General features: G+C 45.1%; 1 protein-coding gene, 1 long non-coding RNA gene and 1 other non-coding gene across 8 annotated transcripts; all 3 read right to left on the bottom strand.

The window, feature by feature from the left end:
• Positions 1-11,153: 11,153 nt before the first annotated feature.
• On the bottom strand, positions 11,154-18,920 carry LOC136018208 (uncharacterized). 2 transcript variants are annotated; one of them, XR_010614296.1, is made up of 3 exons: positions 18,674-18,920; positions 18,098-18,293; positions 11,154-12,897 (listed from the first exon to the last, which is right to left on the bottom strand). It is a non-coding gene; the product is annotated as an uncharacterized LOC136018208 (long non-coding RNA). The 2 variants fall into 2 exon arrangements; XR_010614295.1 differs by lacking the exon at positions 11,154-12,897 and adding an exon at positions 15,555-16,761.
• Positions 18,921-24,774: 5,854 nt separating this feature from the next.
• FBLN2 (fibulin 2) lies at positions 24,775-134,548 on the bottom strand. 5 transcript variants are annotated; one of them, XM_065686901.1, is made up of 17 exons: positions 134,445-134,548; positions 96,531-98,000; positions 62,212-62,323; positions 57,591-57,720; positions 53,103-53,289; positions 51,566-51,772; positions 48,950-49,066; positions 48,409-48,510; positions 40,511-40,645; positions 37,928-38,065; positions 37,474-37,617; positions 33,803-33,931; positions 33,161-33,286; positions 32,439-32,555; positions 31,518-31,646; positions 26,940-27,063; positions 24,775-25,715 (listed from the first exon to the last, which is right to left on the bottom strand). In XM_065686901.1, exons 2-17 carry the CDS (start codon positions 97,909-97,911, stop codon positions 25,358-25,360), a joined length of 3,636 nt encoding a protein of 1,211 aa, XP_065542973.1. In that variant the 5' UTR covers positions 97,912-98,000; positions 134,445-134,548; the 3' UTR covers positions 24,775-25,357. The 5 variants fall into 5 exon arrangements, with proteins under 5 accessions (XP_065542973.1, XP_065542969.1, XP_065542972.1 ...); XM_065686897.1 differs by lacking the exon at positions 134,445-134,548 and adding an exon at positions 126,003-126,376; XM_065686900.1 differs by lacking the exon at positions 134,445-134,548 and adding an exon at positions 125,376-125,577.
• On the bottom strand, positions 41,769-41,851 carry TRNAL-CAG (transfer RNA leucine (anticodon CAG)). The gene has a single exon. It is a non-coding gene; the product is annotated as a tRNA-Leu (tRNA).
• Positions 134,549-144,179: the final 9,631 nt, after the last annotated feature.

Raw genomic sequence — 144,179 nt, 5'->3', positions numbered from 1 at the left:
TAGGACATCACTATGATTTTTTTCTGGATTTGGTTTCTGTTGTGAGGACGTTCACCCAAAGCATTTGAAAACAACCCAGTGCTTTCCTTATACAGGCCTCAAGGGTGATAGGGTTTTGGAATAAATCCAAATGTGTGCACTTGTGCCTTGCGTTTGAAGGTGTAAGCCTTTCCAGGATAGCAAGGACTATACAGGACAGGGAAAGGTAGACCTGGCCTGGTCTGCACTCTGCACATTGGCCTGCACAGAGCCCATCTCAGAAAGAGACAAATGGTTAATTCACAGCAAAAGCAGTATCCAAGAGTGAACACACGCACAAAAGGGTAAGGGTCTCCAAACAGACCAGAGAATTAAGATATAGCCTGTACAGGCATTCCACAAGGGTTTCATGTTGATACTACCACACAAACATGGAAGAAGGTGCAGTATGCATTCACCCTTGGTATTTATAATTTCTGTTGTAGTAACACTCACAGAGTTTGCACCGTCTGTATTCCAACAGCTAAAGGACTGATAAACACAAAAAATAACACTTGTGAACAAAAAACAGTTGTGATGGAAGTAGTATTTCTACAGAGAAAAGTACAGATCTACTGATGCAGCGCGAAAAACCTCAACACACATGACCTTACAGTTCCTAAGTCTCCTAAAATGGTGCTATACAGAGGACTACATTTTTTTTTCTTTACAATTCATCACGATTGTATGCAGCAAGACAAAGCAATTCTGTTATGAGGACTGGGAAGTCTGGAATTGCCCCACAGTAAAAGGGAGACAATCTGAATGACCCTATGCTAAAGCTGTGCCTTTCTGAATGCAGCAGTGAAACAAAACTGGTCACTAGGTGGTGGTGATGTACCACTACAGAGCTGCCAGCTACATGCTTGGTTGATGAGCTCCAAAGTACCGTGGAGGGGGAAAAAAAGCTAAATATTGAAAGTACTAACATTTACCTGGTACGTAATTCATTCAGAATTCATTGTACATACTGGTGAGTCTGTCCTCCTCACATGCCTGTGCGGACGCTGCACTTGTCTTCCATGCAGGCGGGAGGGAGGTTCAGAGGCAGAGGGCCCTGCCAGGAGCCCTTCGGGCTGTTGGGCTGAGGATCCCAGGAGGGATCCCAGGCACGATCTGCAGTCTGTCTGGGGAAGGGGAGGCACATGCTCTCTGCATCATCTTTAAGCTGCATCATCTTGAAGCTACTCTCTGAGCATCACAGCAGCGCTGATAGCAGGGGCTGAGTGGAAGAAGGCAGGGCCTTCCACCACTTCATGGCTATATGTCTACTGGACATGATGAAAGAAATGTTGGCATGGTGTCTGCACCTGAAAAGGGATGCAGGTCGAGAACCCTCCATCTCCCAAACAACTGTACACAAGCTGCAGCTTAATGTTTGCCTAGAGGCCTTGGTTTAGGAAGGAATAGACTCATATTTTCACTCAGGGTAGCAAACTATGCTTTGTAAGATAGAATATGATTTTTCTACTGTTAGCTTTTTCACACAGGAACCCCATTTTATTAACACTACCATGAAACCCTTACATTCCTCAGAGGAAAGATTTCTAGACGACGCTTTGAGAGCAAGACCTTAAAATCCCCTCCATTGTCTTCGTATTTCTAGAAGCAATGTGTTCTCCCTACCCCCTTTGGGCAATCAGTCCAAGATGAAATAAATGAAGGGACGGTTGGGAGCAATGCAGAGAGATTGCAGCACGAAGTTAAATGATAAAAGCAATCTGATTGGCTTTATTTAAATTTCAGTCCTCACATTAGAGACTACAATAAAGTTGAAGGTCAAGCACTGATAAGCACTGCTGAAGTACAGCAGCCATGCCATCCATCCCCGTACCACTGGCCTGCTGCAGTAATTCCAGTGATGGAGACAGAAACTACACCAGGGTGGGAGATTCAGGTACTATCTTGAGTCACCCACAGTGGAGTATTTCAGCCTACTCTTTCTTTTCTTCCCTTCACATAGCTGACATACTGTCTTTCAACCTTGTGTCCCCTCTGCAGAACCTTTTGCTTCCTAGCCATCTGCCCACTGCAGCCAGCTGGGAAGACACAGACATCTGGATGCCTCAAAGCCCAGCAAGTACTTTCAGCAAAACTTTTCATACACTCCTAGCCTGCCTTCTGATGAAAGAACTTGTGATGCAGAGCCCGTTTAACAGCAGGAGTAGCAATGGGAGTAATAGGGTAGTGCAGTGCTAACTGTGGCGCTTAGTGACTGTGACACTCTCTGACATTGACTGATTAAGAGGCTGAAACACTGAGTGTGGCACTGGGCTGTTAAGAATAAAATGAACTTTCACTTCTCATTCATACACATCCATCACTAGCAGACAAGTCTTAGCTTTTGTAGTAACGACTGCATTTCTTTTGTGAGAGAGATACAAGTAAGATGTAAATGCAGTTTCTTCTAATTTCAAAACCATTTTACTTCATCAACATTTTTTGAAAGGATCCTTAAAGAAGAAATAAAGCTCTTTGGTAACACAGCTGGGTTTCAGCGTGTTCAGCATCTCAGCTCTCAAAGCCTTTTCCTTGTTTGGCTGAGAACCTGGCTAGAGATTTTGAAGTGAGTGGTGCTGTGCTGTTGTTCTCTTGAGGGTGCAGCAGTCAGTCCCTGTGCAGGATGGCTGTCAGCATCTACCAAAACACCAGGGTCTTGCCTGGATCTCTAAAGCTAAGAATACTCTGAAGCCCTGCCTTTGACAGAGTGCATATCTGGATGCTATAAAGGGCATGTCTATGGAATCAGCTTGTGCATTACAGGGTGCTCCCAGGTTTCTGTACTGTCCTATGCGTACATCTCCAACTATTTTGGCTTCAGTATTAACCAAGATGGTAGCTGTGTGATTCAGTGCCTGGTGAATGAAAGTGAGAAAGTTATGTGTATTAGATGTTAGCAGTTTAAATAAGATAGAAGGAGACTCCTCCTTACTTTGGCTTCTGCCTTTAGCCTTAAGGGACCCACACGCTAAGAAATCTTCCTGTGATATTACTGCAGCCTTGGGCTGTTGTAGGAAGATGCCTGAAAACTTCATCAAGATACCAAGTCACAACACTGAATCAAAAGAACAAGCCAAAACCAGCTTCTAGAATATAAGCATTATCTTTAGGAATAATGGCAGTACCACGAGTTTCTGAAGAGGTAATTGTCCTCAGCAGACACTCAGGAAGACAATATTACAAAGTCATTTAATACTGCAATTTGAAAGTGTCAGTACATAGAGACAGTGAGTATGAAAGCACAAAGACCCACTCAGCTAAATCTTTAAAGAAGCAAATAGTCATCAGCTGAAGAATATACTGCCTAGTCTGGATCATAAGCAAGTGCTTTGCGAGACCAAATCCCTTGGTACTGTTGGATTGCCATGTAGGTACCATATTACAGTTTCCAGCACTGAGCTCTCTTGTTCAGATCATAAAATGACTTGGGTGTTTATAAATTAGTTGACACAGAGCCCTCAGCTGCATCTGGCTCCAGTCTACTTTGAGCTCTCTTTTTGCCTCTATCCCAAATACGGCCTATCTATCTTAAAAAAAAAAAAAAAAAAAAAAAGGAAAGGAATTTACATCATTAAGGCAGATTCCAGGAGAGTTTCATCCATCCTTCCAGGACATTTCAGTTGTTGGAAACAAGACATTCTGACCTCCGTCACCCTCCTTGCAGTGCTGCCACAACATCTGAATAAGAAGATGGCTACTGAAAAAGCTATTTAGGACTATTCCCACGACGTTAACTGCAACATCACTTGCCTAGTTCTCCAATTCATCCTCCACAGTTCGTCTTTCAATCTGTCTGATCCACTCACTGTATCTTGTCATAACCTATACTCCAGCTGCTTCAGAAATGGACAGCCTGTCACATAATTACACATCATCTAATATTACGGTGTTCCAAAATGCTGTGGCTGTACCAAAGAGCACAGGATCTTCACTGCAAGTGAGAAATAGGGGCTCCAGAATGTTAAGTGTTGTTTAATTTGGAACTTTATTAGCCTCAGAACAAATACGATCCAAATGCAGGCATCAACTAACAGCATTTGAATGATTAATTTATTTGCCAATTTTTACTATTCTGCTAATGAGCTACCCAAATAGGAAACAGCAACTTCGATTGTTACAAGATACACGCGTTGCTCTAGTTCCCTAACAAGATGAGCAAAACTTTAAATATTCTTGATCAAAATAGACCTCAAAAGCAAAATTGAAAGTCACCATTTGCTGGTGTCCACGCTTTCAAGTTAAAATTAGCTTCCAGCTAATATACCCATAGCAAAAATAAAGCCCTTGATGCCTATATGTTCATACAGGAGGAAATACAAAGAGGGTGTGAGTAGAGCGAAAGCTAATCCATTCAGCAAGATGAACAGCTATCTGCAGAATGCTCTTTTGGAGTAGTCAATCAGCACAGACAGCTATGATGCTTTCCTCTTCAAAGAATGCTGGCCTTTCATCTAGGCTGGCTTTGTGCATAAGGAGAGTATTTTTAGCCATGCATTGAATGATTTGACATTGAGAGAACTGAGGGACATTGTCAAACTGGGGAAACTTGGATTGTTAGTACTTGTTTTATACTTGGAGACTTTCTGGGCCTAGAGAACAGCTTTCTCCTCTGATACCAGTCTGGAAGCATTCATAGACACTATTGTTATTTAGATTTCTACATCATGCATTTAAAAGGAACCTTGATACTCTCACACCATAATCCAGTCTTCCCAGAGAATGCTAAAATGTTCCTGCGTGGACATCCCTTCTCCTATTTTATATTCAGGATTTAAGTAGACAGAAGGTCAAAGATGCTGGAAACTGTGTGGTGCTTTAGTGGTATAAAACACAAATAGAACCAAATTTGTCTGCAAATAAAACCCACTTCCCCTGGGAATACAGAGTCAGCACAGTAGCTGCATCCCTGTGGAACCTGCAGCTTATGGAACCTGAGATGTCATGGGTAAAGATGGTTTCCACAGAAAATCTCTGTTCCTTGGTCATCCCTATTGCAGGAGACAGACCTTTGGAGCCATAGCATACAGACAACTTCATGTAGCATGGGCAAGAAACTGCCTCATCCCAGGAGCCTTGTCACGTGGAACACAGAAACCTGCGGCTGGAGGGTGTCTTTCCCTCGTTGTCCCTGCTGACCATAACTGCCATATACCAGAGATACCTAACCAGGGCCTTGGACCAAACAGATACTGCCAGGGTAACACTGCATACTGATATTATTACAATCTTAAAAAGAGACGCCCAGGTAGATGTAGACAGCATACACAGTTATAAAATTGTATGTTCACCTTCACTACCAAAGCCTTTAGCTCTCACATTAATATTCTGCCACTGCAAATCCCAAATTCTGTATCTAGGTAATTAGGAACCAAGTGTTACACCATAAAAACCAGATCTGTCCCACTGGTGCCCATTTCAAGATGAAAACCTACAGTCCTTAAAAAACTATTCTAATGACAGCATTCTTAATGTCTAACTGAAAAATAAGAGAGAACTAATCAACATGCAAAGCCTTTCATGAACCAGAAGTCTTAAATTATGACTGCTATTAATTGTACATAATTGAAATTATAAACTCCAAGATAAATCTTATCTCACTTGTAAATCTTAACAAATATTTCTTCCTAACCTTTATAAATAAGTCCTGGCACATAAGCAGCTACAGATTAATGTGGATCTATGGATGCAACTTCTTTGCAAATGAACCTATGTCAATGTCACTGTTATTTATAAATCCTAGGCTCCATTTTTTTTTCAGTGTAACAGGTTATGGATCAAGGCATTTTGTTATTGTTTGGCGCATAGGCCTTTAGAATCAGACGCTGGCTCTGTAATCTAATTTCCCCAGAGATTATATAACAGAAGTGATAAACTTCTAGTTAGCACAGCAATGGTTTGACAGCTATAATTTTTTCCCCAGAAGAAAGTAATTTGAATTTCTATTAAGACACATCACTATAGCTTTCCTTATAAACTGCTGGATTAAGCTTCCTGATTGCTCTGTGTGCACATTTGCCCAAATGAACCAAAATGTGGAAATTAAAAATGTACGAAGAGAGAAGCTTATGCATTCCATTGACCTTTATATTAGTTAAGCATTGGAATTTTAATACATGTATGATGCATACTTGAATTAAAGTATAAATCAGTACTCTGAATTTCTCAGATTTATGAGCCATGTATCACTGATGCTTCATTCCAAAACCTTCCTGCCAGCATGCTCCGTTATGGAAGCATGTTGCTGTATGACATCCTACTACATGCTGATAGTTAAAGAGCACATAAACTAAAGGTGAGAACTTCTGGCCAGTTATTATTTTCTTTAATTTAAATTTGAATATGAAGGTAATCAGAAGAAAAGGTTAGAGAGAGAAAATATTCTATCTGGCTGTGTAAATCAATAGTGACAGAGGAATCCAAGTCTTCTCTGTCTGCTTATACCTAATCATTTCATAGTACAGTCTGTCTGTATTTTCCCTCAAGCACAGGGTAATACATCTGCTCATCTTCTACTCTGGAGTAGAGAGTATATTGAGTTCTTAGTTCTGCACTGAAGTATACCGATGTAACAGTGGGTCTGCTGTCTGCCCTAGTGCCATGGAAGGGAAAGGCTGCATTCCTCCTGTTTTCAACACCATTTCATAGGAAGCTGTTAAAAACAAGCAAAGAAACAAAAATAAATGATACTTAAAAAATAAAACCACAGCACCCCCCCCCCAAAAAAAAAAAAAAACCCAAACATATACACCACACCACCACAGCTCCCAACCCCACACCAGAAAACACTCCTTCAGTACAACCGACTCATGGAGTACCTGAGGCTCAGAATCTTGCCTGTGTCCAGTTTTTATACAAGTGGAACACAACAAGCACATCTTTCACAAATAACCACTCTGGAGGCTGCTAAAAATACATATATAATTCCTCAGATTGGCTGTTTAGTACTTTCCCTTCACAAATCCTTTACAATAAGTTGTATATTTATAGCAGCTGAAATACATTCATCACAATCACAATTACTCACTACACCATTTCCAGCATTTTCCTTTGCTCCCTTACCTTTTGTTGTACTGCAAAGCCACACAATTCTAAAAGATGCTAAAAATTAACTCCGGTTGGGAAGATCTCATCCTGCATTTCCATTAACTCTCATGAGATTTCTCAAGTGAATAGATGAGTTCTGGAACACTAGTTTGGATGGAAGACTCAAGGTTTCTTGCTTGGATTGCACGTCTTAGGAAGGCAAACCAGACCATCCTTGGAAACCTGCTGCTCCTGAAGCAGTCACTTGGCTTACATAGTCCTCAAGATCTCAAGGACCCTGATTTGAAAGCTCTGTGAGTAACTGTGTTGTGTGGGGAAAGCAGGACTACAACAGAATTGAATCGCTGGTTGGAGAATGTCTGGAAGTTTGCTTAGTTCTGAAAGAAAGCCTTGAGGCGTGGGGCTTGATGTTGGTCGTACTTCATCATCTTTCTGACTGTTTCTGCTGATGAATGTGATGGAGCATTGTGAATTTTATTTAGTTTCAGATCGGCTGATGCTCCTCTTTAGAAGGAGCCTTTATCCTCTGCAGCTGAGAAATAGTTCTGGCAACAGTTTATCATGAATGACAAAATCTTTAACAATACTGTTCTCATTCTGGCCTATGAACAGTACCTAGATGTTGTTTCCACTCAGAACAATGTTATCTGAAGTGGCACAATAGTTTGGTTGTAGAGCTGTGAAGGCAAATATAGGAGCTGAGCCTCACAGCCTGTCTGCTGCCTGCAGGCAGCCTGATCCTGCCTCCAAGGCCTTCAGATCCATGCAGGGACAATGGTCTAGAAGGCAGAACTTTAGGAGTGCAGGAAACATACAGAGATGCTGCCAGTAACCCTAGAGATAAATGAAAACTAGTGATTTGCACTGCTCGTTGTCTTTGAAAAGCTGGGTTTTGCCCCTTGTGCATCCTACAGTTTTTGCCTACATGTTTCACAAACCACTGTCTCAGCACATACCCTGACCTGCATTTGCTCCAACTCAGCATTTTCATGCCTTCTTTAGCAGCCAGGCTACATTGGTTACACAAATTTGTGGCCAAACTGAAGGCAGTGTCCATTAGCCATACTTCTGTTTTGACTTGTAAAACCAAAAACTTTTGCATAGCCAGGGGGAATGCTGAAACCAAGAGGGGGATGGCAGCTGTAGTGTTGCCTCCTCCTATTACTGTGCACTATGAGATCATGCTGTGAGGGCATCACTAACTGCCCACTAAAAACCGTCTACCTCGGATGCTAGTGCAGCATTAGTCAGTTGGTAGAGCCTGGTTTAGCACTAGCTTACGCAATCAAAGAGATAATTAAGCAAGATCATTGTGGGTATAACTCTGTAGAGATGACGCATTACATCACAAACGACTTGTGCCCAGTACTCCAAGCCTGGCTGACAAGCCAAATGAGTCTGCAGGCAGGAAAGGTGAAGAGAGGTGTGGGAGCATAGCCTGTAAAAGCGCTGCAGTAAGAGAACTGCTAATTAATTCAACACCAAAATACTTGCTTAGGTAGCAAGCACCTTCTGTAATCCACGCAGACTGAAAGAGCCACATTGCAGCTTCAACATTGCTCTGAGATTTGCAACCTTTTCCTGAAAGACTCCAAGATTTTAATCTTAGCAAAGGAATAATTGCAAACCAGCTTTCCTCTGAGCCATATGTGGTGGGATCCCCTTTGGGCCCACGCAGCAGAGTTCCCACTCCTGTCCTTACAGCTAACTTATCTTTAGAAACTGTCCTGCTACACATTTCCCTCCTGTCTCATTCACGAGAGCCCCTCCAGATTCCCACTCTGAAGGGAGCAGAATGCATCAGTTTCCCTTCACATATACATGGGGTAAAGAGAATGTCATTGTCCCTGGCTGATGGCAAGCATTCAGGAAAGTCCTGTAGTTTCAGGAGCACTGGCATGCTCAGAGCCTTGGAGAAACAGCATCTATTTAATAGAACAGGTCTTAATTGTCTCTGACAACATGCCCTTGGCTCTCAAGGGCAGAGTCCTCTTTTCTCTGAAGGCTTGTTTCTGTGGGCAGGTCTGTTCCCTCTCCTGCCACCCTGGTTCCTCCGTGCATTCTTCCCACCCAGTCTGCTTCCCCCCCTCTGCTGGCAGAGCAGTCTCGTCCCCCTCCCAGCTACAGCTGACATTTCTTTCTTTCCAGCTACCATTATCCACTTTTGTCCTGGGAAACACTGGATAGTCATAGCTGCACTCATCACCCCTTCAAACACTTAGACCAAGAAAGGGATTTCTTCCTGAGTCAACTCTTCTTTCCCCACATTACTGCAGAATACAGGCAATGTTTTAAAAGAGTTCCACTCTGGCATAGTTGTTATTGCTCCCATTTCAGATAGGGAGAAAACCCCAGTGCATGGGAAAGCAGTAAAAAAAAAGAAAGGAAGAAACAATCTATTGTGAAAAATATTCAACAACCATAACCTAGTTGCCTAAGGTTAGAGATGATATCTTCTGAAAGAAGGCATTAGACCAAAGTCTCCCAAACCTTGTGAGCATCTTGTGACCTATCTAGCCTGACAGTCCTCTACTTAAAGGAAAACAAACACACTGGCTTAACAGACCACATGGATAAGGGACAATATTTAAAGGAAGAAAAAAAAAAAAAAGGAAAAAACCAAAAAAGAGGCAGTTGTGTTCTTTCATTACATATTCCTTGAAAGAAATGAAGCAGCATCTTTCACAGTCTTTTTGCCCATCTGTTTTGAAATTCCCCATGAAAGCTTCTGATTGTCCTTGATAGCAGATGAGTTTATTTTTGGTTTCAGCTTACACTGCTCCATCACTTACAGGGTGAGATCAGTGACTGCTCCGACTTCATTAGTCTCAATATGGCATCTAACTGGGAGCAGCAAACTTCACAGCAGAGGTAGTGGTGTGTTTAAACATACGAAGACGGTCATGTTTACTGGTTGGGTTTATGTTTTCATTTTCTAACTAATTCTTTCTAAAGATTCAGTATGCTCATCACAGGAGAGACAAGTTATGCCAAAACTGGAGACAGCCAACATTGTCTCCAAGAAAATATGTATACGTTCTGCATTCCACAGTGCTGGTGTCTGGGGAGGCCATTAGGATACAGGCCAGGAGAAACTGGAGAGAGGTGAGGGGCAGCAATCCTAGAGTATCAAGAGAGGTTAACCTAACCTGTTCCTCTTCTGATGAGACTTGTGTCTTCCATCAGTGAAGGAAAAACTGAGCATTCTTGTTCTTTGAGTACACCACATTTCTCTGCATGGTGATAAAGATGTGGTCACTGTGCCAGTTGCTCCATCTGCAAGTGGACATTACCCAGTGCAGCCCTAATACTGTTCTTCCGACAGCTTTGGTAGGACCTAAAGATCAGTATCTATCATTGACCATCCTTTCACTGCCTGTCTAAATAAGGAACACATTGCATTTGCCACCATCTTCTGTCATCACTTATCATGGTGTAGCCCATTATAACCCTCAGACATCCTCTCCTCAGCACTGAGGAGCTTCAGGATTTGGCCCACTTAATAATAAAGATAAATTCTACCTGAAGCCTATCTTAGTAACTCACATGGGTTTCTTGTTTTGTGATTTGGTTTTATTGGCTTCTAGTTAAGGCTCAGATAATTAAGTAGATTTGTATTTGTATTGTTTTAGTTACTCATGCCTGCTGCTTTAAACCTAATAACAATGACGTTACTCAAGTACTTACGATATCCATAACCTAAATTAAGAGCCAGTACAAATGACTGTTTATTTTGACTTTATGGATAAACATTCCGCAGTAAAACCAACGAGGACAGCAAAGAAACCCTTATTCCCACATCCTCTGCCAAACATGAGGACATACAGCATGCCTTAAAGGTGGGTAAATGCAGACATCAATATCAAGTATGGGAAAGTAAGTTAGAAAGTCAAATCCTGCTTGTGTAATTTTGGACATGAAAGTATTGGGACATGAGCAAGACAAATTTGAGGGGAGAGATAACATCTTTATTGCACATAAGGATAAACTGGTAGAAAGAAGAAGGTATTCAGGCTCAAAATGTTTTTGCAGATTGCATGCTCTAAAGCTTCTCTGTTTTTTCCAAGTATACCATTATATCTCATGAACAGTATTATCTCTCCCTGCAGACTTTGTAGTGCTTTAAATGTCAGCTCCTCCTGAAGATCTATGCTTTGCACCTTCCATCTGTTCCCAGAGCTGGAGCTGCTGTCCATCACTCATTCTCACCCCTCCCACAGCAACATGGGAAAAGGTACACTTGTAGATAGGCGTTTCCAAATAAATTATGGCTTTTAGATGAGAATTGACCTCCTTTCCACACCTAAAACTAGTGGCAGAGATCACAGAGCATGGATATTATATGCTTGCCATATGAAAGTCTATTAATAGGACCCAGCTCTCAAAGTAAGCATAAGAAAAAGTTACAAGTTGTTTCAGTGCAATGTGTCTACAGTAAAATCAGTCTAAAATCCTCAAGAAAAAATCTTTTACAGAAAAAAAGAAGAGTTAAGAGGCAAAGAGTTGGTGGGTGCAGCAATATCCATTTCAGTTCTTTCCAAAACAAATATCAAAGCGAACAGGAAATACGCTAAACTAATATTTTAGATGCTTGGGTAGCATTTGTTTTTATTAGAGGGGAAAAAACCTATCTTTCATGTTCATGCAATGTCTGTTAAGGGACAGTGTGTTTCCCACTGTGAGGAGGAGAGCCAGGTAAAGGGGGTTTGACTGATTTGCCCGGTCACATCAAGTCTGTAGCAGCACAGAGAATTCAACTTTGGTCTCTCCCCAAAGGAGGTGCCGACACTACAGCTCGTCTCTACCCTTTGGACAGAGCATCCCTACGAAGGGCCACAGCCAGACCAGCTCTTGGGCAAAGTCCCCCCGTGTTTTCACAGAGGGCAGAAGGGAGGAGAGGCTAATGAGTTTGAGTTTTACACTCAAACGATTTTGCATCATTCTGCATGCAATACTGTGTGGGTAGGGTGGCTGTAGAGTGAGGACAGGTTTGATTTATATCCACTGAAATCCACTTACACACTGCTAAGGTGGTGCATGATGGCCTCATCATCAATGGAAATGAGACCCAAGAACTCAGTTGCCGTGGTCTGGGCTGGCCTCCATCTCAGCAGCATAGGGGCTGTACAGCCATCCGGTCTTAAGGAAGGGCACAAGGTCACAGACAAATGCAGCAGCGCTGCATCCCCATGAGAGATCCCAGCCCTTCTGCCAGGCACAGATGGAAAGATGCAGTCTCCTGGCCATGGCTGCTACCTGGGGCAGCCCAGCTCTTGTCAGCCACTCATGCTGTGTGCTCACATTCCCAATGCCAGCCACGCTTGCGGATTCAGGAGCACCAGCAAGAAACCCACCCACTCCTCTGGCTCCTTTCTTCCACATTGAGTCAGTCTGTTATAAACCGCTGAAGCCAGCTAGCTCCCCATCAAAGCTCTGCAGTCATGTAGTCAGAAATATTCCTCCCTTCTGTTCCTGCCAGCTTTCAGCAAGGGGGAGTTCTGCTTTGCTCCACTTTTTCAGCCAGCCACATGCCATACTGTGATGACTTCATGCGAGTCTAGAGACTAATCTTCCCAAGAACCCAGAACTAAACTCCATCCACTGAAGCATGGTAAACCTCAGCACTTATGGTCTGAGGGATGAAATTCCTGGCAGGGATGTTTTAAAATGGTGTTTTCCAACTCTTGACAGTGGAAAGCCTCCAGGAGCGTGTCTGTCCCAGCGTTTGGTCTCCAATGTGTACACCATCATGCAAGGAGCTGGAGCTCACTGCGTAGAGAAGAGCTCATGCCTTCTGTCCATGGCTTTATGGATGTGCATTTCTTCTGTCTGTATCTGAGAAAACGTGGGCATGACAAAACGGATGGGAATGCCTGGAGGTGCTAATTATGAACCAGTTTTAAACATTTATCAAGTCTGCTGATCATTACCTGGCAGCATGGCTGGGATGACTGCAACTACTTCAGTCATTGCTTTAACCAATTGCACTTAAAGGACATTCTGATTTTTTTCCATGGGTGACCTGCTTTTTGTTTTCCTTTTTATGTGGTTTTTCCATTTACTCCTTTATGATGCTCCTCTCTGACCAAATGTACTGCAACACCGCAAAGAACACAGCAGCCAACTGTAAGTGTGAGACAGGACAGGGACAGAGGACTACAGTAATCTCAAACCGAAGTCATCAAATCTAACTTCCTCCATACTCAAAGAAAAACATTATGCCGCCTTGAATCATTAAGACTATTTTAACATCTTCTCCTTTTCCCATAAGTATATATTAATGCTTTTCCCCTTTTGTTCTGAGGTGCGTGATCGCTCATTGTTTCTAACGTGGCCCTTCAGTACAAATATGAAGGATGGCAGTAATTTCCTCAGGAAGCTCATAAAAATACTCTTTTAGTCTATTCTAGAACAAAAGAAAGAGCAGATCAGAACATCTCTCACATTTCTGGGAGTCTTTAAATGTATTATGGACCTTGAGATGGTTAAATGGCACTCAAGTGAACAGGGAAGCTTCTACCAAAAAAAGCCTTGTTTGAGATAAAAAGTTCTCTTTCACCTCAGCATCAAATTAAGATGTGAGGACGATCAAAGATGTCAGCAGCCCTGTGAAGCTGGTGTTTATGAGGTGACAAGGGAGAAGCCTGCCCTGCACATAGGCTCCCATCTTGCGCTGCTGCCCTGACACCCCAGCCCAGACTTCCTCTGGGAGCTGCAGCCCCCAGTGACTGCGCTGAGCTGCTGGCCTCTTCCCACCCAGCCTGGGATATTCTTGGCAACAGGGATAAGGGCACTTATTCCAAATAAGGAGAAATCTAGGAACTGGTTTGTCTCGGCGATATGAGCCAAGCAAATCCGCCAAAACTGATGGGGCGGTCACAGAAGGCAGGAAAAAACACCAACAGAAAGCCCAAATCAAGCAAGAATGAACTTGTGACTGTCTGTCTAGGCAGTACCAGCATAATCTCATTAGAGAGCCATGATGAAACACACTGACAGCAAGCATAACTGATTCGGTGAAAGACCTTGAGATGTTTATGCTAATACGAGGCTTTGGTTTCACATTCCATACCAGCTTTTCACACAACAACAGTGCCAGGAAACAGGGAGGAAGGATCTTAAATTTTACCATCAGAAAAACAAACCCAAGCACCAAACCCCAGCCCCTGCTCCCCTGCACGCAGGACAGGTTAAAAAGCATCTCTTTTAAGTGGAAACAAATGCTTGAGCTCAGCTGTGGGATGAGGCTGCGTTAGAGCTATGCACTGCTTCGGATCACCGTGTTGCCAAAACCTCCGTTTAGAGTTTGCAGAAACAACGTGGTCCTTATTCTATACCACAGAGGAACTGCCCCGCTGCCTTCACAGTTACTACACACGTATTCACCAGCAAGGCATCCGTGTGCAGGCAACGAATAATTTAGCACTCTGAAAACAGCCCCCCCCAAAAGCCCTAGTCCTGGTTCTACTCCAACCATGCACTATTTATTCTGTCTGCCCCCATTCTACTTCCTCCACTTTGATTAACTAATGGCCAAGAAAAGCAATTAGCAGCATAAGAAAAATATATCTTTGGTATCTCGGAATGGCTGTGAATACATTACTTTCTATGAGAACAGAGGACGTATTTCTTCAGTGGCTCAGATGAGAAACAAAAGGGAAAAAAGGTAGGAAGAGGTAGGGGAGAAACCATTATTAACTGATCAGATCAGTGTTGAAAGAAAATGAGCCTGCCTGCAAATCTCTACATTATTGATTCTGAAGGGGAAGCTGCAGTATACAATGGAGATAATGAAACACCTTGATCTGCATTTGAAACTGGCTAGAGCTGCCTGGGCAGGGGTATCCAGTGATCTGCAGCAGCACCCAGTCCTGGTAAATGGGCAGAGGAACAGATCACTGCCAAGTGGCAGCTTATGAAACAGCTGTCATGATGCTCCTGCTCACCACGCGGGCCCCACTCCAGTGCTCTGGGCAGCCAGTTGCAGCACAAACCTGGGCCAAGAAAGCCAGAATAGTACCAAGGAGGCCCCAGAATGACCTGACCATGGGTCAGGTTGTGGGTCAGAGTAGCCACTGCCCAGGCTGGTTCTGGTGCTGGCTACCAGTGACACTTACAGACACAAGCTGTAAACTCCAACACCCTCCCAGGAAAACATACATGAAGAACATGTGGGAACAAATATTCAACATCAAACTCTACTTTTGATTTCGTCTTCTAAAACCCTCTGAGAAAGAATGAAACGTAATGCCTAAAAAAGGAGGGAACCCACCAAAACCAGTGGCATTTGGGAACACATGAATCATCTTTTATTAGTGGCTTCCTAGGGAGCTCATTCAGCAGCTCCCCAGGACGTCCCCAGAGGCACGGAGCAGCTGCTGGCCCAACCCGTAGCACTGCACTGTGCGAAGCCACAGTGTAATGTAAAACAATACCGCCCTTCAGCTCCTGGCTGGGCAGTGGTGGTGCCAGCAGATGGTGCCCTGCCCGCGCCGGGGTGGCCTCGAAGGCATCAGTGAGAAAGGGCTGATGGCTTTTTGTATGTTTCTGGTTTTGACCTCTGCCCCTTTCAAAAGGAAGGGATGTGATGAAGCGGAAACCTCCTGGCAACGGGGCAAAAGCACTACAGCTTACAGAAGGCAGCCATGGAAGAGGAGAGGCTACAAGTGGAATTCGAAAAAGGAAGAGATAATGACTGTTAAAGGTATCGATGTTACCGAACACTCTGTGAAGTTCAGGGGTCTCTAAGGATGAGAAGGCTGTGAAATGGGGCTGATGGGAGCTTTGCAGTCCTAAGCAGGTAAAAACTACACCAAAAAAGCAGCTCTGCACCACGTGCCAAAGGGCTTGGACTCTACCCCAGTCAGGAAGAGATTACCCAAACAATGTGCTCACAGCAGCGACAGGGATATCCACCTCCTCCTCCGGACCGATCCAGCTCACCAAACACACAAACCAACTCCCCGGTTCCCCACCCACTGCGTCTGTGCAGGGTGTGAGGTGGATGGAGGGATGGGGGAAGCCCCACAGTGGCCAGTCTGGCATCTCCATTCCTATCTGTTACCTCCTCAAGGTCCTTCCTAACCGGGGCCCGGCCTTCAACTTCCTCTGACCACTGGATTTACAAGCTGAAAGATACGCTTTTGCACCATAGTATAGGTACCTATGTGGAGTAATTGTATTCTTAAATAGCCTTCAGCACTAGAGATGAGTCTTCCAGCTGTGACTCAGGCAACATTGCAAACATCTGTCATGTGTCTTTGTTCTTCTCCCCAGGGGAGAATTAAGTCATGATTAAAGCTGTGTCTTCACCTAAACCATTCACTTCGATGGAGCTCTGCGTCCGCAGCTGCTGGGAAACGGCAGAAAATTCCTCCCTGAGACAACTCAGTGTTTTTCTGAGGAAGTCGCTGTTTTCAAGGTCGCTGAGGTTGGGTTTTGTTGGTTGGCTGCTCTGGGATGGGGTTTGTGGCAGTTAGGAGAAGATGCCCCGTGGCCCACAACAACTCTGCTTTTGTGACAGCTGGGACCACCCTCAGCCTCACCAGCCACTGGTTACCATCTCTGGCGTCTGCCATGGGAGATCCTCAGGCGACAGGGAATAGGCAGTAGGATTTATTCCAGCCTCTAATGCAGTAGATACCCAACCACAGATACTCTCCCAGGGTGAAGCAGAGAGTTTCTTTTATAACTCTTATCCTGCATGCAAGCACATGTAGAGGCTGTAACCACGCGCATCACAACTGCTTTGCACTTGGTTATCTGTTTGGACAGAGCCCAGAACTGACTCCAGCACTTCCAGATCCCAAATCCCAGTGGAGTACTCAAACCTTCCCAGTTAATGGGATTACTTGCATCAGTAATCGCTACCTTTGTGTCAATGGGGAGTGCAGACTCTTGCCTACATGAATTGCGGTGTAACATGCGGTACAGAGTCTGTCTCCACCCTCCCGTTCCCTCAAGGTGCTTATGTCCCATTTTGGATGCATTTTCCTTAAACTGGAAACTGGTTTTACTAAGATGCTTCATGGTTACTTCCTAGAAACAGTGGCACTGAGGAGAGTGCTCTGTGCAGTTGGCTATTATTCCAAAATAAAATTAGATTTAAATCCTTCCCACCACCACTACTTCTCCTCCTCCTCCACAAAGAGAGCATTCATCACTTTTCTGCTGGGTCTACTGAGTCAATAGAATGGGGTCCATAGGGTCTATTGATTCTACTGAGTCAAATATTTGACTCCTTTGGGTGGCCCTTTCCATAACCAGCGTTTCTCTTCAGAAACTTCATATTTCTCTGTGAGATTTGATTTATTGCTTTAGTTATAGACTACTAACAATGAAATAAATACCCGTGAGCCCTGGAGATAACTCATTTCATCTGCAGCCTCATACGCTGTGTGTTGATTAACCTGGCCCTGGGTCACTTGTGAGCACAATGTGCCTCACCCAAGGCCAATTCTTTCCCTGGAGTGAAGCCTTCCCATCGCACTGGTCCTGGTCTGACAGACCGGATTCTCTTGTTCGCTGCAGCAGCTTCCCAAGACCTGTACGACCCGTTCAGCTCTGCCAGCTCACCACCCCCACTGAACCACCCCATGCGCTGAGCAGCTAAACCCTGCTGTGAATTCCTGCAGTCAGAACAGCTCTCGGCTGCCACACAGAAGACGTGGCAATGTACAAAGGATCTCGTCTTTGCCTCTCTCCACAGGACCCCACAGCAGCACCCTCTGCCTCTCCAACCCTAGCTAATGAAGCAAAACCCACTGCAGACGTTGTGATGTTTAACCCCACCATAAAGGGAATCTCAGCTCACCAGAAGCCGATGCCATCGTCTACCCTGAAGAAGCTCCTGGGCCAAGCAAGCCCTTGCTGGGGCCGCAGCTGGAGAGCCCCCCCCATTGCTCCAGCACTCCCAGCTGCACTGGGACGAGCCCACGGAGCAGCCTCAGGACGAGGGGTGACACTCCTTGTCAACTCCTCCAGCAGCATGTGCCAGGGGACACCAGGCAGGAGCCCTTGGAGGGTGGAAGCTTACCTAAAGGTCTCCAAAGCTCTGGAATATCCCTACACATCGACTGCTGTTTGTAGAGAGCGTGCAAGATAAAGGATTCTGGTGTAGAAGACAAAAGTCCCAAGTGTGTGACTTCAGTTTCACCGCACTGGAACTGGATATAATTCAATCCTGGCTTCCAACAGCCTCTTCACAATGAATGTCTCTGTGATGCAGAAAACTCTGAAAGTGTGAAGAGCCTTTTGTTTAACCTCAAAAATCTATTTTTATTCTAGAGTCATAATTCTCCCTGGCTGGGAGTTTCTCTTCCTCCTCACATGGATGAAAGCAATGGAAAGATGAAGGGGGAAATGAAGAACAAGTGGGGAAGAGCAGCCAGGAGCTCTCATATGAGCTGTAGAGGATAAAGAGGGAGACAAAGAGCCAAAGAACATGGAACAGATTCCTTACATCCTGCAAACCAGATGAATGCAAATCCCCTGCAAAGGCCTGATGGGAAGCACAGGCCTTACCCACCCCCAAAAGGACCCCAGTTTTAATCACACACTCAGGACTTCATCCCAGGGCCCCACAAAATCCCAAATGCAGCACGAAACCCACCTGCGACAGCACCAGGGCACTGAAGAGCCTTACTTCAGTCCTGTTTAGTTTCACTGCTCCTCTCCTTTGCTTTTCAGCTTGTGCAGGCAGCTCCCAGTGCTGCTGCCTCAGGCTGGGCTGTAAGAGCAGTGCGCTGCAGGGCACAGCAGCCCCAAGGCCGGGTGAGTGTATCACCACCAGCAGAGCCTGCAGGGAGAGAGAGAGGAGCAACGGCTCCTCAAGCTCAAAACAAAACTGAGCCCTGCCAGGTGCTGAGCTCTGCAAGGCCCCACCAGCCACAAGTCCCTGTAACATCACCTGAAATAGTTTACCACCACCTCTGCCCATCCTAACAAGCAACACCCAGCACCTGAGCTGACAGGGGCATTCTGGATGGGACCTGTGCAGAGTCTCTGACCCACTGATGTTAAAGCCACTGCTGCAGCATCGTAGAATCAGACTGGTTTGGGTAGGAAGGGACCTTAAAGCCCACCCAGCTCCAACCCCCCTGCCACAGGCAGGGACCCCTTCCACTGGAGCAGCTTGCTCCAAGCCCCTGTGTCCAACCTGGCCTTGAGCACTGCCAGGGATGGGGCAGCCACAGCTTCTCTGGGCACCCTGTGCCAGCGCCTCAGCACCCTCACAGGGAAGAGCTTCTGCCTAAGAGCTCATCTCAGTCTCCCCTCGGGCAGGTTCAAGCCATTCCCCTTGGCCTGTCCCTACAGGCCCTTGTCCCAAGCCCCTCTCCAGGCTCCCTGCAGCCCCTTTAGGCACTGGAGCTGCTCTCAGGTCTCCCCTTCAGGAGCCTTCTCTTCTCCAGGCTGCCCCAGCCCAGCTCTCTCAGCCTGGCTCCAAAGCAGAGATGCTCCAGCCCTCTGATCATTATGCCTCTTATTGCAGCTTTAACTGCAAAGGATGATCCAATCCATAAAATCCACAAGTTTGAAATCAACCTCTCTCCTAAATCACTAAACTGAGGAATAACTAATATGAAGAAGAAGAAAACGTACAGTGAATGAAGTTCTGTTTGTGGATCCTGGAGCTAATGTAAGACTTTTGTCCCATTACAGTTAACAGCTTGCTCTGGTCCCTCAGTGTGAGGAGAAAAGGTAAAGCCCAAGCTGAGCAATCCAATGCCTTTTCTCTCCATCAGGCTCAGGCAGGAATGCACAGACCAGTCAGCCACTGCAGTAACCCACAGACTTGTACTCTTTACATACAAAGAGACTGTAAAATGCTTCCTCCCTGGTGCAGAAAGGAAACCATTCAAAGCATCAGGTAAAACCTTCTTTCTCACCCATCTCCTGCTATTTCAACTCTATGTTATGTTAATTGCAGCCAAAAGAACATGCATTGTTCAGAGAGGTCACATAAAGGCCATTTCCAGTTTTGGGAATGTACTAATAATCTGAGTTCTCACACATACATAGTCATCTGCCCCACGTCTGCTCTAATTCTCTATTAGGTTTGCAGCTCTTGTCTTCCTCATGAATTTATCAGCTTTCATAGCTCTTCAATAGCTCTTCTTGATCCACCTCAACCAGGCCACAAAGAAGCTGGGGGAATAAATAAAAGCTACTCAACTCACGTGGCCATAAAGGTACAGTCAGGCCTGAGCTCTTCTTGCTGAGACCCTTTGTGTACATGGATATACACTCACGTTCCCTGTCCCTGTTACCCAACCAAATGAAGCAAAAGGAGCATTACTGAAGATGGGAACCGGCCCTTCTAAGAGCTAGACCAGCAGCAGGAGACTGAAGTTCCAGCACAAAGCCATTTGGACCCAAGGAAAGCCCACCCTTGCTGGCCAGTGGGTCTTTGGTGGACGTGTCTGCCCCAGTTCAATCATGGAAAGAGCCAAGGCTGCAGTGCCGACGGCCCCTGCATTGCAGCTGCTCTCAAAACTGACAGGGAAAAGATTCCTCTGGCCATGTTGGGAACAGAAGAATGGGGAACGGTCTCCCACAAGCCTTTCCGTGGCTTTGACCAGCTGCACTGAGTAACGGTTTGAACCCTTTTTAGAATGCCTACTGTGCACAGTGCCGCTGGAGACAGACTTGACTTGTAACATAGCACTTCCTGATAATCGTATGCAAAGCCTTTCCTAAACTTTCCTCATCAATTACCTGTCTAGAAAATGAAATGTTGGTGTTGCAAACTGCCAGATCCTTCCTATGATTGACTGTGGCTGGCTTTAGTCTGCAAAAGGTCTCCAAGTAACAAACGGCTTGTCCATTTGTTCTCTGACAAGAAAGACTGTCGAGGCTCGAATATCATTTACGCTCAATCAAATAGTAACACTGATGGAAAACTCTGGGTGTTGGTGACTCCTGATGTGCCACCACTGAGGCCTGGAGAAAGGTATCTCTGCTTAACTCCGATCCTGCGTAATGAATGGGAAAGGCTCTCCTCGCTGCTGCGGCCGCTCCTTCCTGTGCCGGGGCCGTGGCTGTGAGATCTGCATTAACTGAGATGACAAATCACGTAAACGTGTGTTTGTCAGTTGGCACGCCCCTGCTCAGTGCCTATGGAACTGTTCACTATGGAAAATGATGGATGGAAGAAAGCCACTTGTACAAACTGACTTTTACCGAAAAACCACAGAAAAGCTTGATGTACGCAAACTCCCACATCTCCCATGTTTTACAGCTGGAGAACAGCAATAATTTTCCCTGGTAATGGCTCTTCATGATATCAGATACAGAAAGATTTGCACTTTATTACCGATAAGAGTCCAAATTAAAGAAATGACTTGAAGTGGTAGAAATTGGCCTTGGGCTGTAGCGAATACAGAACATCTCCCTTCTCACCATACTGGTGGTGTTTACAAGACTTGAAGCTGCAGTTCAAACAAGTATTTTACAGTATAATAAAGTTGTTGGTTATGGCATAAAAAGCCCCAAGATTTGGTCTCTCCATTCGTTTCGTGTGCACATGGGTCAAAATAAGATCAGCTGCAGAAAAGAACAGCTGATTATTTTACCAGGCAAAGTTGGAGCAGATGACCCGTGAGGTCCCTCCTAACCTGGTATTCTATAGTTCTGTGATTACTGAGCTGTAGGTACTGCAGGAAACATCCACAGATTGTAGCTATGATTTTCCTTTAAAACATTTTGCAGAATATTTATTTCTCGCTGGAACAAGGGAAGCTCAGAACATTCCAACACTGGAGCTTCTTCGCTGTTTTGGGAGGGAAAACAAAAGAAGAATTGATTGTGTGGAAGACAACTTCCTTCTGCAAGTGACAGAGGAGCCGACAAGGAGAGGCGCCATGCTTGACCTTGTGCTCACCAACAGGGAAGGGCTGGTTGAGAATGTGATGCTCCAGGGCAGCCTTGGATGCAGCGATCACGAGATGGTCAAATTTGAGATCCTCAGGACAGTGAGAAGAGCGTGCAGCAAGCTCACTGCCCTGGACTTCAAAAGAGCAGACTTTGGCCTCTTCAGGAGCCTGCTTAGTAAGGTTCCATGGGATATAGCCCTAGAGGGCAGGGGGGCCCAAGGCTGTTGGTTGATACTCAAGGATCACCTGCTACAAGCTCAGGAGTGCTGCATCCCAACTAGAAGGAAGTGCGGCAGGAGGGCCAGGAGACCTCCTTGGATGGATAAGGAGCTGCTGAGGAAAATTCAAAGGAAAAAAGAGGCTTATAAAAGGTGGAAGCAAGGACAGGCAGCCTGGGAAGAGTACAGGGATGTTGTCTGGGAAGCTAGGGACCAGGTTAGGAAGGCTGAGGCCCAGTTAGAATTAAACCTAGCCAGGGATGTTAAGGATAACAGGAAGGGATTCTACAGGTACACTACAAATAAAAGACAGACTAGGGACAATGTGGGCCCCCTCCGGAAGCTCTCGGGAGAACTGGCTACACAAGATTTGGAGAAGGCTGAGGTTCTGAATGACTTCTTTGCCTCGGTCTTCACTGGCAAAGGCTCTGACTGCACCACCCAGGTCTTAGAAGGTAGACGCAGAGACTGTGAGAATGAAGACCTTGGGCCCACTGTAGGAGAGGATCTGGTTCGAGACCATCTTAAAAACCTGAATGTGCACAAGTCCATGGGACCTGATCAAATCCATCCGCGGGTCCTGAAGGAGCTGGCGAATGAAGTTGCTAAGCCACTGGCCATCGTATTTGAAAAATCATGGCAGTCAGGTGAAGTTCCCGACGACTGGAAAAAGGGAAATATAACCCCCATTTTCAAGAAGGGGAAAATGGAAGACCCGGGGAATTACAGACCAGTCAGTCTCACCTCTGTGCCTGGCAAAATCTTGGAGCAGATTCTCCTGGACAGCATGCTAAGGCACATGGAAAACAACAAGGTGCTTGGTGACAGCCAGCATGGCTTCACTGAGGGGAAATCCTGCCTGACCAATTTGGTGGCCTTCTATGATGGGGCTGCCGAACTGATGGACAGGGGTAGAGCAGGTGATGTCATCTACCTGGACTTGTGCAAAGCGTTTGACACTGTCCCACACAACATCCTTCTCTCTAAATTGGAGAGACATCAGTTTGATGGATGGACCACTCGGTGGATAAAGAACTGACTGGATGGCCACACACAAAGAGTTGCGGTCAATGGCTCGATGTCCGGCTGGAGACCGGTAACGAGTGGTGTCCCTCAGGGAACGGTGTTGGGACCGGTCTTGTTTAACATCTTCATCGCTGACACGGACAGTGGGATTGAGTGCGCCCTCAGCAAGTTTGCCGATGACACCAAGCTGTGTGGTCCGGTTGATACGCTGGAGGGAAGGGATGCCATCCAGAGGGACCTTGACACGCTTGTGAGGTGGGCTGATGCCAACCTTATGAAGTTCAACCATGACAAGTGCAAGGTCCTACACCTGGGTCGGAGCAATCCCAGGCACAGCTACAGGTTGGGCAGAGAAGAGATTCAGAGCAGCCCTGCAGAAAAGGACTTGGGGGTGCTGGTCGATGAGAAAATGAACATGAGCCGGCTGCAGTGTGCGCTCGCAGCCCAGAAACCAACCGTATCCTGGGCTGCATCAAAAGGAGCGTGACCAGCAGGGCGAAGGAGGTGATCCTGCCCCTCTGCTCTGCTCTCGTGAGACCTCACCTGGAGCATTGTGTGCAGTTCTGGTGTCCTCAACATAAAAAGGACATGGAACTGCTGGAACAAGTCCAGAGGAGGCCACGAGGATGATCAGGGTCTGGAGAACCTCCCGTATGAAGACAGGCTGAGGAAGTTGGGGCTGTTCAGCCTGGAGAAGGTTGCATGAAGACCTCATAGCAGCTTCCAGTATCCAGATAGGGCCTATAGGGATGCTGGGGAGGGACTCTTCATCAGGGACTGTAGTGATAGGACAAGGGGTAACGGGTTAAAACTTAAACAGGGGAAGTTTAGATTGGATATAAGGAGGAAATTCTTTCCTGTTAGGGTGGTGAGACACTGGAATGGGTTGCCCAGGGAGGTTCTGAATGCTCCATCCCTGGAGGTGTTCAAGGCCAGGTTGGACATAGCCTTGGGTGAGGTGGTTTAGTGTGAGGTGTCCCTGCCCATGGCAGGGGGATTGGAACTGGATGATCTTGAGGTCCTTTCCAACCCTAACTATTCTGTGATTCTAAGAAGAAAAAAGCCATAAGGAAGTCCAAATATTCATTTCTAATTCTAACAAATACTTTGATTATTCTCTGCTTTTCCACATCTGGCCTTCAGCTTTGGACCTCATCCAGTTTCCTGTAGAACCAGAGGAAATCCAGCTCAAAACTCTGGTTGTGCTCTTTTCGAAACTGTGTGATACTAACCACCAGCTGAACCAGCATTTTCCTCTGCACCACTTAGTAACACGAATGAAGTGATTTTGCTGAAGAAGAGAAGCAACTCTCCTTTGTCTTTATTTGAACTCACAAGTGATTCCTCAGTGGCCCACCCAATCTTTAAAATAAAGAGCAGTAATGGATTCTTTCGTTATTTCCGTGTTTCCTCTTGGACATCCCTTTGAGAATGATAAAGCACTTTTAGAACAAGAGAATGCCAGTCCCTACAAAGACAACTACTAGAAGTGGCAATGTGAGCTTCCACCCTAAAGCAGATATTCTTCTAAGGCCTTGGTCTTGCAACTGTTTAGCATATGAGTAGTCCCACCAAAGCAAGTCTCATTCGTAGGCTTTTTCACTGGTGGAGTTTTCTTTTATTTATATATATTTTAGGCAACATAGTATGAAAGTTGGAAGGAGGAAAATAAACTGGTAACATGAGATGAGCCAACCATCAGTGTACACGTACGGCTGTCGACAGCATCCCAACACAGAGAAACCTCAGTGAATCCTGTGGCTAAGCCAAGCCATAAGCTGATGTCATAAAGAGAAATGGCTCAAGGTTTTTTTCCTTAGTGGCAAACCCCAATACTTCCAAGTGGACATCTTTCCTCTCTAGTGCAATACCCTGCAGATGTGACTAAACCTAAAAATCATTGCTAAGAAGAGGTTCCAGCATTGAACACAATGTACGTGGCTGCCTCTGTAACCCTTCCTTCGTTCTTTGTCAAACGATGATGTAAAGAATTGCTTAAGAAAACAAAACACAAAAGATAAAAATTAACTTAATTTACACAACCAATAAAAAAGTTTAAAGAAATGATAGAAAAATAATATAAAGGCTAAATACATGAAATGCCAGTTCAACAGGATTAAGCTTTGGTAGAACATCTAAAGAGCATAGCACCAATAAAATCCAATGTCAATATATGCTTCAGTACGCATGAGCTGTGATGAAAATGTAAATTTTGGCAAGAAAAGTGGTGTATGTTCCCTGACGCCACAGCTTCATTTCCACATCCAGCAAAAAGTCTTTAGGCTCCTTCACTTGTCGCTGAAGATAGACGATGCCCGTGTACGAGTTCAGCCTTCGAGTGCTGAAGTAGTTTTCTTCATTTCCCTTGATGATAGTAAGGATTATGTTGTCTCCAGCATAGGCAGGCGATGGTCCAATACGGAAAATGTGAGCTGGGACCACGATGTTGGTTTGGAAGTTCAGCTGGTAGTAGGTGATGCGCACTGGCGTGTTCTGGCAGTCCACGTAGTTAAAACAACTGATTCGTTCACACCTCCTAAGAGATGAGAAATGAAGCACAGTCAGTGCCCATGTAAAAGCAAGAAAGGGTCTATGTATTTAAGACTACAGCAAAATATTAGACAGAGGAGTCCCAAACTTCAGTGTGCAATTACCAACTGCTTGTTCTGCTTTTACAATGCCCATAAAGCATTTGTAAATGATGTAACATTGTCAGAGTACAGTATCAAAAGGAAAAGATCATGGACATGCGCAGCTGTTTTGGGAAGCTCCACAATGAGGAAAGAATCCCAGAACCCCAGACTGGTTTGGGTTGAAGGGACCTTAAAGCTCCTCCAGCTCCAACCCCTGCCACGGGCAGGGCCCCCTTCCACTGGAGCAGCTTGCTCCAAGCCCCTGTGTCCAACCTGGCCTTGAGCACTGCCAGGGATGGGGCAGCCGCAGCTTCTCTGCCAGCGCCTCAGCACCCTCACAGAGAAGAAAGATCCAGAATCACGCTGCACAGAGCTTGGAGTAGGAGCCTGTGATTCACCATCAACAGCACAAGCCCCAGGACGGTGGTCCAAGAAATACAACCAAAAAAAAAAAAAAAACAACCCTTAAAAGGATAGCTAAAACATGGGAATGGGAAACAAGCTCCTCAACTTGCAAAGCTGCTCCATTCTTTAAGGCAGGAAAAGTATGTTTTAAGTCATAAGCAACTAAATGTGGATTCCTAAAGCACTGGCAGCCACTAATGCAGGAAATGGGGCTCCCAAGCCTCAGCTGCTGAGGAGCTGCAAGCTGTGGGATGTGCCATTCCCAGAACCCTGCACACTCCAGCCTGGCCAGCTCCTGCTCCTGCTCCTCTTCAATGTTTCAACCCTCTCTGGGGAGCTGCAATCAGAATATGAAACAGGGAGTCCCAGACCCACTGTAAGTGGTGACTGTGGCAGCCGCTGCTGCTGGAAGCAGCATAGAGGATTTAATTTTTTGAACTTAATTATAAATAGAACCCTTCTAGAGTTGCAGCAAGTCACGCTGCAGGCTCTGGTGACTGCTGTTAGAGCAGCAGTTGGAGGGCAAATGGGGGCTTGAGGGCTTGGAAGAAAGGAGAAGCAAAACCAGCCAAAAATTCTATACAGGGAAAGTCAATGTGTTCCAGGTACCAAAGCATCTCCTTAGAGCTCTGAGCACTTACATCCACCCCCTACAAACTGAAGCACTATGTAACACCCCAGACACTGGACTGGGCTGCTCACTCTGTTCTTGCAATACTCACATGTCAGACACTTTTCTGTAGTTGGAAGGGCACTCGAAGGACAGGCAGCGGAAGCTGCCCTGGATGTTATAGCAAGTCTCTGCAGCTGAGCAGTTGTGGGTTCCTATTGCACATTCATCAACATCTAACGAGAAGAAACACAAGGATAAAGACAGGGTAAGTTCACAAGTTTAGGGGCTGCAATATGCTCATGACAGACTGTGCACAGGAAGCAAGAAGAGCATGGGGTTCTGCAGGCTGAGGGCTGTTGTCCTCATCACTCAGTTGCTGTGTTACCTCTTCAGGCAGGACTGCAAGAGCGCAGAGGAGACCCCAGGGGTGTGACACACAGCCAGTGGGGTGTGCCAGGGTCACCTCCGTGCACAGGCACTCTGTATGGCAGGTCCATCACACTGCTTCCAACCTGCTAAAATCCGTATGCCCTCAGGGAAAAAACATTCCTTCCTTGCCATGACCAGTGAGAGCTGCCAGTGCTGCTCAGTGTGTGCAGCAGCCAAGGGAGCTCACCCTACCAGCAGCCTGTGAGCCTTCCCCTGCTCTGTGATAGTCTCTGCCCTGCTTGGCAGCCAGCGTGGCCAGGGCTGGTCCCCTACCACAGGTTAAGTTTGTCTCTGTGCCTGTGCTTTGCAAACACTGGCACGCTCCTGTGGACCTGGCTGTTCTCATTCCAAACACATCTGATGCAACACAGGGTTTAACCTTCAGTGGAGAAACAACATGAGAAGGAGAAAAAGTCCTCAAAACCCAGGATCCTTCTGTCTTGCCGCTCCACACTGCAATAAAAGCCAAACACAACCATGTCTGGTTCAAACCAAATGTGCACATCTAGATAGAACTGACCCTGCTGTATTCTCCCTTGCTCCTGGTGTTTTGTAAGTCATGTTATAAACTAGGCTGAAAGGAAACACAACAAAATAACTAGGTAGCAGTCCGGGGCAGTGGAACCCTGAACTTCTCAGAGCAGCCAACCTGTCTATGCCCATAGCTGCTGTGTATGCGTTCTCTGCTGCTTTGCTTGAAGCTAGTTTTCAGTTTCCTGAAGGTGATGGGCCAATTCTGACAGCTTCACAGCTCACTGGTGCTCCCTGAACCACAGTTTCTTGCTCAGAGCCAGCCTATGTCATGCAAGGAGTTCCTAAACAAGCCTGGTGCATGTCCATCACTGCGCGTGTGACAAGCTCATTGGCTGGAGGAAGCATCTACCTGGTTTCAAGCATCAGAGCACGTGCACAGACACTGGTCTGTGCTCCTTCTTCGTGGATGAGGCTGTAAAACGTCCACGTAGCCCAAGCAAACATTCCCCCATCACCCAACTTGCAGAGGGGCCTTCCCCTCCTCAGAGCAAGCACATGCAATGGATGGAGGGATACTCTGCCTACACATTAGCCATTCCCATGTCACATTCCCATGTCATATTCCATATTGCGACAAAAGCTACCCCTCAGGAATAAACAGATCCCATCCCTCAAATCCCATCAGAATATAACCAACCCATGCTGAAAGCCAATAGGACCTTCTCACTAAGTTTTTGAGAAGTGAGAAAGCTGGGCTATGTCAGGAGAATTTATTTGTGAAGAAGGTTGCTCTGGATTAAAGCACGGAGCAAGTACAAAGCAAAGTACCCACTGCAGACCAGCTGCAGGGTCCAGGAGGTACAAGCTCCACCAGATCAATGGGAACACTTTCTGAATGTGACACAATGTGAACAACACTTCAGAACAGTGCACACCTTTCTGAACATGTAAATTAATGTCATGGTTTAATCCCAGCCTCTCACTCACTGCCCCCAGGGGGATGAGGGAGAGAACTGGAGGGTAAAGGTGAGAAAACGGGTGAGCCGAGTTAAAGGCAGTTCAATAGGTAAAGAAAAAGCTGCACATGAACTAAAGCAAACCAAAGCATTCTTTCTCTGCTTCCCATGAGCAGGCAGGTGCTCAGCTGTCCCCAGGACAGCAGGGCTCCATCACACCTAATGGTAACTTGGGAAGCAAATGCCACCATTCCAAATGGGCCCCATTCCTATTTCTTCCCCCCACTTTATCTACTGAGCATGATGACATATGGTCTAAAGCACCCCTTGGGTCAGTTGGGGTCAGCTGTCCTGGCCAGGTCCCCCACAGCTCCTTGTGGATCCCCAGCCCTTGCTGGTGGGGTGTGCAAGGAGCAGAAAAGCCCTTGGCTGTTTGTAAGCACTGCTCAGCAATAGCAAAAACATCCCAGTGTGATCAACACTGCTTCCAGCACAAAGCCAAAACACAGCCCCATACCAGCTACTATGAAGAAAATGAACTGTGCTCCAGCCAAAACCAGCACAGTTAGATATAAATATCTCCCTGTAATGAGAAGTAATGCTGCCGAAGACAAAAAAGAACATTTAAAGCTCAAAGACACTTTATGGCTTAGAGCATAAACATGTTTACCTAAATAAGGCCCAAGCCATGGACCTTAAAATGCTGAAAACCAGATGCAATAACAAGGATCCAGCCTGAGCAGAAAATACTGGCAAAGACCTCACAGTCACATTGTGTACTCCCAAATGTCTAGACAACGCACGGAGGCTTTAAAATGAACTAAATGCTAACAGACAAACCATGTGGACTGTGCAGGGCTCTGCAGTTCTGCCAACTGTCACAGAGGAGAGAGATTCTTCAGAGGAAAACTATAACCTCCCACACCCTCCATTCCCCTGGGACAAGAACTGATCTCATGCACTGAACTGACTGGTTTAAAAGCCTTGCAAAGAAAAGCATACAATAGGAAGGAGAGAATCAAAGCAAACGAAATCCCTGGCTGATCCTCAGACGTGCCCCTAGGTGAAAAGAAAATTTCTTCCACATTGCAATCACTGCTGTGAGACCCTCCCTTCACCAGCTTGGCTGTGCTGCAAAATACCACAGGCAGTTTCTCCACAAAGATCCATATGTTGAGATGTTATTACATGTTACTCCATCTCGTCTGTTTGGAATGAAAGGTACAAAGAATATACCACCAGTAACTCGTGAGAGCTGGTCAGATGATGGGCACCTGATGAGCAATCTTAGCTGGTGGAAACCAGTATCATCTTCTTGATTTTAGTGCAGCTGACACTGGTTCAAACTTTCTCTGACCATGGTTGCAGGTTCAGCGTGTAAGCCTGCCCAGACCTGCAACTGTGGACTTGCAGAGCTCAGGAAAAGGGCATGTACCTGGCGTTACTTCCAAGGCCTGACTAAATGCCACACACAGAGCTGCAGCACTCACACTGTTCTGCAGGTGGACCACCTCCGCTCTCTAAGGAGGGTGCAGGTACCAAGTGGCACAGGCACCTCGAAAAGCTTCTGCAAACACTGCTGTTTGGCTGATCTGTACAACAGGAACCCTCTCCACACAGGATGAGTGAGCAGGGAGGATTTGACCCCATGTGTTGGTCTGTGTGGCAAACCCTCTTCCTGCACCTCCAGTAACTGGAGCACGCTGGGTGCCTCCAGCTTGGAAGGGCTGTGCTGGCCGGTGAATGCAGTGACTCACACTGTTAACTCTGGAACTGGTCCTCAGCTCCAGCCCCAGGTCTGGCAGAGGTGGCAGGGAACATGCCAGCAGCGCTTGAAGTTAGCAAAGGAAAGAAACCAAACAAACAAAGCTTGAGGAGAGGAACAGCTGCAGTTTCTAAAGGTGACTTTTACATAAGAACTTAACTGCACGTGGATGTGACCACATCCATACTTAAAAACTGAAAAGATCTTGTTGTTTAGTCTGCTCCTCTGCTCCAAAGTCAGGACCAAGCACACTCATGCTGTTCATGATTTACACAGTGTAAATTTACTGCCCTTACCACTAAGAAGAGAATTTAAGCCTAGGAGAGACATAACCAAAAGTTATGTGACAGGTTCCTCAAAACCTAAGAGCAGGAAATGCCTGGTAGTTAGTGTAACAGACTGCAGGAATGCATGTAGAGTACAGGAAGGTAACCAGATCTTCAGTCCTTCCACAGTCAGGGCATCCTTTGGAAATGAGGGATTTTTACTTCAAAGCCAGACAGCTGTGCACCAAATGAAAATCATCAGACACCAGAACACATTTCTAGGGCTCTGGAAAAAACAGTGTGTGTGTGTAGGACATGCCATTTACACTAACATTTACTAACACCAATCTAATTAAGCTTAGGTGGCAGGCTTCTGGATGCCCAGGTCCTCATTAGAGCTCCTACTTTCACTCTCCCAGTTTTTCCAGGACAGGAAACTGCAACCCATAACAAACCCACAAATTTCTATGTCTGGCACCTCTAAGACACCAGATCACTTACTGCTGTGCCAAGGTGCACTTACAGCTCATGCAAGTAATCAAATGCCCCAGTCTGAATGATGAAGTGGGGTCCCTTAGGAATTAATTTAAGTAATTAGCTCCCATTGACAGCTGGGTTGCCACAGGAAAAAGCTGATACAGCAGATTCCAATATTTGGCAACTTTGTCAAATACTGGCTTTTTAACAGTGACTGATAAAAAACACGGAGACTTGACCGAATCACCATAATGGCTTAGATCATTCCAAGGATTAAAGCTTCATGACATAGTGGCTTCAGTTCCTAAACTCCTCATTACCTCGACAGGTTCTTCCATTGGCTGCCATGGTGTATCCCTGCTCAGGACAAGCACACTGATAACTACCAGGAACATTCACGCAGCGGAAAGTACAAAGAATGCCTGCACTCTGTGTGCACTCATCAATATCTGGGGAAAAAACACAGTTACAAACACATGTAAGAAGAAAAACAGGAATCTGGAAAGGGAGGCTGCAGAACACAAGGAAATTCTTATCTGATGCATTTATAATACGTTCTTAAACACGAATGCAACCATGAAAGTTTGACATTGCTCTAGGACCACTGATGGTGCATTCTGAAATGCTGAACATGAGGCTGCTCCCCAAAATACCGTTTGCAAGTATTATGGATCCATGGAAAAGAAGACGCCTAGAGCACATCTGAGTGAAAAGCTCTCTCTGGTAGCTCTGTGATTCTTCTAAGATTAGTCTGGGGGCTTCCTTGTGCTAGGAAGAACATGGGTTTCTTCATAATTTCTTAGAGACTCTCCAATGTCACTATTGGTAACTCCAAGCAAACAGGCAAACCCCTTCCTTTCTCCATTCTGATCACTCTACTCTTCATTCAGCCACCATGAGCAGAAGTAACAGTAAGCCTTCACTCAACTATGGCTGAGTGGAGGCTTTAACTGATGCTACATAGGTAAACCTATCTTTGCTTCTATTTATGTATTTCACAAGCTCTAGCCCCATGAGACAATAACCCCACCAATTCTACGGTCACGCAAGTGTATTCCAGCCCCAGGTGAAAGGTATGAAAACAAATCGCATTTCCCAATTTGCACCGTCTGTGGCAGGGTGTAACTCACAATCATCCTTAGGCATCACCTGCAGCATTAGGTGCTGTGAAGAGTCAGACAGCCCTGCCTGTTGAAGAGTATACACATATTTAACTTGACCTGCCAAAGCAGCAGCCTTACCTTTGCAAGAATGCCCATCTTCTGCTAGCTGGAAACCTTGCCTGCAGTAACACTGATAGGAACCATAAACATTGGCACACTCCTGGCTGCAGGGACTAGTATCACATTCATTCACATCTGTATCCAAAAAACAAACACACACACATTGCCACGGTAGTTCAGGTATCTTCCACTATTTTTCACTCTGAGAGCAGTTACCAGGTCCTTCTGGTCAGAGTGAATAAGGATGGACTAATTTGTCCCAAGAAGATGTTTCTGCTTTAGGCAGAATGCCAAGAAGCATGAGGATGTCTGCTCCACCTGAATTTTATGTTTATATATGCCAATGAAAACACATATACATGCAAATGTACGTTTCAGACCTTATGTTACAGTTGATTAAAATTATGTAATCATTGCCTTAAAAAATCATGGAGAACTTTCAATTCAAAATCAATTTTTTCAAGTTCTAGCACTACCATGTTTCACCTTTACTAAAACTGGCATGAACAGTCTCCTGTCCTTACTTTCTTCTGTTCTCCTCTGTTAACAAAGGAAAAAATGTGAGAGGAAAATGAAGAAAGGGCAGAAACTTGTTGGCTCTCATCTGACAGTGTGAGTATTGAATATTTGCAAATTTGAGGACATCGTGAGTTTACTGTATTTATACTGAACCTCACTCCTTCTCTAAAGTTCCTTAAATCAGCCTGCGATTTCTTCCTCGTGGGAAAAATGTCTGGTACCTTCACAGTGCTTCTCATCATAGGACAAGCGGAAACCAGAAGAACAAGTGCAGTGGTAGGACCCAGGGGTGTTCTCACACGTGTGCTGACACAGGCGTCCGGGGTAGTTCCAGCACTCATTTATATCTGTCAGCATACCAAGCAAATACACACTCGGCTTAGAAGCAAATGCATCAAACAAAATGCAGAAGGTTATTTTAAAAAGTGTCAAGAGATTGATCTGCAGAGCGTGAAACGCTGCAACCTCAGGTTTTATGCTGTCTGACTTTGTGCTCTAATTGATGTGCAGCAGTGACAAACCACAAGATGCTGTATCTTATGAAGAAAGCTGTGGCATCTTCAGAAAGATAAATACCTACAGCAGCAGAAGCATAACCCATATGGAAGTACTTTGCAGATTACTGTAGTTGATAACCTGCAGCTAACCCAAACCAAGGGCACCTGGGCCACAATCACAACACAGAATGGCAGAACTTTAAATGGTTGGTCACACTCAACAATGGCTGCTTTGGAGGTGACTGTTATCTACTGAGGCTCTGCATTGCAGAACTAATAACTGCACACTACAGTGGTGCTAAGCACTGCCTTGAGGTCCAAGGCTCAGTCAATCAGTCTTTTCATCTCATCTTGTGCCTCACATACCAATGCAGCTCCTGCTGAAGGCATCGTACTGATACCCCATCTTGCAGTCACAGCGGTAAGCCCCAGGGAGGTTATGACAAATTTGCCCTTCGCCACAACGGTGCACACCAGTTTGACATTCATCCACATCTGCAGAACCAGAGAAAATGATCAGTTAAATATGGTTTGCTAAAAATCAATGTTTATGAAGAGAAAACACAAAGTAACAGGAATAGAAACTGCTAAGGTTTTTCCGGGCACAGAACAAAGAGAATCAGCCTTTCCCACTGTGCTCCTCTGGTCAGCTTTACATATCCTAAGTAAGTTTTGAAAAGGAATGCATTATCTTAGAAGTGAAAATGGCAACTGCAATGGACCCTTCCCAGTATATTCTGCATTTCAACCTACACACATTTTGATTCTGATCAAACCATGACATTTAAACACCCTGTTCTGATGTTCTGCCGTTCTGTGAGTCACAGCAAGGCATGTAAAGCAAAACAAGAAGTAGCCAGAAATTCTGCTCATCCCTTCAATTAAAGCAATTGCTATTTTCATCTCCAGTTGCCCTTTCAGTCTTGCTTCTGCTGTCTACACTTTACTCTTTCTCAATGTTGATCTTTCTTCTTTTCTCAATCAACTCACATTTTAATATTCTTCACGGCCTCTCATCCAAACCCCAACACCAACAAATTAGCTGCTTCTCCACTCACATGCATCACTCCCAATCTCATTTTAATAATGCTCAAATGAAGATGAGAGTTTTCAATACACACTGATTTACAAGACTTGCAACATGACTAAATAGCTCATCACTATCTAACAAATCCCTGCTACCATCTGTGACAAGAAGCATCAGAAATTCTGATTAGCCCTCAGAAACTTGTATTTCTTGAAGCATTCTGAGTTCTGCTGTTTCCTAAGCCATCAGGTTCTGCTTCCTTCCTGTTACTGACACCTTCAACTACTTTTACAACCCAAATTGCTGTTCATGTAACACTAGTTAGGATGGTAGTCTAAGGCTGGAGGTTCTCCCTACTGCTCTCTTTGAAGTGATCAACTGGAGGACCATGTAATTTCAAAGGTTTTCTGGGCAGTTCTCCAACAAACAGCAGCCCTGGAGAGCGCTCGGGAAAACAGTCACTTGCGGAGAAAATGATAGGGAAGTGAGAGCAAGTCACTTGCCACAAAAACCTGGATGTGGAAAAGTGGGGATTGTATCAACCCTGGTAAGAGGTGCTGACAATTACTGTGCTCAATATTCAGCACAGATTCCCACCTAAAAAAATCCTGTTGGCAAGGGGAGGGGTCAGGGATGGCAGGGAATTTCACTTGCCAAGCGCGGAATTCCTGACGGGCTCATGGATTTCTGCTGAAATGCTCTCCTTTTCTTTTAATTCAGATGCAGCATCAAAACAAGGAAGTTGCTAATGCACATATACATTTGTAAAGTAGCAGTTTTATCTGTAATGTATTTGTGTGTGTAACCATTTTATTATTTTGTCCAAAATTATATATTCTATTGCATTCAGGCTTTAATTAGTTCTAGTGCATTATACCATCACCAGTATGCTGTATTTCACAATAGCTACAGTATTTTTCAGTTAAATTAAGAGGTAGCTTTTAATGGCTCATTTATTAAACCAGAAAATACTAACATTTTAAAGAGAGGTGAATCCTCTAAGCAGAGCAGATAACCATACAAGTAGAGTTCTGCTGGAGAAACGCGCAGATTATGTATTTGCTACTGTGAATAAATCTGAATCAGGAATCTAATTAGCTGTTGTAATGCCTTAAAGAAACTAGTCTTTACCACAGAGAGGGGAAGTAGGACCATATGTTTGGGGTTTTTTGCTTCGTGTCTCTGCCTACTTAAAGAAAGCCATACAAAAAAATACCAGAAGATCCAGATTGCGGAGACACCGTGACATGGCAAAGACAGAAATCACCAATTTACATTAAACATTTGTTTTCCCAAAATCAAACTAGAGAAGCTTCCTTATACCTGCTTCTTAAAAGCATTGTCAATCATGTAAAGTGGAGACAAAGCATCATCAGTAATTACAATGCATTGTGTTATCTCATCAAGCTATGAAGATATAAATGCTGTATGAATGGTGGCAATTTCCTCCTATGTCACACATTACAGACTCTTTTAGGAATAACTGGGGAAAGAAGCTGGCTTCTTTCTATAAATCATCCACTTGAAATTTAGGAAGCGGATTTGCACTAGCCATTGGCAGGACTTGAAAGTGAAGGCTATTAGCACTGCAGCCAGTATTTCAGAGCTGCTCAGTGACAACTGCTGACCTGTGAAAGAAATGGCAGTCCTGGAGATGTTAGCATGGTGGAAACCATAAAACAATGCCAGGGCCATCACACTTTCAGGTGGTGCAAGCGTACCCAGCCCCCTGACTTCCCTGAAACAGGACTGATGGAAACCAGCTGAAGAGCTGTGTCTTCACAGCAACAAAGAAAGACGGGACTTCGGGACCTTCCCTTTGTGACAACCGAAACACTTCAGGCTGCACTACTCTGCCCCCTGGAGCTGTCTTAGGAAGCTTTCTCCACTTCCTCAGTTACACACAAACTGTCTCCATTTTCTGCTACTTCCAAATCTTCCTGCCTTCTCAGTGGCCAAGCATGGTCTGAGTAGTCCTGGGGGTAAAATCACGAAGGGAGACAGAGCATAATGAATACCAAAAAGGAGAATGCAGAAATTTATGCAGAAATGTGGTCTATCTATACCACCATTCTTCATTTCAACTTGCTAGTCATAGAATCACAGAATCATATAGTTTCTAACACAGTTTCCACCCACCTGGAGCAGCACATAGCAAATCTTTATTTTCCACCCTTCCTTTCATTCAAAGGTAACACAAGCAGAAATCATCAGGATTTCATCACTAACCAAAGTGCTGATTTGTCTTATTTTTTCTCCCCACTGTTGTTTCATGATTTCTTAGTGTAACACAGAACATAGGGAATTAAAGAACACATAGCCAACCCTGCCTTGGCAAGCAGCAAGCTTTCAGTTCCTCTGTGCATAGTGTGCATTTACAGAACAAATGCTAGTAGGAGATGAAATCTGCTATTCTGTGTCAGTAACTCCATAAACACATTGGAACAAATACAAATCAGTATCAAGCTGCATGCCAACCTGTATGAATATTTCAATGTTTTTTCACAAAGAAAAGTAAGACGTTATCCTAAATAGACACACAACTGGATGTAAATGGGGAGCACCATTCATAGTGCTACAAAGAACATCCACTTAGTGCTACTCTTGTGAGTCCGTAAACTCAGTGTCTGTCTTTGCTGCATCCCATGGCTTCAGATCCTGTCACTCACAGTGAGATACTGTAAAAATAGCAAAGGATTGTGGTTTTGGCTGACAGCATGAGTTTAAAAAGTAACTAGAGCACATTCACTCCAGAACAGTAGCCAGTAAATCCCATATGCAGTCAAAACCAGCATCACCTGGTGTACCAGGAGGAACTCCATGCAGCAGCCAGACATCAGTGCAGCATCCTGTAGTGCAAGCATACCACCGAGCTGATTGGACAGCAAATGCATACAGCAAATTCCCATTTCTCAAACACAGTTAGCAACATCAAACCCCCTTTTTTAGAACTGAAATGTTCTTCTTCCTCTGAGAGGGCACCTGACCAGACCCTGGAGTCTAACCTTACCGACGCATCGCGTTCCCTCCTCATTGGAGTGGTAGCCTCTGCTGCATGTCAGCATGTTCCTTTGGCAGGTGTAAGACCCAACGGTATTGATGCAGTTGAATCCTGGTTTACATGGCTCAGGGAGAGATGTGCATTCATTAATATCTGGTGAAGAAAATGAATTAGAATAGTGAGTGAAGCTATTTAACTTTTCTGCTCTGTTTTATTCCAGCTGTCACTTCTTTTCCTTCATTTCAATGTATTGTGCTGATGAAGGTCTCCTGTGGCAAGACTTTCAAATTCAATAAGCAAGCATGCATATCTTTAAAAGGACAGTAATGTTTAAGTTAAATTCACAGCAGGATTTGATGAAAACTACATGTGGTCAATATATACCTTTTGGAGAGGCTAAAAGGAAGAGGAGTTGGCCAGTGCTGCTGCACATATGACAAACATATTTCCGGTCAAGACTTACCCACGCAGTTTCCCTCAGGGTCTTGTAAAAATCCATCCATGCAGCGTTGCTTTGACTCACAGTAGAATGATCCTTCTGTATTCTGACAAACGAAGTTTACCTTACAACTGTGAGCTCCCCTCTTGCACTCATCAATATCTGTTATCAGATCAAAACACCAAATTGTAACCAGTGAAGCTGTAATTTTCAGTAGTCTTCATAACTAGCTAACTTCTCAGAAGGGAAGTTAGGAAGCATTAATGAAATCAGATAACAAACATTGCCTATGGGTAATCTGAGATTTAGGTGTGTTTGCTCTTGGCCATCCATTTTAGCGGGGGCTTCAGAACTTGTCTACAGCAAATCTGACTGAGATCCCTGCTGCCTTGGTCACAGCATCTCTTGTAAACCACAATTACTCAGACTACTGAAGTTTTAAAATCCTAAAGACCCAAATTAAAACTACAAATAAGGTACACAGAATATGTTCCACACTCATAAGCAAAATGGTCTCTTGTTCCTCAGTAATTCCAGGTAGAAACCTACCTCCACTGAATTTGATATTAATAGGGCACCTCATTTCAACAAGGCTGGAGTTTACTGTGTACACAGGTACGTGTGTATATATACATGTACTTACATATACAGAACAAACACTTATCCAACTCTGAAAACTATACTGAAAAAATGGGAATGAGAGACAGTGATATTAGTAACCAATGCTCCTCCTCTGCAGCCAGAGCCCAACACAGATTTCTTGTTTCTTATTACATGTGTGAGATTATTTCTCAGAGATGTTCACCAACCCAACGCTTGCTTGCTGGGCAGACTGAAAGCTTTAAAGTTTCAAGCTTATCAGTTTACACACAACTGATCGGTGTTGAGTAACTGCAAGTACCAGCTGGTTTGCTGCCACTTTCCAGTTGAAGAAACCTCACCCAGGAAGAGGCTTCAGCTGTAAACTCATTCAAAATTCAGTTCCTGTGAATATTTTCAAATGCTGCTGGTTCCTACGAACACTCCCTGTGATGAACATCTTTACTAGAAGACAGAGGAAACTACATCTGAGTCCCTTCTCCTCCAGGAGGACAAGAAGAGAACTGCTGGCACTTCTCTTTCTATTCTAAATCCTCAGTTAAACGCTAGGGCCACAAGTGAACGTGCAGAAGGTACAGTATTCATAGGTTCATAGAACCACAGAATAGCTTGTGTAAAAGGGACCTTAAAGCCCATCCAGCCCCAACCCCCTGCCACTGACAGGGACACCTGCCCACCAGTCCAGGTTGCTCCAAGCCCCTGTGTCCGACCTGGCCTTGAGCACTGCCAGGGATGGGGCAGCCACAGCTTCTCTGGGCACCCTGTGCCAGCGCCTCAGCACCCTCACAGGGAAGAGCTTCTGCCTAAGAGCTCAGCTCAGTCTCCCCTCGGGCAGGTTCAAGCCATTCCCCTTGGCCTGTCCCTACAGGCCCTTGTCCAAAGCCCCTCTTCAGGTTTCCTGTAGCCCCTTTAGGCCCTGGAGCTGCTCTAAGGTCTCCCCTTCAGGAGCATTCTCTTCTCCAGGCTGAACCAGCCTGTCATATATTGTTTTCTTACCATATCTATAGACAGAGACAAAGAAAAATGTGGAATTGAATATTTCATAAACTGCAAATTCAGGAGATATCTGTAGGCTATTTTACAGAGCAGTTCTGAAACTTTAGTCTTTCTTATAAGTCATTAATTTAAAGGCTACTTTAAAACAATTTGTAAAATTTTGTAATCTTTTATAATCTAAGACTAGAAGGATTAGCAATAAATGTTAGAAATGCTGTAGAATCAGACAACAGAACAAGACATTCACAAACAATCTCTTCAATTAAACCAAGGTTTCTTTATAACGGCTGTATAGAAAGTGAGATTTCTGAGCAGATCTGTTTATGACCTTATGGTATATGTCAAGAGCTCAGTTCTTCCCTTGTGCATCTCTTACTCCAGCTGTCAGGAAACTCTTTGTGTAAAAAGCTTAGGAGTAAATAGCACTGACTTTTGCCCCAGAAGACAGGGCGCATGTGTCTATTGCACATGCCCGTGCTGCAGAGCAACTTCTGCTGTGCTGATGTTAGCAGCTCCAGTCGACCTCTATAACAGACCAAAAAGGGGGAGATGAGGAATAACTTCTTAACCCCATGAAAATTCCAAATGTAAATAAATGCAGACAGACCTCCTAAACACAGCAAGGGCCAGACTGAATCAGCCCCATGATCCACCCAGGCTGTGATTCAGTGCTCAACAGCAAACAGTATCAGCCCCTTCAGAGAAAAGAAGAGCTGGGCAGAGGAACGCAATAGGAATTCCTCCATCAGTGAAATCTCTCTCTAACACCTTAAAAGCAGGGTAAATCCTAATTCATAAGGTTTCATCAATTTTCCAAATAATTTATAGGGATTACTGGAAACTATTTCAAATAAATGCATGTCAGAAGTGGCCTATGAAGCCAAACATTTGATCAGCCTTTTATAGCTACAATCCTGGTACCACAGCGCAGCCACAGTAAAATGCTTTGCTATCTCTTCCCTTTCCCTTTTGCTAACAGCTATTGTATCAGCTGAAGAACGCTTGTCTTACCAACACATTCTCCATCCTTCAGTTCATAACCTGGCTGACAGCTCAGTTCCTGGAGACACTTGAATGATCCCACTGTGTTGAGGCAGTGCTCTCTCCGCTGGCAGGTGTGTGTGTCTGTCACACATTCGTTGATGTCTACAAGGAACAGTTCAACAAGTCAGCCCCATGTATTTGGCAAGGGATCTGCCTCTTCCTGCTCTTTTGGAAGGAGTCAAAAGCTCAAGTGAAACCATTTTTTTCCAAAAGATAGCCAATACTGCCTATGCTACAGTATTCTGATGAAAGACTTTTGTCCCAGGATCTTTTGCTAACACAGAGTAACTTAAGAGACACAAATCAGAGGGAGATCTCCTTCTCCTCCCCTCTACCCAAATATGCAGTGGCATTGAGGACAAAGGATGCACAGAACTGATTAAATGCAGGGTATGGGCAGAGGATTGATAATCAGCTTCTGATTTACTGGAGAGAAACCTCCTGGACAACTGAATGAGAAAGTGGTTAATGCTCATTGTTCAGGACCAGGTTTTCCCAGCTCAGCGTATGTAACAGTCTTGCTGCTTCATACCACATAGCAGCTGCTGGTGTGGAACTGCTGGTGGAGACAGGAACTGAAACTGCCTGCTTGGCTGAAGGTGGGGTCATGTAATGCACTGATTGCCTAAGGAATATGTCATTAGAAGTGGATATAACAAGAAAATATGGAGAGAGAAAACCTGAAAAGCTCAATCAAGTTTGTAAATTTGTATTTCAATATTAAAAGAGATTTGATTTCAACAGGTGGAGATGGAAAAAAAAGTCTTATTAAAAAAAAAAAAAAAAATTACTTAAATACAAGGTTGCAGAATGTAGGACAATTTGGGAAGGAAATGCCATACCTCTAAAATGGTACATTTTGATAGGCTTGGGTGAAATAACCTCAGATTCAGGTTTTGCTTATTTTAATAATGAAAGCTAGAAATAGCAAATACTTAAAAGCAACAAAAAGGGGTAGAGACTGGGAAGAGAAACTTTCCTGCAGTTCTCCACAAAATCTTACATATTCACGTCTCTGTATACAGCTAAGAAGTACTTCTGGAACTAACAAAAGCCAAATGTGACCATAACCATTACCAGTCATCTGGTTTCTCTGCACATGAAGCTGTTTTCATATATACACTAATGCAAGTAATCTTGCCCCTGAGCTTGCCCTGGTTCCAGTGCAGTCTGGATCAGTCCATGGCAGATGGTAGGGCTGTGTTTCCATCCCTGAAAAGAGGAATGTCAGAAGTGGGATTCGAACCCACGCCTCCAGGGGAGACTGCGACCTGAACGCAGCGCCTTAGACCGCTCGGCCATCCTGACCTGCACTGGAGTGACCTGGTGACGATGTGCTCCCCTGGATGCGCTCATCTTGGCTGTAGAACCTCATTCTCAGAGCAGTACAACATTAGATACATTACTTCCCCTCGTGAAGCATGAAAACAGTAAAAGCCATTTTTAAAACTTTTTGTCTCAGAAAACTTGTCAACTTGTTTTCTACCAAGTATATTAGGAGGAGCACCACGACATTTCAGTTCCTGCTGAAGTCAGCTAACTGGTGATGTGCACTGAGTTTGGCAAGACCAGTGTGTTAGCTTGGTGCCATTTTATTTCTCATTTATTTGTGCTTTGATTTCTTCTCACCACTATTATTCACATGCTGTGGACTTACTATCCGACGGCAGCTGATTAATCCACAGCAAGGTCACTGCCATGCTGGAGATCTCTCTGCCTGTCCCACATGATGCTGGAGTACTTCCACTGAGTGGCAGGTACTTGCCTACCTTGGTGTTTTTACATAGTGATGTCCTCCTAAGGCTCGCACAGTTCCCTACTTGCTACAGATTAGAATGAAGAGTAAGGAACAAAATTCTTGTAAGTGGTCTCGGCTGGGGGGAAACACAGCCAAAACAAAGAAAAAATCCCCAAACCAAACAACCTCCCCCTCCAGCTCACATGAGCTGCTGTGGTAGACCGCTCTCACCCAACTAGACCTAGCTCTTAAGTAAATTTGAGAGACTTTTCTTCTTGTTGTTGTTGCTTGGGTTTTATTGAATTTTAGAGGTAAATGGCTCTGGATAGCCACTCAACAGCATCCAAACCAGTGCAAAGACTCTCTGCTGGCTATGCAACAGATCTGAGATTATCTTTTCTTGCAGACCACAAAAAGCCTTCCCGTATAAACAAACTGTCAGCACTACACTGCATCATATGAACTCCACTCAGTTCAGCCCCATGTTGGAAAAGCCAGTAGGAGGAAAGCGTGCTTGTGTGAAACACTACCCAGAGAAGGTAGGAGGTGTTCTGCCTGACTCCCAGGTGTACACAGGTAGAAAGAAGGTCAAGATTTCACAGAGGAAAAAAAAAAATCTAATATAATTTCCTGGTTTGTCTACATTGTTTCATTCAATTTTCTAATCTCTGAGTACTTGAAAAAACAAGTCCAACAGGCCAGAATGCATCTGAGAAAATCAGAATGATAGGAACTGGACGATTACAAGCAGAATTTCTGCTTTCAGTGAAAGTTTTGCGCACAAGTGATGCATCAACTATCTCTAAAGGCTTATGATTGTGACCTGGGTTTAAATTGTGAGCCATGCAGTATGCACAGCTCTGCTCTGTCATATCCACTGTTAGGGCATGAATCTCATTCTCTGGTATCAGGCCAGTTGCCAGCCCACCAAAGTTCCCTTTTCATTTTATTACAGACATGCGCTTTTTTGTTCATTTTCCTAAACACACTCCTAAATGGTCATGCCACAAAATGAGATCTCTGAAGACTTTTTCTCCTGAGTTCCCACCTGCCCATGTTGTTGCTCTTCCTTCCAATGCCTATTGCAAAACAGCATCCCTTAGCATGAGTGCAGGAAAACATCCCTGGAACTATGGTCCCAGTTTGTGCTGGGGCAGCACACAGCTCTTGCACGAGCTCTGTTCAGCCCTATCTGTACCTACTATCATTTTGCTCTACCATTATGACACACGGTAGAGGGAAGTGATGACTGACTGTATTTCTATAAAACAAGACAATCTCTCTCCTTTATCCCTCCTTGTTGATTATCCTGCCTCTCTTAAGTACTGGAAACCAGCTCAACAATTCAGCAAGATGATTTGCAGAGCACTGGGAGAAATATGAGTTATGTTTTAAGTCTGAAACAAAGTAAACTCCCAATATGGGAAGCTGCAGCCTTCATTCAGTGCAGTTCAGACTGGGAGGTAAGGCAAGATGGTATTTAAAAAAACAGGAATAAGAGGAAAAATAATTCAGTAAATATTAAAAACAAGGAACAGTTAATTTTTGAAAAACGTACTAGGTCGATTTGTGTGGCAACAGCATTCCTCACGTGATGTCAGTAAAACCAGAATGAAATGTAATCATGTAATACCTCTTCTTTTCAATACGTACTTTGACATTAAAAGTTAATTTTTATGCACTTTTTCTAACAATGTGAAATGCAGACTTCGGTTTTTCCTGCAGCTGTAGTTCCTCAGGGTTTTTTTCTCTTCAAATGACTTCAGCTCAATTTGCTTTATGGAATACATCTGCTTAATGTAGACCCGCTGTTACTTTGCAACCACCCATCCTGTGCTCACTCACAGTCCCTGTGGGTCAGCAATAAAATGACCACTTGCTGGTCACTCTGGCAGAAGGGGAAATTTAGATGGGAAGAGCAAAGAAAGCAGCAAAGTAGCCTCCTGCCAGTGTGCATGTAGGTGGTGGTAATGACTTTGCCTGAAAGTCACCAGGAAAAGCAATCCACATTAAAAACATCCAACCTGGCTCTTATCTCTGGAGAACATGGAGCTTTCAAGCCTAAAGACATTTTAATATCTGCTCACAAAGTTACGCAAAGCTGGTGTGTGCAAGCTGTTTAAACAGCTGGTGACTCTTCACTGTGCATGGTTGGCTTTCAGGAATTCTGGATATCTGCTCTTGAATGCACCTGGAATTATAATCTTCCACAGTCTGACTAAAGGAAATTCAAGAGATAAAAGGTTATCAGCTGTGCAAAGATTGCTCCTCCTGTCCCTAAAAATATGCAAAGAGTAACATCATTAAAACAACAATAATTTGCAAACAAATTACCAAGAAGCTTTCCTCATGGAGTTTGAGATAGCTCAAGATGGAGCACAAAAGCAGTTAAGCTGGTAAAGGATACCTTAGGTGAATATGACTGCAATGAGACAGTTGAACAAAACAAACCACAGTATGCTTGTGGCTTTCCCCTTTGACTAAAAAGTAGGAAAAACGTTAACTGCTGCAGATGTCCTCCAGCACCACAGAGGGCAGAGCTGTGCACGAGTAGGGAGCACACAGGGCTGATCTAGCAAAAAAAAAAAAAAACCAAAAGAGAAACTTCAAGTTTTCTAGATGATTTACAAGGATACCTGTAAAAACCTGACCTGCAGTAGAGAAATACAGAGGTTTGATACTTAGTGAAGGAGAAGAGGATCTTTTATCTTTACAAATGAGAGGTGTATCCTTCATTTAATGAGCAATGCCTGAGGTTTATGTTTTATCAGTCACAATAAAACTCTGTATAATGTCATGGGGTAGAGGACAGGAGAGGAAGAAAGTGAACAAAAGGAAAAACTTGGCATCTTCTATAGCCCCTTCTGCCAAAGCTGCTGACAAACATGCATTAATTTACTTTTAGAGTGCTCCTGGGAGATGTAGAAAAGGACAGCTCGCTCTATATATATCTGCATAGCCCAGGGTAAACGTCAGAGGATTAAATAGCAAGATCTTCAGAAGCAGAATGCAAGGTGAGGCAGTTCCTTCAGCCGCTCACTTACCAGACCTTCTATTCAGAAGCATGGTACATACGGCAGGCTCTGTGAAAGCCATGAAACCCATCATGCAGACTGTGGCCAACTACAAGTACCATTTTCCATCTCACAATCTGGTACTTTCCCTGTAAAGACATCCTTACTTCCAGCAGTGTTCTCTCAGTCATTTAATTTAAACTAAATAATTTTGTTAGTTTTCCATGCTTACCAGTATCTCTGATTTCAAAAGAAATAATAAAACTAACTAAATAAAAAAACAATTTTGACAATTCAAGAAAAACCCAGAAGATATTAAATTGCATTTCTGCTCTAAACTATGACAATGCATCAACCTTCCTGCTCATGCCCTTATGCCATATCACAGAATCGTGGAATTGTTTGGGTTGAAGGGACCTTAAAGCTCATCCAGTTCCAACCCCTGCCATTGGCAGGGACACCTTGCACTAGAGCAGGTTGCTCCAAGCCCCTGTGTCCAACCTGGCCTTGAGCACTGCCAGGGATGGGGCAGCCACAGCTTCCCTGGGCACTCTGTAACAGTGCCTCAGCACCCTTACAGGGAGGAACTGCTTCCTAGTATCTAATCTAAATCTCCCCTCTGTCAGTTTAAAACCATTCAACATATGCTGCTCATTAATAAGATGAGATCATAGAGTTTTAAAAGATAGGAACAAAACCAAAGCTGTGATTGTCAGAAAATCGATGTTATAAATGTAGAAGAAGGACAGGGGTGGAAGGAGGTGAATGTATTCACACATGACATTATAGTTACAGGCACTGCTGCTTTCATTAATGACTACAGGTGAATGTATTCACACATGACATTATAGTCACAGGCACTGCTGCTTTCATTATTGACTACAGGTCTCTGAGTGCTCCATTTTTCCAGCATTATCACACAACACTGCTGCAGCTGAGGTGCCTCTTAAACCAGCCTCTACGAAAGAACCCCTAACAGAAACTATTTCATAAGCTCAGGCCTTGGCTTTTGGAAGGAAATTGAATCCTCATAAATGCACTTGTAAAAATAGATTGGTTTCTTACATTAACTTAAATAGCAGGGATGATACAGCAGAATTATGATGCATCTTTGACATTACACAAAGAAATTGGTGCCAGAATCACTAATAAACTTGGATGGATCTTTTCCACTGCCCAGACTTATGCAGATTTCTCGAGCTGTATTTATGAAGTTTTGCCGTTTCATGGTGTCTGGGGATTTGCCAATACTGACATTGTCCAGAGAGATCAGCTGCTGTTTTCTTAGTCCACTTTAATAGTCATCAATACTGCTGTGGTCATCATACCTATGGAGTTTTATGATTTTTGCACAAAGTTATATGTATCCTGAGAATGTATTGCTAGGGAAAAAGCCAAATAGCATACAACTCATGATGTTAAGTGGCTGAGCAAATGGTGCACATGTGTTTTTACTAACTCATATTGAAATGTCATATGCAAAGATGGCCAGAGAGCCTTTGAGCACAAATGGTTTAAATGCATTGCAGAGCATGAAGAATTATGATGCTGTGGTGAACGGTTTACACCTATCATCTTACCAACACATTTTCTATGCCTGTTGAGTATAAAGCCCTCTGCACAGATCACTCTGTGGTTGACACAGTAGAATGATCCCAATGTGTTCACACATAATTGTCCTCTGGAACAAGCGTGAGCACCTGTGAGGCACTCATCCAAATCTATATCAACATGTTGCAGCCAAAAGGGAAAAACAGAATTCTATTAGAACAATTGCTGAAATGAAACAATACTTCTTTCACACTGGAGATGTCCAAATGAAGTGTGTTGGAACTACCACATCAGCACCGTGTTATAATACATACAGTGTTACACCGAAAATAGGGCTGGAATAAACCCTCAGAGATCATCCAGTCCTTGCTTGCACCCCTACACTGTTGTCATCACAGAAAGAGACATTCTTGGAAACAGGCAGTCACACAGAGGCCACGCACACTCTGCAGGAAACCTGCTCCAGTGCACCACCACACTTACCATCAAATCCTTACTTGAATACGGATAAGAAATGTCTCTTGCTGCAATTTAAACTTACAATTTCCACTGACATTACCAAATTCTTTCACTTCCTATAGGAAAATGATTGCCTGGAAATGCCCCTTTTGATGCTGACATCAATTAATCAGATTAGTTTCCACCACACTTGAGTAAGCAATGCACAGTGACTATTTCAGCTGGTGATATTAAATTCCCATTTTCTTCACAGACTCTCCAGAATTTCATGAAAATGATTTGTGATTTGTTATTCAATCAGATCTGAGATTAAGAGGGATGTGGACCACATGTGAGCAATTCTGAGCATCAGAAGCTTCTTTCATTTCACTGCTGGCTGTTATTGCTCTCATACTTTCAGATTTATAATTAAAGTAAGTCACAGGGCACTGCTTTTTAACCTCCAGCACTTTCCCGAGCAAACATATCCTTCGCCACTACCAAAACATGTCCATTTAAGATTTATACAACATGAACAACCATGATGCAGCTTTGGAATTCACCATTCATCATTGTGCAGGCCTGAGCTTCAGTGTCAAGTGAAACACACGGAGCTGAACTAGCTCACAATGGCACATTCTTCACAGCACTGAAGCCTCATTGGATTCAGGTTTTCAAGAAATAAAACCAAACAAAACAGATGACAGGGCAGAGCTATAGCTCTGAGGGGGTTCCCCAGGACAACAAATATGCCCAAGTCCTGCTAGCTGCTCCTGTTCCCAGGAAGAAAAGCTGTGTGTCCACAGCTGTGTAGACAGACACTGGGGAGAAACAGCAGTGGGAAGAGAAACCAAGAGGGATGAAAAAAAAGCCTGAAATGTCAAAGGAAAAAAGCACACGTCCAGGCTTGCGTTCACCTGAAGTCCCCAGGTAATAGGCACACTGGACAGATGTGCTTCAGGAGTCATCTGTAAAGCAGATCTGGTATTCCTTCTGCAACTGGTCTCTGTACTGCCACTTACAAGTCACAATACTGAAAAGAAGGAGCTCTTAGAGAAACACGTAGGGGTATGAGGTAGAAAAGTGCTTTAACCATGTCTCTGTGATGAACATGAACCACTTACCTTCACAAGAAATCCCATCAGCCATGAGCGTATATCCAGACAAACAAGAGCACACAGCATTTCCTTCCACAACGCTGCAGATGTGTTTGCAGGGGCCGTTATCTATACAAACAAAATTGCAAAATACGTTAGCAATCACAACACAGATCGGCTGCAGTTACAAACCTCCAGGTCACCCAAATCTAACCCCAGTTTAGGCAATGAGGAATGCAGTTTGTAAACAATCTGTCCAGGCAGCCCTAATCACTCAACCCTCCTACTACTACACCTGTGCCACTCCTACCTATACTGCTCACACTATGCTGCACAGCTGTACTGCTTACTTTGAACTACACAGCAGGTGTGTAACAACCCTGAAATAAGAGAATAGCCTCAAATTACTTCCACAGCTTTCCCCTGACAATTCCTCAGCCTTATGCCAGAAGTAACAAATTAAGGATGTGCACTGAAAGCAGATTGGTGAAGGCATGTGTGGAATTCTATTCTGGCTCTCTAAACACTCCTCACTCATCTGCACCTTCAGTTTATACCTCCAACATACCTTTACACTTATCCTGCTCTTCTTCTAAAGACACAATACGAAGTGGCTGAGAAGGAGAGGCTACTGGAGGGATGGTGGCTTCTGCTTTCAGCCTTGTCACCTGTCCTCTGTCAGGATCTGTAAGGGAAAGGAGGCAGAGATAGATCAGAAACAACATTACCTCCACCATCACCCCATGGCAAGGCTCCCACTCCATTGTGGTTTGCAGGAGGAAACATTCTGGTGACCTGAAGAACTGCCTTTGCATCGAGGTGAACAGTCAGGTTTGGAAGCTGCCATCTGTTTGATACGAGCAAATGTCCAACAGCACAAACATGTAGAGTGCTGCATGCTAACGGAGATGCTCACAAACACCATGGATACAGATCAGGGAGTTTGCCTGAAACAACTTCTGGAGAGTAAAATGAATAAAACGAAGTGTTACTTCTGTTTCCTCAAACACTGTTCTATTGTAAACACAGCGACCGTCTTTCAGTCGGTGTATGACCAAAAAAATGCTGAATCCAAGCCAAGTCTTTAAAGTTCTTCTGTACGTCCCATTTCAACATGGATGAAAAGGATCCACCTTTACAAGCACAGGATATCCTGGAATGACTTTTACACAGCCAAGTGGAAAACATGACAGCTGTTGTCTGTCATGAAGATATTCAACAAACAGTAATGTTGAAGGTATCAGAATAGTTAAAAAGAAAAAAAGCTCTAGCACATTAATAGGAGTAATCCAGTTTATCAATATCACCAAATCAGAAGCCTAAATCATCGAATCACAGAATGGTTTGGCTTGGAAAATACCTTAAGATCATCTAGTTCCAACTCCCTCTGCTAAGGCTAAATTCTTTCTGAAGAGGAATATGTCCTGTTCCCATTGATTTGAGTACAAGTGTCACCCGGAGCAAAGTGTGAGCCACCGAACAATGACAACATTAAATGACTGAGTGATTGCAAGGCAGGTTTGGGGTACAGAAAGAGCCACTTAATCAGAAAAACATAAACATTACATAAGAGACAACCAAAGGGCTATAACACGGAGGCAAATAAGAGGTTATGCTTGTGGCATAACCTGAATTCCCCAGAAAGAGAGCAGAGAACAAGAAGTAGCTTCTGAAGTTTCATCAGTGTCTGCTTTCTCCTTGCCTCGCAGAGCCACTGCAAGCACATCCCTCCTTCTAAGCCTCAGGAAAAAGTGTGACATGTTTTAAAAAGCAAAAGTTAAATGCAAAAACATTCGCAGTCCATCAAAGAGCAGGAAATGTGCTGGGACAGGTTCAAATACAAAAGCATTCTATCTAATCACAGGAGTAAAAATTACCACCAGTATGAGATTCACAACTACCTGGTGTGGGTGCACAGAGCACATGACAGAGCCATGCACACACACAGAGAAAAATGGGAAATGGAAGGCCACTGTGCCACGTTGCCAGGTACAGCACAGCTCATGCAGGTGTAACAAGTGAGGTGCCCTGCCCTGCCACCTCCCTTGCCCAACCTTTGATTTGACCCAGGACTGGAGGACAGCAGCAACCCTTCCTAACTTCACTCTTCCTACGTGTCTCAGCTGTGTCACTTGCAGTCCCTACCCTTGTTGCAATCCTCTTCCTCAAGGGATATCTGAACCCCACCTTCAATTCTTGGCACAGCCAGGAGGACTGCAGTCTTGCACATCTGCACTGACTACCCAGATACGAGGTGTATTAACCCAAACCTGCACACAAGTTAGTAGTGGGAGAAGCAGAGCAAAGCAAAGCAAAGCTAAACCACACACATATGCTCCAGGTGAAGGATGAAGCCAAATTTTACAGTGCTAAAATAAGAACCTTTTTTTTTTTTGCCTCTTTTGGATCAGGTTCCTTCCCCAGAATTTTAATACAAGCTACAGAGCAGAGCGCTGCTGCAGAAACCCTGTCAAACACATTATTGATGTAAGCACTGTAGCATGACGTTGAGAAGAATGACATAATGAATGCTGCTTGGCTCGGGCAGAAAGTATCTGAAGTCTACGGACCTTTGTCATTGGATGGCAGCACTTACTCTCCTTGTTAAATAACTGAAAGCACTTGTAACTAATAAAAGGTTTCAACTCTAAGGGTTATCTGATTTCAGATCTTGCCAGTGGAGAACTCCAGACATCAAAAAAATCACAGCACAAGAGACTTTTCTTCCAAGCCTTCCACCACACTAGATATATTAAGATTTTGTATCACTGAAAGATGTTAATTATTTTAGATAAAAATCAAAACTCAGGAAGCAGTGATGTCTGTCTGAACTGGGGAAAGTGCATCTAAAGGGAAGCTAACTGTGAAATACAAAATGACTCTGAGAAGAAAAGGTATTTCATTAACAACCTTTACAAATCCTCTTTTGAATAGTGAAAACAGTCTTCATTTGAACATATTAAATACCACCCTGCCCCCATGCCACCAATACACAAAACCAAGGCATAATTAAGTTTCCTAAATTGTTGGTTTCCTCTATATTATTAACCTGTCCAATTTCTACGGCAAATGTCCATGCACCAGCACCCATCAAATATCTCACAGAAACAGAGCAAGCTTGATAGATCAATGCAGTTGGCACAAAGACACCATCATTCATGGTGTTTCCTGCCCATTTTCTCACCTGGAGAGCAGCTGGTCCCATCCTCTTGCAAAGTGAATTCTGGAAAACACGAGCACTTGTAGGACCCCACGGTGTTTATACACAAATGCTGACAGAGCTCCCCACCATAGATAAGACATTCATCCAGGTCATCTCCAGGCAGGTTATTTGACAGCTCAGCTTCATTATTGATGGACAAAGCTTCATTGTGATCATCTGTCTCTGAAACTACAACAGAACAACACTTGCTGGTTCTCTAGCAGGGATGTTAGCATTAGGACTGCACAGTACAGAGCGTTTCACCAGACGAACTCCAGATATCGAATCCGCCCAGAACAATCCAAGAGCAAATGAACCCATCCTGAAGATAAGACCATTGTGCTGCAGATCCACCACCACCTCCTTCCTGGAGGAACAGGCATTTTAAAGGGGCCACTGAGAAATACGGTGACACTGGGAGGTCACAAGCTCACCTTTCACATGGACTGCTACCACCATTGCTACCATTATTTGAACTGCATCACACTGAGGCCCTGTCTGAAATTGGCCCCACTGAAGAACAACACTGAATTTCAAATTTCAGGAGAAAAACTTGTCCAGTTGGTTTGGAAACTCTTTTCAACACAATACTACTTTATTGGTTACTTCTGTCGCTAGCTAGCATCACAAACCTTCGGGGACCCTCTTGACAGTGACATGGCTAACCTTCCTACTGCTTTTAAACCCTGTCAGAAGCACAGTACTTTTCCTTTCTTGACAAGGTTTGCCAAGACTTTCTACCATACTACAACTAGTTTTTCAGCAAGTTTTTCAGTCAGTTTTCCTTAAATGCATACGTGCAAACTTCCTCGCTCAGTGAGGCCTCAGCTAGCTCAAAATAAACCCTTACATTTGTTGGTGAGGAAGAATACACACTTAGTTGACAAGAAGAGAATGGGCAATAATAGAACTCCAGCATATGCAGGAAGTCACCATGCAACTCAGGTGTGACTGATGGCTACAGAGTGATATGGAAGGAGTGTGATCTTGGGCTGAGGGAAGAAGCAAAGCTGTTCAAGCTCCAACCTTCCTCATGCTCCCTTTGTCACACCTCTTTGGCTGCAGGGGTTTGACTCAGCTCTTAAGCATCACCATGTTTGCATGTTGAGTGCAAACTAACTTGCAGTCCTCTGGGGCTTCTCCAGAGTGTGCTGTGATAAAGCTGCTGTGATGTTCATCAGTACAACAGGAAATCTATTCCCAGGATATTTCAGTGGTATCAGAACCCATGGGACTACTTCGTCTGGAAAAAATTCATAATTTGCTTAATGAAGAATCTTTCAGGATTGCTTCTGCTAAAAGACAATGACCAGCTTCAACTTTGCTTCTTACCAATGTCTTGTGGCAGGTCTCTGTACTATGTGACTCAGGGGGAAAACCCAAACCCCACACTACTAAAGAAGGTACATTTTAACAATCAGAAACACCTACTTTTTTTTATTATTATTATTATTTAAAACTGTTGTAAGAACAAGGAACTCTCTCCTGCAATGTCTTCAAACCATGACTGGACACTTACCCTTCTCAGGTGTCACTGTCGGCAGAGGTTCAGGTTGCCTTTTTATTTCTGGATGGATGAAGTGGTCTCCCCCTTCACAGCAGGACAGCATCACATGGCTGCAGGGATAGCCCAGATTGATGCTGGACTCACAGGATTTCCCCTCACTCCTCAATCGCAGGCCCAGATTACAACAGTCACAGCATTGCTGCAAGAGGATTTAACACAACTTGCTCAGGTGTGAGCCCACACAAAGCCCTGCAAAGATCTGCACTGTCTTCAGCAGTGGAGCATCTGGAGAAGCCCCTTGGTTTAGACAGTTGGAGACATCAAAGCTTTGCTGGTGCTTGGTTTTGCCATCCTACACTAACTGCAAACCAAGTGCCAATGGCTGCAAACCAAGTCTCAATGTGACAATGGTTTCAGTAACTCTGCATGCAAAGAAGTAATGGTGTCACAGACCATCTCTTTCTAGCTCTTGCACACAGCCATTGCTCCGAATATAGCATATTCTAAACAAAGTAGTACACATCTTTATATTAGAGCTCAAAAAATGTTTAGTTGTTTGAAGCAATGCGAAACGACTTGTAAATATCTTGCATGGATATAAGGATCAGCACCAGCATCTGAGCTCTGGCAGTAAAGATTTTCCCCTGTGCACCACTGCCCTGCAAACCTACTTGTACCTTTAATCACCTGAGTGTCCAGGGGACACCCTCCTGCTAAGACAGTGGCTAGTGAAAGACCAGAGTGTATTTTGTAAGCTATTTACCTTCCTTTTCTTTCCTGAGTGCATCTAAGCAGCAGCTTAACTGACAGTTGATGCAATGGGGCACCCCTGAAATGTCATCTCTTCTCCAGTTTCCTCTGCTGCAGGTGGCAGACAGAAGCTGTGTTATGCTTTACTCAGTCACATCCAAACCTATTGCAGTCAGGCCACAGAAATATATCAGGTTGCTATCAGACTCAAAAAGTCCATAATACGTGTGCATAGTGGATACCTAATCAAGAAAGGAAGCTGAGGAGCTGCAAGTCTCCACTAGAAACATACAGGAGTTATATGTGAACTGAAGATGCCTGTCTGGATTAAATGCAAGTGTCCTAACATCTCTAATAAATACATATATTTAGGCACTTTCACTGTCAGAACAGTTACAAAACGCCGAGTCTCTTTCCCCCTGCAATTCCTTTCAGGGTCAGGATACCCAGCCCAGCAGCACTCATTTGCAGGTTGCAGCTACGCTGTAACAGCCTTTCTGAACTAAGGGAAGTGATTTCAGGGTCTATTCAGATACTCAGTCTATAAAAAGGCATCAGACACACAAAATGAAGGTCATCATTCAAACTGGCCCCAGTTGCCTGCGTCATCAGAAAGCCCAAGGATGGAACTGAAGAAAACTAAACTAAGCCCTAGTTCCCAGGAGAGGAAGAGCCCTACTTCCCTGACCTGAGGACAGCAAATAAGAGCATCAGTGTTGTGAGGGTTGGACACAGTATGGAAGTGGAAAGGAAACAGGTTTCATGATTAGCAATCCTAGATGCATATTCACACAAACCCAGAGACTGTCACTGCTAGGAAGGCTGGGAACACTGTCCTCTAACAGGACTCTTCCCTCAAGTCACCTTTTTTCCAGTTTCAAACACTGTTTGTTTTAGGTTTTGAGCATTTCACACACGGTTTGTATCCCTCGCATGTTCAGCGCAGTACCTATGACTACAGCTCATGTTCTATGTTCCTCTTTCTAATCTGAACACCCCACCCAAAACAGCATAAATATTAGATGTTGTTCACATTTGCAAATATGCACTGCCATAAAGAGTTGCCTTTACATGCCCAGATACATGCTTGTGAAAAATTGACAGTACAGGTCCTGAAGATGCTGCATTATTTTTGATGCTACCTCTTTCCAAAGATGTATTAAAAAGTAACATTGAAATAATGTCTTGTGGTCATGCTAGAAAAGAGACACATCCTGTTTTCATCCCCCCAAACCCAGAATACCCAAATTTAAAATTTTATGAACTGAAAATTCTACTTTCTGTACATATTTCTAGTATGGCTACAATTTTTTTTCAGATTAAATATGCAAAATAGAAGTAACTAAGAAAAAAATGCATGTTTTTATTGAAGTATTGTAAAATATTGGAATATTTGACTTGCAGAACATGTATTTTTCAGTCATAGTTTTGATTCACAGTTTCTCCTATGTGCAGGCATCATAGGGAGTATTAAATCACTCACACACTTTTAACAGGGTTCACATACTTTCCAGGTAAATAGAAGTGTTCCATTTTCCAGTGGAAAAACTTGTTCATCGAAAAGTTCCTTCTGAAATGTGCAAACTTGAATGTCCTGATCTTCTCTGAGCTCCCTTATGAACTACACCAGAGTCCACAACTGATTTTATAACAAATACGATTATTTTTACATTGCAATCAAGAAACACACCTTGAGAATCACTCTTAGATTCACAACATTCTATATTTTTCTCAAAAATATCTTTGAAAGGAATCATTTACCATGGTGGCATCTCCATCCACTGGGGAAAAGTCCCTAAGCATGTGCTTTTGTATTAGACTAACAGCTGAAGGCTGCCTAAAATTAAGTTGTATTGAACACAAGTTGAATACCTATAGCTAAAGACCTGGCACTCCTGCATGCACCTAGAAGTAAAAGAAAGGACCCCACACCTAAAATGCCTGAAGAAGACCTACAGACGTTCATTATCTAAAGTAAAAACCCTGGCTTTTGGCAGGACAGTCCAAACATCTTGCAAAGTCTTTGGGGCAAAAATCTTTTCACATTCCAGACAAATACCTTTGATCTATGGCTCTCAGACACAGCAGTCACCAACAGCAAAGTGGATCAGGGGAAACACTGCTATACACGGTCAGCACTTTCTGTGAGGTCACCTCACATTCTGTGAGGAATATTTCATAGAATCGCAGACTGGTTCGTGTTGGAAGGGAACTTAAAGGCCACCCAATTCCAACCCCCTGCCATGGGAAGGGACACCTTCCACTACAGCAGCTTGCTCCAAGCCCCATCCAACCCAGTCTTCTTAACGTCTCTTCTAAATCTATCCCCTTTCAACTTAAAGCCATCCCCCCTTGTCCGGTCCCTATAGGCCTTTGTCCCAAGCCCCTCTCCAGGTTCCCTGCAGCCCCTTTAGGCACTGGAGCTGCTCTCAGGTCTCCCCTTCAGGAGCCTTCTCCAGGCTGACCCAGCCCAGCTCTCTCAGCCTGGCTCCAGAGCACATCCCCCTTGTGCTGTTGCCTCAGAGCTGGATCAGGACTGCAGGGGGCAAAGCTGTTCCTTGATAATTTTATCATTTCAGATAGTTTCTCTTGAAGGAAAACATGACATCGGAACTGGCACGAGGAGCTATTCCACAAGAGTATTTTGTAACTTGTTTCAGTTCAGATAGGAATTATGATGTTTTCCCTCTGCACTTCTTTCTGAGCAATGGCATGTGTGCTAGGACTTACTTTACAGCTCATGCTCTGTCTGGCATGTAAGAAACCTATGGTGAAAACCTCAGGATAATAATCCTGCCAGACTTCAGAAATATTAATGTTTTCTCCCAAATGTACAAATTCTTTTTTTATGGCAAACCCCAAACCCAAGTAAATAATGGTTGCGAAAAAGACAAATCAACACAGCTGATTAAACCTGAAACTCTGCAGCAGTCGCCCATGTATTCTGCTTTTCCAGTGAACAATTATCCACAAGAATCACCAGTGTATGAGAACAGACAGAACTAATGAGTTCCCTGCTGAGACAACGGAAGCTGCACTTCAGCTTAGCTATAGCTATGTAAATTGTTATCAGAGTGAAATGACTTCTGATATGCACCCTTCTGGTAAAAAGAAGAGCAATAGCAAGCAAGATACTGAATCTTCGAACTGGTTTAAATTGGTTTGGCTCCACTGGTTCTCATAAAGCAAATCTCATTTGTATAAGCTGAGGCTGTGGCTCATGATTTGTGATTTGAACCGTTCTTTAATGGTCTCTCTTTATTTATGAACAAAAGCTTTCATCATCATCTCAAATGCTTCTTCATCTAAGCTGTAATCTTGTTTAACTGAGAAATGAGGCTGCAGCTCAACCCTGCAGCCAAGTAAACTCTTCACTAATGGGTTTCACATCAGACCGTTGATTCAGTTTTGCCATATCATTTTCTAAAGCCTTCTACATCACAGATAGAAAAACTAAAATGGTCTTTTCAGCTGTTTCCAAAGTGAGGAAGCAAAAGTAGTACAGCAAGTTACACCTTAAAAACAGAGCTGGAAATAATTCAAAGCAACATTCCTGTGAAGCTTTCGAAGAGGCTGCATCACCAGGCAACTGAAACCTCAGTGCAAACAGTGTCATTTCCCTGCCACATTCCTGCAACTTTACAACCTTTTGTGCTGCATGATAATGTATGAAGAAATTACTGCTAAATGCAGGACATTAGGACACCTGATATTAACAGCAAAGCCTGTAGAAGCATCAGAGCAACTCACCTTGTATGCTGATCCTCCACAGGGATCTCCTTCCTCTGGCCCACACATGTCTCCTTCCTTCGCAGCGATCATGCCAGCCAGGCAGCTGTTCTCCTTCACGGTGGAGATGCAGCACTGCTTCTGAGCAATTCTGCAAAGGAATATGAGCTCAGGCATTCACTCACATTGAGAAGACATCAGGAGGGAATGCAAAACCCCCTGGACCTATTGGATTCACAACATACTCCAGAGATGTGGTCTCTCTTTGACATATGTCTCAATACTAGTGTAGATGGTACCACTGACCTTTGCAGGATGTATTTCGTTCATATTACTAGTAAAAAAATCATTAATAAATGCTCAAGAAACATTGAATTTAGGATTCTCAAAATCTGGTCACTGATAGCCTTTACAGCTCTCCTATATTTGTGCAAGAGTCCCTCTGACCTAGGGTTTAGTTCTCTGAAGTCTTCAGGTTTCAGAAGCAGCAAACAGACAGAAGCCTTCTTCCCTGGACAGTGGCAAAGGGAAATGCACCTCTACACACTTCTTCACCAGCCAGAGGGCTGAAGCTCTGAACAGGATTTAAGAAAGTATCACATCACGGAACCCTTATAAACTCTCCTTTATAGCTCCACAGATTGTAACCCAGAATTTAAGCTTCTGGTTATCAAATACAAGGTTATGGGTGGCTTGATCACTGTATATGAAGTACTTTGGGTAGGTACATTTCCTATACATGGCTCTTCAAACCAAACATTTTAACAAGATTCGTTGAAGGCTGAAATGAAGCATATTAAAAATCTCAATGGCAATTTCCTAAACAAAATTCAATAGATGTTCATCGAAATAATATTCTTCCCTACTATTTTAAAGTCTATAGTGTATTTCCCCACTCCAGCCCCTTCAAAGAGGTACATGCTTCTTTCATTCTTATACAAAAGGGCAGCGAAATCAGTCCCTTTGTCTGTACCCCATGGCCCTGTCTCTCAATCCACGCAGTACAGCACCAGGAGGAATGTCTGGTCCTGGGAGAGGGAAGGGTCCCTGTGATGGGGAAGGGTGAGGACTAAGAGCTTCGGGCCACAAGAATTCTCCTGAGGTGGTTATGCTGAGTATGTGACCTGCGGACTGGGCATATGTGACACAGATAATGTGTTAAAGATCAGACTAAATTCTGTATTATGTTATAAGTAAGGGTGTACTTCTGTTCTGGACAGATTTGGTGGCATGAAGGAATTCAGCAAAATGTTTCTCCAAGAATAACCTTGGCGTCTAACTATCATTTGCTGATGCACTGCCACAGGGCATGCTGCCTTGTAGGGCACCCTGGTAATGGTGGATGGGAGGTTGGTGCATTTTAACGGCCCGTACCTAATAGCAAAGCATTCTCCTGCAACAGAAATATTTGCAAGCAAACAACTTCTGTCAGTCAGATACCATTATTATTGAAATAAAATACAGTTGTCCCAGGAAACAAAAGCTTTCCTTTTCTGAGAAGAATATATTTCCAATTCACAGCTTTCATCCTAATGCTTCATTTGAAATGAAAAACGAAAGAGATGACTCTTATACCAGTACAAACCGGGCCACTTTCACAAGTGACAGCCATTTGGCCACTTTCCCAATGCCAATGGCCTGTGATGTCAGCTTTACATTAACATTTTTGTGCTGATAGCATAAGAGAAGTGTGACCAGGAAGCTGTGATTTGAGTTTGATTACAGGAAGTGGAACGCCACCTCCATGCGCTTTGTTTTCAAGGAAGTTAGTTTTCTACTCCAGTATTAATTACCAACTGGAGAAATACCATTTTTGGAGCAATGAATGGTTACTACCCAAATATATTTAAGTACCAGTAATTTAACCTCTACTGCTTAGACAAGACATCCCAACTTTCATTGAAAAATGAAAAAAAAAACCAACAAAACTAACTGAAAGGTTTCATCATCGTTGAAATGATAAAATGATACTAAAAGCATTTTATATGTGCATAGTGTTTACTGTATTGAAACACTGAAACACTCCGTAGATTCGTGTTCTTCTGAAGCGTGACATTTATCCATGAGAAATTTCTTTCCTGTGTGAAATACATCCTGGGAACAGCACTGGCTGGAGCACTAGTGCATCACTGACCAGTTTTTATGTTAGTATTTCTCCACCTATCAGCACAGCTCAGCTTCAACTGTTCTTTCCCAGAAATGAATTGGGAACAGTATTAATCACATTCTCTTGTTTCTTCTTCACAAACCTCCCCTTTGCAGACCACATAAATGAGTTCTTGGTTCAAAAATAATATTCAGAACATTTCTGCTTTAGGAGAAGAGTTAATGAGTTCAGATCAGTGAAATGATGCCAGCATCTTAAACTGACGTGAGTCTCTAATTGGAGTACAGTGTCAGCAGAAAGCAGGATTCATACTTGTACAGCTGATGCAAATGCCATCCAGATAAACACTGATCTGCTATGAAAAAACACACATCAGTCAGGAGATAAAAACTGCTATCCTGGGTCGGAGGAGATTTCATCTAGCCCAACATCCTATTTCTGATACAGCCAGTGGCACAAGCTCTGCGAATATTTTTATATCTGGCTATCAGCTGACTATCTAAGGATTTCCTTAACTTGCTGTAAGTTTACCCACAAGTTGCCACATACGACCTAGGTAGCCCTAGGTCCCATTCTTCAGTTAGGGTTGTTGGTTGCTACACAGAGATAGGCCAATTTGATACATGAATGTCTAGAGACATCATGATACATAGAATCCCAGCCTGGTTTGCGTTGAAGGGACCTTAAAGCTCACTCAGTCCCACCCCCCTGCCACAGGCAGGGACCCCTTCCACTGGAGCAGCTTGCTCCAAGCCCCTGTGTCCAACCTGGCCTTGAGCACTGCCAGGGATGGGGCAGCCACAGCTTCTCTGGGCACCCTGTGCCAGCGCCTCAGCACCCTCACAGGGAAGAGCTTCTGCCTAAGAGCTCAGCTCAGTCTCCCCTCAGGCAGGTTAAAGCGATTCCCCTTGGCCTGTCCCTACAGGCCCTTGTCCAAAGCCCCTCTCCAGGTTTCCTGTAGCCCCTTTAGGCACTGCTCTAAGGTCTCCCCTTCAGGAGTCCTCTCTTCTCCAGGCTGAACAAGCCACATCCACAGTAGCTTTAACCTGTAAGTTTTCACCACTCTAAAACCCAAAAATTACACTTGGAAGCAATGGACCCCTCAATTTGCAACTTCTCTAGAAACAATCTCCAGCCTTGGCACAGGGGAGGCTTCACCCATTTGCTTCAGCTGAAGCAAATCAATCCCTTGTGCAGTGATGGTCACTTGTGAACCCCAAGAATTTATAGGATAGAGGAACCAATTTTTACAATCAATACCTACCTTCTACTTTCTAAAATCTTTAGGTACTGAGTCAGGCTAGTGGCAGACCCTTGGGAGCTTGATTACTTGCAGGCACTCTGCCACACAAAGTGGTGCACTTGAGGTTTGGATACACGCACAGTGACTGGGTCTGCTACTCTCCAGTGTGGGAGCAGCAAGGTTCTGCCTATGGTTTCTTTTCTGAGGCCATGGATTTGAATGCATCTCCACATTAAATGTTTGCTTTACACAGAATATTTACAGGTGTTTTTAAATCTTTAAAGCAGGGACACAACTGAAAGTTTGAAAGTAAAACAACTGAACTCCTGATAGCTTTTAAATCCCAATAGATTCCCAGGCACTGAAACATTTTGGATGTGGGTTTTTTCATCTAAGCCTAGCCTCAGATGTGCACGTGCAGCTCATTATTGTATTGGATTTGCACCTACTTAGGGCAAGGCTGGAATTTTTTAATCTGACTTTACTTCACAGGTGGTTGGTATGTGTCAGTTATGTCATGCCACATCCCGGTGCGGGGAGGATTTTCATCTCCCAGTAACTCCAGAAAGGTGCAATGATACTAACTTTGATAAAACCAATTACGCCAGACTCTTTTTAGTGTTGAAAACATTGGGATCACTCTTACAGAAGTCCATCTGGCTCATGCTGCGCTGTGTGAGTCTCAGATAACTTTGCCTTCATCCCTCCCTAAGGCCCGTTTCAGACTAGGGGGAAGGAGAGAGAGATCAGATGAATTACAGCCAGCGTAATATGCTGTCCATGTTACTCTGCACCCATTCTTCTTTCTTTGCTGTGCAGCTGGAACCTGGCACCCTCACTCAGCCCAGATGCTACCAGTACCAGCAGTATTGCCAAGACCTATGGTCCCCACTCCAGCTGAACACAGACATCATACTGGATGATAAACACATTATTTAATGATACAGATAACCATTGCATTTAACATTGCCAAATGGAAGACAAACTCTGCCCTGCTATTTTTCTGCAACTCCACAGATGTGCATAAAACTGAGAAGCACAAAATTGTGCTCTGCTCATGTGAGAGACAGAAAGAAACCTTAAGAGGTTTTTCTTTAGACTAGGTTTTGGGAAATGGGAGGAGGAAATCCTTTCTAATTTGCCAAGACATATTGCAAGTCTACCAACAATTTACTCAGTGAATTAAGCAGCTCCCAGTCTCCTGGACATCCCATGAACTGTACAATCATTTGATTTCTCCTGAAGGGCTGCTCTCTACATTAACCTAAACCACTCGGGTTTGCCTCACGTACCTGCAAATGTCACCATCCATTCCACTGACAGGGATTTCTGTGCACTCCCCGCTGTCTATAGCCCACTGCTGGCCAGCTCCACAGCAGCTCTCAATCAATTCCTTTGTGGAACCTGCATAGAACACACACCCAACGTTATTTAAATGGAATGGATTGGGTTTAGCTCTGTTTTCTTAATTGAGATCTTTAAAATTATAGTAGCTCAGCTTTTTCTTCTTTTTTCTTCTTTCCTTCCTCATTTCATTTGGTTATATGCAAAAAGAGGCAACTGATATCTGCAGTATCTTGACATGATCGATCACCTGGTAGTATCTTTCAGGAAGGAACAAGCAGCAAATTAGAGTTTTAAACACAATAAAAGACACAACTGATTTGAAGACAACTCCACCTTTGACATCTCTGAACAAAAGAAACCCTGTAAAATCATGCTTGGCCACCTAGCTCAAGTTGGTTTAGTAAATCATTATGCTGTTGTAACAGTGCCTTCACCACAAGACCGAGTTGCTCCTGAACACTGCCAGGAACAGGGCAGCCCCAGCCTCTCTGAGCACCCTGCGCCTGCACCTCAGCAATGGAAGGCACACATGTGCCTCACATGTCAATACATGTAACAAATATGGTCTTTAAGACCACAGGGCTCTGCTTTCTCCACAAAGAGTCAACGGCCCAGTGCTGCACCTGCTCTCTCCACCAGCTCATCGGAAGTGAGTTCACCAGTTCCTTTTAAAGCAATTTATATGGATGTAAGGAACATCTTGTGAATTTCATTCATACTTCCAGGCCAGTTTCTGGGATGGTTTGGTGTTGCCGTAAAGAGGAAACAAGACAAAACTACCCCAAGTCGAGCTGCAGGAGATGTGTGAGTGCAAAGGACCTTGGATGTCTCCACACCTGGGCACTCTCTGGCCAACACCCAGCAACCCCACACTGCACAACAATGTGTTTTCAAGAACCCTCAGCTAGTTTTGGGGCGTCAGTCTGTGCAATGCTTCCATTTTATGCAGCATTATTAACAATGTTAAAAATATACTTGAGTCTCAAAAGCTGTGTTATGTGTAAGAGGTGCTGCATGACATGAGGGGGATGATATATGCAGTTAAACTAGGCAGGAAATACACTTGGTGCCAGGTAATTACAAGACACTGCTATAAAACAGTGTTTCAAGACCATTTTAATCCAGTCCCGTGGTGGAAATGCCATTCATTTTACCAAGTGTTGAAACACATTTGTTGCTACACTACTGCTAGGTTTAAAACACAAGAATACAACAGAAATTACTAATCTACAGTAAGCTACATGATTTATAATTCAAAGCAAAATGAATTACTCAGTCCTCACTAAAGATTCAATAGCAGATTGCTGGGCTAGAGTGCCATTCTATTGAGCTGTCACATTTACCAAATATATCACCTTCTGTTATGAGCTTATGAATAATTAACTCTAGAATGCAGCTATAATAAAAATGAACTATTGCATTTTATCTCAATCAGGAATTAAAAAAAACTGAATAATTCATAATAGGACTCAGTCGTTAGCATGGATTTATGATACTTTGATTTTACAATAGAACTAGATACATGTACAAGACCGAAGATCACATAGGTCTATGCGGGATGCAGCCTTTAAGCTATAACAGACTGAAATACCTAAACATTCAAACAGAGCTTTGTTTATTTGGGGCTTTCATGATTTTAGAAGATTTAGAAATAGATTTGCATCTGCTCATGGAAAAGAAAGTCATTTTACTTGAGAACACCATAATCCTGAATATTTGTTATACTGTGCACATCTCTGATACTTCATAGAGTCATTTAACATGACCTGTTAACAGATAATTTGCTATTTAAGAATTTCTTCACAAGGAAAAGAAATAACTTATTTCAGGCTGTACTATAAAACATCATCATATCTCCTCACTTCTTTTCCATTTAGTAACTTATTTCCTACAATTATCACTCTACATGGCTCTGAAGATATGAACACCAAAGCATATTTTGACCTAATCTCAAGTTTGTGTATTGTCTTTTAGAGGCATTTCGAGTTTAATTGAAATAGTTAGAGAAACATTTTCCCTCCAGAGAATTTTAACTCCTCCTTGACTGCTCCTTGAAATGTCACCTTGTCTCGATGCTGGATCCGAACCTGACTCATGGTGCGACGGCCTCCCAGTAACCCAGGGACACATCAGGTTTTCCATACAATATCTCTGCAGCTTTGACGTGCTACTCCCCAGCAATTTCACCTTTCAGCTACAAGAACCGAAGTATCTGCTATGGAAGGTAGAGGTTTGTGTGTGTATTTTAAAAAGCTCAGCTGAAGCTCAACCTTTACACTGAGGAAAGCAGACGCTTAAAGGCTACTGAATTACTTACACAGGGAGTTAGAATAGCAAAGGAGACAAAAAGGATTTTCAAAAACCCTCCCTTCCTTTTCACCCCCCAGTGTTCACAAATCACATTTTGAGAGTGGTAAAGCACTGGCCAGCTTTATGATGGTCAGGAAGGGATAGGATATTTCAGTTGCTTAACAGAGGTTTCCTGATACTAAAGTTCCACTGATTTCAGCTTCACCTGAATTTCCACAAACAGGTGATGTTCGTATCTCCATAACTGAGCTGAGCTCTTGTTCTTATGATGAAGGAAGCTATCCAGCTCCTATACCTGAGGAAAATCATTTATCTTCCTCAGAACTGCAGTACTTACTCTTGGGAGGGACGGACGACACTAAAAACCAACAAACACCACAGGATCTTGCAAGGAAATGAGTTTGTGCACTGAGATTAATTTTGATGTGAAGGCTTCTAGAAATGAGGCACTCCATTGAGATGCATCTTCACTCTGAAGGTCTCATTGCTCATCCACAGAGGAAGCTGACAGCCGTGACTCTCAAGCCATAACATCATTTTTGAACAAAACCACTGCACAAACTGTCCGAGCCCTGAGCTGCCGTAAATTATCCACCCCCAAGCCCAGCAGAGCAGCCTCGCAGCCCAGCATCACCTGCAAGAAGGCAGCAGCATATCAGCTTAATGAACCAGCCTCGGAGAGCCCCTAATGAGCCTCCTCAGCAACACCCATGGCAGATGACAACTTCACAAGTAGCAAAGAGTAGAATGATAGAGTCACAAACTGGTTTGGGTTGGAAAGGACCTTAAGATCATGCAGTTCCAACCCCCTGCCATGGTCAGGGAGAGCATGAAGGCTGACTCCTTCACTGGAGCACACCTAGCACCCTCCTGCACCTTAAAAACAAGATGTGATGTGGTATAAAAGTCGATCTGGTGGGATAGGCTGCTTTGACCTGCTGCAACCATCCTCACCCATCAGAGATGAGCAGAAAAGGAACAGAAATGGTACAGATCAGAAAAGGAGCAGTTGCCATCACCTTTCCATGAGCACACAGGATCAAGAAGGGATCAAAGCAGAGTGTTGCTTTTCCTGTCTAGTCAGTGCTCATGACTTGTTTCCTGCTCCCTTGTAAAAAAACCCCAAAGCACGTTGAACATGTGTTTATAGTTTCATATGTGTCTATCTTTCCTCTTAAAAGAAGGGGTATCTAGACCTGCAGAGCACACAGCATGTCCATTTCACAAGATTTGTTTGCTCACACCGGAGAAAAAGCTATTGTATTTCTTTATCAAATACCTGCCTGAGAACATAAACCCCTTTATTATGGTGAATAATGAAGAACCTCACAGACCAACAATTAACTTGATGGCATTCTTAAAAAACTGAAAAATACCTGTTTCCAGGGGGCCTTCTTTCTGCTTCAGTCTCTTCATCACTTAAAGCTTTAATTAATACCAATAATAATAATAGTACTGTAGCTTTCCCCTGTAACAGTTTGTCATTTCTTACCTGTCAACAGTCTGAGAGGCTTTATTAAATTCCCTCACTGAGTTTTGCCATTCAGTGTGCAGTGCAACATGCTCTTGACTCATCAGAGATGGGCAGGAAGACATTTTAATGAGTAAAGGTGAAGAGGAGAACAACATTTACCTTGGCAAAGACAGGGGAGGGGAGAGTGACAACATAGCCCCAGAGCCAGCTGCTTTCACTTCAATCTGAACCACCACTTACGTCATTAGGCCTGGTTAAGCTTTCCTCAGGACTGTTCCCAGACAAACGAGTGCATGGTTTATTCTGTGCAGGTTATTGCAAGCTCCTTAAAGTGCTCAGTGTCCAGGAGCAGATTTGACTCTAAATCTCACTGAAATGAGAGTAGTGCTCAAGTGTTTCCATGACCAAACCTCAGTTAGCTCATTGCTCAGGAAGGGGCTTTAACTCACATGCACTCATGAGGCTTTTAGGCTCCTCTCATTGGAAATACTGAAAAAGCAGATTGCAGGAGAAATACAGGCTGAGCTGAGTTCAACACACATCCCATGGCTTCAGTCCAGTAGCTAATCCTTCTTCCCTCTTTTCCATCATCCCCTTCCATTCCTATTGCACTCAATTTGCCATGCCATCACCACAGTAATGCGACTGAGTTCCATCGCACTTGCAGCAATCTGCCTTTGTTTTAAACTTCAAGCAAAGTGGGTTTCTACAATCTGCTTCTTCCCCTCAAGTCACCTGCATCTTTTTAGAAATCCATCCCACCGTTCATCCAGGACAAGTTCCTCTTATATTGCCTTCACTGCTTGGGAGGCATCTGCTTTCTATTTCAACCTGAAAATGCTGTTTCCTACATTACTCTTTTTTCATAAATTCCTTATGCTGGCTCACTTGGCAAAATATGAAGAGTTGTGTCTGCCCAAAGGCACAATGAAAAACTGGATAAACCCAAGCAAATGTTCTCATTTTACTATGCACTGTACAATAGAGACATACATCAACATTGCCTCAGCCAGGATTGTTTGGCAGATTTTGTTCAAAGTGTGAATGAATAGCAACCTTATATTCCCTCTGGCTTTAATTCTGGATAATCCTTGTAAGTCAAAACTTGTACTACCTGTGCCAGAGGTCAGATAATTTAGACTATGTTTGGTCTTTAACGTTTCCATGACAGCATCCTTTATTAGCTCCAGGTTAGAAGAATGCGGGGAGAAGTGGTGGTGGTGGGGGAACAACTAAATAAATTCTTTAAACTTTTTCACCAACTAGAAATCTAAGCAATTTCTCTTCCTGCCTTTGAAAACTTTGGCTCACTGAGATCCATCCTTCTGTCACTGAGTTTAAAGTGAAATGGTTCGTACACAACCATCCTTCTACTAGCTACAATAATAACTCAAAGCAAGCATAATGTTTCTTGCCCTTCAGTGTAGTCTTGGCTGTATTTTCCTCCTTGACTTTCCTTCCCCAGATATTGCACAGAGTATATTTCTGCTGGCTATTAACTTTCAAAAGAGCTGAGGCTTTGGAAAGCCTGGATCCGATTATCCTCGTAATTCCTGCGTAAGGAATTTTATCTTGGGGGAGAGTGCTCTTTGCATGCTCCTTTTTGTGGCTAGGTAGGCTCCTTTCTTCACAGCCGTCATTTCCACCAGCCCTGTTGAATTTCCAAGTTAAATCAAGAGGCACAGTGAGATGTAGGCAGGGACTGTCTGTCACGCAAGACGACTGAATCTGCTGCAACTCAAGCATTCAGTAACACAAGCACTTTGAGTATGATCTGACAAATTGAGCTGAGGCTGGAATGGGAGTTAAATTACAGACATAATATTCCTTAAAAAGAAAAAGCAAATAAACATAGAAAGGCAGGATGTGTAAGAGCTTAATGTAGCTTATGTGCTCCCCCACTTACATGGGGTTTTCCACAGAAAAAATCACTGGTTTCACCACGCAACTCTTCAACCCCCACCACTGCAATGCTAGGGACAGCCACCCATCAAGACATGCTGCTGCTTCTTTAAGAGTGTAGCAGTGAAAAAGGTCTTTGTTTGGAAAGGTTGATCAAGGACAAGCCAAGCTGCAGTGCCATGTTGAAGTTTGAGTGCTTAACAATGCTAGATACACCTTAATCATGCAACCCATATCAACAATATATGTATCACCATTTGATCTCATACTGATCACAGTTTTTTGTACTTTTGTTTAAAGTCACAAAGTGTTGTACATTTGTATCTGGATCATATCTTCTTCACTGGGGCACACGCTGCAGGTTCAGATACTTCACACACACTGGCGAAGCTAACACATGAGAGGGAGCTGCTTATGAGCAGCTTATGAAGCCAGTCCCAAAGTCCACCCATCTTTCAGGTTGCATCTTTCAGGAGCTTTTAGGTATTTGAGTTTTGCAACTTGAAAAAACAAGAAGCCAAGCAGCTGACCAGGGCTTGATGTGCTTCCATCAGTCCAACCACACGCAGCACAGAGCCGGAATACGCACCCCGAGCTGCTCTCTAGGAAAGCCTATCCAGACACTGTTCACAGGACAAGTCTTGAATCATTCTGGGAGAAAAACAAGCCAAGATTTTCTTTCTCTTCACAACTAATTCATGCAAAGTAGAAACCCAGTAAAATTCATCAGAAGAGTTATTCACTGTGAACTGAATGCTCATCTCTATTCAGAACATTGCTGAAACAAAGTGGGAAAATTGATTCACTGACTCATCCCCAGCTGCTGCCTTGTTTTCTCCTGCTGCATTTCTCAGCATGGCTTTCAAAGTAACCTGACACAGGGTGTTAGCAAGGGCCACAGACCTTGAAACTGCCTCACGTACCTTGAGAAGGTAACCGAAGGCAGGATTGCACACCAGCATCAGGCAGCGAGCTGGTGTCCCAGGGGAGGTACGTGCCCTCCAGCTCTGCTGGGACAGGGCTGAGGCTTGTTCACCAGAAACTGCTCATCAGAGGAGGGAAAACTCCGAGTTTCATTGAGTTTCTGATTAGTGCATAGGGATACTTAAACTGCTCAGAAAAGCTGCTGCAGGGCTCCAGCTCTCCTTAGCTGGGTATCCTCCTGTACCTATTGCTAGTCCTTGTCAAGTTTCTAATCCTGAACGGCATTGTTTATTTGGTTTCCGATGTTCTGAAGAACTCTCTCATTTCCTTTGACTTTTCTTTATGAAGTTCTGCAGTCAGTGTTTGTGCAAAGATTGCAGCAATAATGATTGTGGCCCAGGGCATTTCCTGGATTAATGACAGGCTGGAAGAGTTGATGGCCCAGGGCTCTGCCTTGATCCATTAACCCCAAGGACTTTCAATTCTCCAGGAAGTAGTCACTGCCAGAGCAGTTATTGTGAAGGAAATTCAGTGGGATACTTTAGTCAACAGCACAGAACAAACTTCCCTTTATCCCTCATAAATGTAGGAGGAAATATTAATTTGAATGAGCTGATGATGGTGTTTGGAATGTTTCAGGGGAGTTTAGCAGCCACTAGCAGGAAGCACAGCAGGAAATTTCTCTTGCTATGCAGTGTGCATCAGAACCAGAGCTGTTTGGAAACAAGATTGTTCCATTCCCTAGGAAATTAATAATTTGGGGTGGAAATTTGGAAATTAAGCACCTTGTTTGAAACTGGTGCTGTGGTTTCACACAGGAAGTACTGGGTACTCATTTGTCTCATTTCCACTTCCAACTTTAACTCCAGCTCAAACTATCTGGTCTCCCAGCTGCAGCTCAGGGTAACCCCACTAGAGCCTTTGGCCACAATACACCAAGAGAAATACAATGACACAAAGTGTTTAATTCCCTGTTTCCTCCCTGTCAAAAATCTACACCACCCAGATCACACAGGGAAGTCCTATGTTTTGTTTCAACTCCATGTTTCTAATTAAAAGTAGCAAGTCTTGCTTGTATGGGCTCATCGGTATTAACAACATCTTAGTTTACTTGCAAGTACTGTTAGCGAAGCCACCTTCACATAAGACCCCATTTGCAAATTATTGTAAACTATGGTCAAAGTGGATGTTTTCACCTAGGGCTTGAACCAGTGCCCATGGAAGCCTACAGGCCCTGTCTGCTCCTCCACAAAAAATTAAAGCACAGAGCCCTTGAATACGTAGAGTAACTCTGAACATGTTTATATCCAGCAAGTCCTTAGTTCAGCAGCATTGCTGAAACTCAGACACGTGCTGACACAAGTCCTGTACGAGGCGCAGTGCGATCGAGGATAATAGTGCTTCCTCCAGGGAACATTCAACAAGAAACATCTGTCTCCCACAGAGTATGAAATAATCATGGGGATGTTGTGAATAGACTGGCATTTCATTAGCTGACAGCTTGTATCTGTCTCCACAGAAAGTATTCCTTCAGCCATATCAGCATTTTATGCTTTACATAAAGACAGCCGTGATGCTTTTCCTTCTCAAGCTCTTATGCATACACCACTTGAACTAAGCACAAACACAACTGAGAAGAAGGAGCCACGGTCCAGTTTAGCCATCGTCTCCATACACAGCTGGGAGGATCCCTTCCTGATCCTGCCCAGCTGGAGGAGGTCTGTGTGCCACAGCAGCACTGGGGCATGCCTGCTCACAGCACCTGAACCAGGCACAAGTTAAATCACAGCCGGAATTCCATCTCCTGCAATGGACTCTGGCTACACTTCCCACTTGGAAACTACAGACTGCAGCCAATTTCAAAGGAATTTACATTCCTGAACATATTTTACTTTGGAACCAGAGATGAAGAGAGAGAAAAGGGACTGACTTGTGAAAAGCTCCAACTCTGATTCCAGTGTGTTTTGGAGCATTTGGGATAAAGGCAGCAAATTCTACTGAAGGGTGGAGGAGTCTCTTCATCTCTCCCACAGAGGCTCATTACAGTTACTTACTGCAGGAGACTTCTGAAACAGGGTAAAAGAAAATACTGAAAGAGGCAGAGCTTTACATGCCACTTCATCAATACATTTCCAAAAAGCAGAATTTATTATTTGTATGTAAATAGTAAAGACTCCACTGCTCATTTTCTTTCTTTTTTAATATCCAACCACAAAGTGGGAAAGCGATGCCCACTGGCACACAGCACCTGCTGAGGAAACAGAAGCTAGATAAGGGATGAGGTGATGGAGAACAGAACTAACTGCAAACGGAGGAGGCAAGTGGGTTTAGTGATCCATGTTTAACGATCAAATTGTGATTGGATGATGGAAATATCAGGACAGTTCCATTTTGAAACTTCTTAACCAGGTTTCCAGTTCAAGTCAGCCTACTACTAGCTAAAGATTGGTGCACAGTCTCAGTTCAGTACTGGAGGCTGTTGATAATAAGATCCATACGAAGCACTCAGTGGTGATGGAAACCTTTTGGGGCAGCACATAAGAAAGGAGCTGAGTGTCTGTATACTTGAGCCCAGAAACGTCTGGACACAGCTGCAAAAAGAAAACTTGCTGAGTCATCAGCCATGAAGAAGGGATCCAAGTGGTTGAAACCAGGCTCTGGGTGCCTGAGAGGTTTTGGAGCACCACCAAGCTGTAAAGGCCCACACACACAAGCACAATGCCTGGGAACGACGAGGTCCTTCACATCATTCTCACAATTTTAGTTCTTAGCTTAACCACTGTGCTCCATTAGCAGAGTTGGCCAATAGCTTCAAACGGGACAGTGTTTGTTTATTGTCTTTATAGGCTACAAAAAGTTGATGCAGAGTCAAGCTTTTTAATGTCTGCCTGGATTTAAAATGAAAGTTTTTCTCTTCCCCTTCTTGAGTTCTCAGTGGCCTCTTAATTTATAAGGAAAAAGAGCACAATCCTTGCACCTTCACTGAGAAGGACCTGCCCATTTTGTCTGGGGAATGGAAAAATACATTCACAGCCCAATAAGGCATACATTTATCTTCACATATGAGACAATTACTTCATACAGAGCTGCTTGCATTCTGAATTGCTACAAGCACAACTCTGGTAAGTACTGACACATCGCTCACACAGTCTGCATTCAGTCTGAATGCAGAATGGCTGAAGTGCTTGGTTACCCCCTCAATTGTGTTCCAACAATCCAGCTGCATTTCCACCCTTGAAATCAAAGGGATATAAATATATCCTGCACAGAGACCAAAATCACTAGGCTGATACTGGGTTTCAGTGCTTTTATCTCCCTGTGTCAGTACACCTTCTGAAAAACAGATCCTTTATGTAAGATCTGAGAACACAAGTGAAAGAACCTCATCCCCTCTTGGTTGTTCAATAGATCCAGGCCAAGAAGAGAAATATCTTAGCACTATTCACTGGCTGTACTTGCAACCACTGACATCGCTCTGTAAAGGGACTGTAATGTACATTTTTAATTCTGTAGCTCACAACCTGATTTGTTATTTATGTGCACAAAGGTAAATGAGCACAAATCAGGTCTTTTATAACTTACTCCACAGCAGCAGGACTCTGCGTAACTTCTAGTCTCTCCAGCAATCACAGAAATCTAATTTGCTTTTATCTGGATTTGTCAATTACACTTCTCTATGCTCTATCTGAAATCTCAGATGGGTGGGAAATGGATCTTTAAAGGCAAATAACAACACCAGGCAACACAGAGATCCCAGTGAAGTGCCAGTGACATCCCCCCATTTTCCTCATCAAATTCAATTTTTCTGTTAACCTCCAAACCAGCCTCTCTTCTGAGAAAGACCTCTGACAAACCAAGATCCCACACACCCCGAATGGGATCCTGGAGGCAGGAAAGAGGCAAGTTCCTGTAGGAAGGACTCTCTTTACCACTGCCAGGCTCCAGGTCACATTTAAACCCACAAACTCTTTCCCTCAATACCTGACTAACACATGCAAGGGGAAATCCTCTCTCACAGCGCTAGGATTCAAATGGTTAAAGACTTCAGGGATGAAACTTGACATAATGCAGCCACTTCAGAATAATGCGCTTGCTGATGACACCTATGAGATAAGAGCTCCCACACTTGGCACGAGATGCATTTCTACATAGTCCAGAAGCTGTCACACCACTTTCCACCCCCATTGCCCCATCACTGATAAACTGACGCAGACCTCAGCAGGAAGAAGGGAAGCAACGTGTGCAACAGTGTGGGACAGTACACCATGTTCTTGGCAGTGGCTGGGCACCAGCCACATCCCTTCCCCAGTAAGGAATGCATCTTTCTTAATCAAGGGAGAGCTTCAACTTTGAACTTGCTGCTTCTCCCAGTCAACAAACACTCTTTGCTGTCAGCTGTTTCCTAATCACTACATCAGCTTTCACATAGGCCACGCAGGGGTGAGAGGTGAGGAATTGCTCCCCTCCATACAGCTGGAAACATGGGGTCAAAATCCAACTTGTGATGTGGCTTTGCCAATCTGCATTAACCTGCAAGGAAAAGGAAGGGGGTGGAGTGAAGACAGGATATATATGATTCTAACACAGTATCAGCACATATCTTTCAAAGTGCCTGTAACCCAGAATGAAAACCGGAATTCTTTATAACATCAGAGAGGCAAGTCCTTATAAATAATTAAAGAAAAATGTACCTGTTCCCAACACAGGAGTGCTTGGAAAGCCATTGACCCAACAAGCCCAAGCTGCAAGTGTCTAAGATGCATTTTGACTTAAAGGATTTTCCAGTCCTTTCTGCAAATGAGATGAAAGAAAGTTTTCTGGTGCTCAACACTGTCCCCGTGGCTCTGATGTTTGGTACCATGACACGGGAGAAGGCTTTTCTGTAACAGCAGCACCATGACCAGCTAAAGCTGCTGTGCCAGGGGGAGCTCCGAAGCTGCGGGAGAAGCACCCGCTCAGAGCCCTGCTCTTGTCGGCAGGGCTGGGACCACCAGCAGTCTGCTGGCAAGGCTGCTTTTAAGGAGGAGTTGTTTGTTTTTAAATTCAAGCTAAATGCACTGCAACCACATTAGAATGACAGATTGGCTATCTGGCAAAATGACAACGCAAAAACTCTTGGGATCACAAGCTTTCTAGGCAATTTGTTACAAAAACTTTCACACAAAATATGAATATTCAGCTTTCAACAACAGAGAAGTGCCATCCACATGTTTCAGGTTAGGAACACTCTAATCTTGCCTCACCCAAACTGCACTGGGCAAAGGCAGAGCTGCGCATGCAGCTGTGGCCTGAGCCGAGTCTGTGCTCACACAAGTTGATAAAAGCATCAGTAAATCAGCTGCTGGGACAGAGAGAAGTAAAGAGAGCAGCGACAGCCCCTCCAGCACTAAGCAATGGCATCTGTGTCCAGCTGGTTTCCTGTAGCTCTCACCCTGGAAGATTTCTCTCCCTTTCACCCCTGGTTTTCATCTCTGAGTACCCTTTTGCTAACAGCACACATTATTCCTATTTGTCTTGACCCTTTTTCCTTATCTCCCCCCAAATCTCTTTTCCCATGTCTTTTTGGAAATTCTCCAATAGAAAAAACCAATCCCTTTCCTTTATGTCAGGGCACAAAACAACCATTCAGCAAGCCCACAGTTCCTGATGCTCCACACACTGCCCACCACACTGCTCACACGGTTTACATTTCCCCTTGCCCTTGATCAGTCTTAAAGCTTTTTGCACTTTGGCTCAATGACTCAGCAAAGCTTCTGATTTCAGCATGCATTACAGGTCTGGGAAGAAGACATCCATTCTGCTGTTGGTGGCACCAGCACAGTGTGTCTCACTGCACCACCACACCACACAATTCCTGCCTGCAACCACCTCAAACCAATGGATGAAATCAAACTAATACAACATCTACACTGAATTCATACAGCTGGAAAAGATTTGATTCATGTGCAGCAATTCACTGACTTTCACAGGATGTTCCATCTCCAGGGTCTGTACATGAGCTAGCACTGTAATAGAGTGAATAATACTTACCATAGAATCCCAGGATGGAAGGGACCTCCAGGATCATCTCATCCAACCTTTCTTGGCAAAAGCACGGTCTAGACAAGATGCCCAGCACCCTGACCAGCTGAGTCCTAAAGCAGCCAACACTAGGGAATCCACTGCTTCACTGGGGAGATTATTCCAGTGGCTGAATCTCACTGTGAAAAATTCTACTCTTGAGTCCAGCTGGAATCTCCCCAGGAGAAACTCCTACCCACCTTATCTTTTCCATCACCCCTTGTCTTTTCCATGGGTCTCCCTGTGAAGAGGGATTCTCCATCTTCTTTGTAGCCACACTTTAAAAATTGGTACACAGTGACAAGGTCCCCCGTGAGCCTTCTTTTCTCCAGGCTGAACAAACGCAGGTCTCTCAGCCTTTAATCACATGCTGCCCAGTCCTTGATCATCTCTGTAGCCCTCCTCTGGACCTCTCCAGCCCATCCACATCTTTTTTGTACAGCAGGGACCAAAACTGAGCCCAGTATTCCAGGGGTGGCCTGACCAGCACTGAGCAGAGTGGGACAATGACATCTTTACCTCTGCTGGTGATGCCCTTGTTGATGTAACCCCACATCCTGTTGGCTTTCTTTGCTGCAGCTGTACACTGGTCACTCCTATTGAGCTTGTGTCCCCCAAGACCCCCTTTCCAGTGGGCTGTTCCAAATCCAGGCAGATTCCAGCCTGTGCTGCATGCCTGTGTTTTCCCCGGTGCAAGACCTTACACTTCTCCTTGTTGAACTCCATCAGGTTCTTGTCAACCCCCTCTTCCAGCCTGTACAGGTCATCCTGCAGGGTGTCTCTCCCTTCCTAAGTGTCCACTTATCCACTCAGTTTGATGTCATCAGCAGACTTCATCAGGGTGCATTTAATCCTATCATGCAGATCACTTACAAAGATGTAAAACAATATTTGAAGAACTTGAGAGAACACAGAAATCCGAGTTCACAGTTTCATGAATTCCTAAGGTTACTGAGGTAACTTACATTTCCAGCATGTTAAGCATAGAGCAGAACTGCCTGGCGTAGCATAACAACTTGTTAGTGAGGCTGATTTCTTTTCCACACCCTCCCCTGTTCCAGTAATGACCAGTGCAACTCCATGCACTTGATTTGTGGATTAAAGTTATTTAGATAGGAAGTAATATTTAATACCGAAAGGAGTGAAAAGAAGCCTTCTAAATACATTTTTTGCTTTCACCATCCTCATCCCCTCTATAAATCTCACATTTTAGTTGCTTAACTGCCTAGGAGTGGAGAACTGTTTCACCACTTTCAGCTTTCCAAGGCTTTATGTCAATGTACATCCAGGATACAAAGTTTAATGACATCGCCACTGATAATCAGAGATAAAAGAAGTTAACCAACATCTGTGCAGTGGGGTTGGCACATAAAAAACAACTGTGAATGAGCAAAATATTTCAGCATTTAGACACAGAAGGTTACATTAGTTCCCAAGACTCAACATCTGGCTTCAAACAAACCCAGCCCAAGGCCAGCAAGAGCCCAAATTGTCCAGTTCTCTGCCAGCAACATACAGATCCAACTCGAACAGAAACATGACAGGTAAGACTTTCTGAAGGCTTTTTCCATGGAGCAGTTCCAAAACACTTCATATGTTGAAGAAGTCAATTAAATTTGATACGGTTGCTTGACATCCAGTGACGTTTGCTAAAAAGACAGACTTGACATTTTTAACTCTTGATGTAATATTTTCACAGTCCAGCCCAGCATAAGAAAACAAGTTACAAGTTGAACTTCCTAACTATGTACCCAGCCCCATCCAGTATCGATCCTGTTGGAGGAATGCAAGCAGTGTGAAGTTTTACAGGTATACATACAATCAGCAACGTAAAAAATGATTATTGATTACAACCACACAGCTTCACAAGTGACAGGTCCTCTCCTGATATTTCACACTGCAATACATCCACTTTTTTAGTCACTATTTTCTTACTCTAAATTCTGAGCACAGACTGACCTGACACTCATTAGAATGACTTCAAGATGAGGACACTTTAGAATCATAGAATCATAGAATAGTTCGGGTTGGAAAGGACCTCAAGATCATCCAGTTCCAACCCCCCCACCATGGGCAGGGACACCTCACACTAAACCATCCCACCCAAGGCTTTGTCCAACCTGGCCTTGAACACTGCCAGGGATGGAGCACGCACAACCTCCCTGGGCAACCCATTCCAGTGCCTCACCACCCTGAAGTATGGCCACAAATGTAAACCCCAGCAGCCTATCTCACAGCAATCTCTCTTTATGCACATCTTGACAACCTTCTCAATGCCTTGAGAACTGTTTTGGCTGTCAGCATGAAGTATTGTGCCCATATATGAAGCTATGTACAGCATTGCCAAGGCCACCTTCATTTCATACAGATCTCAGATGACTTTTCCTTCCCCTGTCACCCAGATAAATAGATGGGTCTGTCACACCCCATCTTTGCAAAATGATGTTTTTTTAAGTAGGACCCAAGCTAACATGCAAGTTTTCTATGTTTTTTAATCATCTTATCAAGGTACTTTTCCCTTAATAGTGGTAATCTTCAGTTACCAGAGCTGGTGCAATACAAATGCCCCTCCCAGTCCTCCTTCCCCCATAAAAGAAAAGATTATGCAATTTTTTATGTTTTGTGAGAAAAACCCATTCGTTTTCCCTTTGTAGCTGACAGGACTTGAGGAAACCAGGGAATGGGGATAGTGACAAAAGAGTAAAACGTGGTGGGGCTCCTGACAACAGCAGGGAGGGGCAGACTCCTCTGGACAATGAGAAAAACATTGCTGCCGAGTTCCTGCTCCACGTCACTTGCTCAAGAGAAGGCTGCCAATTCCCGTGCCGAGCGCGTCCGCGGGTGCCAATATCCGCTGTGGAGCCAGAGGCAGGGAGGTGCAGGCAGAGAGAAGGTGCCAGCAAACCCCCTCAGCTGCACGGAGGCAGCAGCACACCCAGGCCTGGGATGACCTGATGTGCTGAATCGTTTTGCAGGTGTGAGGCTCCCGTGGGCCCACCACCCACCACTGGTGCCCAGCTGTGGTCCCAGCAGCAGAGCCCTGCGCCAGCCCAGGGCCACTGAGTTGCTGTTCTCAGAGCAACCCACGTGCCTCCTTCATGGGGGCAGGAGCCAACAGGCCAGGCTCTCTTAGCCAAAGTTCTCCTTTGTGAGCTATCTGCCACTGAGGAGTTCATGCAAACCATGTACATTGTTCTCTTCATTCACTACAACTACGAAACACATTCCTGCCTCCCCTCAGGAGACCTGGCTCAGCCAGCTCCAGCTGACAGGTATGAGCATTATGTTAGTTGTGATTTACTTCCACATAGATACAAGTTCATTTCAGCAGACCAAAAAAAGACCCAAGAGAGAAAAAACAACAACAAAAGATGTCGGCCATATGTCCTGTTAGATCCAGAGGATCACACTTTCTACAGCTGAATCTGACACTATGAAGAATGAAGATCTGCCTTGTCTCATAGCACGTGGCTTTCGAATGACATGTTCAAGAAGTACATTTGTAAATAAGGCATAACTGGCATAAACTGAAGAACACAGGTCAAAAAAAGTGATGTCCTGGCAAGAAACCAACAAAAAGTAGGCGCTACATGTACTGCTGTTCCTTTCTGACTTCCTTAAAAATGGATATGGAGATCCACCAAAATCCCCCACACTTCACTCCCTATTCTGTGTTTTCTTTAAAAATATCTGAGAATTTGCAGTGCAAATTATAGCCATGTCTGCAGAGCAGAGAGGAAGCTGCAGTCACTTACCCGTTACCTGACACAATACTCCTTTGTTTTCTTTTTTTCCACAGGCTTTCACAAACTGCAAATGACAGAAGCGGACTTTTGACCTGTAGGGATTGATGCTGCTTATCACAACGCTGTCCCCAGAGGTAAGCCGTTTGGTGTAAAGACCAGCCTTAAAGCTGCAATGACAGCTGAAGCAGGGACGCTGAGCACATCTTCAGACAGCCCACTCTCTGTTCTGCAAGCGTCACGGCAGCTTTAAGCCCTGGGTGGTGCAAAGCTGTTTGCTTTGCCAGGCTGTAAGAAGACGGTTAGCTTTCGCCTTTTTCTTAGAATCACAGAATCACCTACGTTGGAAAAGACCTTTAAGATCATCAAGTCCAACCGTTCCCCAGCACTGCCAAGGCCACCAGCATCCCCCTGGTCCCTGAGGGCCTTGTCTACACAGTATGTGAGCACTTCCAGGGATGGTGACTCCACCACTGCCTTGGGCAGCCTGTTCCTGTTCTGTCCTGACTGAAGAGCCTGTGTGACTGACCTCACACTTGACCATGGCTACAGTGCAAGCCATGCACACAGCCCTGTGCAGGCCTCCTCGTTACTCGCTGCCCCCTCAGCCTGCATTTACAGGCAGCACCCACCATGACTCTAATTTTAAATTTCCGATTAGGAAAACCCAGATACTGCTACAGGACCCCATGGGAGCAGCACATGGGCTCTGCTTTGTTAGCTTTTGCACTTTTTTACCTCATGTCAAAAAGAAATGCCCCACAGAACAGTACATCACATGTCTCTATAGGTATGGCCAATCTTACCCATTTTTTTTTAAGTTGTCAGCTAGACTTCCAGTTGAATCCCAGAATCCCAGACTGGTTTGTGTTGGAAGGGCCCTTACAGCTCCTCCAGCTCCAACCCCTGCCACGGGCAGGGACCCCTTCCACTGGAGCAGCTTGCTCCAAGCCCCTGTGTCCAGCCTGGCCTTGAGCACTGCCAGGGATGGGGCAGCCACAGCTTCTCTGGGCACCCTGTGCCAGCGCCTCAGCACCCTCACAGGGAAGAGCTTCTGCCCAAGAGCTCAGCTCAGTCTCCCCTCGGGCAGGTTCAAGCCATTCCCCTTGGCCTGTCCCTACAGGCCCTTGTCCCAAGCCCCTCTCCAGGTTCCCTGCAGCCCCTTCAGGCACTGGAGCTGCTCTCAGGTCTCCCCTTCAGGAGCCTTCTCTTCTCCAGGCTGCCCCAGCCCAGCTCTCTCAGCCTGGCTCCAGAGCAGAGCTGCTCCAGCCCTTGCAGCATCTCCATGGCCTCCTCTGGCCTCGCTCCAGCAGCTCCACGTCCCTCTTGTGCTGCTGCCCCAGAGCTGGATCAGGGCTGCAGGGGGGGTTCTCCCCAGAGCACAGCAGAGGGGCAGGATCCCCTCCCTGAGCTGCTGCTCACGCTCTGGGGGTGCAGCCCAGCACAGGGGGGGTTCTGGGCTCAAGCCGCACTGAAGCTGGGTCATGGGGAGCTTCTCACCCAACAACCCCAAGTCCTTCTCCTCAGGGTGCTCCATCCCGTCTTCCCCACGCTGTAGTTGTGCTTTGTGCTTCACGTTGCCAACAGACAGCCATATCAAGGCTCCTGGAAACACTGTAAGGCTGGGTGGCCTGGGCAGAGAGAAGCACCCCGACTGCAGTGCCACAGGGAGGACCAGCCTCATGCCAGGCAGCACCTCACCACAGACACACAGACCTCCTCTCTGGAGGGTCGTTTGAAACGCCTGCCCTCCGAAGGAGGCTCAGCTTGCACAAACAGTATTTAGGACAACTAACACCATACTGAAGCACAAAACAGACTTTGGTCTTTTTAAAGTGGGTAGACCCACACCTTCTCATGCACAAACAATTTAGAGACTGGAAGACAAAAACCAACTGTGCAGGACTTTGAAATGCCCTCCCCTTGAGCAGCTTCCAGGCTCTGGTGGAACAAATGGTTGAACTAAACTGGTTTGGCCAGAATGGAGATGATACTCTCTGGAGAACCTGCAAGTGCCTGACACATTTACTGCTGGGCCAGGCCAGGTCCCATGCACCCAGGTCTGAATTCACTCTGTTCAGTTCCCTTCCTTCCTCTGAGAAAACTTCAGCTGCACATACAAATTGTTCCAGCATTATTAACCAGAGAAGCTGTGGCTGCCCCATCCCTGGCAGTGCTCAAGGCCAGGTTGGACACAGGGGCTTGGAGCAAGCTGCTCCCATGGAAGGTGTCCATTCCCATGGGAAGGGACGTCACATTTAAGGTCCCTTCCAACCCAAACCATTCTACAAATCAATAAAGTCACAGGTAGTTCACTAGTTAACTAAAATGCTTTTTATTTTTCACACAGACACACCATGAGCTCATCCTGTTTCAGCTGCAGAAGTCCTTATCACATAGGATATACCTCTGACTGCCTTGGCACTCTGGCTATCAAGTATCGCAATGTTACAATGCATCATCTCCTCTGCTCCCAGATTTAGGATTTTCTATCAACCCTCCTCAGCCTGGATGAGGCTCAGGGCAGAGTCACCCTTACACCTCAGTGGAGCCAACCTTGTATAAACATTTTACTTGGGCACAGATGCAGTGCAGCCATGAAACTTTCATGTCACTTAGCACAGCAGCCCCCTATTTACTTATTTCATACTTCTCTCATCACACCTTCAAGGGTTCTTTCCATTGTGACACAATGACATTTCACTGGTGACGCTGCAGGATCACACGGACTGGCACTGCACTGGAGCTATGCTGTGCAAGAGGCTTTCTTGGACCGCAGACTCTGCTGCCCAAGCCATGAGTACAGGCCCTGTGATGAACAAGTTCAGAATCATTATGATGAGTGTAACTCCTTCAAAAATAAAGCTATTCTTACATTGTCTTACCTGTTTTGGCTGACAAAAATAACACACAGCTATTCACAGAGTGGGAAATGGTTTAGGGGTCATTCTGGCTGTACTAATTCCATCACATATCAAATATTCAGTTAAAGAAATACCTCTAAAGTAAAGAAGAAAGTCTTATTCTACTTTTTAAAGAAGTATTTAACAGGGTATTTAAAAATCAAGCTCCATTAAAACCAACAGAAACCACCACAACAGCCTGTTACCTATCCAAGAGATAACAATTTCCATCTGTAAAAATGCAGCCCTGAAGTGACAACCCAAAGTGTGAGTGTGATAGAGAAACCTGCTTATCTGTTCATTAAAAGACAATTCAAAACTAAAACTCTCATTCTGCTGAACCAAATTACTAGCAAACAGATAGCTATTAAATGCTACTAAATTAATCTTTGTAAGCCTCAGACTCTTAATTTCTTGATTGTATGTGTAATAAATACCAAGAGCTTGAGGTAATACAATATTCCAGAGGACTGAATCATTTCTTGGCCATACAAAGAGGAGATAATTTAAAAACTTTATGTAATCTTAGCAGACTGACAGCTGAGGTAACCACCTCAAATGACAGTTATATCTAAAGAACCATATGAAACGCAGCATTATCCCAAAACTCCCCTCTCTGTCATCATTCACTGAGTGAAAGTTATTGTCAGTGTACAACTTTGAATACTAGAGCCTCTTTTCAGCATGGAAAGAAAACCTTTACCCAAAATATGAAGCTTAAATAACTGTAAATAATACATGGAGTGGAAAAGTCTATCAAAAGTAAGGATGATTTGCTATCATGAATGTGGTACAGGCAACAAGAGGATAATTCCAAGTAGTACAACAGCAGTGCCAGTTCAGAGTACACAACTTCAGTAATGAAACCCATAAAAAAGCGGAACAAATTATTTACTCACTGCAGTGCACTTTATATTAAACATCAGCTTTCATTTCACTCATAAAAGGATGAGGGTGACTTACAAAAGGAAAAGAAAGCTTACCTGTAAGCCTCAATACTACTAATGAGTTGGTTGATGAACGTTCTGACCAGTAATCCAGACCAACATGCAGACGAAGCACTGAGGAGGAGGGAGGACTCATCTGTGCACGAGGCCATCACTTCCCTCTCACACACAGGACTCCAGGCAGCAACTTGTGGTGTTCCTTCAGGAGCAAAAATGTACTGTAGCCTTAAGATGCAGATGTAAGTCTTAGATGTGTATGTACAGGCAGGTAATTCTAACAGGAGTTACACCTTACAACACCTGCACCTCCATTCCTGCAGCCCAACCTGCAAAGTGAGAGCCCTGAAAGGTTCTGCTGCAGACCCCGAAGCTGACAGACATGTCACACCAGCAGTACAAGCACTACATGATGCTTGCCCACAGCTGTAGCACAGCTCTGGAGGCTCCGAACTCCAGCATGCCAAAACACCCTGCACAGAAGCACGTGGCACTTCGAAGAGTTGTAGCCCTCTCAGTCTCTAATCAACAAGGGTCTCTGTGAACCCCATGGGTTTGTTGCTCAGTACACTGCCCATCAATTAGCTTCCTTAAAACTTTATGTTCACTATAACTTCAGTAACAGAATCTCAAACCTGGTTGCAAAGGTGATAGGTGACACCACAGAACTCCACAGAGACCATGCTATAAGATGCACAGATCATATTGGGAATTCATTATACTGGCAAACCACTCACAGGAAAGCTGAAAGATCTGTTCCTATTCTAGACAACAGGACTCAGAGGCATACGTCTTTGCAATCTGGGCTTCTCAGCTGCAGCTTCAAGACTTGAGACAACCTGAAAACATGAGAAGTGAATCTTTACCCTAAAACTTCCTTAAAACTTGAGTTAAATTTAAACATGTGGCCAGCAGTGCCAGTCATTTTTAAGCTGAATGGGGAATGAACTCCTTAGTGAGGCATACATTTTCTCAGCACAATAGCAAAGAGAGAAGACACTGATGATAAAGAAGCTGAGTCAGATCAGGAATAGACAGCTTGAGAGCATCTGCAAAGCAGGATGGCTGAGAACTTTCTAGGATGAGTCACCGGAGATAAGGAAATAAGGATTACTCAAACCAGGAACAATTATCAGAGCAACATAATGGTTTTTGATGGAAAATTAATGTTTTATTCAAGTGACGTCTGGGAGGTGTAATTCCTTGTATCCAAGCAAGTCTAGAACTCCAGCCCCAACTTGAAGACGTGGATCTGACTGAACTCCCACAACTGCACAAGCCTCCTGAATGACAGACTTGGACCTTTTCAAAAGCTAGGAAGCAGAATGGTATAAATGAGATTTATCAGACATAAGGTCACATAGATGTGGATGCGTTTTCGTTAAATAGATAAAAGCTCTTTGGGAACAAACATTTATCCCAGTATATGGTATAAAAGATAAACAAGCACTGTAAAGTCTTCCATAGACTTTGAGAAAAGCTGAGCCACAAAGAACACTCAGCTCCAGCCTTATCCAGAAATGTAAACAGTTTCAGGGGGCTGGTTGCTGTCCACAGCCTGCAAGTAATTAAACACCAATTCTCTACCACCTACTGAGCAAGAAATTGGAGAGGAAATATGACACAATGTTCAGTATGTGCTTTTCAGGCCAGACTGTGTCTTCTGTGCATCTCTGTCATCTTCACTACAGCAGTACTTACTGACGTGCCCTCTCCATGTAACAACACACAGATGAGGCTAGAAACCTCCACAGGCAGAATGACAGATTTCTGTCGCAAAGTGAGGGATTTCCAGTGTCAGCTGAAATTGTCCCAGTACGTCCAAAGCCACCCACAAAGCAGAAGGATAAGAAACATTTCCAGCTCCCTAAATGGGGCTTATTAGTGGTGACCAGATCCTTGAGAAGACCTTCATACATTTCACCAAAACATTTTCCACTTTATTTGCAGATTCTTTTCACTGAAAGAAGATGAAAGGCTTTGTTGCCTTATCTGTAATTAGGCACACACTGGCCACACATTCCTGGGACAAATAAACTGAATTTACCTTAAAAGGATGCTTTCATACAGCTGAACTACTTAGAATGTGCTGCTGCTTTGTTGCACAGAAACATTTACAAAACACAAATCAAACCCAGTCCCAGGATTCCATGGCATTTTTCCGAGCTCTACAGACCTCCTGGGGCAAAAAAGGAGGAGAAAGTGTTTGAAGCATGAAGGATTTTTCCCTTCCCAGTCTCCAGGCCTATGTGAACCCTTCCTGGAGCTGCCTGGTGATGTCAAACACATCCTCACCCTCTGTGGCAAGGCTGAATCAGATTGTGGCAACGCAAGCATCAACATCGCTCCTCAAACCCACTCGGGTTTCAACCCTAGGTCCAAGCTTTGCCTTGGCAGACAGACTGAATGCCTGGTCCAGACCTCTATTTCCAATTCAGACCCGTATCTATGGCAACTATGATACTATTTGAAACCACTCCTGTTTAGCTGCCTCCAAGTTGCAAGTGAAAGAGAAAAAGCCAAGCCCAGCCTATCACCCACTCCTCTACCAGCACAGTGTGTGACGAGCAGGACATACCTGTCTGGTCATCTCCCCACCCCTGCTGAAAATTTCTGCAGGGCTGATTTCCCTCTCCAGCGTTCTCTGTTAGGGCTCAGCAAGAGCCAACCCAAACCATTCTGTGATTCTGTGATCTCAGAAAAAGAGGACTCAAACCTCTCTCCCCAACTCCCAAAGCTGGTATTTTACATTAAACTATTTCCTGTTATCCCTCGTCCCTTCCCCTCCTAAACTACCCAAAACGCTCCACAAGACAAGCCCTGCACAATTTCCAACGCAAACAAGTCAACATAGCCCTCAACCAGCCATGAAAAACGTCCCTACACCACATGAATAAAACATCGCCATCCCACTAACATCCAACTGAACAGAAACCATCCCCCACTAGCAACAGTACCAACGCCTAACTTTCAATTCCCAATAAACTCCCCCAGAGCTGCCCCCATAACAAGTACTGAAACAAGACTCACATATACCCCATAACATACCAATGCCCCCAAAGCCTGGGTAAGGGTTAGCTGCTAAAGCAACAGAACAAACATTATTTTGCATGACTTTGAGGACTTTGGGCTCACTTCCTTCACCCAAACAAAGCCTCCCTGGTTCAGGAGGGATACCCTGCAGCACACCTTGATCTCCAGCTACCAAACCCAAGGGGCTCTCTGTAGCACCTCACTTTTCAGGGACATGAATATAGTTTCCATCTGTCTGTATGCTGAATCTTTACACTGAGCTAGCAAGCATTCCTACAGCACCATGCAAACCTCTGGAGTAATTCTGCCACTTATAAAACTCCTGCTTACAAAACTTCTCTTTTCAATGGCCATCACCACTGCAGAACTGAACTCTCCCCTGCTTGACAGACTGAGTCAGAGAATGTTAAGAAGTATTTTAGTGTCAGATTGAGGTGGTTTTATAAATACACAAGTACTTGAAAGTCACTCAGCAGTTTTAAAGTTAATAATCAAGTCTTGCTACCAAGGAGTAAGAAAAGGGCAAATAAGAGAAATTTTCCAGGTCCCCAGCACACAGCTGGAAGTTACTCTGCACTTTTTCTAAGGTATTTGATACCCAACAGAGTCACACACAATCTCTTCCTCAGTGTTGGTGCTATTTACACATTCATACTTATGGTCAGGTGCAGGATTAACTCCCTGGAGGAGAATGGGCTTTCCTGTGTGCCACCTGAAACACAGCAGTGTGGATCACAGTTCTGTTTTGCAGGCATGGATGGGGGAAGCATGTTCATGGATCAGCACCAGCTATTTTTCCTGCAGGACTCTGGTTTTCGATGCCAGATCGGTCGCATCAAGCCCTTTCCTGCCATGGGAAGAGGCACTTGGCACCGTGCTGTGCTGTGGGCTCAGTCACTGCTACCGACCGCATCTTCATAAATATCCATTATCCTGACATTCGATTTGTGGAATTTACAAACAAAAAGACAAATGGGTATCATAACTTATTTGTGTAACTGTCGGGGGGCTTAGGAGGGGTTTGTTTACAGTAACTCGAAGATCTGGGAGGGGAATTTGAGTCTGCCTGAAAAATACAGCATACAAGTTTTTTGTGACTGCAAAGCAGGCGTGTGAGAAGAGAGCAACTGCGCTATGCTCACGGGAGACGTAAGGAGTTCTTCCTTACGGACAGAATTTAACTTTTAAGATTTCTAGCGCTTAACAGTTGTCCGTCACTTTAAAATACGATAGGAAGCAGCCAGACAGCTAAAATGAGTGTACTCCTTATGGAGACAAATGGGGTTAATAAGGCAATGACAGGACAGGATTTGACCTTCAAAGTCTTCTTTTTGAAGAAATGTAACCAACACAATTGAAAAGCTGCGTATCAGTGTGCAACCCCCCTGAAATATCAGATTCAGATTTCAAGACTATGTAAAGCTGCTCCCCACTCCAAAACAGGACTTGAATGTCACCTAATAAAGGTCAGATCCCATGGTTTGAAGGAGTGCAGACTAACAGCGGTGCTGACGAAGCATCCACCTTTGAAGGCCCTGACGTTTTCTCACCAAGGAGCTGCTTGCTCTGTGCAGCTGCCCTGGAATTCTGCAGGGCCAGCACTCACCAAAGTGAGAATGGGGACTCAGAACTGAAGGACAAAGGATGCTTAGTTTCAGCCCCAGCACATTAGATACATTTAACCTTAGCACAGAAGTGCGAGTATAAATATTAAGCCCATGCTGGACTCTCTGCTACATGTCAGAATTTTTCAGCATATCAAATTATTCACACTGAAAAGCAGATGTAACTGGTTGACTCCACAAGCTCCTATCCACTTTAACTGATCGGTTACATTCATCAGGAATAAGAACACCAAGAGTATAACTCCTTTCTCATCTGATTTGGTTAGTTTCACCTAATACTCAGGGAGTTAGAGTCCCTGCCTGTCCCACAACAGAATCTCACACCAATTCAAACCTGATCGTCTTGTCCCTGAGGCCAAGAACAAAGGAAAAATAGCACAGGCACCACCAGGAATGTTGCTTCCCAGGGCCAGAGGCCAAGCAAGGCAAAAGTCCATTCTTCAACAACATATGTAAAACACATTCGTTAGTTCAATGAAACAACAGAAACCTCTGAGACCAGTGCACGAGACCTTGGGAAGTCTCCATACTTATCTTACACCTCACTTAGAGAGACAAGAAAAACACAATTTGCTTGTGACTCCAGTCAATCCAAGCTGATTCAAATTAAACATCTATGTAAAGTTCTAATATCAAACCCAGCCATTGCTGGTGTGTACTATAAGTTTCTTTTGATTTCAGTGCCATGAGTTAACGCAGAGCTTATCAACTTTGATCCAGAACCAGCAAAAGTACAAGTTTTATCATTATTACACGAGACGTTACTTAAGTGTATGTTATCTTCAATGAAAACAGTCCCTCAGAGTAAATCTCTTACAAAATCATTTGGCTAGAAAACTGCAGTTCTGAATTTGGAAATTAAAGCTACGAGTAGTTTCATGCAAGGAAATTCCAACAGAAAGAAAACTAATGCACATTGCAGAGGAAGAATTCTTGGATTAGAGGAAGAACTATACTAATCTTCAGCAGCTTATAGGCCATAAACAAGATGTTTTATAGAAATAGCTGAAGAATTACAATAGGGTCTACTTGAGCTGTACAGAGAAACAGCCATCAACTGAAGGCTTGATGGCCAAATACTGACAGTGTTTGGCAGAGGTGTTGGGTGTGTGTAAGGCTTTCCATGCCACCAAGCAGCCAATGGACTGACTTAATACTCTTATCTGGAAGTCCTGCTCCTAGTGATCTCTCAGAATCATTTTGAAAGAAAAAATAAAGAAAGCAGACTCCTTAAACATCAGTGCAAAAGAGCTCTTTCTGGAAAGAGTCGTAAGAAGTGACCATTATATACAGTAAGCTCCACTAGCATTCAAAAGGTGTGTTTTCAGTACCAAAGCTAGCCAAGGCTATCTGCTTTCGCCACTCAGTTGCAGAAGATGACATGCTTTTCAGTCCAGTGTTTGCAGAAAATTCTGTTGTGCACTGAAGCAAGGTTTATGTTTCTGGAATGTCACAGCATCTGCCGTGTGCTAGTGGCAGGCTGCAGATTTGGTACTCAGTACAATAAATTCTATGTTACAAATCACTGACAGCAAAATATAATTGTTTCCTACATCCTTGTAGGATGTCTCAATCAGAATATACGAATACAAGAAACTCTTCTGATGCTTCACTTCATACAAGATGTATAACTCTGTAATATTAATCAACTTAACTTGTGCTCAGAAAATGCTTCCAGTAAGTAGCACATACAATGTCTTTCAAACCTCAGACAGAAACTAACATATAAATAGTGAGAGGTGAGAAGAAAAGGGAACTCAAGTATAGCCAGATGTTCTTGCTGCAAGAGCTCATTCATTTTCTTCTCAATTCTGTTCCCCGCATATGAGCCAGCTCCAGTCAAACTCCAGCTCCCCTGCTCCAAACACAGCTGATGTCGCTCACAGTGAATATAAGGAGGAGGTGAGTACTGTTACAGCTTCATGCCAGACTGCAGCCCCCACATGGTGCTATCAAGGTTATGACTCAAAGAAATACACCAAAACATCTCAGTGACATACTGAGACCAGAATACACCATGTAAAATCAGATTAAAATTTCTTGGACTATGTATTTCTTGGGCTATGCATGGCTATGACATTTTAACCCATCTGGTACTCTTCTGTCCCTTTTCAGCAATGCTCATTGATGATCCCGTACTAAGCACAGTTTATATGGGTTTTGTTAACCTGGTGACTTCCCTAACACCACTGCAGGCAAGCCTTTCTCCTGCAGCTCTCTCAGAAGAGTTTCTCCACGGGTCTCCAGTGTCTGGTGGCCAACACCAGGCTGCAAAGTCCCTGTGCTAGTCCACTAAGCCCCCATGCTGGGCTGCAGCCATCCACTGCCACTTCAGCAATCAGGGGCTGCCACTCCACGCCAGCCTGCAGCTAGCGGCATGCCCCAGAGTGCTGCTTCAGGTGGAAGGAAACAATCCCTTAATTGAAAAAACACACAATGTGGCTCCTAGAGGGCTATAGGGAGAGGAGACAGCATCAAACAAGGAGGGGGGAAATCCACAGTGAGGCCCAGTGACAGCCAAAAACCAGAGGGAAGGTAATGGTGCAGCACAGATGGGTAACACAGGAGAGAAGGTGCAAATTCTTGTTCTTGAAATAGGATTTCTACATAGCGACCTCATACAAAATAAAGCTTATCCTAAGCACTTACCTTACTTGAGACATACTCATATGCCCAATTCACCACATCACCCCTGTGGAAAGGGGTACAACTCTGTGTACAAACCTGTTCCTGTACCGTAGCAGTCACTGGAGATACAAGCAACAACTTGTCCAGTGAATGGTAGCAGTAAGGCTATAAGGTTCCCTTTGATGATGCTCATTGCTTTTGAGATGTGTATCATACACAGGGGATGCAGCTCCCTGGCCCCTGGCAAAGCTAAGAAAGGGAAAACACTCCAGTGGAGGCTTGCTGCTCCCAAAGGTAGCACAATTCCTTTTTTTCCACTTATCCCTCTCAGACTCTGGCTTAGTGCCCACACCACCACTGCTTTGGGATAGCAGTTTAGGACTTTTTGGTGGCTTTGGAAGAGCATTGGTCATCTCAGGCATAGCACCGGCAGACTGGGAATAGTCAGTAAAACATAAAACCTGCTCACACATAAGGGGATCTTTATGAAATTCCAATTACTGCTGGCTTGTTACCTAAGAATCCCTAAGAGGTAGGAGAGATTGCTCACTGTGAGGCCCAGGGTAATGAAATTACAAATCCTTTCATGAGTAAGCAGATGTAGAAAGCTACGTCTGTTTGGCCTATGTATTTGAAACTGTTCAAAAGCTTATTTATTGTCTCATCAAATTTGAATCACAGTACTCCTATTTGCCTTCCTCTAACAAGGAGCTGTATTCAGGGTCATTTTTAATTCCTCAGTGATTGATTAGAATACTACAAACACTGCTGCAAAGAAGTCTCATTTCAATTCTGCCTTCTGAAGAAGTATCAATCACGCAAACGAACCCAAAAATACTCTCAGGTACATGCCATAAATAACCAGCAAATGCAGTCCCCTCAGGAAACCTGGCGAGCCCAGCAGCCTGGGCTTTTCAACTGCTTCATTCATTTGTACAAGAAAACTCCCGTCTTATTTCCACAGTTTGTGTCCAGCGTGTTTTAATTTCGTAACTGAGATCAAGTGTTCCTGTCACATGCCATGGACAGAGCTAACTTTTCACAAATGGTGATGTCTACCTCTACAAAACAGGTACACGGGATGGGATTCCAAACATATTTTGATGCCACCATAGGTCAGATTCTCAACTCCAATAGAATTTATTATTTCAACATGTAAGATTTGTACTCTCTTGGTAACTAAATCCCATGAAGTTAAGGATATCTGAAAGCCCTAGCCTGTGCCCAGTGTGACTGTGCAAGACCTGCCCCATGCAGAAAATACCTTTGGGGCTTGTCCCAGCAGCCCCGCTCTCCCCCCGGAGCGGGAAGGGACATGAACACCATAGTGCCCACCTACATTCCTCAGCCAGGTGTGAATGCTTCATCCTGCTTCACTTTCTCTTCAAAGGTTCTCTGCACCTCCCCTTGGTGCCAGCACTTAACACAATGAATTTCCTTACAAAACACTGCTCCAGCCACCTGCCTGAGTACCAGTCCTTGTGCTGCAGCAGAAGAGCTGTGCATAAATGCACTATCAGTGATGGGAAGTCTGACTACACCACATTATCACAACAGCTTTTCAGGTCAGTGTTTGCTTTGCAGGAAATTCTGTTCTGCACTGAAGCAAGGTTTGTGTTTCTGGAATGTCACCGCATCTGCCGTGTGCTGGTGGCAGGCTGCAGATTTGGTACTCAGTACAATAAATTCTATGTTACAAGTCACTGACAGCAAAATATAATTGTTTCCTACGTCCCTGCAGGATGTCTCAATCAGAATATACAAATACAAGAAACACTTATGATGCTTCACTTGCAAAGAAAGAACAATGCTCCACATGCAGTATCTGCAGCTTTGAGAGGCACACTGACCCGAAGCCAGCGGGAAAAGCAGCAGCAGTGGTCTGACCCCCAGCAGCTCCCAAAACACAAACAGGCAAGCAGCAGTCACGCAGCAACGTGTCCAGAGACCAGCTAGACACAAACATGAACCCATGACCACTGACCCCACAGGTACGCTCGGGTAGGGGCAAGGCTGGGTGCCCACAGTTCAGCTGCGTGCCTCGGCTGGCAGGATGCATCAACTCTCCTGATACACGCTCAAATTCCTCACGTGGAACTACAGGCCTAATGCTGCTTCCACTGAAAGCAAGAGCTTTGGAAATGGAAAGTCAGGCCACATCTGGTGGTCCAGGGAGTCACAGAATCAGGGAATCCCAGGTTGGAAGGGACCTCAAGGATCATCTGGTCCAACCTTTCCTGCAAAAGCACAGTCTAGAATAGATGTCCCAGCACACTGATGAGCTGGATATTAACAATGTCCAGTGTTGGGGAATCTACCACTTCCGTGAGGTTATTCCACGGGCTGGTTGTTCTCAGGTCTGAATGCCATTGCTGGCACAACAGAGACATCTATTTTGCAGTTCTCTCTTAAAATTCTTCTTAGTTTTACAGCATTTTAGTCTTCCTCTATCTCACCCTGCCTTATCTCCTTTGACACTATCTTCCTCCATAATCTTACTATCTCAGAACTTCAACTGCCAAAGAAACAACTGAACACAGTCCCCAGGGGCTGGAATTCATGCTGATTCACACTTGCAGGCCCAGAGGCTTTTCTCTCCACACCCCACTCTCCTAAGGTTTATTTTTATTCCTCAAGTTACCCTAGTTTGAGGGCTCAAAGCTGACTGCTTTCTGTTGCAGAGAGAACTGGGACGAAGCAGACAAAGTAGAATCAAGCCTGAGGCAATTTAAGAAGATGTGAAAGAACACTTCACCTGATACTAAAAAATACAACGTAATTGCAAATAGCTTGTGTTTCCGAGGCACCATTCATAGCATCCTCCCACCTGCGGGACATGTTATGGTGGCAGGGTTGGATGAAGGGTTGGTGTGCTCAGGGAAGACCTCACTGCAGGTCTGCTTCATGATGCTCATTTCCTGATTGTCCTCAATTCAGAAATTCAAGGTCATCTTCCTTCATGAGCCTCAGTATTAGCAATAATACTGCTAAAATAATAAATCTACGTGCTGTAGATGGGCTGTTTGAAACCTCAACTACATCCTTACAAGTTAGAGAGCCTCCTAGTACCTTCTACCTGATCAGGATTCACATGCCATAAATGCCATTCTCTCATCCACTGCTCTCAGCTTGCATATTGGTGAGAGCAGTTGGAGAGCAATTATCCTTATCTCTAAAAAACAACCAGGATAAACTCATCCACAACTGGGGACTGGTTTAAGTGGAAAAGTACCTCCATTCTGAAACACAAAGGTTCCAAGCTAGACAAATTCCTATCCAGCCTGCCAAACCCAGAATACAAATTATAACCCATTCACAACAAGGCTCTTTGCAACCTGAGTTACATTGATCCAGGAAACAGTACTCCACTGACAGAGCATGGGGAAATGGGAAAAAAGTGGGAAAATCATAACAAAATTAGACAGTAAGATCTTTAAATACGTTTTATCCAACCCTCCTCTGTTCAGGGCATTTTTAGGATGAGGAAATACGGAAACTTAAACTCCCTGTGTTTGCTACTCTTGCAGTGACAGGGTAAGATCAATGTTTGGAAAGAGACTGTACAAAGAGAACATTCTCCATCAATCTCAACCCTTCCCTTGGTGAAAGTACTTAATTTATACTTTCTCAGCAGAGCAAGTACCTCTACTTTACACTCACAGCTCCTTTAGGAATGGAGCAATTAGCATTTGCCACAGAAACTGCAATAGATCTGTATGTTTCTGAAGAAAGTTGCTCTTCAACCTGGGTAGGGCAAGGTATTCAGGATCTACGACAACTGCACTCACACATGGGGTAACAGCCCAATGTTTCCTCTGCAGGGGAGTGCTATGGGCTGGTACTGAGCACAGTGCGCTGGAAACCCCCAGCAGCCACAGCCACCCCTGTCAGAGGCAGGAAAGCATCCACTGGGATCACCCAGCCCTGCAGAGCTGGTGCTGTGTCCCCCACCTTGCAAACAGAAACCAGCTCCCCAAAGTCACCCCCGTATCAGTGGGTTTGCAACAGAGCCCATTTCTGTGATGGCAGCAGCTCCCTGGGGCTGTGAGTGCTGCTGCTGCCCCAGATCACCACCAGAGAGGGCCTGGTCCCACTGAGCACCCAGAGAATCACCATGAGGGTGTTAAGGCTCTGGCACAGGGTGCCCAGAGAAGCTGTGGCTGCCCCAGCCCTGGCAGTGCTCAAGGCAAGGTTGGACACAGGGGCTTGGAGCAAGCTGCTCCAGTGGAAGGGGTCCCTGCCCGTGGCAGGGGTTGGAGCTGGATGAGCTTTAAGGGCCCTTCCAACCCAAACCAGGCTGGGAATCCATGAAAACAGATGGTTCCAGAAAAGCTCAGAGCAGCCAAATAAGGAGAGGGGAAAAGATGTCCCCAAACAAATGGCACCTCACCGGAGTCCACGAGTGAAGATGCTAAATGGATCATCTGAGCCGGCTGATGCAAAATCCAGTGCAGTGTAACATCTGGTTACAGATGCTTGTGTCTAACAACAGCAGTTTTTCAGATGCAGTTATTGCTGTCCCTGGGGTGGCCTCAGCAGAACACAGACTCTCCCGGGGACCAGAGCAGGGCTCAGTGGGAATGGAACCAGCATGGGTCATACCGAAACACAGGGGAAAGCAAAGTGCAAAAGGAGAATCAAAACTCAGTTAACCTTTCCTAAGCACCAAAGTCCTCCACATTGTTTCCACCATTAGATTATATATGAGCCATTAGAGATTTGGGAGATGAAAACTCAGCTACATATAAAACCAAAGTGAGATATATAAAATATAAGTAATGAAGCCAAGTTTTTAACCAAAGGCATCAGGGATCCAGCCACAGTTGAGTTCTTCTGCCAGGATACAGCTAATAGGAAGAACAAATGCAACAGCCATCTAGCTTGGGCTGAATTTTTAGTGAATTCCTGTGAAGCCTTCTATACTTTTCCTAGAATCCCAGACTGGTTTGGGCTGAAGGAACCCTAAAGCTCACCCAGTTCCAACCCCCTGCCATGGGCAGGGACACCTTCCACTAGAGCAGCTTGCTCCAAACCCCTGTGTCCAACCTGGGCTCAGACAGTTTTCTTAATTCTGGAGAATTATTACAAAATCCCACCAAACTGGAATGATCCTACCGCCACTAACATGTATCTGAGTGACTCTGGAACAAATGTCAGGGAAGAGCTTTGTGCTTAAGCTGCACAGTAATACTGTAGATTAACTCAATGTACCACATGGGCTGATGCTTTTTGCCACTTGCATTTGGACTGGGTAGATGAAGGTGTTACGGACAGATCCTCTTTTTCATGTTACACAAACAGGAATGCTGCAATCAGTTCGCTACTCCCCCAGGATAACCAGCCATTCACCCTTGTTTGATTCACCTTTCACATAACAAAAAGGAGCTAGAAATAAAATACAACAGGCATCAATGAAGAGAAGATAGCACAGAGGTAAGGTTTGGAGCACAGGAACTATCTATTAAATCACTTTTGAAAGTCTACGCTTCCTAATGGCATCCCACTGGATGGTGTGTGTGAGGTTCTTCAAGCAAGACTGGTTTGTAGAGCATGGTTTTGGTGAAATCCAGAGGTCAAGCCACCTCACTGACTGAGGTAAACGTTTACAACAAAACCAGAAGTGGAAGTGACAGGAAAAGGCCACCAGTCACGGACCTGGCACATCTTTTGTGTGGTAAACAGTCATGAGGTGCTGTTTGTGTTGGACCTAGAGTCCCAGCTGCAAATCTGCTCTCCTCCTATCTCCCTTAAGCTTCTTGAGGAGATGGACTAGGCAGCTCAAGATGTTGAAGGGCAACCTCGATAACCTGGGAAGAAGTGTCACTGTCTAGGGAGTAATCAGTATTCTCTACTCAGACTGCAAGCACTATACATCTGAGTCTCAGGAGACCATTTTGTGTCACATCTTGAAAAAGAAGATATTACTCTTGATTTGATGAAAAATGAATTGGAAAAATGAGCTGCATATGTGCTAATTTCTAGCAATGAAGTTTGCATTCATTACAGTAATGAGCATTGCATAAAGCATATAATCAACACCTACTGCAGATGTCAAGAGGAATCCAGAGGCACAGAGGAAATACGTACACTTGCCACAGTTGATCACAAACATCATAAACTTCCAGCCCTCAAAAAACATAAGGCAAGAGGCAGTCCTTTTCTCCCTACTAGTCCTCGGGGGTATTTGAGTGTATCTATCAAGTTCTTGTACTAACCAGCTTAGACAGCCTTTCAACCATGGGATAAATATTACAAGAAGCGCTGTCAATATTTCTGTAGGGGAAGCACAACGTACCACTTCCTCCCCAGCAAAAGACAAAAGCTACAAATGTCATTACATTCAGTTGTAATCGGAGGATCCAAGCAGATAACTGATTAAATCCTGGTGTGTAGAGTTAAGATCTTTCTCCAACATCCCATTAGAAATTAAAAGCAAGTAATGGAAAGAAAACGTTGCAGTTCAACAAACTGTCATCGGAAATAAAGTCCAAATACCAGAAAACACTATCCATGGTCTGTGAAATCGAAGCAAGGCAGGCAATAGTGAAAGGGGATCTATTATGTCAAATGAAATACAAACCATCTGCTGACCCAGATCAAAGAAGGTAACTGGTTTCATGCCTGTGAGGAGCGATAAGGAGCAAAGAACAGTGGGTATGCATCAACATTATTATGAGTAAATGTTCTCTAGGCATCTACAATGGAAGCAAGTTCTTACCTTCTGGTAACCTGGGGTTAGCATGAATGGAGTTGGGGTCCCCATGCTCCTCAGGATGGTAACGATAAAGCGTCTGTGACTGCTTTTGGGATGACTGACTACGGTCTTCCTTTAGAGCAACAGGAGGAGAGGTTGTGGCACTGAACTTTACCTTGGGGAAATCATTTCCCTCCTGTGTTTCATGGGAAGATTTTGATGCACTCGGCTCTGTCAAATTCACCTCTTTCAAGCCTAGATACAGGCTGTTCCCTAGGTCATCTTTTCTGGCATGCTTTTTCATTTTAGAGTGTGGGGCTCTTTCTTGATCTTGCTTCTCTTTGTCCCCTTGCTTTCCCTTTGGTTTCCTCTCCAGCTCCTCCATGTGCTTGGGTGTCTCAGTGGTGGCTCTTGTGTGCTCTGGAGGCGCACTGGTGGTTACTGGTGTTCCCTTATGTGTCACTTGCTGGAGCGATGCTGCGGTGGTGCGGGGCACCCTCTTCCGCTCACTTCTCTCTGTGGCACTGCGAACTTCAGAGGGGGCCCTGGGCACTGGTGTGGTGGACAGCGCAGCCGGTTCCTCGGTGTCTGGGTCACCCGGAGCCAAAGCTGAAGGAGCAATGCTGGCTGGTAGGTAGTCATAATCCTCACTCTGCTCCTGGCTGATGCTCTCTTGCTCTAGGTGGGATGAGTAACTCCTGTATTTTTTTGGAGACTCCACCTGGGTGTTGTCTCCTTCTGGTGCCTCCTGGTCATAGCTGTATGGATCGTCATAGTGCCTCTCAGGCTCACTGTCCTCAGCATCTATTGGAGTTGCAGTGTTCAGGGCGAATGTGTTACAGTCTGGAAGCTGGTAGCACATCAGCTCACCACCAGCGTTCGGGCAATGGCAAACCTTGCAGGGGGGCATGTGGAAGGTGTGCCCCGCTACGTACTTCTGACCCTCGTGGAGGCAGCCTATTCTCCCACATTGAGGACACCCGTCTGCTGGCACCACCGCGTCGATGCAGTTGGGGGGCAGCTCTGGGCACAGCATGAACTGGCAGCTGATCTTGCCTCCTCCCTTGGGGCACGAGCACTCAGTACTTCCAAAGTCCACAAAGTAAGATTGCCCCTCAGGTACCTTGCCATTGATGAAGCCCACGTTGACACAGTCATAGTATTGGTAGCCTTCACACGTGCAGCCATGCTGCAGGCACGTGGCACAGCACTCGCCAGGCTCCAGCACATCCTCGATACAGTTGTCCAGGGGCTGGCACTCCGCACCTGTGCAGTCTCTCTGGGCAAGGGAAATGCTGCTCCACAGCAGCACAAGAAGGAAGGCATTCAAACAGTTCTGCTGCCAGCTCTGGTACCTATCCATAGTCTTCCCAAACAAACACAGCTCCAGTCCAAACTTGCACATTGAATGTTTTGGGGTTTTTTTTTCCTAGAAGGCTGTAGATTTAACTCCGAATCGGCAGTGTTTTCCTGAATTACCTCGTCTCATAGATCCTAGAGTTATGAAAGAAAACTCTGTTAAAGACTATACTCAGCACATATCCTGTTAAACATTAGAGGTCTTTATAAGTTGGGACAAAATCCAACATCTGGAAACCTAAGTACAAAATTAATCATAATGTCTTCCAAGCATCACAGGCACTAAGTTTGGAGTTGCGTGCTTCCCCCTCGCTCCCATTTTGAAACAGAAAAAGAAGAAAAAGAAAGGAAAAAAAAAAGGTTTTGACTGTTCTGTTTTGAATCTGTTCACAAAATGTAGATATTTTCAATAAAAAGAACACTTTTATACTCCAGTGCCTTTTTGTTAATCTTTCTAGCTAAAGAGAGAGAGATTTTTTGGCAGATAAGAAGTAAACACACAGTTGTTCCTCTGCAGATGTAAGTTTAAGATAATTATTCTTTCTGGTTTAATTACAAAGACCCAAATCATAAAGATCTTTCTCAGACAAAACTTAGCCTTGAGACGTGAAAATTTGTCCATACACATGTTAACTCAAAAGAGGAGGAGGCTTTTTCCTGCCTCCTTCCCCCACTTTTCAATCTTTTGCTCTTCAGGCTTCAGCATTAGCAGCTAATTTTTTTTGCTCTAGCAGTGCTAAAATAGAACTTCTTTGTATATTGTGGTTACTGTGTGGTTAAACATCATATTAGCTATCCTGTAATACAGATTAGAGGCCGGATCCTCAGCTCACAGAAGCTGGCACAGCTCCACAGCAGGCCTGTAACTACAGAGGGATCAACTCTGACTTCACTCGAGTTACAACTGTACATGCAGTGGATGTTCACACCAGCTGAGGATATGCCACCATTGGCAAAGTACCTCTTATTTCTGACATCAGTAACACCTTATAGTAAATTATTATACTATGAACAGAATATATATACATATATATACACATACATAAATGAACTGGTATAATAACACTTTGTTAAAATGTGCTGAGGAAAAGGAAGTGGTTTGTTTTTAATTACTAAACCCTTTGACCACAGAAAACTTTAAGAGTTAAAGTAAATCAGCTGGTGTCCTTTGTATCAAAAGCACGCTCAAAAAGCTACACAATTAACAAGGAAAAGTAGTTAAAACCAAAAAGCTTTCCTATACAATTTCATAGGATTAGCAGCCTGATTCTTTTTCCAGAACCATTCCCATCAACAAAAAAAATAATGACCCACAACCATTAATCTAGAGGGTAAAATGTAGTCACATCAGCAAGAACAATGAGCCACACACGCAACAGGAACCCTGCCAGAAAATCCATTCAGAAAGATTATTTCTCCCATTGAAACTGGGCTTCCAGCAAGTGTGTGGGGTGCTGCTGGCAGGGGAAGCTGTGCTGATAAGATACGGACACGCTGTGCTGAGAGTTTCCATAGCTCTGACCCACAACTGAATGACTCCAGTATCGTGCACAGAGAGAGACTTCTTACAAATGCAGGTTTTCTACTACTAACGTGAGCGTAGTGGGGTCAGTGTGCTAAAGGATAGAGGTTGAAGGAAAAATGGCAGAAATATGGCTTAGAAGAATCATAGAATTAACCAGGTTGGAAAAGACCTTTAAGCTTATCAAGTCCAACCTCTCCCCAGCACCGCCAAGGCCACCACCAACCCAGGTCACTGAGGGTCTCATCTACACGGTGTGGACATTTCCAGGGACAGTTACTTCAGCCCTGCCCTGGGCAGCCTGTTCCAATGCCTGAGCACCCTTTGGGGAAGGAGCTGTTCCTCATCTCCATCTAAACTTCCCCTCCTTGAGGCTGTTTCCACTTGTCTCATCCTTTGCTCTTTGGAAGCAGAGACCAGCCCCCTCCTGGCTTCATCCTCCTGTCAGGTAGTTGTTGGGAGGGATAAGGTTGCCCCTGAGCATTCTCTTCACTGTTTCAGAACTGCTCTCAAACCCAGAATATTTTGTATGGAGGAGAATTTTCAATATGTGGTGCTGCAATTAATTCTTCAGAATCTAGGTTGGGAATTAATAATTTCTCCTACTTTCAGCAGCTTTTCCAGGTAATCCAAATTTGTAATTACATAGCTTTAGCTGGGAAATAATGAATGGAAGGACAATTAAATATAAGCTTCTTCCGTAAGGGTCCCACAGCAGGATGTTGCCACCATCCACTCCCATTGGTACCTCCTGGCTCCAACACTCCAGCGCACACAAGTCCCTTGGCCAGACTCTGTGCTGGTGCCAGCTGAGCATAGCTGATAATCAGCACCCATAGGCCACATCAAGGGCAAGCTTGTGTGCATCACCCACTTCATATCCAACCAGCAACTGCTCACTGCTGCTGCTAGTGAGGCAACTACTGCTGCCCTGGTGCAGTGCAGCCTGCAAGGTAAATGTGACAATGGAAGTAGGACACCCCTGTGAAACAGTGTTTGCCCGCCAGCTTGTACCTTCAGGTTTCTCAAAACAAGCACTCACTTCTCAGGCATAAACTTGAACTCCCAAAAAGAAACCCCCAAATCACCACATACACTGAAGCAAGAAGCAGAAAGCCAGTCATATCTCTACCTACCATGCCTGGAAGTTCAAGCACGGCTGAGGGTTTGTCATGGGGCAGTCCTGTTTTTGTGAAAGGAGCTCCTCAACTTCCCTCCCCTGTACAGTTGCCTCCTCCTCTCCCCATCTGCATCCCTCTTCTGCCCAACGGCTCACTTGCTTGTCCAGGTCACCTCCAATTTTCCCCTCTGGTTCCTCTTCTTGCTCCCTTGCCTCTTGCCCACAGGCTGGAGAGCTGGTGGCCCCTCTCTGCAGCAAGCCCTGTGCCACCTCTCAACCCTTCTGCTCAATGCCTCATTCAGTCCCTCTTGTACCCTTTCTCTTTTAATCATTTCCACATCCCTCAACATTTGGTTTCTCAAGCTACTAACCTCAAACTGATAAGTCTGAAATCCTTACAAATCCCTTTTCTGTCAATAGCAACACAATCTTTCCTATCCTCAGGCTCACCTTCCTTCATTAGAGGCTCCTTGTTTCTAGTGCAATGACCCCAATAAAAGTATCTCTTTTAATTCTTCTCAAGCACTGCAGTTTCCCTGTGCTTTCTCCATCTGTTCCTCACACCCATCACCCCCCCACCCCATAAACTTCCATATCAAAGAAACAGTCTCTACTTCAGACACTGAGAAAACAGCTTTGAGTGAAGCACAGGCACGGCTGTTGAGCCCCACTGTGAAAGCGCATCCCTCCAAACTGAGCGTGTGTGCTCGTGCCAGCCATGCAGCTGACGTGCCATTGCCTCTGGATCTATCCCTTCCCAGTGCTGAAATGATGCTCTGGAGGCAGCAGCTTATTACTTACTAATGGCATCAAAAGCTGGAGCTGTCAAATAGAGGTGTCCGCACCAAGAGGGTAAAAACCCCACTGTCCCTGGAGGATACGGAAGTCTAACACCAACAGATATTATTGCAATCCTTTGTTTCCATTAAACATTTTAACGCTTTCCTTAATGTCCTTTTACACAACCAGGACAACAGATTCACCTAAATGAGAATCAAGTCTTACTCTCAGCTCTGTCCTTCACCCACTGTTAACAATGTCATTGAGATGTCACTACAAATTAAGCCCTGCACATCTGAAATAAAGGTCTTCCAAAGTCTCTGTTGAAAGCTTTACAGAGCGCTACAGCAAGATAACTCAGGTGTCACCCCAGTCCTCATGCCCATGAAGTCCTTCATGAACCAGAAGGCTTCAATTTATGCCCTTTGTGGAGCTCCGTAACCCACTGTGCTGCAATGTCTTGCTCTCCTATAGTTCGAGGATTAACCCCTTTGGCATTAGCAGGGCTGTACTGGGCCACTATCAATTTAGCTGTTGCCAGTCCTGTGCACAGTGTGTATACTGAGCAAGCACGAGTGCCCATGCACAGGAGGACCAGTGCTCTGAACTGGGACTAAATCCCTCAAAGTCAACAGAAGTAAACCTGTGAGGTAAACCAGCAGTAAAGAGAGGATGGTCAGAACACCAAGGAGTTGTTTCTTCCTCAATTCCTTCATTAACAATGATGCCTAAGACAAGCAGAGCACAGACACCTCATGGAAAACCAGCTTGAAGAAATAAGAGTCCATATGAACATGAAATATAGGCATACATATTCATAGAAAAGGAAATGAGAATGCTTCACACTGCAGATGAAACCATTATCTGTGTGACAGAACATTGAGGGCTAACAGCAACCACCAAAATTGTAACTAGCACTGGCTGAAAACCATCATATTCCTGTCTCCTGGCAGGGGAACAGAACAGAATTTCAAAATGCTTACTTCAATTCAATTTAGGGCCAGAAAGTTATAAATTCTGATGTTTTTGCAAAACAATATACTCAGAGTGATTTACTTCAATCAAAGCCATAACAAAGTCAAAAGGAAGAATGTTGACTTGATTAAACCAGTTCAGCTGCATTGCTTGAAAATGTTGATGAAACCAGCATGTTCCCACAGAAGATCTAGACATTTTAAATGGGCAACTTCTTTAAATTAAGAGGAGTATTTTATTAGGAGATTCTTTTTCCAGATGGTTTCATTTCAGTGCTGAACCAAAAAGCTTATTTTAGGTAAGCAGAGGTGACAGGAGGCACTTTCCTTCAAAGACTTCACACAAACACCATCTTTCTGTGTGAAGGTTGCTTCAGAGACAGCAGAACAACAGCAGAATGTGTGCATGTGTGGAAGAGATGCTGCAGGATCAAGAGCATTCTTTCAAATGTTCACTGCATAAAGCAAGGCAGCCATTTATAAGCAAAAAGCAATAAATAGAATAATTCAGCCTGTTTCAGGGGACACCACCTGCATGAGCACACACTGACCTCCAGCTTTGCAGGCGTACCTGCCATTTAACCAGCTGCAGACCCCTGCAAACAGGTTAGAATGGTTATTTTCCCACTTCTCAATTCCTCACTAAACTGCCCTTTTTAAGGATAGTAAAATAGAAATGCTGGTTTGATACACATTCATCTCCTGTAGAACAATGTGCAGGGCCAGATGCCGGCCTGATGTGAGGGCAGAAGGTGGCAGACACATGCAATCCCTCCTGTGCCATGTCCTGGGAGCATGCTCCTTGCTGGGTGCAAACATGGGGTTTGCCACTTTGGTTGTCCATTAATCCACATGCAGGTTCACACATAGAGAGAGCAAGCCTGGCTGTGCTCTGAGCTGTGGGAAAGCAAATGCACCCACGACAATCACCACCTGTGCACAAAGTAGGTTCATCAGCCCACAGCAATGCTGTAAATGGTTCTCCTGGGCTCTAGGCTCAGGCTGTCCGTGGCCAGGCACCAAACACAGCCCTGCTCTGTGGTACCGCATCTCTTCTCCATCGCATTGGTGAGGGCATTGCAAAAAGCAGTCTGAAGCACATGTGCACACGCACACTGAACACTCAGGCGAATGTGTTTCACCGGCCTGTGCATTTGAGCACCTCTCTGCAGCCAGCAGCCTGTCTGAGTTGCCAGCAGCTCCTGAATGGCTGCGGTCATAGTTTAGACTAAGGGAGGAAGGAGGGAGGGGAAGGAAGGAAATACCCATTTAAAAACAATCCCTTTTAAATGCAAGAAAAAAATGGAAACTTGTGAGAGAACTTTCTTGTATGAAAAGCACAAAACCCCCTGAGTCCGGTCACTCCTGTGCCAGGCAATGGATTAGCTCTTCCTTTCACACCCTCCCAATCCGGAACCTGGTGATCTCATGGAGCGCTGGAAGGGCTGGATGGCTGCGCCAGCGGAGGTACCGGCAGCGCTGCTCACTACACAGAGCAATGAGCAGTGCAGAAGGGTTTCCTCCACTGCTCTTACACAACATCCAGCGCACACAGCCCGGCATGTCTGCCTGCTGATGAACGGAATCTGGACAAGCTGGAGCCAGCTTTTGCAGTCTGGGCACCAGGGGTGGGGAGAAAAAGGAGAGGGGTAGGATAAACTCCAGCATAAAGCCAACCTCAATGAGCTGCTTTTGCTTATCAAATGGAAAGCACAAGATGCTTAGTCACTTCAGTGTTGTCAACACTCCAGCTCTTGGCAAAATCAGCCTGCTGTCAGCAGTCATAGCTTTTGCAGGCGGTTTTCCTCAGCTTTATTTTCAATAAACCATCAGTTACGGTTAACTGCCTTTTCATGGAAAAGATTAAAAAAATGGACATTTGGAAGTCCAGAGGATCACTCAGGGAACTCGAAAGTGGGACAAACACAGAGCAAGTAGCACGGGATCAAAACTCACGCAGCTTCCCGAAAGTGGCTCTGGTAAGACCTCCTTTCCCAGAAGCAGCACCCCAGGAAGAGATGCTCCCAACACTCTCCAGGACACTCCCAACACTCCAAATAGGAATCTGGTGCGGTGCAGTAATGGAAAAGCATCACCCACGGTATTTCAGCTGAAGTACCCAAGTGTCAGTGCTAGTGACAGGGCAGCTCTGGGATGTATCCTTCCAGACTGTGCAGCCTGTGAAGCTATTTCTAAAGTCCTGGAGTGTGAAGGCAGCTTTTTTCCAGAGCCAAGGAGGGGAGAATCGTGTCTGGGGTCTCTTGTGTCAGTGCTCCCTCCCACCCCAGACCAGCCCAAACTAACAGGGCAGGTAGCTGGCTCACTGAAGGGTGTCCTGTGCCATTAGCAGTCTCCACTGCAGCAGGTCCAAGTGATAAGCAGGAGTATGGCAACTGCGGAGGAGCTAAAGAGACATGGAGGTGAACAGAAACACTGTCATGCCGACCACATGGGGCTGGGCATAGAATCACAGAATAGTTGGAGTTGGATGGGACCTTCAAAGCTCATGCAGTCCAACCCCCTGCAATGAGCAGGGACATCTTCAACTAGAGCAGGTTGCCCAGAACCACATCCAACCTGATCATGAATGTCTCCAGGGATGGTGCATCCACCACCCCTTTGGGCAACCTGTGCCAGTGTTTTAGACCATCATTGTAATCAGTTTTTTCCTCACAGCCAGCCTGAATCTCCTCTCTTTTAGTTTAAAACCATCACCTCTCATCCTGTTGCAACAGGCCCTGCTAAAGAATCTCTCTCCATCATTCTTACAGGCCCCTTTTAAGTACTGAAAGGACACAGTAAGGTCTCCCCAGAGTCTTCTCCAGCTGAACTACCCCAGCTCCCTCAGATATTCCTGACAGGAGAGGTGCTCCATCTCTCTGGTAATTTTTGTGGCCTCCTCTGGGCTCTCTCCAACAGGTCCACGTCCTTCCTGTACTGAAAGACTCCTGAGCTGGATGCAGTACTCCACGTGGAGTCTGATCAGAGCAGAGAGGGAGAATTGGCTTCTGGGCTGCAAGCACATGCTGCTGGGGCATGGTCACCCTCCCAGCTCTGACCCCCTGGTAATGCAGAGCTCAGCAGAGGGGCTGTGTGTGGACAGGGGGACTGGAGCAGCTGAAACAGGCCAAGCACAGAGCCTCCAACAAACCAACAGAGATCTGGTTTCTCTCAGGACAATGCAAGTGCAGCTTCCATGCACAGCAGAATCAGCATGGCCTTGCAGCTAGGCCAGGGTCACACAGCTCTGCTGCTCTCTAGTGAAAACATGTACTTGTTATTGATACATGCAGGTTTTTACACCACCAGGTGACTATATATGCACCCCAAAAACACAACTAAATAATCCAGCTATTTCCGCGACAGCCGAAAGAATCTGGGCAAAGATCAAAGCACAGCAACAGCCACTCAGAAACGTTTCCCAAGGCACAGCCAACAAAAACTTGTCAAAGCTCCCACGTTATGAACCAATTTGCACAGCGAGCACCTCTGTCAGCAGGCAGAGCACACCCCTCAGCGTGCTCCTCAGCACCTCAAGGAGTCATACATGTCTGGACACAGCCTCAGGAGATGCGGCAGCACAGCTCCAGTGACGGCCCTGCCCCAGTGCCATCCCCAGCTTAGGTGAGCACTGTCAACGGAACACTGGTGGCTGCTGTGATGAGTGAAGGGAAGGATTTTTTCCCATTTAAAGAGCAGCACTCCTCCCTTCCCACTCAGGGACAAATCCATTTCCACAGTGCTCCTAGATACCTCTTGATGAGAAACTACCTCTTGATGAGAAACTGTAACTCAAGCAGGGCATAACCCTGTACAGACTCCTAACTAGCTCCTCAAAAAGCATCCTTTCAAGGTCCTGGACTACATTTCTCTCTCTTCTTTCTTTCCCTATCTTCCTCCAGGATACTCCAATTCTCTGCCTCATCCAGGATTTTACAGAGCTCACATTTCTGCAGGGCTGCTGCTGACTCTCACTAAGGAGAAAACCACCTGCAGCCTCAAGGACAGTGCCATGCAAAACCTGAGCATCCCATTTCCACTCTGCAATTCCCTCTCCTCACTTCTTTTTTCCTCAATGGCATGACTATGATGCCTCTTGGAACTTTCTGTAAGCAACAGATTTAAGCTTTGGGTTTCTTTTCTTGATCCAGTCTTACATTATACATGAGTCCTGCCAGTGCTCTGAGCCCCACTGCCCTAAGCAGTGGCCAATACAGGTGATCTGCTTTTGCTGGGAAACACATTGGAGCCCCTGGCACTACAAAGAAGCACATCCGGGCACTACCTGCCTATTTCAGGCAGCCCTTTTGGAACAGCTGAAAATGGAAATTCCCACCCCACCTGAAATACAAATTAGGCAAACTAAAAGCCACTGTTTGCTGACAGCCTTGCAAATGGCCTTTCCTGCCCTGTGCAACTGCCACGTGCCAGACTGGACATAATGAACAACTGTTTGCATTGAGAGAAGGCTGAGGGGCAACTGCAGCAGCTTTCCCCAGCCTACCTGTGAGGCAAACTACTCACAGAGGAGCACTGGCTTCTCCATTGCCCCAGCTTCAACTCAGAACTGAAGACTGCAATTTGAGACTCTCCAGAGCAACTTGAGGGGTTTGCTTCATCCTTCCAATTAATTCCAAATGAGAGCCAAAACAAAACGCCAATACAGGCAGTTTGTAGGAAATAATTCTTTAGTAAACATGTCCTTGCCTTGTCATTGTCATGATTAACAGTGAAATTCTACCTGCTGATGAGGTGAAAACACCACATATTATACAGTGAGCACTCTATAGTCTCTTACTGAGTTGGTTCACAGCTTCTCCAGGGCTTCCATGCAGCACTTGATCAACATATCTCTTGAGATCCACAACACAGAGCTGCTGCCTACAATTACGATTTCCCTAAGAGTAGACGATGAATCTTGACATCTTCTCCTCAAAAGACAGAACAATTTTTCACAATGTAGCAAAATCCCCAGACGGACCCAGGATCAAACCCTTTTCTTTGTGACTCAACAGGATCCGTATCTGTCCCTCAAGAGAGCAAACCTGCTCCAAGCAACCAACTGTAGCAACAAACTAGCTCCTTTCGTTAGCCATGCTCTGCTCCACAGCTGAGAAAATACATGTAGGGCTGTCACAGCTGCAGAACACACCTAGCTGAGCCCTGCGTGAGAGTAGTGAACTGCATACCCACTGTCCTGCGTTATACCTCTTCACAAGTAACACTGACACACAGCACACCAGGCTATCACTGCCTCTGCTCCATGCACAGGGGGCATTCTCTGCCCTGCTATTTTGGATGAAGGCTGGGGGCACAGGGATGCCACTGGAGAAGGAAGACTACTTAGCTCCTTATAAACTGCTAGCTCAAATGTAGCCTTTTCAGGTCTTGGAGGTATCATTGCTGTCATCCTCACCTCCACCTTACACTTGGAGGAAACATCTCTGTCTTGGGTCACAACATTGTCAGCCCCCTGTGTAGCCCTGAGCACATGAGTACTGCTGGAATCATCCACACATTTACTAGTTCTGCCCTTGACAGCGATCCTGAGAGTTTGCTGTGCTCTAATCTGCACAGAGAGTCTTCCTGTTAGAAGGAAGAGCAGGAATAAACAGTGTAAGAAGGAACATTTGTCTTGACCACTACTTCTGCCTGTAATCAACCAAGACCTCGAAGCTTCACTGCAGGACAGGTTGGGCAGGAGCTCTACTGCCTGAACCTTCACACAACAAACATGGATACAGGACGAAATGCATGGCCCTACAGAAACCAGTACCAGTATCACTGAACACTCTACTCCTTTGCTTCCCTGCTCCTCAGCCCCATTTCTTGATTCCCCAATCCTATGGTTTTCTACAAGCTATGAAGGAGATAAAAGTTTAGAAATCAACTCCATGAAGACAGGCTGGGGGAAAGATCCAGCCGTGTAACACTGCCCTGAAAGATGTTCAGCTAGTTAATCTGACTGAGTACCTGCCCAGACACTCTTCAGTGGGAAGACAAGGAACCCATATTTATTTCAGCACTCCCACCCATGCCCTCTCTCCACCCCACCAGCAGACAGTGGGCTGCAGACAGAAGAGTGTCTGTAGAAATGGATGGGATGTACCATGAGGCACATTGCCAATTATAAATTAACGAAGCCCAGAAAAAGCAGCAGTGCCATTCCTCAGGAACAGTCTCCTCTCGTATGGCGAGGAAAGAGCTCTCATATCAGGGTTATTCTAGATACCAATTAAATTCTTTAGCGAAAGCAAAAACTACATTATTTTAATGGAGGAAAAACTAGACCATTTGGTTGCAATGTTCTCCCAGAAATGTTAATTACCACAGGCATTAAGCAAATGGAAATCAAAGCCTGCCATTTGTTGAGCACTTTCAAAAGTTGTAATGCAAAAAAAAAAAAAAAACTTGTTGGAAAGCAACCTGCAATTTTTCCTGATGAATGAAAGCAAATCCCTGTAAACGAAGCTACATCTACCACACTGCTAATCAGTCAGCAGCCGCAGATGCAATCCATCAATCAAAACTGGTCCTGCACCAACTCTCCATAAAAGACAATGGAATTAATTTGGTGTGTTGGATACCAAAATGCAGAAAGCTACTGCTCTGCTATTCCATCTGAGAGCCTATCGTTCAGAGACAACAATAATGCCAGATGTTACTAACAAGCTACACTTGTAATACCTCCCATCTTCCACCCTGTGGTTATTCTCCACTGATCCTCAGAGATTGTAAAGAGTTGTGTAGGAGAAGCTGAGAGCTCCTGTGTCTGGAAAGCAAACTACCTGGCACTCCACTGGCTGGGCACAAGGCTGAAGAAGGTTTTCTCCTCAGCAACCAGCGAGTCCTTGAGGTGACGGGACAAGCAGGTTGGGATCCCATGTACCCACACACACACACTGCCTGGGATCTTTTATTGTATCTGCTGTGGCACACAACCGTATAAACTAAACATGATGCTGACCAGCAAGATGTCTAGATAGACAGACAGGGTCAGTTCTCTGCTAGAGAGGATGTGGATGGATGGTGCTTTGAGCCATAGTTAGGCTTCAAGAGATGTCAAGGCCAGTAATGCTCCTTCCTTTATTGAAGATTAAAATCTAGAGAAGTGTTTCAGAGGAGGCATCATGGAATCACAGAATCAGCTAGACTGGAAAAGACCTTTAAGATCATCGTACTACATGCTGGAGAAAGCCTGGTTTGTTTCTTCAGTGATAAGACCTGTTTCTCTTCTGGGCAGTAAATGTATTTATAACCAACCTGAAATAGATTTAAAGCTCTTTAGAGGCTGTTATAAAATGGAAGCTCTGACTGGTACTTTGAAACTCATAAAAGCAAACTATCTAGTATTAATTCTTGCTGAAAGATTCCAACATAAACAGATACAGAAACTTGTAAATAAACACATTTCTTGTACTCCCCTGGCATGTTTTTCTCTCCAAGGGAGGCACACAATCCATTTCTCTGCCGCACATGTGGAACTCCAGATCCTAACTCTTTCCATTGATCTCAGTAGCTTTGGACTGGGTCCAAATTGTCCAGGTTGTAACCTTAATGGGGAGGGTGATTTCCTGGAGATAGGAGCACTGTTTTTTCCCTGTATACTGTAGAGTATCTCAAGCTGATATACTCAGAGATCACCAACACAGTTTTCTGCATGTTTAAAAGCATTCAGCCAATTTCTGCCCTCAGATACACAAATTTAGTTCTTGTGCTCTAACGGTTTGTGGTTCTGCACCATATTTACCCTACAAACCAGAACAATTATCAGAAGAGCAAATCTGGTTTACTTTGTAAGTTATACATTACATTTTCTGTTACCACAGGAAGCTAACATGATCTGCTGTGTAAATAGGCAGTCCATACTCCTGAATATTTTAAGTTACTGATCATCAACTGATACAAGTAAACCCATGGAAACCTGCAAATAAAGGCAGAACACCTACATTAGAAATCTCAGCAATCCGGAAACACTGACACTGCAGAATTCAGCTTTATTCTGACGGGGCAGATACTATGGGTTTACGGTATCTAACAACTCGCAAGTTTAACTGCTGCCCAGAACAGAATAGGTGTCGTCAATGGAGAAATCAACCAGACTTTTCCAACCTTTGTGAGGAAAAGGCAGCTCCTTTCACACTGAACAGTAAGCTAGCCCTGTGTTCTGGTAGAGCATCTGGGGAAATGAACACACTGGTGTAAACTTTGCTTTTCATGTCAGACTACACCCAGGTATTCTGTCAATGCTGGAGAGAGAACCCAGCGCAATCAACTGATGAGAGCACTATTTTTGCATCAAATATGCAGCTGCAGGTAGTCACACTAATATAACGTGCTGATAGAATATTTTTATGTTAGCTTATAGAGGTGCATAGAATTTAAACAAGAATACTTCTTTTCCATTCACAACATCTTGTTTTTGTAGAACACATTAACCAAACAATAAATGGAATCTGATTTTCATTGCAATGAACAATACTCCACTAAGGTGGTACTGACTAGTGCACACAATTGGTTTACTCTTGGTGCATTTATGTATATATGTATATATGTTTTGGTCAATCTTTCCCTGTAAAGGGGGGAAGCTGGTTTATTTTCCATCTGAAGAAATCTTACAACTATAAAGATGACTTACACAAGGGGAAAGAAATCATTAATACAACAGAAAAAAGAGCTCATACTCCCCCCTTCCATGCTGCTTATGCACAGTCCAGCACATGACTGACAAGAAAAATTAAGATGACTAAATTACTAATCTGGAAAAGACAAAATAACACCTCCCCAAAACGACAGAACACTTGGTACTTAAAAAGCAACCCCCACACCCCAATAAACCCAAACACGATGGAAAGTCAAGCAAGCTGAATGAGAGGTATCCCAGCTTCCCAGCTCCTCTCAAATGCCTCCCTTGTGCTTCCACGAGCACAGGCTCCATCCAGCAGAAAGGGCACCTGCAGAGAGGCTCCCTGAGGCACGACCTTGCCTCACCCCACAGTGATGTTACACTCTCTGGCAGCCCAGCCAGACCTTCCCACCAGCTGCCTCATTCTGGAGGCTGGGAGAGGGAACAGTTTCATCATATCTGCAGTACTATAAAGGTACTACAACTTTGCAGAATCATTTCTAAAAGCAGGTTGCTGATACAGTGACCTTGGGTATCCAAAGTACAAAGAACAAGAATAGAACAAACGAAGGTGACCATGAACTAGATTCTGCAAAGATCACATGTTCGGTTTAACTTCAGTTTTCTAGAAGTTACTTCACTGCTGCAGCTTCCTATACAGTCAGTGGAAAGGTGGGTAAAGCTTCAGAAGGCAACTAATATCACTGATACTCTGTTTATGCCCCCCTAATAATATCACTGATACTCTGGTTTTGCCCCCTCTGTGTGAGCTTGTCTTCATGCACCATACGGGGACCTTATATGATTAATCACCTAATTTTCAGGTAGACAAAGCTGAAGAGCCTGTGATTTTTCAATTTGCAAAGGAAAACTCTACAGGGAATATGAAAAAATAATTGTATAGAATTGTAAGGCAGACAGATAAACTGAAGGGGATGTTCCTTCAGCAAACACTGACCTCAAAAGTGCAGAGGCCAGTGAAGAGAAAGTAATCATTTCCCAAGAGGCCAACCAGAAGAATCTCAGAAGAGCTCTGAAAAGCATGGATTCTATCATCCTAACAATTCCTGGTCATTTAGAAGAATGGAGAAGGAAAGTGAAGCAACTTCTCACAATGATGCCAATCCTCTGTTTGACCTTAACTTTCATGGAGGGTCAAGATATGCATCGCCATGGAGATGTTCAACTCAGTTCTGCAGGGTTGGCTACATTATATGTTGACATGAGAAGACTGTCAGGAACTGGGTGTTCACGGCTTCCACACTATTCTCAGAGAGCCAAAGCTCTGTAAATCCAACAAGACCCAACTTTATTGCATGGAGACATGATGAAGCCATAGCCAATCTATCTGACTGTAAATGTAACATACTTCTGCTGCACTCAGACTACTGTCAGTACATATTGATCAGGTTATATACTGAGCACTGCCTTCCAAGCCCTAGTATGTAAGATTGTCCATTGGAAATGTTTAACCAAAGTGTTCATTTAAATAAAGGTAAGCTATAGCTTTCCACATTACCTTCCAATGCACACTCCCACCTTAGCCTACAGGCACTGGTTTTCCTTCAGTAGAGAATTTCAAGTTTGACTTTATCCTGTTCATTTTACACAAATGCTATTCCTTTCTTACAGATGGATATGATCCATTGAAGACCTGGAATATTTTATCCCATTTCAAAACTCGTTCAAAAGTACCATCTGTTCTTCCTGCAGGGGCACAGTAATGCCAGAAACTGTTTAACATTCCATAAATTAAGACCATATAATGGATAGCTCATTGTTAAAGTGAAGGAAGGAATCGTTTGGAACCTGATGACAGACATTTTGCTAGGGTTTTGCCTTAAAAATAGCATCCAATGTATTATTTTTGGTTTGCTGCTTTAAAAACATTCAATATTAAACAGCAAAGGCATGTTGCAATCCAGACCATCTTAATGCCTGGCTTTAACCCCACTTCCATCAGTGTCAGCAGAGTCCTTTCTAATAACTTCAGAGGAAGGCTTGGACTGGGCCAGTGGGTTAGAACAGACTCACTGAGAAACCAAATTCTGCTCTCGTTTACCCTGGTGTGTTTCTGCTGTATCTGCATGATACACTTCCTAAGAGAACAGAATTCAATCTTCAAGAGCCATTACAATACATCTTATTTTATAACCCTACACTAATATATCACACACACACTGAGCTCCCCAGCCTGCCTTTCACTTATTGGGAAGAAACCTCAGCCAGAAATGAACTGCCATTTGCTATTCCTTTCTACATCCGAGTGCTAAGACATGCAGATGTTTAATGAATAAAAAGGCTGGACATAAAATCCTGCTATGAGTATGTATCACTGGCGTCAACATTCAAACAGCCTTTATTTGCCATTCATACAGAGAAACCACAGATGTAAAAAAAGAAAGTTTACAACAAAAAGAATAAACCAGGCACAGAAGAGCTCAATAGTGCTTAATTGGAACAAAATGGCACTGTGAAACCCTCCACCCAAGAGGGGGCTCAGTGGCACTGTGCCCGGGGCTCCGGGCTGCCTAGGGACATGCGGTCCTGTCTGAGTGCAGCCCCCATCACACACGCCAGGAGCCGAGCCGAGAGCCCGCACCTCTGCAACCACAGCACCTCTGTGTACGGGGGTATTCACCACCGAGACACAGAAGCAGGTGACACTCACGCACTCAGTTACAAGAACTGGCATCTAAGAATCGAGCTATTTAAGCACACAAGTCCTTATTTAATGCTATGTGTGTAAGCATAGAGTTATTATCATTTCTTGGTGAGGCTTGCTTATGGCTACAGTAAGATTTGCAGAAGCAAAGCACTTTCAGCACAACCATTACTATTCCCAGGGACAATGCATATATTTTTCCATCACATCAGATCCTGGCTGGTGGGGGAAGGGCAGGAGCGGAGGAAAGGGGGAAATGCAACTTGAGAAGTGGTAAGCGTGTCAAAATCTAAATTACTTGGAGATATTTTGCAGCACAATCATCCTTTATGCTTGTGCAGCACAGCTCATATGGCTCACATTCAGCCTGTCACAGTGAATCATTGCTACTTCTTGACTTCCATTAACAAAAACAAACCTTACTTTCGCTGCAGTATGTGAGGTAAAATGCCCTGAATTCTGGCCACTCAGAAGGCCAGAAGCTGCATTAAAAATAATTGTGTTTGTAAGAAGCGCTTCTGAGGAGAAGAGGAAGAAAATAGCCCGTGAAGATCTAACTAATGGCACAAACACGTGTTGCTTATGGAGTGGCTTGCAGAAGAGAAAAAAACCCTGACTGCAAAAAGCTTTGTCCAGAAGCAGACACAGCTTCAGCAGCACTAACAAAGCCAACCCGCACAGATCTACTTGAGTCTCTAAACTGAATTAAACAGAATAAACTTAGCAAGAGTTTTAGATGAATAGTTAGAAAGGAAATCTGGAAAACAAAGTACAGAAGCAGAGAAACACAGCCAGATAGAAGCTTTGCAGCTAGCAGAACACAGGCACACAGCAAAGCCAGCACTCAAACAAAGTTCTTTTACACTTCTCCCAGTAAATTTGCAACAAATGGCCAGTTAGGAAGGGTTTCTGCTGACCTGTGGATGCGCAGCAATGCGGATGCAGGGAGTTTTCCTATCACCTTTTGTTCCCAGCCATTTCAGCTGTGCTCTGCTCCAAGTGCTGCTCACACTCCCGAATCCCCTTTTCCAGCTCTATCTTAGGAACTGCCCAGATTTTCTAGTGTAATCTGAGCAGGGAAGTACCATGTGCCTATGATATGGTTAATTCTCTTTTTACCCCCCTCCCCAGTGCCTAAAGAAACTGCTTCACATTTCAAAGCCCTCCCTATGGCTGCCTGACCCAGGTAGGGCCAGGGCAGCACTGGGGCTGCCTGCTCCGCTCCAATGGGGCCCTTAAGCAGCTTGTTCCCACCTACCAGACTCTGGGATGGGAGTCACTGGCCCAAGGAGGCATTTGTCTGCTCTTCCCCGGGTGCCCAGCACAGAGGGGACTGTAGCCCACACACTGAATGCAGGCAGCCCTCCTTGCTCAGGGCCACCACCTCCATGCTGGGGCAACCACTATCCTTGGCTGATCCCAAGGGCCTCCACTGAGATAGCTCTGATGAGGCCCAGTGAGGTGCCTCAAGACCCAGCAAAGCCTGGGCAGCTGGTTCAGGATTTTTGGCAATGAAGATGTTACATGGGTTGAGCTGTAAGACTCCCATCCACTTCTCTCCTGTGCTGCTATCAGCGAACTGAGAAACAACCTGTTTTCTGCTAACAAAGCAAACCTTTCTCATAAAAAAAAAAAAAAGAAAAAGAAGTGAAAAGGTGCCTCTCAACTTTCTATTCTTATTGGTCGACTTCTGGTTTGTACTTGCAATCATCATCGTGGTTAATGATGAGAAGACTACACTCCAAAGAAGAAGGAAACGCCTAAACACCTCTGTCCTAGGTTCAGCAATAGCAGTCATTTTTCTCTTTCTTAGTAGCTGGTGCAGTGCTGTGTTTTTGCCTTTCAGCTTGGGAACAAAGCTGGTTCTGGCTTACTGGCTGGGCTTAAACCACGACAGCCTCTTAGAATCATAGAATAGAACAGAACTTCTTCCCCAGTTCTGCACAGGGAAGAGTTAAACCAGTTGTGAAACACATAGGTACAGAAAAGGCATGGAGAAGAAAGGTAGAGTAGCCCTCAATTGCTGTCACTCCTGCTTATCTAGCCCCAACCACATCACTAGGTCCTAAGTGCTGTGCACCAAACCCAGGTGATTGACAACTAGCACCAGTCTGGTGTGGGCTTTTCCTTGATGTTTAGGTCTTGAAAACTGTAAAGTGCAAACTGTTATTCCCTTATTTTCTTGAAAGCCAACTCCATTAAATCCCAACATCAACATGGTCAATATCTCAAACATTGCTAAATGAAGTTACACAGGGAGGCTGAAGGACCCCACTTAACAAAGAAAGGGGAGGTTTCTACTATTCTGTCAGACCCAGGCAGATGTGGGGAGCAGCTGTAGCTGCTGAAACAGCTGAGAAAGGGCCCTTAAAAGACATTAAAAGGGAGCAAAGATCTTGGAAAAGCAATGATGTAAGGCACAAAGATGGCAGAAAATAAAAAAGCTGGGGGGGTGGGGTGGGGTTAGAATTTTAACTCTTGGCCAGAAAAAATCAAAGCAACTTCATGTAAGGAACCTGCTTTTTACATTCTTGGCCTTGTGAGTAACACCTGCAAACATTTGTGTGGGATTTCTAATAATTGCATTATGCATCCACAGAGGATTCCTTTCTTCAAACTCTAGCCTTTATTTTAATGCAGAGGTGCTAGCTGCAGCTTTGCTGTTGCAGAATTTACTAAGACCAGCTCTGTTTGAAAACAGCATGTAAAACCTTACATAATGTACTCTTTAAGACTATGTCAGAGAAAAACATGCATTCTTCAATGATGAATTCAGCATCTCAGCTTAGAAACGTGAACTTGATGAGCAACTGCTTAGAAAAAAGTAACAAAAAGGAAGTGAAGTGATCTCAAAGGTTAGGATTTGTGGCCAACAGACATCTCTCTTGCTGGCTGGCCGTGTTTCTGCCCACAACTTGTACCTCTTTCAGGCACAAGCATCATCTCGACTGTCCCCTGGGCACTGCTCCATGGTCCTCACGCCATTCAATGGGACTATATGCTCCCCATCCTGACTCCTGACAGTGATGCTGGCACACCTTAAGCCCTGCAGGTCTGGGCTAGGTGGTGAGGCTGCACAGTGACGGCGGGTCACAGATAGCTGCAGGGAGCAGCTCTTCACTGCTTGCTTTCATTACCCCCCTGTAGAACAGGCTATAATTTGCTGAAATGATGATTAATCAGATCTTATTTTCCTCTAAGGCAGTTAATGAACAGCCAATTCTGTGTCTCAGTAATTCTGAAATGACAAAGGAATACTTTTGTGACAACCAGCAGCTACTTAACAGCACAAGCTAGCATCACAGCAAGAGCCAGTCTGGCTGACAGGGCAGAAGGTACACGACTAGAAGGTCCTTTCACCAACAACATCACAAAGTCACCAATTTTTCCTGCTTCAGACAGTCCCTTAGAGCTCAGGTGCCCTTTACTGGCCACTAAGCATTCCAAGTCCGGGTGAACCACCACCACCCTCCCTGCTTACTCCCAGGGCTTTTCCTTTTTCTTCCTGCACCCCAGGCTGCAAAACCCCTCCCTTTCCCAGCTGCAAAAGGAACAAACGAGAGCCTTCAGCCTTCAGCCAAACCCCTGTGCCCATCACTACTCCTCAGGCCTCTGAGCAGTGAGGGGAGCCAGGGGACTGGTACCTCTGGCTGGGATGCTGGGAATGAGGGCAGCACATGGCCACAGCAACCCAACATGCAGCTGGGAGAGCTTGAGCCTGTGTATTCAGCAGGGCAGCAGCTGCTCAGTTCATATCTTCTCCAGACAAAACCCATGTATGCTTGGTTTTGGTCATATAAATCAGGGTAAGATTAAGATACATAAACACAACTTAGTGCTGTACCCACCCAGCAAAGAATGACTAAAAAGAATCCATAATCTTGTTTTTGAAGTAGTTCTTCAGTGGGAACTGTGCTGGAGCAAAGAATGTAAAACTCCAACGCTTCCAAGAGGGGGTCGTGTGAAATTACTCTATTTCAAGATTTTTCCAAATCACTAACATTTTGATTCTGAGTGTATTGGCAAGAATCTGCCAACAAACCCTCTTTCACCCTCAGAACAGACAAGTCGTTGCAGTTTGTAACTGTCCTTCTTTCCAGGTCGAGAAAAAGAGGATTTTGTAGAGAACTTCTGCAATCCACAATGACACTGCGTATTTTTTTCAACTAAAAAGCACCCTCCAAAAGAAGAACAAAGAACATCCTTTGTTTCAGACAAAGAATTTCAGGAGAAACCACAAAATGTTCAAGCAAAACATTAAACATTTGATTTTCCACCCCTTTTGCCAGCAGTCTAAGTTTTCCCATAGTTCTAATATCAGTGTCAATAGGAGGGGAGGGGAGGTGGGTCAGATGGATGACACTCACTCTGCAGCTTCAAGTCCGTGCTAATTGAATGTGGATGAAAACAGGATGTGATTTGCAGAGAGCAGTTTTCTTTAACTTTCTTTTATTTTAATGAATTAATGAATCTTTATTTTCCTTCATTTACCCATCAGGAAAGAATGCACTGAAAAGCAGCTCAAAGCTGTTCAGAGCATCATTACCCAAACCCCGGGCTCTGCTTCTGCCCGGTCCTGGTACGAACCCCTCGCTCTATGCCCATCCTTGGGACTTACGGAAATGCCACATGCTGGGCACTCCCAGCGAAGGGCCCAAAATGAAGGGTGTTCCTGATGGCAGATGTTATTTTGGCTCTTTGAAGGAGTTTTAGAGAAGCAGGCTTAAAAAGCAATAGAAACATTTCCTTTTAAACCCAGTGGAGACTATTTTGTTTGAAATACACACACATGCTTGCCCGAACGCTTCCCTGCCTCTTCTAGTGGGTTTTTCCAGTGCAAAACCAGACCACAATCATGGCAGCATGTGGAACCTGAGCTGTGTGTTAAGAGTACCACAGTGCCCAAACATGCAACACAGTGCTAGTCACAGCCTCAGAGCCAAGCAACCACAAACTAGAGACATGTAACCAAGAATCAGAATGAAATACGTGCAACTGTCTAGTCTACATCGAAGTGCTAAGTTATTTTTCACTCTTGACAGAAGGAGAGATTACAGTAAACATAAACACATACTGATGAGTTTCCTTTTTGATTATGAGCATCTAAGTTAATTCTATTTCAAAGTAGGAATAACAGTGGTGCCCTCAAGTTAACCTGTTTGCCTAGACTGAAGAGACATTACTGCATATTCTTGCTTTTTTACACATCCTTAATATTCAGACACTTCCAGCACCCCAGGGTATAGTGAACTATGGCAACACTTTGAGAAGAATGCAGAAATCTTCATTTTTATATACAGCCATTGCCTATCATGCACTCCTGCCACTGACATCTGCAGTTTAGAAAAGCCCACAAATGATTACAAATGCTTTCCACAGAACATATCCTTCTGGATACGCAAGCAACCACGCCAGGAACCAAACTGCATGTCAGAAAGCCGATTGTCTATTTGGTTTTGCTCTAAAGGCAAACTAATGTTTCAGAGTAGTTCCTCTTGCTGAGTGGATCCATTTAGCCTATTTACCAGTTCGGAACTGAGGAGTAATCCCCCAAATAAATCTGCTCTGCACAGTATCAGTTTATATTCTTTCCAAGTGGCCATCCAAGTTTTACACACTAATCATATGCAGTCCCTCAAGATCATCAGGCAGTAAGTGATACTGATTATATATATGACAGAGCTCCATGCATGAGGCAGATCAGTTTGGAAAGGAGAACATGACATGCTCTGCTTATGAGAATTTAATAAGTAAAAACTAAGCCTCATCAGAGGTGATAGAGCCACTGGGCAAGCCTCAGCAGCCCAGGGAGAAAGATGTTCTCCTTCAGTAACGACTTCATTAGGCTGCTAGTGAGCCATGGTGACTATCCATCCCCACCCTCAGCTGCAGCAGTGCTGGTGAGGAGACCTCCATCTGCCTGCCCTTACACCAACAGCCCAACTCCCTTCAGATGTGGCTGGTTGAGCAGCCTCTCATGGTCCTCCCTCATTCACTTCAGGAAAGGAAAAGACAAACCCAAAAGCCAGCAGGATTATCTTCAGTGGTCTAATGACTGTCTTAAGATAATCCACTTGATTAGGCCTAAAGCAAGTTAGGAAGTGCTTCTGGGAACCACGTAGCAGGAGGACTGCTACCCTCGGCCAAGAGGCAGCACTGGTAAGCAGTGACCCGGCACAGCCAATGTGAGGGGAAGGTCTCATGCTGGGCGGAGAGGCGGGATATCTGCAGATATGCCACCCTTGACGCCTTCTCAAGGGGGTTCAGAAGGTGCAAAGTAGGTCCAGTAACTCTGCCCAGGCAACTTGCTAGCACGTCTGCCAACTCCATGAAAAGCCAACAATACATTCTGCAAAGCAAAATGATATTATAAACAGAACAAAATGTGGCTTTGGTATCAGAACTAAACCCTGGCAGCCTGTTCCCATGCAAAAATCCATCACAAGTGAGACGTGTGGAAGACAGCTGGAAAAAATCCATGACATTTCATGGCATGGTAAAAGCAAGCCTTGAGCAAACAATTTTAAATCATTTGAAATACTACTGTTAATAGACGAGACTTTACAGCACTCACAGGTTACAATAATTCATCATTTCTAAACAGTTAGGTTTAATTCTTAAAAAAAACAAGATAGAAAATAATCATCATTTGCAGAAGTGGGGTTTTTTCCCCATTCCAGACATATATATAAAGTAGCGTTCTCCTGTGAATAGGTTTCAGGCTACACAACACTTCAGAGTGTTAAATGTTCTGTCTCTCCCCCACCTAAAGATTCACAACGCCAGCAAAACACCACTCTCTCAGCTTCCATCTTCTTTTATAAGTAACTTGGCCTCCAAAGCCCAGTGCACAGGACAGAAAGGCAGAAGTTCTAGAGGCTGTTTCTATAAAACACTTCAAATGGGACTGCCACAGAAACACAGACATCAAACTGCCTTTCAATTTAAATGGGAATTCAGATCTCAAGGCATCCTCTCAATCTCTGTCCACACAGGAATATCCAGTATCATCCCAGATGGGTCACAAATCCCCAGGTAAAAGAACAAGTCTGTCCTTCCATGGGCAAAGTAAGTGTTCACTCTGAACCACAGCCACCTGCAGGAAGGAGTTCAGCCAGTCCCACTTGTGAAGTGTCCAACTGCACAGCAGCCAGGAGCGACCTGTGACACCTCCCAGGAAGAACTGCTAATGTGAGCAGGGCACAGAGCTACACACTGAGGTGACTCAGGACAGCACAAATGTGAGTATAAGGGGCACATCTTAAGCTGTCTCTAACAAACGTGGTTGATACTGGACAAAAGCTCAGCTCTCATAAAAGCAAAGCCTGGGGGACACACAGTCTCTCCTGGATGTGGCTACAGCAGAAGCTGGCTGAGGACCAGCAGCTGGCTGGTAGTCCCCCACCATACGTCTGGCAGGAGGGACAGAGTGAACATTCACTGCACTAGCGCAGACTCAGCTAATTTAAGTCAAAAACAAAGGTGGTTTGAGCTAACCTGGCTGGCTTTGCACTGAGGTGGATTAAGAACACCCATAAGACGCCTTCTGCCAGCTCTGTTAGGGATATAACCTTTACTGGTTGTATTTTCTACTTCCAAAAAGTCATGCATCCATGCCCCAGGAATTGCTTTCTCTCCCTCCCTCCATCACAAGTCTAGACAAAAACCACATTAAGATCCCTTTTTGACTATACATGTACAGGTGTAAAGGGTTAGCAGCTACTAAAAGGTTTTGTGGATACAGGAAAAAATGAGCTCCTTGTCTCCAAGGTGTGTTCACTGAATAGAGTCACGAGTGAAAACCAGAACTGAACCAAAAGAAGTTTCATGCTGAGGATCAAAAAGAAATTCCTACCAAAACAGTCAGGAGAGAGCCTGTGAGGCGAGAAGGGACACTTTGTAAGCCTTCACATCACAACATACTTCTTCACTTGCTCTCTCCAGGGTGCCCTGAGCCCAGGCCCCCCACAGCACAGGAGTAGCATGGCTGTGCTGGGACTGGACACACTCCCGCTCCTGTCTTCACCCTCGTGGCTACAATAGCAGATTGCTGGCACCAGTGGGGACTGCCTTCATTCATAAAATGAGACCAGAGAAGCCACAGGCTCCAGTGCTCCCAGAGCACAGGTCAGTGACATCTCCCGGACAGACATTCACTTCCACAACCACCCCGACGTGGGAAGCCTAGAGATCACATCTGGACAATGATGTCAGGGCAAGCTGCTTGCGTGGAGCAGTGACAGTACTTAAACTTGTGCCTGACTTTGGACTGAATCCATAGAGCTCATTAGCAAACAAGACAGACAGGAATGTATGTCTGTCTTAAAGCAGACCAGGAGATGGAATTAACACAGCTTAATTTTCATGAATAATATATTAGGCTTGTAACACCAGAATGAAAAGGTAAAACTCAAAGGGTCTGGTCTGGCTCTAACCATGTTCAGCAGAAGGAGGACTGGATCCAGGCCACGAGTGAGCTGCAATTTCTTCATACCTATGCAGGATACATATTTGCCTTCAACAGTTTGATTTCTTACAAAAAGACCACAATAATGTAAGCAGGAGACAACAAACCACTTTTCGGAAAGTCCCTTTCAAAAGTCTCTTTTGTTTTAGCTCTAGATCTGTACAAACATGGGAGTCAGAAAAGGACTACTTGGGATATTAAATACAGACCTGTGTTATTAAAGACAACATGTCACTTCCAGAAAAATGAAAGGATAATGTTATGCCAATGAGCTGGAAGGAAATCACATTTCTAATGCAAGAGAATGAGGGGAAAAGCTAAGCAAAAGTGAATGCATGAGATCATAGCACTGTATCAGAGCCTTACTCTTAAAACACCCAGGCTTTTGCTACATCTGAGGAGATAAGAGGCAGAATAACTAAGATCAAGGTTCTTAATCCCACCAGGGATCTACATGCAACTTTGCAAAGAAAGCCCTCAGTGAAGTTCAGCCCTGGCCAGAGGAGGAAGAGGAGCTCCAGCAGGCACAGCCCTCTCATGAGACAGAGGTGGCTCATGGAAGAGGCATGCAGCCCTGGCACTGGTGGGCCACCCAGGGGCCCTCTGGTTTCTTCCGCTGGAAAGCCAGAAGGCAGCTGCAGGAAAGCATGTGCCCACTGTAAGTTTTTCAGCAACCACAAACATCTCTGGACAACTTAAAGGACACTTCTGGTTTTGCCAGAAGCGGTTAAATCCCACCTCTGACCTGCAAACTTGGGGAAGAAACTCTCAAGCATGGAAAAAATTCCAAAGAACTGCTTGAAAGAGAAGACCAATACTGTAAACATTTGTTTTCTCCTGGAATAAAGGAAAGGAGGCATCTGTAAAAGGCATGGTTGGCAGTAAACTTGGTTTGGTTTACACAGGATAAAATGTAAGGGCACGGGGATGATAAGGAAGGACCCTCCATACCCAACAGTCTCCATGCAGGCTTTGAGAGCAGATACCAGACACTACAGCAATGAGCCACAGGAGGTTCAAACACACACAAAACAGGGACAAAAAGCATGATTTTCAACATGGAGTGAAAGCAGGCCACAGCCTGGAGATAGGATGCAACTACTCTCTGCTCCTGCAAATCCCGAGCAATAGACATCCACAGGACTGGAGCGGTTCTGGCAGCGTGGAAGTGCCCCAGCACTTGTCACTCCTGTCAATGAGGAACTGTCCAGCAAAACAAAGTGTTTCCCAAAAGTGTAACAGCAGAGCTTAACACAACCAGAGACACAGCAGCTGAGAAGATGCCATGTCCTCAAAAGAGCCAAAAGCCAGCCTGAGGTGTCTGGTGGACTTCACCTTGCACATGTGCAGGAGTAAAGCTACACCCATGAGCACCCCAGTGCAGACTCCTGTGTGCAACTGATCCTCAGCTCTGCTTCCCCCGCAGTCCTCAGGTATGGGCATCGCTGTAGCTCTCCCATGCTACATGCCTGAGTGGAACAGAAGGTGCTGATGGCACTGGAATATCACCTTTAATGCCACCAACCTCTGTGGGACTTTGCTCAGCATCACCCCTGAAAGGCTACCTACCCCTCAGTGCACAGAATTGCATAAGGATGGCTTCTTCCACCTGCATGGAGACCAGGCAAATTTAGCAGTATATAATGTGACATTATCACCTAATGACACTGAAAAGGTCTTCAAGTGGATGAATGGATGGACGGATGGATAACTGAGATCTCTCCAACTACAGAAACTGATTTTAATTAAAAGAAAAACATTTTTCCTAGGATTTAAATACCTGCAAGGCTATCATTTACGTATTATTTATCCCATCAAGCAAAGCAGCTTCCTGCAGAATGCTCAGACCAACGGCCCCACAAGAGTGGAATCCCTGAGGATTGCCATTGGTTCCTTGTCAGTACTGCAGAAGGTAAAGCTCCAGCCACCACACTGAATTCAGTAATTCCTGCCTAGAGCCATGCCTGTGAGACAGAATACATGGATACAACTAAACTAAGGCTGCTGAACAGCAAAGCAGCACTGGGAAAGGTTTGCCAACCCAAGAATGCCAAATAAGAGTGTGATTTTTGGATGGTATTTTAAAATCAACACCAGCCCTATTAACGTTTCAAAGTGATTCTGAAGGTGTAGCTGACTCCATCTGGGAAAAGCAGTGGCTGAAAGACCATTTTTTGGCCTTCATAGGCCCCATTCTGCCATTAGGGGAAAATCTGTCACACTAAACCCAGTTTCATCCATTCCACTAATAAGGATGGTTCATGTTCAGAAAGCTGTGTTCTCTGTGTTTCTCTGGCAGTTTCACACCCCTTAGCCATATACTACAAGCTGTAGGATTTGTTGCTAAATAACAGTCAAACTAATTTATAAATAAAGCCATGTTTGTGGGATGTGCCCACAGCCTCCCTCTGCAACCAAAAGGGTTCCTGAAACAAAGATGTCCCATGAGGAGGAGCGGGAAAAGAGAATTCAGGTGCTGATGGTGTGCTACAGAACCATAGGAACAGATACGCTGCCAAGCACCACCCCTCTACTCATCACCTCTGGGTACAAAGAAACAAACCTCAGTACTTGCATAGCTCAGCATTAACATCTTTTCCTTCAGCACCAAAGGCTTAGAGAAAAAAACTCGCTGTGGCACCACTAAGCTCAAAGGACCTTCCTGGAGGTCCAAGGAGGTGGTACAGACCCTGCACCCAAGCCCACCTCCTCTGGCCTCACTCCCCGCGGGTGGCTCAGCGCTGGGTGGACCTCCACACCCCAGCACAAGGCTTTGAGTGACAAGAGGAAGAGATAAGGTGGAGGAGGCGTGGGGCAGAGAACAGGCTGTCTCTCCCTGAAGCCCTGTACGCGCCAGGGGCGACCCTGCTGCCGGGCTGGATTTCTGCAGCGATCCTGCAAGCCTCATTCCCCAAATACCCCCCAACACAGCCCACCCTGCCAGGGAGGCAGCTGGCAAGTGCTCCCCTCAGCACCCATCCCTCCAGGAGTGCCAGCACACCGGCAAAAATACGCAGAAAGCACTTTCCTTAGTTATCCCTTATTTCCTCCTCTCCTTTTCAAACTTGCCATTGGCTTTGGTTGCGCTCGCACGACGTAGTGCAGCCTGCACAGCTTGGAGAGCGCGCTCCTGGAACAATTCTGCCAACAATTCTCCCCCCACCTCCAAATGACATTTGATTTCCAAACACTCCCACCGAACAGCAGGCTGCTCCCCCTCCACCCAGGGTGTTGTTTGCAGTAAAGCAGCAGCCCTGAAACATCTACAGCAACTTTTCTGCTTTGACAATTTGCCACTTTCAGAACAACAGAAACCTGAAAGGAGAAAGCGCAGAGGAGCAGCGTTAAGGAAATACCCGCGTGTCCTAGTACCAGGGAAAGGGCTGTGGGTCGTGTCCCCCGCACCGACGGGGTGCAGCCGGCTCCGCTCCGCCCGGGACCGGGATGTTCCGCTGCGCTCCGCGGCCGCGCCGCCTCCGCCGCTGCACTCACCGCGCCGCGCGGCTCCGCTCGGCTCCGCGGGGGAAGGGGCAAGCGGACCCCGGGAGCCAGAGGGAGGGGCCGGAAAGCCGCGGCGGGGCTGCCCGGGCGCGGGGGGTTTGTCTAACCTGACACCGGCGCCGCCGGCCCGCTCCGCTCCGCTCCGCTCCCAGCGCCCGCAGCCCGGCGAGCGCGAAGCGGGGCCAGCGCGGCCGGACAATGAGCGGGGCCGTTGAGCAGCGCTCACGTGAAGGGGGAGAAGCCGCAACCCGTTCCCCGGGGCTTGCCACTGAAAAGCAAACACCGCCACAAAACAACAGGGGGAGGGGGGCGAGGGCAGAGCCCCGCGCCCGCCGTGGGGCACAGCCGCCTCGCCTCCGGAGTCCGCCCAGGTTCACCCGCCCAGGCCACCAAAAGAGGCTTCAAAACTCTGCTCAGAAGAGCTTTCCGGTTTCTTTTCATCCCACCGCTGCTTACCGAGGTTTAAGCAGCCCCAAACTTACCGCGCTGCAAGCCACCATGGAAGCGTTTGGTGATTTCGATCCTAATCTTTACCTCGAAAGGGTCCAGTTGTCATATTTCTATGACAATAGAGACTGTTCATAAAAACCCATCCTGGTACAAATTAGAGACATGTCCCTGGGAAGAAAAAAGTCACTGGCAACACTATGTCATCGAGAAAACATCCCTCAGAGGGTCGTAAGTATAGCCGGGTGCCTTCTCCTCCAGGCAGCAGGACGTGCTTGCAGGCAGAGGGAGCGTGGCCCGCCCTGGGTGGGGAGCTCTGGGACCTCACTTGGGACACCCTTATAGCCTGGCTGCAGGGCCAGCCCTGAAGCTCTGCAGCAAGACCCTAGGGCAGGGAGCACAGAGAGACCCAGCCGGGCTGGTTTCACGCTGCAGAGCTCCTCCTTCTTCTCAGGCATTTAGTTACGGGAGGAAGGGGCTGACCAAACACCCCCGGTGTGTCCAGGCCGCATTGCTTGTCCTGCTCTGGCCAGGCCTGCATGGGAAGCACCAAAGCATGGAGCTCAGTGCCCCACCAAGGCTGCCTATTCAGACCTCAGCACAACAGCTCTGCACTGACCCTGCCCCAACCCAGGCAACGTGAACACCAGCCTGGAGCAACGGGCTGGCGAAGGTAGCACAGCATCCGTGGTCGGGCTGCTGGCTTTGTCTTTCCTTGCAAGCAAGGGGTGGAGCAGCATCTACTCCTGCAGTCAGAGATGGTGGCTCCCTGCAGTGCTGGGTCAGCTTCTCCTATCACTGCCACTCTGGGGAAAGGTTCCTTGTCATGCCCTCCTCCTTCAGTACTCTCCTCTTTATAGCACACACAGCCCAGCCCTGCCTGTGACAGGAAAAACACAATATTATCAAAGGAAGTTTTGGGCTGCCCCTAGCTCCCATTCACAGGCAAGTCTGAAATCTGCACAGACACAATGTGCATACAATTAGGGAGAAGTAGCAGTGGAAGAGTTTCCATTTGTGAACGCTGCGGTATCCTGTCTTTGACACAGCCAAAGCTTGGGAAAGTGGGACTATTTTATTTTGTGATGTTGCAGCATGTGTGAGGACAGGGGTTGCTGCGGATTGCTGCTGGACGCCCTCAGGGCTTGACCAGCTTTACAAAATCATTGTGTAACTTTAGCCAGAGAGAAAAATGCTTTTTACTGTGAGGGGAAACAATCAACCCTCAAAAACTGATCCTACACAGTCCTGGATTTTATCCACAGGACAAAAAGCACAGAAAGAGCAGAGAACTCTGATTTCTCTTTGCCTCTGCAAAGGTGCAACATGAGCACTGCTGCTCTGAAGGTGGCATCTACAGTCTCCTTAAAACACCTACTGACAGCCCTTGAGTGCCACTTGCTGTCACCTGCTGCACCATGAGGGGCCAGAAAGCAGCTGGGCCCACAGTAATGCCTCAGTCAAGCTTGGACTTGGCTTTGTGGCTGAGCTGGGAGCGAGCCCACGTCCCACAGCTCCATACCCTGGAGTCTGAGTCACACATGTTTGGGGGAGACCAGGAGAGACCAATGGAGTCACCTCCAGCACTGGGATAGAACAAAAATGGGAACTACAGGAGACTCCCAGAATCACTCCAGCAGTTTCTGGCCTCAGCAAGACAAGAGTCTCTAAGTAGGGGCAAAGTCTCTCAGAACAATTGATGCACATTGAAAATACTCAAGAACCTTTCAGGCACATAAATCCATCCTCAGATCTAAGTGGCGGTGCAAGCTGCCCCAGCTACATTAGACCTTTAGCATGGGTTTCCTCTCCCTGAAGAACTGCGCCCACCATTTTTACCCCACTAACACAACCAACACAGGCAGAGGAAACGGAGATCCCAATATCCAGACCTGTTAAAGACTGGTTTACAATCCTTTTCACCACTTGTACAACAGCATTTCCAATGTCCTTGCTATGGCCAGAGTTGCATGTAGAGCAATGAGGGGGACTTCAGGAGGAAACACCACAGACTCCGTGTTTGTTGGTGCGCCTTTAGGAGAGGTGTGGCGAAGTCATGCTCAGGGTGTCAGTCTTGTGTCCAGCAGCTGATGATTGAGCCGAAGGAGAGCAATGGCACTGTAGGGTGGGTAACTATGACATGGGGAGCAGACTCTACCCTGCTCTGCCATTAATCTCCTCACATACCACTGGGGCAAACCAATTCATCCCTCTACATGCCAGCGTAAAAACAGCAGTGATGGATGCAATACAGCCCCAGAGGACCTTGCTGTAGAGCACGGAAACTTCTCACCACAGCAGAGCAAAATGGCTGTGAAGCACCTGCCAGCTCAGCTCTGCTGCACCTCAACACACCACCACTCACCCGCATAAAGCCAGGAAGCCCTAAACCTAAATGGACAGTTGGAGTCGTATGCTGGTGGCCTGTCCTTAGGCAGTGCGTTCACTGCCCAAGTGAAAACATGGCTCAGAAACAGGGAATTTTTTAACATCAGCTCACTTACAACATTTTGCTTTGATTTCAAGTGACACTGAAGAACTAATACATCTAGGATTTAATAAAGTGAGGCTAAATGGAAATATCATCCATCATACCTTGAAAGAAAGAAAACTGACAACATTATCTGGGGCCTGAAAGGATAAGGCAGGTCATACGAACCCAGACAAAGATACAAAGCAGCCATCACCAGTGGTATGATTAGCACATACACGCTGAGGGACTAGCTTTGGAAAGCAAAACTAACTCTAGAAGTCTGATTTAAGGAGGGGAAATGTTCTATTGGACTTGTATTCAGCCATTTTTTGCATCTCCAGCACTGCTGAAACTGAGCTCTGCACTGGGCACCAAAGGGGAGAGGGGTAGCACTGTCTCCTTCCAAGAGACAGGCAGGAAACCAGAACATTTAGAGAAGACTCTGTACGTGGTGTGATTAATCCTAGAGAACTTGACCCACTTAGAATCAACCGGAGCTTTCCCAAATAAAAGCCCCAAAGAAGTGGAACCTAATTAGGGAAGAAAAGATGAGACTTTTTAGAATTCCAGACTTAACACAAAAAAAAGTCTTTAATGTTTTCCTAAGCAACCAGTTCCTAATTGCAAATCAGTGGGAAGCACATCCCAGTGTCCTCTGCCCCTTGTTTTTCCTGCCACTGTCAATTGTAGGAACTCTTTTGTCACATCTCTTCCATGACTCTCTCTTCCACATGGCTACAGCATTCCCACTTTAAAGCAGTGCTACTCTGGTTGAATAACCACAGAGCAGAACAATTGTCAACTGCAGGCAGGCTCCAGCTGAAACATTTCCTCCCATGTCCTCATCCAGCCACAGTTTTTCAGGCTTTGGGAAGATGTCACAGCAGCAGAAGACAATGCCTACATGGCTGGGCTGGGCAGTGTTCCTTTGACTGAAGTGTACAGGTGAGAAGCATAAGACACGTACAGCTCACACAGGAAGAGCTTTTAGCAGATACTGCTGCTTTGAAATGCCACAGTCTAACACATTTCAAATGGGACAAAAATGGCACAGTTTATAGACTAGCCCAGTCCAAACACATCAGTTGCAATGTATGTCTACTCTGAACCCAGTGGAGAAAAGCTCATGCTGCTCTGGAGACTTCTGCTCACCAGGACTCACAAAGGTGTGCTGTGAATAGCACAGTTGCATCAGCTTACAAGAGAATGTTCCTGCAGCACTGGATGAATGCAGCAGGAGAATTACCTAGTTGGGCAGTTTAGGAGTTAAACAGCATCACAATTTCCTTATCATTAGAGTGTTTTTCAGCAGGTACATGGTCAAATTCAATAGTCTGCTGTACCCATCCAGTGCCCTTGGACGAAGTAAAGTCATACATATGAAGCAGAGGAAAGCATAGTTCTTTAAGCAAGGAGCAAGTATGCCTGACAGCAACTTTAATGTTTTAACTTAATTTACTTAATGTACTAACAAACCAAGAGCACTTTTAAGCAGCATTTGATAAGGTGTTCTTTCAGATTCTGACATTCTACTGCAAGTGTCTGATCAAAGGGCTCTTCCAGAAGAAGAACCTGACTTGAAACTACTCCTTGTTCTCACGCTCTTTCACCTTTCTTTTTCCATCGCACAATGGAAAGAACGGCTCTCAAATCAGCACTCTCATGCCAGCAAATGTAACCTTGTTGATGAACTTTCAGACTGCAAAGGCTACTGAAACAAACCCTCTGCCAAGGAGAGCTCTTCCTTTACCCCACAGTTACAGAAATGGGTACTACATGCCCTCTTCCAGGCCTTGTTACCTTCATTTTTGTCACACACAGTTCCCAAGAAACCCCAGCAGAGCACATCCAACACACCTTAGTTTGAACTGATTCCTGGTTATGCAGTAGTGGCTCAAACCCGACATCCACACAGATGTGCAGTGGGCAGGCAGAGTTGTATTTCCCCCCAGTGACCCCTCTTGGCATCTCCCATTTCCTCCTGGCTATCTCAGTTCCTCTCAAAGAATCTCCTATACCCGAATATTTTGCGGGTGAGGAAGTTGAGGGTGCAATTGAAACAACGAGTTTCTTTCTACTGCTTTATTTTTTGAAAGATTTAAGCATTGACCTTGAAAGTTTTCAAAAACCAGATGAAGCTCTAGCTCTTCTCATGATGGAGGAGCCAGCTAATGCACACTGTTCAGATTTGCTGCAGCAAACAGCATGCAGGTTGTAAACTAAACACCATGGATATCGCAGATAAGAGTAACCATCAGCACACTGCATCATGCAAAGCTACCCTCGAAGTAATGCTTCACATCGTGATTCTGAAACATGCTCCTAATTTGGAAGGGGCAAGAGTATTGAAATGTCATTTCAGCAGAACATTACAAATATTTCAGGTTGCCAGCTAGGACCTAGACCCCACAGGCTTTTTCTGCGTGGGCTCTTTTCATGTGGGTTTTCCACACATACAGCTCTGCTAACGTCAGCAGGGTTCTCTGTGGGTGCAGAGATCTGTCAGCGCTGCCCCAGCCTTGCTGGATATAGCAATAGGTAGGATGCAGGAGAGCAGCCAGTGTGAAAGTCAGGATGGCTACAGGTTACAAGAAGAAAGTAAGTAAGGGGAAGCCTGGCAGCCGGGCCTGAGCAGGGCTGAAATGCCCTGTGGAGCTGCGCGCACTCTGTGTGGCTGTTCTTGTAAAGAGCCGCTTCAGTTTTCAAAGTCTGGAATCCTCTTATAGTTTTGTCCCCTGTTTGTGCATGGAACAAATTAATGTCACAAGACAGTAATTTGTCTGGAGAGGACATACTGACAAGGCAAATAGGTGGCATTGCCCAGAGCTATTCAGAGCTAAAGAGGAATTAAGGATTAGGGTATCTCCTGAAGAACACTGACTGAGCAACTGGCAGGTGGTAAAACAAGGAGAGGGCCTACAGCAAAGGGAACAGGAGGCAGCAAAGGACCCCTGTTTGGTAACATGGGACCATTGCTTCGCCAGGGCTAGGCAGGATCTCAGAATGGGTCAGGGGCACAGGGTGCTCCCGGGGTGCTCAGAGCAGCTGCTGAGAGGCACACAGTGAGGAAGCTGGGCAGCACCCATGGGCCAGGGGTGAGAAGGGATGAAGCTTCTCATGGAAGCTTCATGGAGAAGTGGACGGGCATGCAGCCAGCCCCAGGCAGCTTGGCTAGGTAACTTCAACCTCTCTCTTCACTTTGTGTGGGGTTGTTATTTAATCCCTTGCCCTTTCAATGCAAGCGAGGACTTGACAGGTTGCTAACCTGAAGCTGATTATATCTTCTGTCATTCCTTTACTCAGATACATAGTTTACGTCCCTCCCAACTGCTGAATTTTGCCTGCTCCTCTTCTACTGCCAGAAGCTCTTCTCTTTCTGGAAGCCTTTCTGCTTCCAGCAATGTAGTGGCTCATATTCGCATGAGCACCTCAAAATTAACAGTTCTTGCATTTGCTTCCAAGGTGAGCCCATATCCATCTCATGCTGTAGTATCCTGTAGCTATCAGAAGGAGCTGGTGCTGGAGTCAGCATCTTTGCTCATATACACCCTGCAGGCACCATAGAACACCCCAAACCCAGTGTACGTGTGTTCACCAGGGCACAGACAGCACCACAGGCTCACGATTCTGCACTCATATTTCTGCTCTTGGAAAACCTGGGTTTCACTCCCATATCCATAACATTAACTCTGTGTGATTTTCACATATCCCAGCCTACGCAGGATTCCCTTTCTTTCCTTTCCAAACTCTAAATTAGTTTTGTAAAGGTTTCATTCTCATCTAGATGCCAATGGAAAGCTCATCATCCCCATAACACACTTCCCAAAATGGGAAGATTGTGTCTTCCCAAAGCAAGATATGATTTCCATCTGATCTTTCTGTGTTTCACTGCATGGGAAGCACCATTTCTCAAGTTCCTGCTTGGCCATCTGGCTTGCCCACTGCCTTTTCCCACTCCCTGAGGTAACAGAAAACTACTATAAACATACAACTCTTCAAACCCACTAGAATCATAAATAAGACTACCTCTGTCTCATCTCTGCTCACGAACACAGAAGAAAACACTGTTTAAGCCTTCCACAGAGCCCCTCTATTCTCCAGCAGGATCTCAAATCCCAGCGGCACTTTACATCCCCTTGTTAACCGAAGCTGTGGCTTTGTTTCTTCTGCCCCAGCACTGCTCAGTCCCCACATACAACTCACACAGAGACATTTGTTCTAACCAGCACCTGGATTGTTGTGAGGACTCTGGTGTAACCCCAGCTGTAGTAACACACAAGACTAAGGCAGAAACCACCACTACTGATGAGAGGTTTCCAGCTCAACCCAGTGCCAGTGAGTGCTGGTCACTGGCAATAACCTGTGCACTTGGGAGGTACACAATGGTCCCCTTTGATAAAGAAGCTCATAAGCCCCTAGAATTACTTGACACACATCATTGTTTTCTTCTGGTGGATGTCTCAAATAGAGATGTTTGCACTGAGGTCAAGAATGCAGGGTCTGAGCCCTAGTAACATCCTGCATGCATAACAAATACCTACTATACAAATAAACCACCTGAACGGCTGTTTCCCCAGATGACCGAAGTTACCTTGTTCACAAGTTGCTGTTTGATGCTGCCTGCTATCCCGAAGGAGCGTGACAGGCAATTCTTTGCCAAAATACCTTTTGGTAGCTATTACAAGCCATTATGGTTAGAGCATTTGGGAAGCTGCCCGAGCCTGAGTGTGGGCTCAGCCATGAGGCGGGCAGAGCTGTGCCACATTGCCTTATTCTGCCCTTCAGTAACACACCATCATGGGGAAAACATAGCACAGACTGCTGGTTTTACCAATAAACCTGTCTCTCGATCCCACCAGGCAAGGGTGACCACCACCAGAATAATCTTTTTCCATTTTCTTTCCTCAAAGCTATTCTCTAGTAAAAGCATCATCCTCAGGCTTTCATCCCCTTTTCTACAGAAAACCAGCCTTATGCTAGAATAAACCACGTAGGTTAGAAATCAACTTACTGTTATTTAGTATGCAATTGTCATGACTGATTTCCTTGTCTTAAAATGCAAATGGTCCAAAGAAACAAAAAAAAAATCATGCTTTAACTGCTGTGGGGAAAGGGGTGACCATCACCAACTGCTGGCAGACCATACCTCTCTTTCAGGCAGGAATAAGGCCTCATATTAGAAGCTTCCCAAATTGGGTGAGGGGTGGAGCTAATAAAAACTTGAATCAGCCTAGAGACCTGACGATTAAATGTTGGAAAGCTGAAGGCCATGTGAGCCAGTTAGTACTGACTTTCTACTGTGATGGATCTCTAACAACATGTGAAAGTTATCATCTAGTGAGGCAAAACATCCCTGTTGTTGGGCAGCACAGACACACAGCTAGCCAAGTTCTTAGCAAAAGCATCTCATGAGCCCCACAGGGACTATTTGGGGATGTCATCCTGCACAAATATATCTAGTTCACACAAAATCATTTCAATTGAGAGTTAAAAAGTGGTCCCAATGTTACCTCCTCTGGAAAATCCAACTGCAAAATTTCCTTTTATTTTTTTTCCACTGCAGCTTTGGAGCTTGGTCCATGCAATAGGCATCCACATACAGCACATACTTCTTTGCTGAATTTATGGGTGCTGTTGCATAGGAAAGTAACAAGGCTGCAATACTGTGTAGCCCTGGTTAGTTCATACTCAAAGGCCAACTCACTATTGCTTTGGATGCGCTTCTCCTGTTACTACTGAAGGGAATAGATGACCCACACAGTCATAGAGCAGACAGCAGCAACGCCCCTTTCACAGCTGTCTCCAGTTTCTTTCTCTCCTGAAATCTGGCTGGGTGTTTTCTTCCAGACTCGGAGCACAGATGTAAACTATTTAGGAATATCCCTATAGCCCTGTTTCTCCTTAGTAATGCCTGAGAGAACGAAAAATGTGGCCCGTTAGTTTTATAACCATCAGAAAGCAAAAACAAACAATCAGGAACCCCCCTTTCCAGCGTGGGTCTGACCTGCAGCAGCCTGGGCTGTTCTCGACACAGCACGCTCTGTGGGGAAGGGTTGCTCTGCAGAAGTGCTGGAGCAGGTCCCACGCCGGTGGTCTCCAGTGTAAGCCATGAACCTTCGCAGGGGAAAGAGAGGGTCGCAGGGGAAAGGTTGGTTGTTGGGTGGGTTTGCTGTTGTTGAGATGGGAGAACTAGGGTTACCAGAGCACTGTGGCAGCTGCTCATCAGAAAGGCCCCGCTGAACCTGTGCTACCTGCTCACCTCCGGGTTTCCTGGAACAGTTACAGCTGGGCTACACTCTGCCCTCGCACAGGGGGAGAGGGGAAAAGTGGTTCCATCCGTGCCACCAGAGCAGGAAGGAGGGTCTGATTCTCCTCCCAGTTTTAAACACATGCCAGGCTTGAGGAGGAGGAGATGCTGCATGGCTGCCAAAGCCCTGTTCAACACGGTCAGCCCTTGGAGACAGGGCTCCTCCTGCCCCCGCACCTCTGCAGGGGCCGGACCCGTGTCTGTGCGGGTGCTGACCAGGACGTGCCTTGGCCCAGGGGCAGGGGCAGGGCATGTAGGTAAGAGAGGGAACATGGAGAAGCGCAGCTTACAGCCCCTGAGGAGGAGCCTCAGACCACGGCGGAGGGTTTCGGGCCAGGGAAAGGGGACGGGCAGGTGGACAGCGTCCCAAGGCGAAGGGGCTTCACTTACAGCCCCTGCTGTGTGAAACACATGAACGGCCATGGGGACAGCGCGGCCGGGCAGCCGCAGCTCCCCCCCGCCTCCCAGCGCTCACCTCTGCCCCGGCATCTTCGGAGCAGCGCGGGGGCTTCCGCTCCTCACGGCTCCCCCGCGGAGCTCGCCTTTTCCGCTGCCTTTGCGCGGTGTCCATGGCGGGGCTGCACGGTCGCTGAGAGGAGAGGCCCCGCGCAGACATGGCCGGTTCCGGCCGCTTCACGGAGCCGGAGGCGCCTCTGAGGAGCAGCAGTAGTAAGGGTTACAGTGGTACATGGCCATGAGGAAAAGAGTGTTAGAACCGGCCCCGGGATGCCCAGGAGAGAGCAGGGAGGTGGTTTGGGGGTTTGTTTGTGGCAGTCCTGGTTTGATCAGCAATAAATTCATTAATTTTCCCTCAGACCCACACTGCTCGCCCAGAAACAGGAAAAGACGCCAAAGATTTCCCTCTGAAGCGTTGTCTGCATAAAGATAGCTGGAAATTGTTGCTGCAAGTAAACACCTCGTCCCGTTTACGGCAGGAGCAGCTGGTCTCCTCCATGGCCAGCACCCGCCAGCTGCCCTTCCAGCTGAGGGCAGCCCGCCGGCCGGCTCCCCGCTGCGGAGTGGCACCCCGAGGTGCTGCGTGCCCGTGTGCTTCACCCTGTGTCTGACAGCCGAGCCGCCGTGCCAGGGCAGCGCCTGGGACACCCTCTGGAGCCGAGCCCTGCGGCAGAGCACGTCCCGTTTGCAGCCACGGTCCCCAGCAGGCCTTTCAGCGGCCCCACGCGAGGCCCGGAAGGGCTACATTGAGGCGCGCTGTTATTTAAGCAAAAAGGTAATCAGCTCACTTCTTAACGAGACGTGTCTGTGCGCAAAGCGCTGCGCGGGGAGCGCGTGTGGGCTCGAGGAGTGGGTGAGAGCTGTGAACACAGTCAAGTTTGTCCGTAGTTACCAGGAGTCTGCTCGAGATGTAAATGCATCCTTAGTACCAAGAGCTTAAAATGGTGTGGAGGCCTGAGCTCATAGAATCATAGAATCATAGAATAGTTCGTGTTGGAAAGGACCTCAAGATCATCCAGTTCCAACCCCCTGCCATGGGCAGGGACACCTCACACTAAACCATCCCACTCAAGGCTTCATCCAACCTGGCCTTGAGCACTGCTGGGGATGGAGCACTCACAGCCTCCCTGGGCAACCCATTCCAGTGCCTCACCACCCTCACAGGAAAGAATTTCCTCCTTAGATCCAACCTAAACTTCCCCTGTTTAAGTTTTAACCCGTTACCCCTTGTCCTGTCACTGCAGTCCCTGACGAAGAGTCCCTCCCCAGCATCCCTACAGCCCCCCTTCAGGTACTGGAAGGCTGCTCTGAGGTCTCCACGCAGCCTTCTCTTCTCCAGGCTGAACAGCCCCAACTTCCTCAGTCTGTCTTCATACGGGAGGTGCTCCAGTCCCTGATCATCCTTGTGGCCTCCTCTGGACTTGTTCCAGCAGTTCCATGTCCTTTTTATGTTGAGGACACCAGAACTGCACACAATGCTCCAGGTGAGGTCTCACAAGAGCAGAGCAGAGGGGCAGGATCACCTCCTTTGCCCTGCTGGTCACGCTCCTTTTGATGCAGCCCAGGATACGGTTGGTTTCTGGGCTGCGAGCGCACACTGAAGCCAGCTCATGTTCATTTTCCCATTGACCAGCACCCCCAAGTCCTTCTCCACAGGGCTGCTCTGAATCTCTTCTCTGCCCAACCTGTAGCTGTGCCTGGGATTGCTCCGACCCAGGTGTAGGACCTTGCACTTGTCATGGTTGAACTTCATAAGGTTGGCATCAGCCCACCTTTCATGTTGTCTTTTCATTTTACGTTCAAATGCTAAAGCAATGTTTTGGCTGATGCAAGACACTGCTGAAAAAGGGAGAGAGAATGTCTTTTATCTCCTACTTTGTTGTTCTGTGGCCTCAACAAAGTATCTAATGGAAACCATCTTGATATAATAATAATAATAAAGTTTGTTTTCCAAACAAAGCTGTGTTTGGCCATAGTAATGTAAATTCGCAGTTCTCCTTCACCCTTCACAGATGAGGAGAGAAAAAGATTCAAAGATCTCCCCAAAGGAGAGATTTAATTGTAAAACAAAGCACTAAGTATGACATTTAGCTGAGGCTGTAAAGGCTGCAGTAATTAAAACAGGCTAAAACATATGGTGCACAACATGAGAGTCGTTAGTGTGATCTCCCAAACCAAACTTTTATAGTTACTGAGAAGAAACAGGAAAATACAGCTATTCTCCTCAATCCTGAATCACAAAAGAAGCCTTTGCTTTAGTCCTGGTGAATCAGGAATGGCACTCCCATTTTAATTCAGTTAATCCAGAGGAGAGGTATTTCCTTTCATCTGCTAAGCAAGATATGAGCTGCAGTTGTGATCTACTAATGCATTTACAATCTGATATGAGGGAAGGAAATTGTCATTAGTGGCTTGTAAATAGTTGGTTACTGTTACAAGCTGATGCCAGCGCATGACCATGCCGTGCTTCAGCTGGGCAAGTGTCAGATAATCAACACTTCAGTTACACTCAGTGCCCCTCTCTAGTCACAAAAGCTAGGTTATATTTCAGTGATGTTGTAGATGTAACATGGACCACAACAAAGCTTTTATCAGCAGGCTCTTTGACAGGCTTCTAGTTGGAGATGTTGCAATGCTGTCAAATCCCAGAACAGCGGACCTGGAGATAGAAACAAAACAAAACCAAGCCCACAACAATAACAACTTGTGTAATCAGATAATTTATAGGAGCTGAAAGCCAAATCCTTAGCTGGTGTAAATTAGCACATATACACTCACTTTCTCCATGCTGGGCTTAGTTCTCATTTTTTCATAGTTTTTAAGCTCTACCTTCCCACTTCAAGGTGCAAAGGGAAAGACTGTAAACTTAGAGCTAGCAGTCTGAAACTGTTTGGTGAAAATCTATGCTTGTTTAAAACCCATAAATGTCTTTTCCAAACGTTTACATCTTTTGCTGCTGTGCTTCAATTGGGTACACGCAGCTTGGAAAAGTGTTCATTTTGTTTAGATGAGCTCTTAGGCAGAAGCTCTTCCCTGTGAGGGTGCTGAGGCGCTGGCACAGGGTGCCCAGAGAAGCTGTGGCTGCCCCAGCCCTGGCAGTGCTCAAGGCCAGGTTGGACACACAGGGGCTTGGAGCAAGCTGCTCCAGTGGAAGGGGTCCCTGCCCGTGGCAGGGGTTGGAGCTGGAGGAGCTTTAAGGTCCCTTCCAACACAAACCAGGCTGGGATTCTGGGATTCTATGACTGGCAAAGTGTTCATTTTTGACAGTATGTCAATACCTGCTAATTACTTGAGCCTTCCATCTGAGAGTGCACTATGAATTAAACTCAAAGTGATGAATATTCACAGGTTTTTTTGCTCTCAGGAAGATAGTCCAAAAGGAAGCCAAGGAAAAGGGTATATTTCTTCTTCCTGCTCCCTGAAATGGCAGCCAGAAAAATAAGAATATCAGCAAAAGGCAAAAATATGTATATGAAAAGGAAAGTAGCTAAGAAAATACATCTGACTGCCATTGAGTCAAACATTTAGTATCACACACTTGCCTGTATGAGCCAGTATATTACATGTACACTATGCTACATAAAGTGTATCACAAGAAGACTATCTGATGCTAGGCTCATTCTAGCTCCCAGTGCAATCCCTGGGTGTCACTGGGGAAGATGGCATCCATTACCCAAGCATGTGAGTACAGCATTGACCAAGAATCCTCTTCCTCAGCTAAGCAGCCCCCACCACATAGAGTTTCCTCCCTGACCTCCTTTTGAATTGGCTCTAAATTCACAGTCACTTTGCACCCAGGGGCACATGCTGTAATAACCACACTCAGGACAACAGCAAGCCCTGGCCTCACATCTCAGTAGGCAGAAGGGCTGGTCCATCCCACACTAATTGAGCCAGTATCTCCATCGATTCAAACTGGCACTTGCAAAGGGAAAGAGAGAAATTTTGGCATACTTTCCCTGGAGGGTAACCTGAATCTCATAGCCTTCTGCCTGCAGTAGATATAAGAGATAATTTGCCCAATTAAATGACATGACTGACCAGGAAAGATGGGCTGACCTGTCAGACCTGCAAAGCAATAAATGTCCGGACAGCAGCTCCTAGAAGAGCAAGTGCATAGCAACAAGTAGCCCAAACCTTTAGCAAAGGAAGGAAAATTCTTCCCTGAGATACACATTTCCTGAAAAAGTAATATCTAGCTCATAAAAGCTGGTAGATTTTATTATCTTTCCTTCCTTTTCTTCTTCTGTATATGTAACATGGAAACAAAACAGAAGGAAGAGGATAATTTCTCTGATATTAAACTTCTTTCTGACTGAGACTGTTTCTGGATTCCACAAACCTGACAGTTGTGGTTTCATCCCAGTTGGAAATGGTGTGGCTCACTTTTTTGGGAGACAGGATCTCAGATTAATTTGTGCAGATTGGGATACAAATTACTTTCAGGCTCAGCTTCCACCACGATGACAAGTCTTGTTTGTGACTCCCCAACTGTCTGCAGTCTCCAGTAATTGTAGCAGTCTGTAGGTATTCTCTCAAGTTGGGTTTGCTTCATTCATTTGAGAAAGAGCTCAAAGGCAAAAATACATTCTCTTCTACCAGATGCCTTATTTAGATGTGATTTACATAAGGGAAAAGAAGTGTGAGAAATATCAATATTTGCATTTTAAACATGATTCCAGGATGTCAGTCATGGTTCATTCATCTGCTTTTTGGCTCTTCAATAGATTTAGCTCACTTTTATTTGCCTACACAAGCATATGGGTCTCATTAGCTTAATGATGTGCTTATTTATTCTTCATCCTTGCTGGCAGTTTTTAGCTGCAGTGGGGGTTTAGGTGAACTACGTTGATATTCAGTATCGCCCTTATCATAACTAACCTGATTGGTAACTTATTGATCCTGGCTAGATACCCAAGGAAACCACGTGATGATCATCTTGGACTTCCTCTTTTTAGGTAAGATGAGGTACCTTTCTGCTAAGCAGAGGCTTTTGATCAGGAAGGCCATCAAGGAATTCTTTCCTGAAGCTCATTCAGGACTCATAGCCTCCAGGCATTCATGTTCCAAGTAGGCTGTCTTGGGTCCAGTGCTGCCACATAGAAACCACGAACAAATATTTTTCCTGAAATTGCCCTGCTTGAGCAACCAGGCAAAATGCTGGAGAGAAGCACCCTCCAGAGGCGCTGGTTTAACACAAGCATGTGTGCTGGTCACTGCCTCAGATGACACTGGGGTGGCACAGATGCCTCCACAAAGCTCAGGGCAACCTCCAGTGCAGAGACAGGGCAGTTATGATGTAGGTCCAATGGCCACCTCTAGCTTCGTGTTCAGCTCCATGAGTTTTCCTGAGAAATCACTGCAGGTTACCTACCCCCCTGGCTGAGTTCAACAAAAGCATGACTTTAACTTGGGTAGTGTCAGAATAGCAGATATTTGACCTTTTCCCTGAAGGAAAAGAGGTACAGATGTAAATATGTAAAATTAACAAAAGACTAAGCCAGCTCCTGGGACACAAAAAACTCTGTGCTTATATATGTTCAACAGCATCTGAGCCCCTCAGAGAGGAGGTGGGAAAGGAAGGAGTGCTGCTTGGAAAAGCTACTGTGAAAAATGGAGTAGCTGTCTTTGCTAAGGAAGTACTGCAACAGCCATTTAACACTCCAAGCTGGGCTCACATGTCTAGGCAATACGTGGGTAATTCACCACTTACCAAGCATTAGTGCTGCATCGAGCCCAGCAGCTCACAGCCACCGACCTGCTAGATATCTGCAAAAACACTCCGAGCACATCTCATTTTTCACTCTAATCCAACTGATAAATACAATACAGCAGTTTTGACCTTCCTTGTAGGATGTTTACATTACTGCTTCCACTGCTATTTGTATTTCTCTGTTGGCTTTTCTTCCATTGTGGGTGATGACTGACTGATGCAGGCCCACAGGCTCGCTTCCAGCAGCAATCCCTCCCCGCTTGGTGCCCGCTATCCCTCACAGCTGCTTGGTGCCTGGCTGCTGTTGATGTCGTGCTTAGACTTCATGGTGAGTCCCCGTGGTGGTAACAACTTGAAAGCATTAACACCCACCTGACATGCTGGAGACAAGAAAATTGGTGAAAAATAGAGCAGTTGAGTTTCCCAGCTTCCCGAGTGGTGCTGAGCAGCCTTCCCCCTCTTCAGGCTTCACACAGAAGTCTCTCACTTTCTGTTGTTCCACGTATGCTGACAGGGTTTAAATCTGAGGTAGGCTGTAGTGATGCAGAGCTTGTTTCAAAGCTCCCCTAAGCCCCCTGCCACTGGGACTTTCTAGCAAAGGCACAGTTTGGCTCATGTACCCTCACTGTGCTTCCCAGAAAAGTAACTCCCCAGAGCTCACCTGATCAAATTCCATCTTGTAGCCTGCCAAAAATATCTTCTTATTTAAAGTCTACCTTTTACATCATACACAAGAGCTTAATTTTTTGTAAAGAACTACTTTGCATGATACAGAAATAACACATGAGAGAGATTAAATAGAAAATTATTTTTGTTTCAAGAAATCAGTTCCAGGACAAGCTTCCAAATGCAGATATATTGTTTCCTTTCAAATGTCTGCTTATAGCCAGCAGGAACACCTACAATAATCCCACTAAAATAGAAAAAAGAAGTAAAAAAAATAGCACTCTCCAGAATAAAGTCTTCTGTATGCAAGAGCAAGTGAAGCTGGTAAGTTTTTACAGCACAATTCACTCTGCTGCAGAAGGAATGTCCCCAGGGCCCAGGGTTTACATACTTTATCCAATCTGTCCTACTCCTTACTCCCTCCTGCTCCTGCATCTTCCAAACCAGAGGCCCCATCAGCGCCTGGGGGGTTGCAGTGAGCGTAGGGAGTTCACACCTGACCCCGGCTGAGCAGTCCTGTGGAACCTGGGGGATGCGCAAGGGCAGTTTCTGTTTAGCTCAAGCAGACATTGTAGAATTCTGATCATTTCCTCACAGGGATGTGTGAGTTTGCAGAAATCAGTGGTTACATCCTCAGGGGATCCCAAAGGCAGAGGTGCTTTACTCCTCACAGGGGCAGAGCAGGAGGAGAGGCAGCTCCTGGCAGGACACATGCACTGCAGACTTCCTCCCAGCATCCTGGGTGGATAATTATCCAATTTCCCCTAATTGGATACGTGGCCCTGGCCATTTCTGTAGCCTTCCGTGTCCATCTGAGGCTGCAATTTGAAAGGTGTCTACCTACAAATAAGGAGTCATTGGTAGAGAAAGCAATGAGGTATTACACTAGTGCTACACAGAGATCTTAGAGAATGAGTTAGCTGCAGTAAGCCAGCTTGTCACCCGAAATGTCACCCTGACAACCAAGTCACCCTGGGGAGATTAAGATCGGAGCAACATGGTGGAAAGTTTGCAAAGTGATAAGCAGGCAGAAGCAGCGTCTGGTCAGCTATTCCCACAGCTTGGACTGAATGAAAAGTGCCAACTGATGGAACTGTCGAACATGGCATGCCACCTCCTCCACTGCAAGCACAGACCTGCTGGGACTATGTGAAGAGGCATGAGGCATGGGAACCCATGTGAGCTCAGACCAGCCGCTGCCTGGGAGCTGTTCCTCTGCCATCTACCAATTCCACACTCCATCTTAATAGACGACCTTAAGATGCAGGGCACAGTATCATCTGCCCAGAGAAATAACTTAATAAAACAGTTGATTGCCGATATGCTCCAGACTTTTTCCAATTACGAAGTGCTATGCACAACTATCAGTTTCACAGGAGCTTTGGCACAAGCAATAAGACAGTAGGTAACATCATTATGTACCAGTGTCGAGAAGAGGGAAACCAGGACTCACTCGAGATCCTGTTTGTGCTCCCGGCACAGCAGTGATGAATGCAGTGGAAATGCCAGGGCAGCTCTAAAGGAGATACCTTGCTGGAATGGCAGAAACAAAAAACAGAGCTCATGAATGCAGCTGCAGTCCCGATACCACTAGTACTGAGGCTGCATCCTCTTCAGCCTCAAGCTTGCAGGCAAAGTTAGTAATGTTTTTAGCTGTACGAGGAATGCTGAATAAAGCCTTAAACTGGTCAGCTGTGACAACAGAAAATCCTACATAGGAGATGAGCTACATGAGCATTAACAATGACGTATTGCAGGTCTGGTCTAATAAAACTTTACACACCACAATGCATAACACAAAATGCAAAGCTCTGCGGCTGAGCCCAGCAAACCTTTCCTACCTACCTTTATGCACTGGATCTGCTTGGCTGATGGTGCCTTCTGTGTTACGGTTTAAACCCAGCAAGCTGTTTTGTGTCTCTTTAACAGAATATGGCCTAATATTAAGAAATGTTCCCTTAATATTTTGAGAATTAATGATGCATGAGTAATGCAGCAGTCTGATCCAAGAAATGTTCCAGTATGCTTTCATATTATCAAGTTTTTCCAGACACCTAATTTCACCAGCTACCCACAAACATTGGAGGTGACTACTCAGCAGCAGAAGAAGCAGTGGCTGTAGGTTTAGGAGCTGCAGCAGTGGAGGCTGCACCGGTCCCTGCCAGGCTCGCCAGCAACAAAGGGCAGGAAACTGTGAAGGGGCATCTGCAACACATGCACCCTCTCTCTGGAGGCTGTACAGCTTCTGAAACTCACTTCCACGAGTTATCTGCATCCATTTAGAATTTCTAAAGAGGCTTTCCCAATGCAGTCAGACAGAAAGCTCTACACAGGCATATCCACACCGTTCTGCAGCAGTATCTCCAGGCGCCAGCATGCTGTGCCATGCAGCTCTTACTGCAATGCCTGAGAATTTACAGTCCTGCTTTCCTCTGCTTTGTCAAACCACAGGATTCCTATTAGCTAAAAGCCTCCTCCTAATCAGCGTTTTCCGAGCTTTTGGAACTCAAAGGATCATACATGGTTACTTAATGAATCGCATGGTTTGTCTTGCTTCTGCTTGTTGATATTTTTAAGGTAACCCTCATTAGCCTGCC

Source organism: Lathamus discolor, chromosome 7 (genome assembly GCF_037157495.1).
Source record: "Lathamus discolor isolate bLatDis1 chromosome 7, bLatDis1.hap1, whole genome shotgun sequence".
In the NCBI taxonomy this organism is placed as follows: domain Eukaryota; kingdom Metazoa; phylum Chordata; class Aves; order Psittaciformes; family Psittacidae; genus Lathamus; species Lathamus discolor.
Note: the sequence above shows the minus strand (reverse complement) of the source record. Positions and strands in the feature narration are given on the sequence as shown.

Excerpts from the sequence above, each read along its gene's own strand:
- FBLN2 (XM_065686901.1), bottom strand. The coding sequence starts at position 97,911 with ATGTGCAAGTTTGGACTGGAGCTGTGTTTGTTTGGGAAGACTATGGAT. Across the intron at positions 62,324-96,530 it reads TAACCCCAGGTTACCAGAAG|GTTCCACAAAGGAATTGATT; the intron begins GTAAGAACTTGC and ends TGTTCTATGCAG. Across the intron at positions 38,066-40,510 it reads GAAGGATGGAGAATGTGTTG|ATATTGATGAGTGCAAGAGG; the intron begins GTAAGACAAGCG and ends ATCTGATAACAG.